The sequence below is a fragment of the Syngnathoides biaculeatus genome, chromosome 8 (assembly GCF_019802595.1).
Source record: "Syngnathoides biaculeatus isolate LvHL_M chromosome 8, ASM1980259v1, whole genome shotgun sequence".
Lineage (NCBI taxonomy): Eukaryota > Metazoa > Chordata > Actinopteri > Syngnathiformes > Syngnathidae > Syngnathoides > Syngnathoides biaculeatus.
Window position 1 is genome coordinate 32,013,260 of NC_084647.1, and position 108,233 is coordinate 32,121,492.

General features: G+C 42.4%; 3 protein-coding genes and 1 long non-coding RNA gene across 6 annotated transcripts; 2 read left to right on the forward strand and 2 right to left on the reverse strand.

Moving 5' to 3' along the window:
* Window positions 1–1,197: 1,197 nt before the first annotated feature.
* On the reverse strand, window positions 1,198–2,292 carry LOC133504822 (gap junction delta-2 protein). Its single transcript, XM_061827457.1, has one exon. It carries the CDS (start codon window positions 2,290–2,292, stop codon window positions 1,198–1,200), a length of 1,095 nt encoding a protein of 364 aa, XP_061683441.1.
* Window positions 2,293–15,406: 13,114 nt separating this feature from the next.
* Window positions 15,407–51,649, forward strand: vezf1b (vascular endothelial zinc finger 1b). 3 transcript variants are annotated; one of them, XM_061827453.1, is made up of 7 exons: window positions 15,407–15,545; window positions 22,879–23,633; window positions 33,377–33,446; window positions 34,026–34,194; window positions 45,169–45,210; window positions 45,802–45,867; window positions 47,535–51,649. In XM_061827453.1, the coding sequence occupies exons 1-7, from the start codon at window positions 15,513–15,515 to the stop codon at window positions 47,900–47,902; spliced, it is 1,503 nt and encodes a 500-aa protein (XP_061683437.1). In that variant the 5' UTR covers window positions 15,407–15,512; the 3' UTR covers window positions 47,903–51,649. The 3 variants fall into 3 exon arrangements, with proteins under 3 accessions (XP_061683437.1, XP_061683438.1, XP_061683439.1); XM_061827454.1 differs by lacking the exon at window positions 45,802–45,867; XM_061827455.1 differs by lacking the exons at window positions 45,169–45,210; window positions 45,802–45,867.
* Window positions 51,650–70,473: 18,824 nt separating this feature from the next.
* mtnr1ba (melatonin receptor type 1Ba) lies at window positions 70,474–99,220 on the reverse strand. Its single transcript, XM_061827793.1, has 3 exons — window positions 99,034–99,220; window positions 77,615–77,655; window positions 70,474–71,223 (listed from the first exon to the last, which is right to left on the reverse strand). Exons 1-3 carry the CDS (start codon window positions 99,218–99,220, stop codon window positions 70,474–70,476), a joined length of 978 nt encoding a protein of 325 aa, XP_061683777.1.
* On the forward strand, window positions 72,793–74,640 carry LOC133504824 (uncharacterized). Its single transcript, XR_009796085.1, has 3 exons — window positions 72,793–73,054; window positions 73,722–73,954; window positions 74,038–74,640. It is a non-coding gene; the product is annotated as an uncharacterized LOC133504824 (long non-coding RNA).
* Window positions 99,221–108,233: the final 9,013 nt, after the last annotated feature.

Genomic DNA, 108,233 nt, shown 5'->3' on the forward strand with positions numbered 1-108,233 from the left:
AACCTTCTTAAAAGGCAACTGAGAGCTTTGACCTTTATCTAACGGTGAAAAATCATATTGCAGCCAAGACAGAATGCCAGGATTTTCATTGAAAATTATGTGATTTTATTTATACAAACATCATATTTACTCACATACTGAGTATCTAACATAGATAAGCACACACCTGACCATAATGAAGGCCACTGATTTCAATACTATGTACAGTAGCAACTGGCAAGATGTATGGATGCAAAAATAAAAATTTAAAACAAAGCTGTATTTATAGATTGTGATATTTGTTCAAGCTATAATCAAGTCAAATTGAACAGTTAGATTTATTTTAAAATATAGCAACTATAATCCAGCACTAAGCAACCAACCTAGTATACATGTATTTCTGTTTAATGCAGTGTAAAATACATCATTATTCCGAATAAACAGAGAATTGATAGGTAAGTAGGTAGGTAGGTATATAACTACCAAAAGTGTGTTTACCATATAACTATTCATGTACATGTATTTATCCATCCATCCATTTTCTTAGCCGCTTATCCTCACAAGGGTCGCGGGAGTGCTGGAGCCTATCCCAGTTGTCAACGGGCAGGAGGTGGGGTACTCCCTGAACTGGTTGCCAGCCAATTGCAGGGCACATAGAGACAAACAGCTGCACTCACAATCACATCTAGGGGCAATTTAGAGTGTCCAAATTAATGTTGCATGTTTTTTGGAATGTGGGAGGAAACCGGAGTGCCCGGAGAAAACCCACGCAGGCATGGGGAGAAGATGCAAACTCCACACGGGCGGGTCCATGATTGAACCTGGTACCTTAGAACTGTGACGCCAACGCTTTACCAGCTGATGCACCGTGCCGCCCTACATGTATTTATTTCAAGAAAAGTTTTAACAACTAAACGTTAAATCTAAAATTACCGTAGCTAACATCTTCATGAAGCGAATGAGACCAAATCAGCAGTTTCTCAGGTAGTACTTCAATTGCTTGGAGACGCAACTAATCAACATTGAATTCAACATTCTTGAGAGAATTTTTCATACCCAGATGACCAATTCATCAATTATTATACCCATCCCTAATGGTAATACCAAGCTAAACCTACATATTGTAACACATATCCAACACATTTTGCCAGTACTAAAGTACATGAATGAAAACTAAAGACATTGGACATGATTATAGGATGACCACAAATGGCAGTGTCACAGCCAAGATTTCTTAGTTCGTCCTAACTTGGCCATGTTGGCCAATTTAACCTTCACCTTGTCCATGTTCTCCGGACTCCTCTTTGAGCTGCATTCCACAGTTGAGTCTGTTTCAAAAGAGATAGCTGGGGCATGTGTGAGTAGACCTCCTGTCTTCTCTTGAGCCATCGTTGAACGGCTCTGCAGAACCAGCTGACCTCTCAGAGAATGCCTGAGTTGGAGCAAAAGGGGGTTTTGCTTGGAGTACATTTTATCTGGATCATTCTCTTGACTGCAGCAGTTGGAGCAGGCTGAGCAGAGGACACGGAAAATGTAGACCCAGCCCAGGTAGTGAAGCTCTGCAATGTTGAGCACAAAGCAGCCCAGGCTAATGCTGAACATAAAGTTGAGGAAAATTGTTTTCTCTGTGGCACGAGACACAAAACAGTCTGTGCGAGTTGGGCAAGGATAGGTCTCACAGCGGTAAAGGTGGGGCACCTCAAACCCAAATAACAAATACTGGCCCACCAGGAAGGTGATCTCCATGACTGATCGAAGTAACACATGAAGGATGTAGATAAGCAGAACCTGGTTAGACTGTTGAGTGGGGTCTTCTGCCAGTGCACCATGACCCTCCTCCAGAAAGCTTTGCTGTGTTCTTTCCCTCTCATCCCAATCCTCCCTATATCGAGGACAATAAGTAGGCACACCTACCCTCATCGCTTCCTTACCGACCTTCTTCCCAGTACACTGCCTTGAAGGCCTTTGCCGCAGCAACTGTGCCCGTTGTCCGTCTAGCCTTTCGTCTTTGGCAATTTTATGCAAAACAAATACTATGTAGAATATTGATGGGGTTGAGACCAGCACAATTTGGAAAACCCAGAACCTCAGATGGGAAACGGGTGCGAATGTGTCGTAACACACGTTGTTGCATCCAGGCTGCTGGGTATTGCAGGTGAACTTAGATTGCTCATCGTTGTAAACGGCGTCTCCCACCAAGGCTACCAGCAAGATGCGGAAAATGAGCAGCATCGTGAGCCAGATCTTGCCAATTACTGTGGAATGATTCTGGACCTCAGAGAGAAAACGTCCAAGAATAGACCAGTCACCCATGACTTGACCTTAGTAAGAAAGTAAAAGGTGTCAGCATTGTTTGTATTTTTTTCTTGATAATAATAAAACAGAGACTGACAGTTATATAGGTTCTGTTGTATTATATTATGAATAAATTAGCTCCTTAGAGTTGATTAGTTTTGTTATGCAAATGTAAATTGCTGTATTGTTTTTATTCCGGAACTATACGACACAAAAATAGCTTTTTAAAAGGAAAGAAATTCAAAGAGGGGTGCTAATAACAATTGATTTCCAATTGATTTATTTACCCAATAAACAAATTACCATTTTTACAAAAAATGTACGTGATTGCTTTCCAGAACGAATTATCCTTTACTTGACAAATTAAATGATGAGTAGTTAAATCAAATTTTAACTTACCTTTATGTAAAGCCGAACTTTTCAGAATCAATCCTTTTAACTAGGCTTTACATTGCATTTTCACGGCTTTTTAAATCTTCAAGTTTTGATGCGGTGAATCCTGTCGAGCCTGGTAAGGGAGAACAGGCTGACCACACATAATAAGCCAGTCTGTCTGAAACTGCCATTGTGCAGTGTGACTACAAAGGCAGGCAATGTACAGTGCAAAACACAATGAGGGGGTTCCTTTTCTGAAAAGCTGGGAACGGTGAAATGGTTCAACAGTGTATGGAACAAACTGGAAAGACACAATGCCAGTTTATGTAAAAGGACTGTGATTAGCTGGTAAAATAGGTCATACATTTGTTGTTAAATTATATTAAACAACAGGCTTTTAGGGACAACACTATTACAGTATGTATTAGTGTGTTTACAAAGTTACACCTCCAGCACTGACAATATGAAAATATTGGTTTCACATCAGAGTAACGTAACAATGAGTGTTGCAGGATTCTGATTTTTAGAAGGTTTGAAAGTCAATGGATTAGACATTTGTCACTTTTCATGGATGTGGAGGGGACAGGATTGATTACACAGCGACTTTACAGTTGCTCCAGTTATCCTTATCGGCATGTCCAGGGCTTTACTGCACAGTCAGTGGATTTGGATAGTGTCTTTTAGACTGTATTTTTTTCTTTTTCTTTTCAATTTCTTCCACTAACTGTGATTTGGGATGTTGAGTAGTATTTTGGATTAAGCAGTTAAATCGTGTTCAACAGCAAAAAATATATATGATATAATAATAAATATACAGGCGGAATGGTGGTGTTTCAGGTTAGAGTGTTACCCTCACAAGGACAGGGGTTCAAATTCCATCCCTGCCTGTTTCTGGTTTGCGTGTTCTCCCCATGCCTATGTTGGTTTTCTCATGGCACTCCGGCTCCCTCCCACATCCCAAAAACATGCATTAATTGGGGACTCTAAATTGCCCTGAGATGTGATTGTGGGTTCGAATGGTTGTTTGTTTCTAAGTGCTCTGCGATTAGCTGGCTACTGATTCAGGGCGTACCTTGCATCTTCCCCGAAGATAGCTGGGATAAACTCTAGCACTCCTGTGACACTTGTAAGGATAATCGGCTTAGTAAATGGATGGATAAAGAAACAAAACAAAAACTCTGTACCAATGAGCAGTCATTTTTTTTTTATATATGCTTGTATTTCAGGCATTCAACTGGACCCCCTAATAAGGACTGTTCTGTCCATGTGTGACCGGTATCAGAATTTGGCTCCCATTGGCGGCAACATTAAGTTGAATACATTTCTAGTAAGAGTTGAACTCTGCCAAGGCTGACCTTTGTCATCGATATAGTTCATTACCTTTATGGACAGAATTTCTAGTGCAGCCAAGGTGTTGAGGGGGTCTGGTTTGGTGGCCTCAGATTTGTGTCCATGCATTTGGCACATATTGTGGTTCTGATGGCTTCATCAAGCAGTGACCTTCAACTCTCGCTGGAGTGGTTCGCATCTGAGTGTTAAGCAGCTGGGTTGAAAATTACTAGAAATCTGTGGCCATGGAAAAGGTCAGAAAAAGGTGGAATTCCCTTTTCGAGTCAAAGAAGATATCCTGTCCCAAGTAAAGGAATTTACTTATCTCAGGGTCTTGTACGGCATTTATCGGCAAAACAGGCATTTATCTAATTGACAGATTTAAGTTCCCGAGAGGGAGGATTTTGAGAGCATTCCGCTACATGCCTACAGCGTCTGCAAGCTGAAAGAATGTTTCAGTTCTTGACCATTTTGAAGCCCGAGTTTCCATACTTTGTGATCTTTTATTAATCCATTCATTGGTTGTCCACCTTGTTAACAAGACTGCTCTGTTGTGTAAAATGTACAAGCATTTTTTTCATTTTTTTCCACTTTAAAAACGGGCAAAATAATACTATCAAGCACATTTTCTGAAATATAATCCATCCACCAATTCATTTTCCTCCGCTTGTCTGAGGTAAGGTCGCGGGGACATTCACTTGAGCAGGGATACCCAAATCTAGCTTTCTATCTTTTCCTAGATTACTTTACACCCCCCACTCTTAAAGATGTACACTCATAATTGGAAATGTTACAGTACTTACGCAGCCCATCAATGTGTTTTATAATAGACGAGATTTTCTCTTTTCCGAGTGGGAAAAGTCTGGTCAAAGTACAAAGACAAAGTACAAATTGCAGGATGAGATGGTGTGTAATTTTACAATTCCACCTTGGCACAGCCTGATCCAGGATGAAAGCACAGACAATACAGCACACAAAAAGCTAATTCTCTATTTGAAATATAGCAGGCAACATAACATTAACCTTTAGACAGTTTGGAAGCCTCATCATCATCATATTCACCCCCCCCACACACACACACACACATCGGTAGCTCGCAAGAAGCAGGCTGCTTGAAAAGTAGATCTTGGGGTAAAAAAGTATGGACACACCTGATCAAGGGCATGTACGAGATACCCAGAGACAGGCCACTACTTGACAATGTTTTGTGGAGGGGGCCCAGCAGGACCTCCATATTTTCCTTTGTGCAAGAGGAAGAGGAGAAGCAATGCCAGAGCTGCACAAAATGAATGTCAGAGAGCCACCAATGTGTGTGTTTCTGGTCAAGCTGTCAGAAACAGAACAGATAAGTTTGGTATGAGGGCCAGACGTCAACCAGTGGGGGCCAACACCATGTAGGCCAAACACTAGCATTTACAGATTTGCCTTTGGCACTGATTAGAAATGGTTCAGACTGATTACAGTATAGTAGTCACTGATGGTGTAGCGGTACACATGCCTGACTTTGGTGCAGGCACCGCTCAAGAATAGTGTCGATATGTGCCCTGTGACTACTGCGAACCAGTTCAGGGAGTAATCTGCCTCTTGCCCAAAGTTAGGTGGGATAGGGTTTCCCACTCCTGTGACCCATGGGAAGAAAAGCAGTTTGGAAAATCGATGGATGGGTACAATATATTCCCCATTCTGAAAAACAATTATCAGCAGGGGACACAGGGGTACAGATCGAACTTTTTCTCTCTTGAAAAGCAGTCAGCACGGGGGTAAGTATATGGTCTTGTGTGGATACCAACACGTTTTATTTATCCATCCATCCATTTTCTGAGCTACTTATCTTCACAAGGGTTGCAGGAGTGCTGGAACCTATTCCAGCTATCTTCAGACAGGAGTTGGGGTACAGTGGGAACTGATTGCCAGCCAATCCCAGGGCACACAGAGACAAACAAATATTCTCACACACAATCACACCTTCTTCTTCTTCTTTTCCTTTCGGCTTGTTCCCGTTAGGGGTCGCCACAGCGTGTCATCTTTTGCCATCTTAGCCTATCTCCTGCATCTCCTCTCTAACCCCAACTGCCCTCATGTCTTCCCTCACCACATCCATAAACCTTCTCTTTGGTCTTCCTCTCGCTCTTTTGCCTGGGAGCGCCATCCTCAGCATCCTTCTACCAATATACTCACTCTCTCGCCTCTGAACATGTCCAAACCATCGAAGTCTGCTCTCTCGAATCTTGTCTCCAAAACATCCAGCTTTGGCTGTCCCTCGAATGAGCTCATTTCTAATCTATCCAACCTGGTCACTCCGAGCGAGAACCTCAACATCTTCATTTCTGCCACCTCCAGTTCTGCTTCCTGTTGTTTCTTCAGTGCCACCGTCTAATCATGGCCGGCCTCACCACTGTTTTGTAAACTTTGCCTTCATCCTAGCAGACACTCTTCTGTCGCATAACACACCAGACACCTTTCGCCAGCTGTTCCAACCTGCTTGGAACGCGTTCTTCACTTCCTGACCACACTCTCCATTGCTCTGTATTGTTGACCCCAAGTATTTGAAGTCGTCCACCCTCGCTATACTCTTCTCCCTGAAGCCTCACTCTTCCCCCTCTACTTTTCTCATTCACGCACATATATTCTGTTTTACTTCGGCTAATCTTCATTACTCTCCTTTCCAGTGCATGTCTCCATCTTTCCAATTGTTCCTCTGCATGCTCCCTGCTTTCACTGCATATGACAATATCATCTGCGAACATCATGGTCCAAGGGGATTCCAGTCCTAACCTCATCTGTCAGCCTATCCATTACCACTGCAAACAGGAAGGGGCTCAGAGCTGATCCCTGATGCAGTCCCACCTCGACCTTAAATCCTCTGTCACACCTAAGGCACACCTCACCATTGTTCTGCTGCCATCATACATGTCCTGTACTATTTTAAATACTTCTCTGCCACACCAGACTTACGCATGCAGTACCATAGTTCCTCTCAAGGTACTCTGTCATAGGCTTTCTCTAGATCCACAAAGACACAATGTAGCTCCTTCTGACCTCTCTGTACTTTTCCACGAGCATCCTCAAGGCAAATAATGCATCTGTGGTACTCTTTCTAGGCATGGAAACCGTACTGTTGCTCGCAGATACTTACTTCTGTCCTGAGTCTAGCCTCCACTACTCTTTCCCATAACTTCATTGTGTGGCTCATCAACTTTATTCCTCTATAGTTCCCACAGCTCTGAACATCCCCTTTGTTCTTAAAAATGGGAACTAGAACACTTTTGCTCCATTCTTCAGGCATCTTTTCGCCCGCTAGTATTCTGTTGAATAAGTTGGTCAAAAACTCCACAGCCATCTCTCCAAATTACTTCCATACCTCTACCGGTATGTCATCAGGACCAACTGCCTTCCCATTTTTGATCCTTTGTAATGCCTTTCTGACTTCCCCCTTAGTAATCATTTCCACTTCCTGGTCCTTCACTCTTGCCTCTTCAACTCTTCCTTCTCTCTCATTTTCTTCATTCATCAACTTCTCAAAGTATTCTTTCCATCTATTTAGCACACTACGGCACCAGTCAACACATTTCCATCTCTATCCTTAATCACCTAACCTTCTGCACATCCTTCCCATCTCTATCCCTCTGTCTGGCCAACCTGTAGAGATCCTTTTCTCCTTCTTTCGTGTCCAACCTGGTGTACATGTCTTCATATGCCTCTTGTTTAGCCTTGCCACCTCTACCTTTGCCCTACGTCGCATCTCGATGTACTCCTTTCGCCTCTCCTCAGTCCTCTCAGTATTCCCACTTCTTCTTCGCTAATCTCTTTCCTTGTATGACTCCCTGTATTATGGGGTTCCACCACCAAGTCTCCTTCTCCCCTTTCCTACCAGATGACACACCAAGTACTCTCCTGCCTGTCTCTCTGATCACCTGGCTGTCGTCGTCCAGTCTTCCGGGAGCTTCGGTTGTCCATCGAGAGCCTGTCTCACCTCTTTCCGGAGGCCGCCACAAACATTCTTCCTTTCTCAGCTTCCACCACATGGTTCTCTGCTCTTCCTTTGTCTTCTTAATCTTTCTACCCACCACCAGAATCATCCTACATACTACCATCCTATGCTGTCGAGCTACACTCTCCCCTACTACTACTTTACAGTCAGTAACCTCCTTCAGATTACATCGTCTGCACAAAATATAATCACCTGCGTGGTTCTACCGCCGCTCTTGTAGGTCACTATATGTTCCTCCCTCTTTTGGAAATAAGTGTTCACTACAGCCATCTCCATCCTTTTTGCAAAGTCCACCACCATCTGCCTTCAAAGTTCCTTTCCTGGATGCCGTACTTACCCATCACTTCTTCATCGCCCCTGTTTCCTTTACCAATATGTCCATTACAATCTGCACCAATCACAACTCTCTCGCTGTCTGGGATGCTCAGAACTACTTCATCTAGTTCCTTCCAGAATTTCTCTTTCAACTCTAGGTCACATCCTACCTGTGGTGCATAGCCGCTAACCACATATACATAACACCCTCAATTCAATTTTTAGTCTCATCACTCGATCTGATACTCTTTTCACCTCCAAGACATTCTTAGCCAGCTCTTCCTTTAAAATAACCCCTACTCCATTTCTCTTCCCATCTACTCCGTGGTAGAATAATTAAACCCTGCTCCCAAACTTCTAGCCTTACTACCTTTCCACCTGCCCTCTTGGATGCACAGAATATCAACCTTTCTTCTAATCATCATGTCAACAACTCCTGAGCTTTTCCTGTCATAGTCCCAACATCAAAGTCCCTACACTCAGTTGTAGGCTCTGTGCATTCATCTTTTTCTTCTGACGCTGGATCCGGTTTCCTCCTCTTCTTTGTCTTCGACCCACAGTAGCTGAATTTCCACCGACGCCCTGCAGGTTAGCAGTGCCGGGGGCGGGCGTTGTTAACCCGGGCCACGACCGATCCGGTATGGGATTCTTTAGATGAACGCTCATATTTGTTTGGCACAGTTTTTACGCCGGATGCCCTTCCTGACGCAACCCTCTGCATTTATCCGGGCTTGGGACCGGCCTACAGATTGCACTGGTTTGTGCCCCCATAGGGCTGCATTCACACAATCACACCTAAGGAGCCATTAAAGTCTCCAATCAATGCATGTTTTGGGGAGGAAACCGGAGTCCCCAGAACTGAGGCCAGTGCTCTAACCATGCCAACCATAACACCCTCCTATTTATTTATTTGTTTATTGCACAGGGTACAGTGACAGGCCACTTATTCATTCGCACTTTAACAGTCTAGTCAGAAACAGAGTTGCATAGTTTGATTGATACTACTGAGAGCTGTATGTAATATTTTTAAGTGCTGTTTTATAATCACAGCAAACTCCATCTTCTTTTCCTTTCAGCTTGTCCCGTTAGGGGGTCGCCACAGCATGTCATATTTTTCCATCTAAGCCTATCTCTTGCATCTTCCTCTCTAACACCCACTGTCCTCATGTCCTCCCTCAAAACATCTATCAACCTTTTCTTTGGTTTTCCTCATGCTCTTTTGCCTGGCAGCTCAGTCCTCAGCACCCTTTTACCAATATACTCACTCTCTCACCTCCGAACATGTCCAAATCATCTAAGTCTGCTTTCTCTAGCCTTGTCTCCAAAACATCCAACTTTGGCTGTCCCTCTAATGAGCTCATTTCTAATCCTATCCAACCTGTTCACTCCAAGCGAGAACCTCAGCATCTTCATTTCTGCTACCTCAAGTTCTGCTTCCTGTTGTTTCTTCAGTTCCACCGTCTCTTATCTGTACATCATGGCTGGCCTCACCACTGTTTTATAAACTTTGCCCTTCTCCTACCGGAGAATCTTCTGTCACATAGAACACCAGACACCTTCCACCAACTGTTCCACCAGTTTCTTCCTTACCACACTCTCCATTGCTCTGTATTGTTGTATTTGAAGTCATCCACCCTCGCTATCTCTTCTCCCTGGAGCTTCCTCCTCTGCCCCTCTCATTCATGCACAGACCAAACCAGTGCTCTAACCACTGAGCTACGGGGCCTCCTTCAAAGTGCTACATATCGTTGTATATCAGCCAAGGAAGATCGCGTTTTATTTCAAAATGCGACATATCGAGATCTTATTTAGAGCAAAATGCGACATAATTTCGTTCAATCAGCGTGCGCTGCTGAAGCAAGCAGCATCCAATCAGAATTCGTCTAGAGGGAAGTTCCGGTATCTTCCACATCATCATCCAAAATGGCTGCGCCCACGTTTGAGAGAGATGCTAATGCCGAGTTTGATTTTATGTACGAGACACCGGAGAGAATGAAGCTGGGAAGGAAAAGAAACCCAGTGGAAACGGGATCAGTAATGTTTCTTTTCTACTTATGAAGTGAAAGAAAATAAAGACTTTTGATCTTTGTAGATTGTTTTTGTTTACACTGAAAAATATCCAGTACGGTCAGTAGAAAACCTTTTCATTGTTTTGCCATGTGATACATTTTACCATGTTTTTTTATTTGGATCCTTGGCATGCATTTTTCTCGATTTTATCTTTACAGTGTTTCTTGCTTTCAAGCTGAACTAAGTCTTGTATTTTGTTTATCAATGTTTAATAATATCGAATAAATGAATCAGTGATTGTGCTGGTTTACTTGCAGGCTGTCCCATTGTGAGGGTGCTTTTCCTATTTAATTTTAATTCTTTATGAAATTATTGCAATTTAATACTTCAGTTCTCATCCAAGTACCATTGTATCTGAATGTAATAAACATACTGTTTTGTCTATGATTGTGTAATGCTTGAATAGTAATTTTGTTGTTCAAAATATTTCACCAACGATCATTAATGAATGAATAAATTTTTAGAATTCTATGCAATCTTTTTTTTTTGCCATTTTTTATAAGGAAAGTTATCGGCTATGACTTAAGAAAAGTTGACATTAAAAGGAAATCAACACCCTTGGAGTAGACTCAATTTCTGTCTATGAGCATTATGAATACTGTTATTATTACTACAGACTTATATCCTATTCTGCAGTGTTCTTTCCCCCGACAGCGACAGCTATAAATAAAATCAAAAGAAAGCAAACTCAATGAGTCAGATTTCAAACAGTGAATTTGTGAGTTTGAAACTGATTTCATTTTGGAGATGTGTGTATGAGATCGACTACCTATTTTTTTCCTGCTGGTATCCCTCGCAACCCATATTAACCTTGGTAGACTGGTTTGAAGCAGTTTACTTTCTTAATGATCTCACATCAATTTATAAACAAAATTAATCAACTGAGTGACACAATGCCTGCAGATGTCGGATTGCAGAATCGCATACAGATACACAAAATTACAATGATGTAAACTCAGCCTTTCCAAGACCTCATGCTGAACAAACAAACAGTTTCTAAATAACTGAAAAACACCTTTTTAAAAGAAATTCCCATTTTTTCATCTCCTTTTTCAACATCTGACATTACTGAGCTAATTGTGAAAATTGTGACTGGTGACTGACCCTTATTTCTGATACCTAACTCTCTAAATGTGGTGGTCATGGTCTTAAATATTATTTTAAAATGCTTGAAATGTTGAAAGGCAAAGAGTTTTCATGATTGCCTATCAAAAGCAACTGATTTTTTAAAAAAAATACAGCTGCTCCTGAAGGTTTAAGTCGAAATTTGGATATGTCTCACTTTGCCAAGAATAGAATGTTTGGATATGTCTCGTTTTGGAGAAAAAAATGAAATTTGTCATCAAAAAAACTCGAATATTAAAGCCAATATTTTTTGTAGTATGGTGTTTAGTTACTTTTTAGCATCTCTTTCCATCCCCTAATAGTTAGAAACATAAATTGAGTTTATTGTTTTCACTTCAATACCAAGCCCTTTTCTCAAAATGAAAAAAACGGATATGTCTCATTTTGAAAACAAACTCTTCATATATTCTGTTTTACTTTGGCTAATCTTCATTCCTCTCCTTTCCAGTGTGTGTCTCCATCTTTTTAATTGTTCCTCCGCCTGCTCCCTGCTTTCACTGCAGATCACAATATCATCTGGGAACATCATGATAAAAAGGGGATTCCAGTCTAACCTCATCTGTCAGCCTATCCTTTTCTACCGCAAACAGGAAGAGGCTCAGCGTGGGTCCCTGATGCAGTCACACCTCTACGTTAATTTTTTCTGACACATCTACAGCACATCTCACCACTGTTCTGCTCCCCTCATACATGTCCTGTACAATTCTGATATATTTCTCCGCCACACCAGACTTGTGCATGCAGTACCATCGTTCCCCTCCTCTAAGTCTACAAAGACGGAATGTAGCTCCTTCTGACCTTCTCTGTACTTTTCCACGAGCAACCTCAAGGCAAATAATGCATCTGTGGTACTCTTTCTAGGCATGAAACCATGCTGTTGCTCACAGATACTTACTTCTATCCTGAGTCTAACCTCCATTACTCTTTCCCATAACTTCATTGTGTGGGTCATCATCATTATTCCTCTATAGTTTCCACAGCTCTGAACATTTCCTTTGTTCATAAAAATGGGGACTAGCACACTTTTCCTCTATTCTTCTGGCATCTTCTCTCCCGCAACTATTCTATTGAAAAAGTTGGTCAAAGACTCCACAGCCACTTCTCCAAATTGCTTCCATACCTCCACTGGTATGTCATATGGACCAACTGTCTTTCCATTTTTCATTGTGTTCAGTGCCTTTCTAACTTCCCCTTTCCTAATCATTGCCACTTCCTGGTCATTCACGCTTGCCTCTTCTACTCTACCTTCTCTCCCATTTTCTTCATTCTTTAACTTCTCAAAGTACTCTTTCCATCTACTTAGAACACTACTGGCACCAGTCAACATATTTTCATCGCAATCCTTAATCACCTTTACTTGCTGCACATCTTTCTCATCTCTATTCTTCTGTCTGGCCAACCTGTAGAAATCCTTTTCTCCTTCTTTCATATCCAACTTGGTGTACATGTCGTCATAAGCCTCTTGTTTAGAACTTCGCCACCTCGACCTTTGTCCTACGTCGCATCTCAATGTATTCCTTTCGCCTCTCCTCAGTCCTCTCCATGTCCCACTTCTTCTTCGCTAATCTCTTTCCTTGGATGACTTCCTGAATTTTGGGGTTCCACCACCAAATCTCCTTCTCCCCTTTCCTACCAAAAGGCACCCCAAATACTCTCCTGCTTGCCTCTCTGAGTACATTGGCAATAGTATTCCAGTCTTCCGGGAGCTCTTCCTGTCCATCTAGAGCCTGTCTCACCTCTTTCCGAAAGGCCACACCACATTCTTCCTTTCTCAACTTCCACCACCTGATTCTCTGCTCTACTTTTGGCTTTTTAATCTTTCTACCTGCTACCAGAGTCATCCTACACAGCACCATCCTATGTCATAGAGCTACACTCTCCCCCACCACTACCTTACAATCAGTAACCCCTTTCAGATTACATCGTCTGCACAAAATATAATCCACCTGCATGCTTCTACCTCCGCTCTTGTAGGTCACTCTATGTACCTGTCTCTTCTGGAAATAAGTGTTCACCACTGCCAATTCCATCCTTTTTGCGAAGTCCAGCACCATCTGACCCTCAAAGTTCCTTTGCTGAATGCCGTACTTATCCATCACTTCTTCATCGCCCCTGTTTCCTTCGCCAACCTGTCCATTGAAATCTCCACCAATCACAACTCTCTCTCTGTCTGGGATGCTCAGGACTACTTCGTCTAGTTCCTTCCAGAATTTCTCTTTCAACTCAAGGTCACATCCTACCTGTGGGGCATATCATCACATTATCCACAATACCCACAGTTTCAAATGTCATCCTCATCACTCAATTTTTTTCACCTCCAAGACATTCTTAGCCAGGTCTTCCTTTAAAATAACCCCTCCTCCATTTATCTTTCCATCTACTCCATGGTAAAGTCATTTAAACCCTGCTCCTAAGCTTCTAGCCTTACTCCCTTTCCTCTTGCTCTCTTGGACGGACAATACATCAACATTTCTCCTAATCCTCATGTCAACTAACTCCTGAGCATTTCCTGTCATAGTCCCAACATTGTGCATGCCTCTTCTTCGTCCGCCGACCAACCCGCTTTCATTCTCATTTTTGTCTTCGACCTACATTATCTGAATTTCTACCTACGCCTTGCAGATTAACAGTGCCGGGGGTGGGCGTAGTTAGCCCGGGCCACGCCCTATCCATTATGGAATTCGTTTCAGTAATGCTCATATATTTTTGGCACAGTTTTACGCTAGACGCCCTTCCTGCCGCAACCCTCTGCATTTATCTAGGCTTGGGACCGGCCTACAGGTTTGCTCAGGAATTGTGCCCCATTCGGGCTGCAGATAGTCAAAACAAGTAATCAAATGAACAAAGCCAGCACATAAGATACACAATTCACATCGTACCTCATCAATGTTAAAGTTAAAGTCAGATAGAAGCAATCAAATAAACACAATCAGCACATAAGGTACACAAATCACATACTACCTGTGTGAAAATATAAAGGATATGGCGATTTAAAGGATATGTGGATGGAAGAGATTCAAACCACAATGGACCTCACTCTAGTAGTTGAAGGTTGAGTCCACGTTCGATGTTTGGTCCTCGTTGTATACTCTACATAGGTAATGTTGTTAGCGCGGTAGGCTAACTTAGGTCGAGCAGCTTCAATGCGAATGATACGGCACCAATTTGGGTACTAAGTTGTACTAAGATAAGACTTGTTACATTTCCTATCAGTACTCACGGCCCTCGTCGTACAAGTTATGAAGTTACTCACGTTTGATGTTTCTTCAACAGTAATCACAGCAAACTACATCTATGCTAAACAAATGAAAATGATGATTGATCTCTTTACTATGTCGCACAGGTATGTGTAAATTTTATTCTCATATTTTGCTGTTTCATTTTCCATCCATCCATTTTCTTCACCGCTTATCCTCGCGAGGGTCGCGGGGAGTGCTGGAGCCTATCCCAGCTGTCAACGGGCAGGTGGCGGGGTACACCCTGAACTGGTTGCCAGCCAATTGCAGGGCACATTGAGACAAACAGCCGCACTCAAAATCACACCTAGGGGGAATTTATAGTGTCCAATTAATATTGCATGTTTTTGGAACGTGGGAGGAAACAGGAGTGCCCGGAGGAAACCCACGCAGGCAGTGGGAGAACATGCAAACTCCACACAGGCGGGTCTGGGATTGAACCCGGGACCTCAGAACTGTGAGGCCAACGCTTTACCAGCTGATCCACTGGTCCCCGTTTAATTTTAAAATTCAATTTTTTTATAAATTCATTAAAGCATAATTTATTAAAAAGAATAGACAGTATAGAGTTTCATCAATTAAAATGATCCCAATTTAATTTTAGGAAGGAAAAACATTTCATCAACAACTTGACAAAACGTAAATGTTCCATCTCAAATCTCATGTCATATTCAGACGACTGGTCGATTTTATTTGTATCAACCTCCGGGGTGACAGGAAGTTGCTGCCATGTTTAGTTGGTTGCTTTGTTGGGGATTCCTTCTTGGTTTCCTGCAGGTTTTAGCATAAGAGTTGCAATGGAACCGAGCTGGAGTACGTTTTTATTTCAGGTAAGTAACACAGCTCCCGTAAGGTCTGAGAAAATGCAGGCGCTTTGTAGAAAGGGGCAAGTGATATTAGTCAAGCAGCGATGTTTGTCTTGCTTTTCGAAACTGAAGCAGAGTTTGCCCGGCAAAACAAAGGTTTTAGCATTAGCTCTCTTGCTAGCTTATCCAGAAGCAAACTCCTGAACCGATGACATAAACAATTTATCTGGTGCACGTTTTATCTAAAGACCGCCCCTTTTGCGCTGGTTAAGGTACATTGGACTTGCATAATTCGGTGTTTTCCAATTTAGAATCAAATCTCCACTGAGCTACTGTTGCGCGCGCGCTAACCCAATGCTTTTTTTATTGCAGCCATGCTAAGCGTTTCGGCTAATTGTTTAGCCCAGCAGGCTTCATTTCTCTTCAGGGCTGCTGCATTTCTCCGCAATTGAGTTATCGGATTTCTGTGATTTAGTATTGTTGAAGAGCGTACGCCTATGTGGGACGCATGGAAGGAGCTCTCTTTACTACAAAGCCAAGTTAGCTGGTAACAATGTAAACTCTAGGCTAAAATGGGTAGCACGCGGACCCCTTGCGAAAAGCGATTGCAAACTTATGGATATTACCACAAACCGCAGGAGCATTGCATTAATAACAGGAGTGAACACGAATTTATTTTAGGTAGGTCATTAAATCACACAGTATTTTGTAGGCAACTGCTTATTTGAAAGTTCCCTGGGCCATAATAGAAATGTGTCGCATCTCCAACGAGTTAGAAATTTTAAATATTGTGATTACAGTTTCCATTTGCAACTTTTGTCGCAACTTAAGGTACAGCAAAAGCAGGGAACCACTTCATGTAAAACTTTAGTTCTCAGTACGTGGTCATGGCTAATAACTGTCCTCTACCTTGATTTTGTCCTTTAAAAACCACCATCACTAATGAATATATTGTCACCATTGTAAATTTTAAACGTTAGTGGTGGACATTGTCTGACATTTTAAGTCAGTGATTTAAAGATCCTAAATTACCTTTCTTTATTTAATTGTATTTTTACAGTCCCATTATTGTATCTGTAATTGATGCAGAAAGATGTTTCCAGCATCTACACACTTTTTCTGACAGTCTGGTACCCAAAAAACAGTCAGTAATAATTTACTACATGTTCTCCCCGTGCCTGCATGGGTTTTTGCGGAGTACTCTGGTTTCGTCCCATATCCCCCCCAAAACACACTGGTAGGTTGATTGAAGACTCTAAATTGCCTGTTGGTGTGAATGTGAGTCAAATGCATTGTTTCTATGTGCCCTATGATTGGCTGTCGACCTGTTCAAGGTGTACCCCACCTCTTGTCCAGAGATAGCTGGAATATGCTCCAGCACAGCTGCAAGCTTAGTGAGGGTAAACGGTACAGAAGATGGACTTGAATTATATCGCCCTTGAAAAAGAGACCATGGTCTCAATAGGTTTTATTTTCTGATCAAACGATTTTGATTTGATTGCAATAATAGCTTGGGTTGGCACACAACTGAAGTCAAAAGTAATTGCTGAAGTATGATTGTGCACGTTTTTGTTTTTTTTCTTCTTGACCACATGGATGAGATAACTTCAGAATAAACGGTATTAACAATAAGACTCACTATTCCATCAGCAATTATACTGAATTGTGTATTCATTGACTTAAATTTTAGGGGGTGTCTTCCTTTATACCTATTATGACAAGAAAAAAAATATTTCCTGAAGCTTAATGAAAACATTTGATTAGCTGATTGAATAGAGTTCTGTAGATTGTGTGGAATTGATGGTTTATTGCAGGGGGTGTTAGACTCTTTGTCGGAGGCCTCATTCTAGTTACTGTCTCCTTCAGTGGGCTGTTATGACTGAAACCATAAAATTCTTTAATTGCCTCATATTTACAGATTAAATGTATGAACTAGTTTTGGAATCAGAAATCAAGGGTAAAGGGTTTTTAAACTATTGTTGATGTTTGATAGTAAAAATGCTTGCAATATCACTTATTTATGACATGACAATATGAAATTAAGGTCCAGATTTTAACAAAAATCATGGAAGTTGATACACATGATTTGCCTTTGCGGGCCACATACAGTAAATTCATGTGGTGAGCCGAATCTGGCCCACGCTGAGCCTTGAGTTTGACACCTGTGGTTTATTGTGTATTGAAGAAAAATAGAGTTCGCTTCTTGGTTGCAACCTGCAGAGATGATGTTGAAGCCGTCTCAACTCGTGTACAACCTAAGATGAATAGCGCCAGCTATGGAAAGTTGAGCTCCAGTGTTTGCGAAATCCTTCCACAAGTAGCAGAAATCTGAGTAATTGATGCTCTCCTTTGAAAGGTTTAGAATTACCTATATATGCCACAAAATGATGGCAAAGCATTTATTTTCCTTTAGCTATGGTTATGGCCTGTATGAATTGGTATGAGTTGAAACATTTCTACACTAAAATAATAAAATAGTATATAAGTTAGTAGAGAAAGATTTGTTTTGCTGTGGACCTAAATAATATTATATCTTCGAGTTTAATTTTAACTCAGCAGATAATTATCCTCACTCCTCCTCTCACTTCAGCCACATTGTATCTCTTCTGTGGTTGAAGCCTATATATCAAACGAATTGCAAGAAATCTTTGCAAATGTTTGCAACCCGTCCACACTTAGAAAGCAGGATGTTGTTAAATACAAAGACTCGTATTGTGCGGTTTTACTTTTGCAGTGTTTATGGCTAAAACTTTGGCCATTTTTAGTTACTTGAAATTCGACAAACGCAGAACTGGTGGCGGCAAACACCTTAAGAGTGATGCTGTTTGAGGCCATTGAGGCAGTTAGGGATATAACAGACAAAGATAATCGTGTGTATGTGCAAGTTGGTTTTATATACTATATTGTTACTGTCCAGTGATAAACATGTTGCTCCAAATTTCGTGAAATTAATAGAAAAAAATCAAATCAAAAGAAAGAATTGCGCAGTAATGACGTTTCCTTCCATTCCCTATTGCTCCTTTTCTGTCATTTATCTTGAAAGAGGGATTTCACCCTTCAGTGCAGATTTGCATCAAAACCAACAGAGCTGCAGGGTATGACAGAATGCTTTGAGTTTCTCAATCGTGAATAAATATGCTCAGAAAATGCTAATTGGAAGAATGATTGTAGTTAGTACAGCAGTGAGGCAAATATAAAAGTGATTCGATAATGTGTGACAGTCCCCAACTTGGTCTGCCACGCTAAAACACAAGAGCACGGCTTTAGGATACGGGTGGCAGCTGAATGTTCCCCACCCCACTCAGGACTCCAAGCGCATCAAGGCTCAGATTTGTGTTGTACATAAAAGAACACAGTGGGGTAAAACAGAACACATTGGTTCCTACCCCCGAGCCCCCACCACCAATCACACAACATCTCTCCTGCTTGGCTGACTGTCTTGGGATGCTTGGCTGAGCCTGAAAAGCCAAGGGTCAGGTCTTTAACCCTGCCCTATGTTAATCACAGAAAAGGACAAGCCTCTCTCAATCGCTACATTTCTGAGCTGATCAGTTGTAAACCAGCCAGTTACAGTGTGAATTTCTTCTTTTTCCTCTTCCCAAAATATTCATACAATATCCCGCCGTCTGTTCTGTCAATCCCACTGGGAATCTGCCATGACCAATTGTACAATCCCTGCCAGCAGCTGCAGATTTAAGATGTCCTCTGTACAGATTTCAAAACCTTCCATGTGAGAGCCTTGTTTATCATCTTGGTTTTGTCCCTGAACTTGTATTTTTTTTTTTAATTAAAATTGTAGTTCTGTTTCTCTGGAACATCACTTACCTTTCCCAAAACTGAATCCGTGTACCATGTCAAATAATATATGCACAGTGGAGCCTCTGATTACGAATCCTTCTGTTAAGAACGAATTCGGATTCGGTGCTCTTGGTATCCTGAAGAAAAAAAATAATGCCCCAACAGCTGTGTTAATGTGGCAGTGATGTGGCCTAGTTGTGATTCTGTGCTACTGTCTTTCCATCATGACATTGTCACATGTCACATACTGTTCTTGTAGAAGGCAGTGACAATGAGGCAGGTCATTGATCGTGATTAAAGACTCACTCCTGGTGCAATTATAATCAAACAATAGTTAAAACACAGCAATAAAATGAAGAGGGGGAGTAAACATAAAGGGCTAAACACTTTCCAGGTGCTAATACTGACAACACAGTAGGGCTGCACAAATCATTGAATTTTGATCGGGATTTCAATCTTGGCAACTACAATTCAAGGACCCTGATAATTTTTTTTGATACTTTTTTTTCCCCTAAATGCAGGTAATACAACATATGACAAGTGCTTTACTTGCATGATTTTTTTATTTTAACCAACCAGTGACAACAGGGCTCGCATGTGGTTGAAAGGGCCGACAACGGCTGTATTGCATCGTGACCGACTCATAACCCCACGTGGCATGTCTGCGTCAGTTGATGGGCACGCGACAAAAAATGTTGTTGCGCTTCGAATGCCGGATATCACCTCTCGTAATTGGTCCGTTTTAGTCACATGCTGCGATGACTTACCGTTCCTATTGGCTTCACATACCATTGCTGCTGCCTTCCTGATTGATTTCGTGACTAGACGGTGGCATATTTTTTTTTTTTTTACATAACCAGGTACTATGTATAATTCTCGTGCTTGAGCCAATAATGCAGGGGTGACGTTACCCACTGCTAGACAGTGATTGTCCATCAAAATCATCGTTGTTGTAACAACATAACTTTGGAGTGTACAGAGCTAAGTCTGGGCGTTAGGTATTACAATTATTCAATTAATTTAATTAGACAACTAATTGATCATATTAATCAAGTATTTTAATGAGTAATTTAGGCCCATTATTTAACTCAAAATTGTCCCCATCCTCAGATTTCTGCCTCTCAACAATAAATCTGATTTAGTCCTTCATGAAAAGACACTGTTTTGTGGTTTTACACAGTAAGACATTTGCAATCAATCCAAATCAATTGTGAAACAAGTATCTTAATCCATTTTTTTGCATTTATGAGAGGTCAGGTCGTGGGACAGCAGGTTTAGCAGGGAGGCCCAGAGTTCTTTTTGCCACTTCTTCGGGCTCTTCCAAGGGAGCCCACCTCTCTCTCGTCCAGTCGATTGTGAAGTGACGCCATGACAGGTGTAGTACCCCGTTGAAGTTCCAACGCTAGCTCACTCCTCTCAGTGTTGTGGTCACGTGGGCCAGTCAGCCACTCGGTGTATTTCTTTAGACGTACACATTGTCACATCGGTTATCAGTCCAATCGGGTGGTTTACACAGAAATGAGGAACCGAGTGCTCCAATAGTCTAGCACAAAACTACATTTCAAGCACAGAGGCTCATTATTTTATATGGAGACAAGGCCGAAACAGCATCAAGGAACTGCTAATTTTGCGAAAACATGAACATTGTAACATCCCGACATAACTTTTTTTTTTTTTTATATGCCTATCTGATTATGAATGCTGGCCCCTCACTATTTTTGACTTGCCATTGGTAATCAGGAATTGGTATTTTTTTTTTTTTTTTTTTTTTAAATTTAAATTAAGAGTAATTGGAAAACTAGGCTTTACATGCTGAGTGTATTTGGAGATCGATGACTGATCACCGATCCGATCTCAAAATGGATCAACGAGTCCATTGAAATGACATTTTCATTGAGTGTATATACTTTTGTACAGGGGTACCTCTACTTATGAACATCTCTTATAATGAAAAATGCACGTTATGAAACCCCAACTCCAGAAAAATATTGTCTTTAGTTACAAAGGAAATTCAGGGTACGAAATTGCTGAATTATAGATTGCTGGAGTCCCCATATTCCACTGTATGTAAACATCCCGTATCTTGGTTTGTGTGGCGCATTAGAGCTGCTCTTCCATTATCTATCGCCATAGCATCTTCTAGGGATCCCATTGGCTGGGAGGGATGTCAATCTTTACCCATGATACTTTTTGATTCCGTTGGACACTCGACTGTCACCGAATCACGGTAGCGCTGTCACGAGCTAACACACATTGGAAAAGTACGTGACTTTTTAAAAAAATATATATTTATGTTATATACTTTGCTCATTTTTGGCAGGCAAGGGAAGGAAGCTTGCAACAGATCACGCCATTTACATGTAAATTGGGCTACTACCTTACGAAAAATTCACGTTATGAAATGACTTCTTGAACAGATTTTTTTAAGTAGAGGTGCCACTATATTTATTTGTTCAAAATCTTTCGTGACATTTTTGTTTGTTGGTGTGCCGTGAGATTTTTCAATTGAAAAGCATGTGTCTTGGCTCAAACAAACAAACAACCATAAGCTTGCAAGGCTCCATAATGTTTTGTTTTTGGCTTGCTAGCCGTATCGTATTAAAAGTATGTGAACGTACCTCTGGTCTTAGACGTAGTCCTCTGTTGTCCTGAGCACCAGTGAACACCAACACGTTTCTTTCACCATTTTGTTCTTAGAGTTGGCGCGATCCACTCGTGTTATCAACCCCATGGTAATAGTGTATTCAGTCACATTTGAGTTGACCAGATAAACCCCAATGATCGTAAAAAATGTTATTCGGTGGTATTGGAATACAAGGTTTGATTGCAGTAGTCTGACACAGTGCAACCATGAGAACAGATTTCTCTTGTATCATAAATTGAGTATTGCGTGTCTTTTCTTAGCAGTCTTCTCTCTCCCATGGAGCCAATATATGTATTTTTTTCCAAATACCTTTATTGGCTGTCAGATATTTATAGTTCTACAGCAAAAGACAGAAATACGACAATAAAAATGAAATATCTTTTGGATTCAGATATACTGTGCAAAATGGCGACAGATCAATGATGTCACTGATTGGATCGGCGAATTATGACGTCAAATCCGATCAGCCGATTATCAAAAAGTGCCAATTATTGTCCGATCTGGTCAGGTCGATCAAATCGGTGTGAATTTGATCAAAAACAATATAATCCACTTAATCAATGGAATAGTTGATACATCTGAAAATATTTGACAGCCTTATTCTGGAGGCTGCACTGTTATACTCAAGACTCCACTTATCCACAATGATCTGTTTTCTTCTTGCCCGTCTGCCATTGATTGAAACATTTCCAACTGGTGCGCTCTATGTGGTGTAATTTTCAAATTTCTCTGCTATAATGTATTGAAGTAGAAAACTGAGCATCTCTTATCAAGGTCAACCAGGCCGAGTAACCACTGTGTCGCTTGTTTGATGAGATTACCACGTTCTAATACGTTTGGCATTTGAATGCAAACTTCATTGTTTTTCTATTCTGTTTGACTAAAAAGAAATCTCTGTCTCTCTTCTCATTGTAGCAGGCCAATGAGGCTCTCCACCACCAGCACCAATTAGCCGGGAACAGCCTCTTGCCTTTACTTACTTCTGGAACAGAGCTGCCTGATCAGAAACCAGTTCTGCCCATAGTGTTGGACCAGAAACCACCCGTCAGTGCTGCAGAACTTCTTAAAGACAATGTGGCCAGTGGGACTGGGACAGGAGGTGGTGGTGGAACTCCACTTGCTGTGGTCAAAAAAGAGCCCAAATCAAAGACTCCATTCATTTGTGGCTATTGCAACAAGGCATTCCGGGACAGTTACCACCTACGGCGGCACGAATCATGCCACACCGGAATTAAGATGGTTTCGCGGCCCAAGAAGACACAAACAGCTCCTACCATGGTGCCAATCATATCCACTGTACCTCGTGATAATGGAGGAAACCCTTCATATATTACTACTGTAGCTGGTCTATTGACTACAGCCACCACATCAACAGCAACGGGCACAAGTATCATGACTCCAATGCAACACCAGCAGCAGCAGAACATCCCTAAGAAGCCCCCAAAACCTGTGAAAAAGAACCATGGCTGTGATATGTGTGGAAAAGCGTTTCGGGATGTTTATCACCTGAACCGCCACAAGCTGTCGCATTCTGATGAAAAGCCGTTTGAGTGTCCCATCTGCCATCAGCGGTTCAAGAGGAAGGATCGAATGACATATCATGCTCGCTCCCATGATGGTGGAGTTCACAAGCCTTACATTTGTTCTGTATGTGGGAAAGGATTCTCCAGGTATGTCTGCCAATTTGTTCTTAATCTTAATTAAAACTTCCAAACGCATTTGTACATAAGATCGACCAAAGGGCAGCAAATCAGGTAGAATTTGCTCTAATATGGATGAAACATTCAGGTGCATAAATTTTGTGGCATAGTTTGACACAATTATCTTTTTTGCTCTAAAGAGCCCCACAAGTGACATGAAATTAAACCAGACATGATTTTTTCCTGTTTATAGGCAAAATTCTGTCTTTTTAAATTGCAGATTAAAAAAAAAGTATATATATATATATATATATATATTTTTTTTTGCAAGCGAGGTAAAAGATTAGATACACATCTGTTCATTGGTCGAATGTGTTCCTCCTGACCAATGAAAACGCTTGTTATAAATCATATAGATCATGGGGCCATTTTCAAGTAAACACGATGACTGTGCTCAATAGGAAAGACGCCTCTCGGGTGAAAGAAATTGATAGATCTGTAAAAAATAAGTTCTGATGGGATTGGATGGAACAAGAAATCGTCAATACCATTGGAAAGAAGGAAGTTACAACTCTGTTAAGCGACTTCATTTCCAAAATCGATTGACCTGGTAAAGCATTGTGCACATGGGGTCAGGATACTATTGACTATGGATCAAGACGTTTCAAGCCATTGGAAGTTATGACAAAAACACATCAAACAACTGAAAGCAATGAAAATGAACTTTTCCATAGCTGGTACATTAAGATGTGAACGCAAGGGCAACAACCAACCCCAGTTGCAGACAGGATAATCAATAACGAGGTGAGATTTTGGAAGCAATTACTTGTAAAAATGTCCATTATTTACTAGTAACGACACATGACGTTAATAGTCAAATTTATGCGTTTCAATCATTTACTAAAACAATAAATGAAAACATTTTTGAATGGATACGATATACATATGAAAGCACGCTTGCATGCCATGATGCAAATCTGAATTCAATTTAGTAGTTTACTTAGTTGAATTTGTATTTGAATTTGTAATCTTTTGGGGTAAAGCTATGTACCTAAATAATGAACGATCATTATGTACATTGTGAAAACAGATTAGCATTTATTTATTGATGTACTACATATATTTAATTCACAATACAATTTATAAAACTTGCACATTAAAATTGGTGATCATCCTTTGAATCATGCTTGCATCCCCAAGACCCTTGGCTATTTGCCAATCTTTTTTTTAAATCACATGTCTTTTAAACAAACAAGATCATCTTAAAACCCAATGTTAATTTGGAATTTACTTTCAAGTCAGGTCAACAGTGTTGGAATTACAACAGTTTGTAATATACCTTCCACTTTTTGAGGGACCAAATGTAGTGGAACAGCAAACCGAGCCTTTCCATCACTGGCAATTTATTGATGAGATGTCCAACGACAAAAGCAGGACAATTAATTTGGAAGTGTTTCTGATATCTGTTATATATCTATTTAGATAAATGATTCAGAACTTTTATTGGACGTCTCACATTGCAGCTTGACAATGATCTTGAAGATACTGTTTTTTCACCACAAAACAGGATTTTGATGTATATGGCTTTTTGTAACTCCCGCTATGAAAATCCCCTTGAGGGGTTTAATTTCGACAAGAAAGTGGAAGTGACATTAAGGACAGTAGCGCACTCAAACGTTCTCATATGTTTATAATAGTTTCACCTGCTGGAAGGTAGCTCGTTGTTCCTTCGTGTTCGCCAAAATGCCGGCTTTTTGCATTGCTGGATATTGCTCGAACACTCGGGAGGATGGATTTACCCTTAATAAGTTTCCAAGAGACCTGGTTTGTCATGAAATTTGCACGGGTGCACAGGACGAGACCTTTGTGCGTTCCAAATGACAGGTGGGTGTGTATAGAGCTACTAAAAAAAACAATAGGTGGGGGGAGGACGTAATCCTTTCAGAATGTAACAGAAGATCCGTGTCTGTAGGTCAGAGGTACTAAATGTGTGGATGTGACCGTCCGTGCCGTGTCCGCTGATCACGGCCTCGGCCAAGCTTCCATGTCCCACGAGCCGCCGGCCAAGCCGTGCCTCGTGGACGAGCACGGCTTCGGCCGGGCTGGCTCATACATACTGTCTGAGAGTCTGTTGTTAGTTAAAAGTGATCCGCATATCATCTAAATATGGCTCGAAACAATAGGTTAATATTGCCCCCGACACTTCACTCGATTGTGAGATATTCTCCTCTTTGAAAAGAACTCCCGTGTCTCATAGTAGATGGGGGGGGGGGCACCGGCCAAGCCGTGCCCCGCGGATGAACAAGGATTCGGCCAGGCTGGCTCATACATACTGTCTGGGAGTCTGTTTTTAGCTAGAAGTGATCTGCAAATCATTTAAATATGGCTCGAGACAATAGGGTAATATTGCACCGGACACTTTGCTTGATTGTGAGATGTTCTCTTCTTTGAAAAGAGCTTCTGTACAGTTCTCTTCATGTGTTTTACTTCCAAAGTGCTAACATGAATAAACAGCCAGCCAAACTCCTTTTCAAGAGCCAGGAAGTGACCGTGCTTGCTCCTTTAATGACTTCTTAACAGGTCAAGTCGGGTGACACAATGAAAATGGAGTGAAACTAGAAAAAGAAATACGAAACATACTAAATAGACTGCAATGTCGAATCAGTATGGAGTATAAACATCTTCCGTTAGTATATGAATTAAACATTCACATTCAGTAAGTCTAAGCACAAACAGCAACAGCATTCTAGTGAAGTGAGTAGCAGATACACATACTGCTGCTAGCTATCTCATCAGAATGAACACATGTGAAGTTACTAAATCAGTGCAGCTCACAAATATGCACGAAGATACTGTTAAAGTTACTAACAATACTTCTGAAACATGTAAAGAACATAAATTACTCACAGCCATTGCTTTCTGACGGATTCATGCACAGGAATAAGCTGATTTCAACGTGCTACATCTTTCAACTGTTGACATGCTTTTTTTTTTTACCGTTTTTTCGCTCTGCTCAGCGCTTCCTACTTCCTGTATTCTACAGTTTCAAAATAAAAGCTCAGCAATGCACTCTCAAAATTAACAACACAAACAGATCTTTTCTAATAAAATCGATCTTCTTAACCTATTAAACACTTGGGGCAGAACACTCCCCGTCTGGCACTAATGCCACTAAAGCATCTGTACTTTAACTTTGATTTTCTTTTGCCAGGAGCAAGACAACATCAGAGATAGGCCTCAAGAAAGTCTTTATTTTGTCTTGCGACGTCCTGACTTCAATTTTGCGGACCTGTCCATCACCGCTTGGGAAGGTGGAGATGACAAGCCCCATCGGCCACTCGTTGCGATGTCTGGCTCTGCTTCAGCAGCACTCTGTCTCCAACCTGCAGGTTACGACGTGGTGTGTGCCATTTGCGTCTTGGCTGAAGGGTGTGGAGATATTCATCCCTCCATCGAGACCAGAATTCGTTTGCCAATGCTTGCACTTGTTTCCACTGACACTTGAAGAGATCCTTTTCGTTGAAGCCTCCAGGTTTAGCAGGTATCCCCGGTTTTTGGGTCAAAAGCATAGCAGGGGTCAACATCATTGGAGAAGTGGGATCAGAAGAGACTGGGATCAAAGGTCTTGCGTTGATGATTGCAGATACCTCTGCCAAGGGGGTGCAAAGCACTTCATGGGTCAGGTGAGTATGTCTGGTTTGCAGCAACATGGAGTCAAGAATTCTTCGGGTTATGCCGATCATGCGCTCCCAGACTCCTCCCATGTGGGATGCGTGTGGGGGATTGAATTCCCAGGTACAACCATTCTCGTGGAGGAACTTAAGAGTGGAGGCTTGACCTGGATCAGCTCATTCCATACACAGCTCAGAGCTGGCTCCCACAAAGTTCGTGCCTCTGTCCGATCTCAGCTGCTTAGCTGGCCCTCTTAAGGCGAAGAACCTTCGCAGGGCATTGATACAACTGGCAGTATCCATGGACTCTATAACTTCCACATGTACAGCCCTGGTGCTCATACATGTAAAAAGTATAGCCCATCACTTACTTTGAGCCATTCCGCCTCTTGTGCGTCGACTGATCACATTCCAGGGTCCAAAAACATCTAACCCTACATACGTGAATGGTGGAGATGAGCTCAGACGTTCTGAAGGGAGGTCAGCCATCTTTTGTGTCTCAAGTTTTCCTCTGAGCTTGCAGCATGTGACACAGCGATGAAGAACTGAGCCTATTAATCTTTTGCCAGCAACAATCCACAGACCAGCAGCCCTGATTGCTCCCTCTGTGAACTGCCGTCCTTGGTGTTTCACCTTCGCACGGTGATGACTCACAAGCAATCTTGAGACGTGACTTTGTTTCGGGAGAATGATTGGGTTTTTGACCTCAGGATTGACTGAAGCATGTCTCAGACGTCCTCCTATTCGCAGGAGACCATCACACATGAAAGGGTCGAGATTCAGAATCGTGCTGGAGTTTGGTATGGCCCTGTTCTCTAGTAGTGCGACACACTCTTCTGGATAAGCATCTCTTTGGGCAGCTTTGATTATGACGATCTTTGCCGCTTCTAACTCTTCTGGAGTGTGAGGTTGGTTTCACTGATGCCATCCTTTACATGTAACTGTTGAGTTTGTCCTGTGTGAGCGAGTCTGATGGATCAAGAAGGAAACTGTTCTCAGCAAGGACTCCCAGGTCGAGAACCGTTGGAATCATTCTGAGGTGAGTTCACTTTCTCTGAGCGAAGTAACAAGAGTGGTCAGCTGAGGCCTCACATCCACATCTTCCTCAGGATCCACCAGCTCAAAGTATCTGGGTGTTTCTGGTTGGTGTGGTTTGTGTGTTCTGAATGGTAGAGGAGCGATCCAACTGTTTTGCTCATCTCTCTTGAACTCTGCTTGCATGATCTCCAGAAAGGTCTCATCTTCGAAGGACAAGGCAGGTTTGTTATAATCTTCCGTTCTCACGAACACATCTCGTCCGAGTTTATCTTTTGCAGTAACACCAGACGCAGGATATGTTGTCAGCTGTGCGGAGATAGACTGTCTGTGCTCCCCGCCGTAGCCTACTCTCTCTCTCACACTGATGTGTTTCCGGCAGGGCATCAGAAAAGATGGGCGTCCATTCTGTAGGACATGGGTTTTAAGGACTGATACAGTGGACTTGTATGGTCTATCGATGCAAACCTCCCCTACTATAACCCATCCTAAATCCCAACTCTGGGCAAAGGGAGCGTTGTGGGGTCCATTGATTTGATCTCTCACCTTTTGAACTTGTATGAGGTCTCTCCCCAGTAGGATTAAGATCTGTGCTTTAGGATCGATCTTTGGGATGTGAGGTGCCATGGATCTCAAGTGAGCATGGGAGTGAGCGATCTCTGGAGAAGGGATTTCTGATCTGTTGTTTGTAACTTAATTACATTCAATGAGCGGAGGCAAGTCCAAACACACTTCACCATTCAATGCTTCGATCTGAAAACCAACAGCCTTTCTCCCAGTCATTTCCGTAGTTCCAGCACAGGTCCTCATCAGGTAAGGTGTATGGTCCCCTTGGATGTCAAACAGCTTAAAAAACTCAGACCTGGCCGGTGATCGATTGCTCTGGTCGTCGAGGATGGCATACATCTTGATTGAGCGTTCTCGCTGTCCTTGGGGAAAAACCCGGACTAAACATATCTTGGCGCAGGACCTTGGTGGGAGACCTTCGCCGCAGACCTTGGTGCACCTGGAGGTAACTTCCGGAGGAGAGCTGTTTTGCTGTTCCACGTCTTATTCTGTCGGAGGAGATGGTGCAGGGGAGACAACAGTGTCTGGGTGCATGACAGTGCAATGTTGATTGCTTTCACACTCATTGCATTTCAGCTCTGCTGGACATTCTCTAGCCACATGAGTACGAGAACAGCACTTGAAACAACATCTGTATTCTTTTAGCAGCCTTTTGCGTTCCATTAGCGGCTTCATTCTAAAGGCTCTACATTTTTCCAGAGGATGTGGCCTATTGTGCACTGGACAGTACTTGGTTGGGTCATCACTACCTTTCTTGTCAGTAGATGTTTTGTGTAACAAGCTTGAATCTGTTGTTGACACATCTGTTCTATGCACAAACACAGCTGTCCTAGCACTATCATGCTTGGTTGTGGATCTTTCACTATGGTAATGGCTGCGGTTACTGCTCACCATCACAAAGATTGGGTCATTTCTGGCCTTTGCCTGACGTCTGACAAAGTCAACAAAAAACGAGAAAGGAGGGAAACACACTCTGTACCGTTCTTTGTAGTTTGAGCCAGCAGACTGCCATTTTTCCTGTAAGTTTGGTGGCAGCTTTTCCACGATTGGCTTAATCCCTCGAGGAGTGTCAAGGTAGCTCAGTCCTGGTAGATAGCCATCCTGCTTGGCTGAGAATAGTTCCAAGAGCAGATCGCTAAGTTCTCTTAGCTAGATGTTATCTTTGGAGGTTAGCCGAGGAAAATTGTCCAATCGTTTGAATTAAGCATTCTCAATCACTTCAGGGGTAGCATAGCATTCTTGGAGTCTTGTCCAGGCTAATTCAAGAGCAGCGTGAGGATTGGTGATGTGGACAGCACGTATTCTTTTAACATGTTCAGATGACTCCTTTCCCAGCCATTTTACCAGGAGGTCCAGCTCTTCACTGGCTGTCAACTCTAAGCCCTGAATGGCGTTAAGGAAAGAGGACTCCCATGCTCTGTAGCTCTCAGGCTGGTCATCGAATTTAGTGAGCCCCGTGGTTACCAACTCTCTGCGGGCGAGGTACCTAACGAAGTCTATCATGTTAGCGGCTGGAGCAGAAGAAGAATGCTGTGGGTTGCTCTGTATGAAGTGGTTTGATTGGCTAGCATGACTGAATGAGGGAGAGCTCTGCTCCTGATAGGCTTTAAAGGAGGACTGGGGGTTCTGAGGTTGCGAGCTGAGAGGCTGAGAGTGTGGGTTGGAGCGCTTAAACAGGCTTGTCTGAGGCTGAGGTGCTGATAAGTACTCACTTTGCTGTGTGTTCCTTGTAGGCGTGGGATCACAGTTGTGTGCAGGGGTTAATTCAGGAGCTTCCTGCTGTCTTGTTGGCGACGCTTCTTTAAAACAATGAGGAGTTATATCCACAGACGATGCAGTTTCAAAGCTGGCTCGAGCCTGATGTTCCACATATGCCTTTGTACGCTGACATGTTATCTGCAATGAGATGCGACTCCTGGCGCTGCACCTATCCTCATATTCTGGTCCTGCTGCAGCTTCTAAAACTTCAGCCTCTACAATAGCAGCAGCAGCTGCCTTTTCCAGTCCTAGTGCTTCTAAATCCGCTTCTATTGTAGCCTTTACCAAATCCAATCTAGCTCTGTCTTTTCAGTTCTAACTCCTTCTGAGTGAATGTGGCTCTGGTGTGTGCAGCTTCGGCTTTAGCTCTAGCTCTAGCAGCAGCAGCACTAACTACTGAAGACTTGGAAGTGCCTTTGGAGTTGAAGCTGAACACTGATGCCGCTTTCTCCTCCCTTTTTATTGCTTGTGCTTCCATAACTGTGGCAGACGAATCCTTCTGATTCACTGGCTTTTCACTGTACTGTTCTTTTCATGTGTTTTACTTCCAAAATGCTAACATGAATAAACAGCCAGCCAAACTCCTTTTCAAGAGCCAGGAAGTGACCGTGCTTGCTCCTTTAATGACTTCTTAACAGGTCAAGTCGGGTGACACAATGAAAATGGAGTGAAACTAGAAAAAGAAATACGAAACATACTAAATAGACTGCAATGTCAAATCAGTATGGAGCATAAACATCTTCCGTTAGTATATGAATTAAACATTCACATTCAGTAAGTCTAAGCACAAACAGCAACAGCATTCTAGTGAAGTGAGTAGCAGATACACATACTGCTGCTAGCTATCTCATCAGAATGAACACGTGAAGTTACTAAATCAGTGCACCTCACAAATATGCACGAAGATACTGTTAAAGTTACTAACAATACTTCTGAAACATGTAAAGAACATAAATTACTCACAGCCATTGCTTTCTGACGGATTCATGCACAGGAATAAGCTGATTTCAACGTGCTACATCTTTCAACTGTTGAACATGCTTTTTTTTTTTTTTTTTTTTTTTTAAGTTTTTTTCGCTCTGCTCAGCGCTTCCTACTTCCTGTATTCTACAGTTTCAAAATAAAAGCTCAGCAATGCACTCTCAAAACTAACAACATAAACAGATCTTTTCTAATAAAATTGATCTTCTTAACATATTAAACACTTGGGGCAGAACAGCTTCCGTGTCTCATAGTAGAAGGACGAACGAGCCGCCGGCCAGGCCGTGCTCGTCCGCGAGGCACGGCTTCGGCCGGGCTGCCTCATAAATACTGTCTGGGAGTCTGTTATTAGTTAGAAGTGATATTGCCCACGGACACTTCACTCGAATGTGAGATGTTCTCTTCTACGAAAAGAGCTTCTGTGTCTTAAGGGGCCACAGCGCGTTTTCAATGGCGAATGTCCTGGGTGAGGTCACAGGCAGTAGATCCAGCCAATATGGCGACAAATTGGATGTTGAATGACACTTCTGAAACTTTGCGCATGGATGACACTCTCTCCGCTTATATTTATTTTTTCGTATAGACATTGAAGTGAGTATTATGTATTTTTCATTTCAATATCTATTTTCGAATGTTTATAGGGATGACACCTGGGCTTTATAAGCACGTTGACCATGCATTTCAATTGCAAAAGGCAAAAGTAAAGGGAAATTCCCCCACGGACATATTGGGAACTTTAAAGACAGTTACAGTAGTCCTACCAGAATATCACCAGGGCTGAAATCCCACTTTTTTTTTTTTTGCATTTCAGTCTTCACAGGTGTTACTCATACTACTTGGTTGCGATTCCTTTGGAGTCTAAACATTTGATATATTGTTAATTTGTCCCATGACTTTTGGTCTCCTAAAAAGTGAAAGGCACACATACCATACAAACTTTAATTCCTAATATCCTACAAAGATGACCTGATTTGGATGTAAATACTCAAATTAAAGATGAGTCTTTCATTTCAAATCCAGTGTACTAGTTTTTCGACCCAAAATGATGTAATGTCAATGTCCCAATACTTATGGACGTGACTGTAATATGCACAAAAAATACTAATAGGGCAGACTGGCACCAGTTGAGATGAAACAGTATGACAATTTCACATCATGGTGTCATTTATACTGTTGTTCAGCAATATTATGATATTTGAAATTTTTCAGCGGTGTGCGAGTGAAGAATGTGCATCAGCCTACAAGACAAATTTGGTCACGACTGCAATTTGTCAGATGGCTGCAATAAAATCTATTTTGATACCGCCGCAAACCGGTTTTTACAATCCTTGGGCTTCATCTTGTCAACTCAAACGCGAGCGGATACACCTGTTACGAAGGAGATGACAATCTTGGATCACACCATGTGGTCATAAAAAAAAGACAAGGAGGGAAATGTGTTGGTGGTCACCAATGCTCAGGAGATTACATTGGCTTCAGGCTTGCTTGAGGCATGTTCACATACTTTTAATATGATACCGCTCACAAGTGGGCACCAAAATGTTATATAGCCTACCAAGCTATTGCTAGCTAAAACAGTTGTAAGTGAACATGCAGACATCCTGTCAAATCATGCTCTAAAGTTTTTGTGTGATTAAATCACAAAGTAATTTAATTACAGTAAGGTAGCACCCATTATTTTTGTCATGTAATGTTGGTTTTACTTTTTGCTAACACCATTGATCGCTCAATTGCCTTCTTTGTCTCCATTTTTTTGTGCAGGCCTGATCACCTAAGCTGTCATGTCAAGCATGTCCATTCCTCAGAGAGGCCTTTCAAGTGCCAAGTAACGGTAACTGATGCCAATGCCATAATTAAAAGCCTTTTTTATTTATTTCACATTTAATTTTAATTTTTCAGTATAGAATTCACACATTTAGCCACTTTCTCCTTTACCAGCATGAGAAAGTGTCCAAACCAGTTTAGACCGTTGTATTGACTTCAAATCAATGTTTGCATTTTGAACACTCGCGAATCTTTTAAAAAAAAAAAAAAAAAAACGTATATAAGAAATTAGGATGTGCAATATTTACCTTAATGATGGAAACGCTAGTCACCATGCTTCGATTCGGTTACAATTGAGATGACTTTACTGTGATCACTTTCCCGATTTTTGATATATCTTGCTTTATCATTAATGAATGCGCATTCTCGAACCTCTGCTTTATGAATATTGAACAGTGTTGAAAGTCAAAGTTTCCAATGATATCTGTATTCTTAAGTAATTAAATGGAAAATATGGTAACTTATTATTTTAAGTTTTTGTGTATATTTTTTTGCATGCATGAGCTATCTAGCATTTCTATAAGCACGTAATCATTTGGGGGGAGCTACATATTTTTATTTTTTTTACATTTTTTTTTTTTTTTAGGCCTGTACATCTGCTTTCGCTACCAAAGACCGTCTACGCTCCCACATGATCAGACATGAAGGCAAAGTCACCTGTAACATCTGTGGCAAAATGCTAAGTGCTGCCTACATTACAAGTCACCTCAAGACTCATGGTCAGGCCAGCTTCAGCAATCAATGTAACAATAAAGGTGGGCTGTTTTCAACTCTCACGATTCCATTCTGACTTGAATTGTAATCCTGAACTATATTTGCAGTTTATACATCTCGTACGTTTTCTGAAGATACGGGCTTCCTATTAGACGCACCCCATGCAGTGGGCAGTGTCCAATCTACGGACCCTGGGCCAAATTTGGCCCACAGTCTTTTTTTTTTTTTTTTTTTTTTTGTACGGCACGTACTATAATAACATTCAACATGGTTTGCAACCCTGTTTTACCGGGCCTTGTTGTATAGAACCTATGACACCAAAGTCACGTGACTGGCCATATTGACGGTCTAGCAAAGCATTCTCCAATGATAAGTCGGTTGGAGATGGCACAAAAATACGTCTTATAGTATGACGCCGAGAGTTTTGTCAGATTCCGTCAAACCTTTAGAAGATGATGATAAATGAAGATGCGTTGAAAAATTAGAGACACTTAGCATAGAGAACCCATATTTAATGCCGAAGTCTGATGTTTTCGCCAATAAGAAAGTGGACTGTTAACCCGCTTCTGCTTGTTTTGGACAACTGGATCTACACATATATCTGGTGAGTAAGTCGTCTATTTTAACATGGAAGAGTTTGAAAGCGTATAAGTCTGGACACATACAAATACTTCGTTGCTGGATCTGTTTTTAATCAAGAATAAATCCCACATAGTGATGGAGCCACTCAGATTTTTTCAATACAAATATCAATATTTAAATAAATGACCCCTAGTTTTACACATACTCTCATTCATTAACTATGAATGGGGGGGGGGAGACGAGTTGGCTCCTGCGTACACGAAGCATGTTGTGGCCACACGTTAAACTTGGGTAAATTTCTCAGTGACACTTTTTTTTTTTAAAATATGTATTGTTCTCAAGTGAGTCCAATACGTATTTAAGAAAAAAAAAAAAAACACTGGGATAGGCTTTAGCCCCCATACACAGAAGTGTGTTGTGGCCACATGTTAACCTATGTAAACATCACTGTGACTTATGGTTTTTCTTCTTTGAATACGCATTGAACTCATTTGAAAACAATGCATATTTAAAAAAAAAAAAAAAATCTGTTGGAGGTGTTTACCAAATTTTGTGTGGCCGCAATACGCTTCTATGTAAGACGACTCTTTTTGGAAACACATTGTTCTTAAATGAGCCAATGTAGCATGATAACTACTTCTTGGGAATTTGAGATTAAGAAGAATAAATCCTACCTGAAATGAAGTGATTGCTACACAGTCGTGTGTATTTGGTTGGGCACCATCCATCATGTTAAATTGCCGAAATCGATCGATTTTTTTTTTTTCTCATCTTTTCAGCTGGTATTCCGTAGAATTCTCTTTGAATATCTGTCTCGTCTGTTGTAACAACCAACAGCACAACAAGTCTTGGGCATTGTGTATATACTGCTCCGGTTCAATGTCCCCCACACTGTCGAGCTGCTCCTTTTGACCGGCATTATGGCGGGTTAATGGTGACGTCACGTGCATGAGCTCTATTGCCATGTGGTTGTCAAAAGAGACTTGACAACAAAATTCACTCTGCGCATGGTTCTCTGCATTGGAGCAGTTGCTTGAACTGTAATGAACAGGTGACAGTTCTCTTGTTGACCACACATTTTATATCTGTGGGACCAGGGAGGGAGCGGCGCCAGCTAGCACATACACAATAATGTATAGATACAAGATCCAAATAAATCCACATAAAAGAGTAGCTCAGTGGTTAGAGCACTGGTTTGGTAAACCAGGGATTGTGGGTTCATATCCCACTGGCCCCTCCACTCCCTGAGAAGGGTTGCGTTAGGAAGGGCATCCGGCGTAAAAATTGTACCAAACATATATATCAGGGTTCGCACGCGTCCCTAAAAGTCCCTAAAATCCCCTAAATTTTCAAAGGTGCATTTAGGGGCTCCTAAAAGTCCTTAAAATCTGCGAAAACCAGTCAAGCCCCTAAAAAGGCCGCCAAAATTCTCCCGAAAAAAAAAAATCGTTTTTTTAAAAAAAAAAATAGCGATCCGTCTGGCGTCAAAACAGACGAAAATTGTCAACGGAAGTCACCGTGTTGACAACGAGTCGCCATCTTGTCGTCGATATTCCATTGTTCGTTTCCGTGAGTCGGCATTTCACTTCGTCTTCGTTACGTCTTTCATCGATCCAACTTGTATCATGGGGAAGTGCATTTTTCAAGATGCTTCGGTTGAAAGTAAGGAGTTTGGAAGCTGGGTTCGTCGAGATGCAAAAGATCGGCACATGTTTTACTGCCATCTGTGCAAGCAGAGCTACCAGCTAGGAAAGAGTGGTGTCAAAGCGCTGGAATCACACCGGGGGGAAAAAAAGGAGACACGCTGATTTGGCGAAGACTCTCTCATCTTCCGCTGGTATGAATCTGTTTGTAAAATATAAAGGCAGTGGTACTAGCAGTGAATGCGCACCTACAGTTGTCCAGCCATCGACTTCAACCAGCCAGAAGTCAGGCTCTATGAACATAGTTCAATACACTAAGGCGGACTCGTTAAAGGCAGAGATTGTGTGGACTTTAAAAGTGATCTGCAGCCATTACAGTTACAAATCTTGTGAAAATAATTCGAAAGTGTTTGCAGTCATGTTCCCAGACAGTGACATTGCTAAAAACTACCACTGTGGGGAAAGGAAGACTTTGTACCTGGCTTCATTTGGCATCGCTGCCCACTTTTCATCTCTACTGCCTCAAAGCCAAAAAAGCCAGAATAGAGACTGACATATCTACGCTTATTGAGAAGGCTGACAGGCTGTGTGAGCAGGCAGAAGAAAAGAGGAAGCTGAGGTTTATCACTGAGGCCAATGCACTCAGAGGCAGAGCAAAGGACAAGAGAGCCTCTTTGGCACCTCTACAGCAGCAAATAGAGGAGGCACTGGGTAGACTCAAGGAGCTCGAGTAGGGGTGCTGAGACAGACATCAGTAGAAGACATTTGTGTATATAGTTGCAATTGTAGTTAGAATCAGTTTTTCTGTATACTGTTATGTGAAGACGTTGACAATGATCATATCAATGAGAACTACCACAAGGAGCGACAGGTGATCACTGTCACAGGTACTGAGGTACTGGAACCTTTGATGAACCAAAAACACCCGATGGCACCATTGGGTGAGTCTTTTTGCCTTACTCTTGATTTCCCACAATGGCCCTAAATTTTTTGTGTCGGCCCTAAATTTTTTACGTGTCAGCCTTAAATTTTTCGTGTCAACCCCTAAGAATGGCCCTAAAACGCCCTTAAATTTTTTGGGTCCGACTGAGTATGCACCTTGTATATGCGTTCATCTGAGATGACACGCTGTGGCGACCCCGAAAAGGACAAGCTGAAAGAAACTTACTTACAAGATCCAAATAAATAAATAAATGACCCCTGGTTTTGCACAAACTTGCATTCATTAACTATAATTTGAAAAAAGTTAGGACAGGACACTGAAGCGTATTGCTTCCACACGCTTATCTCTGTAAACCTCTCTGTGACAGATGATTTAATATATTTTTTAAATAGGCATTGTTCTCAAATGAGTCAACTTGGCATTATACATACTTCTTGATAATTTGAGATTGAGAAGCATAATTCCTACCTGAAATGAAATGATCGCTATATAGGAGTGTGTTTGTTGGGCACCATCCATCCCATTTAATTTGTTGGCAAGTTGAGTACTCGAGTATGACAGCATGGGGTGGGAGTGCATAACTGTGGAATCAACTTCACTATTTGTGATGCCACTTCCTCTGCAAGAAAGGTGCTGTAAATAGTTTTAAAATGCTGTTTTATGTCTGTCTCCTCATCCCCCAATAATTGTAATGTAATGTAAAGGTGGTAGAGCCAGTATGATTGTGGGTTCTGAATTATGTTAAGTAACTTGTAACCTTAATGTTGTAAAAACTTTAGTATTTAATGTCAATGACAGCATAAATAATTGGGAAGATAACAAAGCTATTTAACTGACTAAGTTGAAGTAACTGGATATGAATATTAATCAATACATAATCATAGCCATCACTGTCATCATAATGCGATGACAAAAATCCAAATAGCTGGCTTTCCCTTGTTGAACACAACTCTCTTGACTTGATGAGGGTTTAAAGAGAATACACACAAGTATCGGAACTCGGAGGCCAATATCCTTATTTTTGGTGGAGACAGAGCGACATTGACGATGAAAGACAAGTTGATTCGTATTAGGGTTGGGAATTTCTAGCATAAGACCCATTTGATACATATCTAGATACACAGGTGGTAATTTGATTCAAAAACAATATCCTTATGGGAAGAATGATTTGATACGATTCAATTCAGTATGGAGCGATACGACCTTTAATTTGATGCAGAAAAAACATGATAGTTAACTTTCGCTCATGTGATAAGATATAATCATGACTTGATTCTATAAAACATTTTCTGAAGCCTATTTCCAACCATATAAAATAACACATAACCTTGAGCATTGTTGCTTTATGGCACTGTAAAATACATATAAAATATTAAGTTTATTTTTTTAAATAGACTACAACAATACAACAATTACTTTGAAGATTTTCTCAAATAATATTTACAGCTATGGAGGGTCCTGCATACAACGCCATTCAAGCTGGGAGCTCCACTGTGCGTGTGCGCGCACACTTTTTTTTTGCTTTGTTCATTCATTCATCAGCCGTTTCGCTGATCCTCACTTGCGTCACAGGCATGCTGGAGTCTATACCGGCAATCTTTGGGCAAAAGATGGTGCACACCACGAACTGTTCACCAGCCACTCGCAGGGCACATAGAAACAAACAACCATTTGCACTCACATTCACACCTAGAGGTAATTTATTTTATGTTTGAGTGCTGGCTGACTTTGAATTTCAACTCGTGATAACTAGCTTAGTTCAACTGGCGATTGTTGTCAGCTTCAGGATTTACCTGGTTGTGTGCCTTCTTGGTAGTTTCTATTTAACGTGTCACAGTACGAACACGAACGTATAAGTGGAGTGCGAGGGCTTACGAGGAACCATTAGTTTACTAAATTACACGCCAAGGAGTTTGAGACATTGCATATCTTTGCCAAATTATCTGCATATTTACTCTCTGTGGTACACTTTTCACTGACGGCAGATTACAGAAAAGGCACACAAGGAGACGTATTAAATATTGGCAACTCCTGTGAGAATGCTGCTTGACTATTGCTGTCACAATGAAAGTAGCTTAGGGATTTGGGGGAAGAAAAAAAAAGCTAGTGGTTCCGATTTCTTGACCGACCCTAAAATTCCAGCCGAGCCGAACATTTTCACACAACATAATAAATCGGGCGTGGTTCTCCACAGCCCTGTCGCAGCGAGTTAGCTGCACAAGCACAAAGTTAAGTCGGGAGTTTGAAAGTAGCCATGGCGGGCAGGGGCTTGGCCGTGTGCCACTTCCTCGTGTGCGCTGCTTGATTACCACTTGGCAGCACCTGCACGTTGTTGTGCTCGGGTTGTGAATAGGTTACATCAGATAAATCATGTCACTCGCTGTGGTGGCAACCCCCAGACAAAAAAAAAGCAGGAAGTCACTTCCTTATTGAGATATAAACTACAAGATAATTTGATGCAAGCTAATATAAGGAGAGGGGTTTGATCATTGTTTATGCAGTGTAATGCTAAATTCAGTTAGTTTTCAGTGTTTTAGTGACCGTTAAATATAGTGAAGAAAATAAGTACTTGAGCACCCTGCTATATTGCAAGTTCTCCCCCTTACAAATCATGAAGGGGTCTGAAATTTTTACTGTAGTAGCATGTCTACTGTGAGAGAGATAATCTAAAAAGAAAAACCCAGAAACCATAATGTATGATTTTTTTTTTTCATTATTTTTTTTCATGATTTAATTTGTGTGACACAGTTGCAAATAAGTATTTGAACACCTGAGAAAGCCAATGTCAATATTTGGTACACTAGCCTTTGTTTGCAATTACAGAGGTCAAACATTTCCTGTAGTTCACCAGGTTATCACACACTGCAGGAGCGATTTTGGCCCACTCCTCCACACGGATCTTCACTAGATCAGACAATTTTCTCGGCTGTCGCTGAGACACACGGTGTTTCAGCTCCCTCCAAAGATTTTCTATTGGGTTTAGGTGTGGAGATTGGCTAGGCCAAGCCAGAACCTCGATATGCTTCTTACAGAGCCACTCCTTGGTTTTCCTGGCTGTGTGGTTTGGGTCATTGTCATGTTGAAAGACCCAGCCACAACCCATCTTCAATGCTCTGACTTAGAGGTTGTTCACCAAAATTTCACAATACATGGCCACGGTCATCCTCTCCTTAATACAGTGCAGTCATCCTGTCTCATGTGCAGAAAAACACCCCCAAAGCATGATTCTACCACCCCCATTCTTCACTGTCGGTATGGTGTTCTTGGGATGGAACTCATCATTCGTCTTCCTCCAAACACAGTTAGTGGAATTATGACCAGAAAGTTCCATTTTGGTCTCATCTTACCACTAAACTTTCTCCCATGACTCCTCTGTATCACACAAATGGTCATTGGCAAACTTAAAGGTCAAGTGTCATCCCTATAAAAATTCTAAAATAGATATTGTAATGAAATATACATATAACATTTTTCACTTCAATGTCTATACGAAAAAATGTGAGCGGAAAGTGCATCATCCATGTGCAAAGTTGCAGAAGAGTCATTCTACGACATCCAAGTGGTCGCCATATTGGCTGCATCCTCCGTCCGTGACGTCACCCGGATGACACCACCAATGAAAACATGCAGTGCACCTACTATGGGAGACTAACACCTCCCTTCTGACATGGAAGCTCTTTTCGAAAAGGAGACCACCACACAACCGAGTGAAGTTACCAGGGCAATATTACACTATTGTTTCGAGCCATATTCAGATGATATGCGATCACGGCCAAACCGCCTCCCCGTCCGATCCACTTCTGCGACGCAGATGAGCCATTGTGGCTCATCGCAGCCGGCCGGTATGGCTCATTTTCGGCGCCGAGGTGGCTGATCACGGAGCCAAGCCGTGCTGATTTAGGAGGTTGTTCATAGCCGCCGCAGAAAGTGATTAACACCACAGTCGAGCCAGGGCGCTTTACTGCGTTGTCGTCGCACACAGCTGAGTGAGGCAGTACTAAGCCATGTTGCTTTAGGGTATTGTTCATAGCCGCTGCAGTACACGATGAACAACACCATCGAGGCGGGGCGCTTTACTGCGTTGTCGTTGAACACGTCTGAGTGAGGCATTGGTGCTGCATTCTTCAGAGCCACCGCGAGCCCGAAGCGTAGCCTTCGCTGGCGAAGCCCCGCAGCAGCCCACGCAGTCCGACGCGCACATCGACACATTTCGTACGTTGATCTTTTGTTACGTTATGAGACACCCTAAACATTTTTTTTTTTTTTTTTTTTTTTTTAAGTAGCTGTATGCACACCTACCTGTCATTTGGAACCCACGAAACCCTTGTCCTATGCACCCGTGCAATCCATTTTTCACGACGAACCGGGTCGAGTGTTCAAGCAATGTCCAGCAATGCAACGAGCCGGCATTTTGGCTAACACGAAGGAACGAGCTACCTTCCCAGAGGTAAAACTAATGGAAACAATCAAGTCCACTTGGGGGTGCTTCTGTCCTTTACGTCACTTCCTGCTTCTTCTCGAAAACAAATCCTTCAAGAGAATTTTCATAGCGGGAGTTGCAAAAAGCTGTATATGTCAAAATCCTGTTTTGTGGTTTAAAAAAACGCATGGGCCCATATTGGCTGCGTTTTTTTTGTTAACATACTAAAAAGCATCCATTTCATGGCAGTGCCCTTTAAGACGGGCCTTGACATGTGCTGGTTAAAGCAGGGGTACCTTCCGTGCCATACATGATTTCAAACCATGATGTCTTAGTGTATCACCTTGGAAACGGTGGTCCCAGCTCTTTTCAGGCCATTGACCAAATCCTGTCGTGTAGTCCTGGGCTGATTCCTTACCTTTCTAAGGATCATTGAGACCCCACGAGGGGATATCTTGCATGGGCCTCCACTCCGATTGAGATTGACCGTCATGTTTAGTTTCTTCCATTTTCTAATGATTGCTCCAACAGTGGACCTTTTTTCACCAAGCTGCTTGGCAATTTCTCCGTAGCCATTTCCAGCCGTGTGGAGTTGAAAACTGGCGTCTTTGGACAGCTCCTTGGTCTTGGCCATGGTACAAGTTTGAGTCTTATTGATTGTATGGCGTGGACAGGTGTCTTTATGTAGCTAACGACCTCACACATGTGCATCTGATTCAGGATAATACATGGAGTGGAGGCGGATTTTTAAAGACGGACCAACAGGTCTTTGAGGCTCAGAATTGTAGCTGATAGGTGTTCAAATACGTATTTGCAACTGTATCACACAAATTAATTGTTAAAAAAATCATACATTGTGATTTCTGGATTTTTCTTTTTAGATTTTCTCACAGTGGACACGCACAGACGATGAAAATTTCAGACCCCTCCATGATTTCTAAGTGAGAGAACTTGCAATATAGCTGGTGTTCAAATACTTAATTTTCTTAACTTTAAATTCCAAATTGTTTTCTCTTTATTGTGGATATGTCCTTAGTAGAACTAGCAAATACATTTATTTAAAAAAAAATCACTGTCAATCTGCTTGTATACATTTACAACGCAGAGGGATAATTGGACTTTCATTCTTAAAAATTCCCGCTTTAGTTTGTATAGTGTGATGAGTTAGTAGAGTCATTCTAGAGTCCCAGATGAATGTTGAAATTTGTACGTTTAAAAAATATTTCTAAATAGGTTAAGTATATTTTATAAAACTTATGAGAGACAAAATAAGGAAAAAAATATAGGAATATAGGATTTTTGAATAATGTATTAGAATAATATAGTGGAAAATAAGTGGTTAATTGCAAAAACTTCACTATTTTCTTTTATACCCATTTGTTGGCAATGACAGGTCAAATGCTTTATATAAGTCGTCAAGGTTTTTACTGCTGTTGGTATTTTGGCCCATTCCTCACTTGTTTTTTCCAAATCTAAACATACGCGAACGTATGCCAAACATAATCAAATTAACGTTTCCCTTTTGAATCATCTATTTAAAAAAATAATAATAATTGGGAAACGAAAATAAATTTAAATCAGCTGCTTCCTGACAAAGGAGCTGTTACAGGTAATTTAAATTTTACTCCATGTATTTTAACCTGTACGATCTTTATTGCATCTATCACTTTAAGACTTTATTAGAGCCTTTAAGCACACATAATCAACATGTCCTTAAACACCACCCATACCCGGTCGGCCAAGCTAAACTTGTAAATTCTACATAGGAGCAACTGCTTGCGCTGCGTTTACACATGCCTTTCTTTATTTTAAGTCCCATCTCTCTCTCTCTCTCCTCTCTCTCTCTCTCTCTCTCTCTCTCTCTCTATCTCTCTCTCTCTCTCTCTCTCTATCTCTCTCTCTCTCTCTCTATCTCTCTCTCTCTCTGCTCTCTCTCTCTCTCTCTCTCTCTCTCTATCTCTCTCTCTCTCTCGTTCGTTCGTTCGTTCGTTCGTTCGTTCGTTCGTTCGTTTGTGTGAGAGAAGGAGATGCTCGTAGAGGCTTTAAGTTCACCAAAAAAAAAGGCCTTTTTCATCCATGTTAAAACTGTGCGCCTGCCATCTAGGAAACTTTCCATGTAAAGACAACCAACACCATACAGAGGCACGTTTCTGAGGCTTCATAATTTTTTTGTTTCAAACCAACCTTTGCTAGCCAAAAATCCTCAGAGAATCGCAATGCGGGGTCCAACAAGGAGAGAAGTGCTCTGTCCGGAGCCCTGAAGAAGAAATCAGTAGGTACCACAGTACAGTGCACAAAGTGGTTAATTCCTCCCGCTTGATCCATAAAAGGATAAATGTGCACATGTAGTCATCACCTCTCGGGTGCCGTGAACCGCAACTTGGAGGACATCAATTTTGTCAGATAGCATTCCCATTAGACATCTCTAAATATCTTGAGTTCCTCTGCCCCCCCCAACCTCCCACAATAAGAACTACATCCCTTTAACACCTTTGTGTACATAATGAGTAAGATCAGTGCAATATTGTAAATCTACAATACCACAATGTACAAAATCTGCACTCTATCCATCCATTTTCTTATCTGCTTATCCTCACAAGGGTCGCGGGGAGCCTATTTCAGCGTTCAACGGGCAAGAGGCAGGGTACACCCTGAACTGGTTGCCAGCCAATTGCAGGGCACATATTTTCCTCGTGCCTGCGTGGACACAATTTAGAGTGTCCAATTAATGTTGAGTTTTTGGGATGTGGGAGGAAAACAGAGTGCCCGGAGAAAACCCACACAGGCACGGGGAGAACACGCAAACTTCACACAGACGGGGGGGCCTCAGAAGTGCGAGGCCAACGCTTTACCAGTTGAGCCACCGATAATCCGCACTCCAAGTATTTTATGTGGACATTGCGTCAAAATCTGAAGCACTACATGTAAATGTGACTTTTTGATAAGTAAATTTTTTTACCCAAGAGCTACAAATTGCTAGATGCCGCCCTGATTTTTGTCATCTTGTAGCAGTAACTATTCTATATTAGTCCTTTTATGGTTTAGAGTGCCTGGTGTGTTAGTTAGATGGGAACAATTCTCCAGAACAACTCTTGAATCAAATACACTCCTCTTAAGGCCTTTTCACTGCACTGACGCAGTGTGAGAAATCTATATGGGGCAGAACGCAAGGACGACCGTGTCCAGCTGCAAGTAGGATGTTTTTTTTTTTTTTTTTTCCAATGTCTTGAATTAGGCCCTCAATTAGCAAAATAAAGATTTCATATTTTACTTTCCTTAAACCCCCTATCCCGCCTTGTAACACATCCTTGGTAAACAGCTTTTTACAACAGTTTAGTACTCTTTCCTATGCCAACCAAAGCCCCCAAATGATGGGAATGTTGCCTTGTGCTTTTGTAACCCCTGATGTGTCTGTATTTTTGAATAGGCCTAAGTGATTGGCAGTGGAACCACTCTGGGCCACGAAAAGGTAATCCAGTCCTGTAGTTGGTAGCAAAAAACCCGAAACATGCTATTATAGACACTACAAACACAAGTGGCCAGTTTTTAGTCATGTGGCACCTTTTCCCTTGAAGAAGAGTTTTCTCTGAGGACTGGTGGAATTAAGATTTCTGGTTGTAGTATGTATGATTGTTCCTTTGTTAGGTTTAAAGTTCATGAAGCAGGATCAGTAGATTTGCATTATACAGAAACTGGACCATCATGCAGGCTAGATGCACACTACCTGTCTATCTTTTCATTTATTAGATTGGCTTATTAACTTTTTGTTTGTCTGAACAGTATGAAATCAATATTATATCTTAGATAAAACTGGGACAAAAATGCCCCAAGAGATAATCATGGTGCTCCTTGGGCAAGACTTGTTGACATTGACAATATCCTTGCCGTAAACTAATCGGATAGTCCTATTAACAGTCATGCATTTTTGTGTTCATCTAGCCTCCTACACATAGTTCTGAGGATGTTTTTTTCCAATGTATTGTTAAAAATGATAACTTTTAAGCAATCAGACACTTAGCCGTTTAGTCTATTGATCCTGCTTTTTGAATTTACCCCTTAGGTGATTTGACGGTAGGAGAGATTTTAAATAACTCCTTTCAAGTCCTAATTGACAACTCTCACAAAGGTAGGTTTCTCCAACAATATTACTACAGTTGGTATAATGTTGATATGATGTATTTACATTTCCAGTGACCCAGGTAAAAAATGGTGGAGCTTATTGGAACGTGGGTTTACTGTACTGTTCAGTAATCCCTCGCTATATCTCAGTTCAATTATTTCAGATACACCACCTTTTTTTTTGGGGGGGGGGGTATAGGACAGTGTAGTGCAGTTACTCACCTTAACAGGTGTCAAACTCATGATTTTATGCAACCCGCGAAGGCAAAAAAAAAAATCAACTTCCATTATTCTTGTTAAAATCTGTCCAAAAATTTCAAATTGCCATTGACTGAGATATTTGAAGCTTTTTTTTTTTTTAAACCAAACATGAGCAGTAGATGAAAAACCCATGACCATTGATTTCTAATTCCAAAAATAGGTAATTTGATGCGTAAATATGATGAGGCGAGTAAATATTTTTATGGTTTCACAGTCATAATGGTCCTCTCAGGGAAACCGTAACTACAGTGTGGCCTGCGACAAAAATGAGTTTGACACCCCTGCCTTAATGTGTGCGTGTGTGTGTCTGTGTGTGTTTATACATACATAGATGGTGAAATGATTTTAATGTGGCAAAAGTGACTCACAAAAGGTCATTTGTGGTGAGAAGAAGACATCTTACGAAGTCATATCTTATACATTTTGTAAGTCACCAAATTGCTTGAGGATACAAAGAACATGACTGGAAAGTCTATGTTCAGAACAAGCCACAGAGTTTACTATACTAAACCTAGCCTGAGAAATGGCTTATGTACACACTCATAACAATATAGACAAGAACAAAAGCAAGTAAAGTGCAACATTTTGCTTGGTTTTTCCACTACTACAGTAACTGTAGTTGAATACAGCACTATGAATTCTGCATTCCCATAATGCTTTTGGTTGACTACATTGCAACCGTGCAAATGCTTAATGCAGGAAACCGACTCCTCTCTCCGTGTCTGCCATCTGGGCTGCTGTGAGCTTCACCCAAGTGCAAAGGCATAATGTTTTAGTATAGACTGTGGGGATGTTGACCTCAAGTGGACAGATAAAATATCTGCACCACAATAGAATTCCACATATTGACATTGGATTGCATATCCATCTACCCATTTTCTTAGCCACTATTCATCGCGAGGGTCGCGGGAAGTGCTGAAGCCTATCCCAGCTGTCAGCGGGCAGGAGGCAGGCTACACCCTGAACTGGTTTCCCAGCCAATCGCAGGGCACATAGAGACAAACAGCCACACTCACAATCGCACCTAAGGGCATTTTAGAGTGCCCAATTAATGTTGCATGTTTTTGGGATGTGAGAGGAAACCGGAGTCCCCAGAGGAAACCCACACAGGCACGGGGAGAACATGCAAAACCCCACACAGGGAGGGCCGGGATTGAACTCGGGTCCTCAGACCTCAGTCCGCTTTACCAGCTGACCCACCGTGCCGCTAGATTGTATATATGAAGCTTATTTTATATACTAATGTAATGAAATAAATAATTGGCCAATATATTGCAAATTTCATTTATTGCAGAGGTTTTCAGGAATGTAAGATGAATCTGCGATTACTGTACATGTTTTAGAATGTCTGAAAATTCATATGTAGGACTGGGCATTTATTTTTATTTATTATTTTTTTTTTTTTTACGATAGATGCCAGCAACGTGCACAACAATTCCGCCACGACAACGCCAGTCACCATCTCGGCAGCCATTACCTCGACCATGAACCGTGGTGGCAATGCCAGCAATCCGGTCACCATTGCCTCACAGATGAACATCACCACCAGCACGGTCAACATTACAAACCCAGTCAACCTGCAGCACCCTGTCACCATCACGGGCCCTGTGAACCTGGCCTCTGTCAACATCCCTACAACTGCCCACATGAATATCGCCCACCCCGTGGCCATCACCACCCCAATGCCCATGAATATCACCGGTCCACTTAACATTGCAATGAGGCCCATGGAGAGCTTGCCTTTTCTATCCCAAGTCCTGCCATCCTCACCTCCTTGGTAGTTTATTCTCGTCGCTAAGTAACAGTTGCAAATGTAACTGCCAAATATTTGATGAACCTGTCAAAGTTTAGTAAAATGGTGTTCTTCAGTGGATGGGAAATACTGAACACTGAAGTTGGCATACCGTCCTAAATAATGCAACCACACCCTACAGCCGACATTAATTTTGGATATGCATAAATTAGTGATTTAAAAAAAAACAGCAACTTAACTGTATTTATAAGAGAGGAAAATACTTGGGAAAATCTTGATCCTGGTAGTTATAAACTCAATGTTCTGCATCTGACAAATGAATTCATCACATTGATGCAATATGTAAATCAAATATTACCTCCAAACCGTCCCTATAAGTTTGTAAAACAAAACTCTCCTGACAGGAAAACGCAAATGCAGAGTTTGAATTTGATGATCCTCATCTGAGAAAACAGAGGAGTTTGGACTTTTATCTATAAAAGGGACAAATGGAGAACAACAACAGTTAGATTGGCTACTGTTTTTTCCTAATCCAAACATAAGCAAACATATGCCAAAGATATTAAAATTAACATATTTCCCTTTTGAATTACTGATTTAAATGAAAATGAAAAAAATTGAGAAATGAAATTTTTTTTTTTTAAATCAGCTGCTTCCTGACAAAAAAACATTAGAAGCTGTTACAGGTAATTTAAATATTGCTCCATGTATTTTAACCTATGCCATCATTATTGCATCCATCACAGTCAACTCAATTTTATATTGTTAGATTTTATCACAGGTAGACTACTTTTAATTGTATTTGCAGACAGACATTCACTTGTATGAATTTATATCAGTAATTATTACATTGTCAACAGTCACACTTTCACCCATCATTGGCTTTTTTTGTATTTTTTTTTTTTTTTAAATAAAAGCAAGAACTAGTTTGTAGCTTGCACATTGCAGCTGCATTCCTAGTGAACACACGGAAAAGGTCTAAACACCTTCCCAATTTCTGTTTAGTCGCTAGATGGCAGCGTCAGGGTTGCGGAAGTACACTATTGGAAAAATAGAATGTTGGGCACCTTGCTACAACAAATCTTATACCAAGGTGTATTGCCAGAGGGTGCGAAACATTCTTCCTAAGATTTTTAGTTTTTAAATATTTTAGATGACTAATCAGTATTTAGTAGCTAATGTATTTTAAGTGAATGAAAACGGCATAGAGCAAACATTATAGTATTATAGTAATATTATATATTTTTGGGTGCGGTGATGGTTCTGATGCTGGTTAGAACAACTCAAAATCAATTCTTCCTCTATTTTTAAATGACTGGAAACTAGTTCCTTATGTGATGCCATCAATTTGGAATTGTTTTAATGTACTGTCTATGAGGATGTCACAATCCATGGTACAGCAAGAAATGTTTGTTACTTTTTTTTTTTCAACTGAAAGCAAGTCTCCTGGGTTTCACCCTTAACACAGTATTATGAGAGGTCAAACAGTGTCTTTTTTTTTTTTCTTCACTGCAGAGGTCAATAGATTTGCTTAGTTGCACATGTGCAAGCCCAAAATTGTTGGGTATGTTAGAATGTTTACTTCAACAGACAGGATCCAAATTTTGCAAGGTAAACTCAGATCACTGAGATTAATCTCTTGAAATATGTTTTTTTTTTGTAAATATAAAACACTATTTTGTAGCCTTTTATCTCTGGAAGTGCCAGTCTGACTTTGCACCACAATCTAAGAAGATCCACGAGCATTGATATGGCTTTCGTTTGCAATGATCAATAGATAAGTCTTTTTCCACCAGCTGCATAAGTGAACCGGATTCTTCTGTAATAAATTGAAACTCGAGGTTGCTTTGATGTGGCAGGGCAACTATCCTGTTGGACAAGACAGTCTGTGTGCTCAAAAAGTCCAGTTTTATCTGTAAATACACGATTTCACACCAATGTACTGTTTATTTTGAGTTTTCCAAAGACAACTCTCAAAAAGTGTCACCAGCATTTTTGTGATGTGAACTTCCTTCATGTCTTGAATTTTTCAAACTTATTTTCAGGTTGGCATGAAACTTGAAATTTGAGGCTGTCCATTTGTTTTCGGAGCTGCTTATCCTCACTAGGGTCGTGGGAGTGCAGGAGCCTATCCTGGCTATCTTTATAGAAAAGGAATATTTATTGCTCCTGTAAAGTGGCCAGTTAAGTTTTCTAAGTTAAAGTAATCTTTAAAGGCTATTCGACATGTTGCAATTCTTCAACCTTGAGTACACAATTTTTAAGCTGCTAGCAAGATTTGAATGTAGCCCCACTTCACTGCTCTCTTATTGGTTGGTCCTTGCATTGATTTGTTTTCAAAATAAACCTAGAAATTGGAAGGTTATGTTTGTCTCAGGTCAGAGGAAGCAAGGGCAAGGCTCAAACAGCAGTTTTTCAACTTCTCAACCACTGATTTTAAACTTTAACAAAACCAGAACATTCTTTTTTTTGTTGTTTTTTTTTCCCCAAGTACACTGCATTAGTAACTGACCCTATTGTCTCACAGCATGAACCTTTGTGACAGTTGTTGCTTTTTACATATTTGGAATCTCATGATGAGTCTAAAGGATCAAAGTATCAAGGCAGCATCTAAAGTTGTAACTATACCCCAACACGACTTTTATCCTTATTTTTTGCAGTTCTAATTTGCTTTTTAGTCCAAGCCTTAATAATTCTGTGGCTTTGTGTCATGTTTGGGCCAAACCAATTTAAAAAAAAAAAAAAAAAAAAAAAGCCTCTTTGAAGTTGGGGATTTAGTTAAGTTTAGGTTCTCTGAAGCACTTGCAGCAAACAAGGATATATGAACACTACAAGAAAGTAGTACTTTAATGGGCATTTTAGTTGATTGAAATAAGATAAAGGGCTTTGTCTGTTGTTGCCCAGGCCACATTTCCTTGTTTTGAATGCCCAAATGTCCTCATTTCATTATGCATGTCAGCTGCCCCCGAAGAGAAGTGATGTAATGAGGAATGGCATTATGATCTTTGAAATTTGTATTACTTTAATAGCTATTATTTTTTATTTACAATGTTGCATGTGGACGAAGTGTCTCCATTATAGGTTCAAGGTGAACATTTTTTTTTTTTTTTTTTTAGAATGATTAGTGACATGAAAACAAAACAAAAAATTTAGGGTAAAATCGAACATGTGCTGTCATACGTCTTTCTGTAGTGGCCATCAACAAATGTGCCTGAAATACGCTGCAAGACCCCTCCACATGGTCTCGTTTGATGAAATATACTCCAAAAGAACCCTTTTTCAGATGTTGACAGCTGTTTGACAACCAAACTATGGCATTAACATTTTATTTGATGAAACATGATTGTGACAGTTGTCCAGTTAAGGAAACACCATGAAACAGGGCAGATATGAGTCAGGGTTGTAGAAGACTGGCATTGTTTTAATAACTGAGAGGGGTGGAGGTTGCTTTAAAAACACCTATGCTGCCCAATAAACGGTTTTCTTTGGTGGGGCAAATGAATGTATATCTTTGTACAAACTGTTTAGATAAGATGAATTAGTAATAGTTATGACAGACACATGCAAGAAAAAAAATCTTTTATAAAAACGTTTTGTATTACACTATTAACAGGTTTTGTACATACAAAGTCTAGAATTTCTGATTAGCAGAAAGGTAAAACATTCCTACATTTTTTTTAAATGTTAATGGAGAACTGTGTAAATGTGCAATGTTTTATATGCCTTTTATTTGGTTTTGTCTAAATAAAAGAAGTAAAACATGATTGTCAACTGACCATGTTGCGACATACGTATTAAGTGTTTTGAGTGGCAAAGGTGGACTGACCCCCATAGCTAAGAATTCTCCACAATAACTGGACATGTACATCGCTGGCTCACAGTTGGCCTGTTTGTTACCAAAGTGCCTCTGTGAAGATCGATATGAAAGGATTATTTCAGAGTGCGTGCCAAAAGATGAACAAAAGTTCTTTTTCCATTATTTAACTATTAAACTTGGAAACATTTATGTTTGCCTGTGTGTTATCTGACTGCAGTGAAATATTGTATATTATTTTTTAGGGCAGGACTTAAAAACATGAATTGTGATGAATTACAAATGAATTTCTTTTAAGATGAACACATTTCAATCACATTTTGTGTTCCAGACAGTGCAGAACATTTGTTATTGTGTGATTTCCTGGTACACCAATTATATTGATCCACACTTTAAAGCTGGGCTACCAAAATGTAGAAATTGGATGTAAAAAAAAAACGGTACATTTTTGAATATAAATTAAAACAAATATCTTGGTAAGCATGATTTGTGCAAATTGTGAAAAAATGAATTTTCATGCCACTGAAGCATTTCAGTCCTTTGCCACAAACATGAAAAATGTGATGAATTATGCATAATCTGAATATGAAAAATTCTACAAAACACCGAATCCACAGTAGCTGAGTCGTGGTATAGCAAGGGAACAAAGTTGAGAAAATAATTTGTTTTGAATTCAAAAAGTAAAACTTTCCAATGAAGAGCTTGACGAAGTCAATGAAATATATTTTTTCTATGTAGGGTGAGCTCGGAAGAGAGAGAAAAAAAAATATTAGAGCCTCTTCAATGAGAGTTCATCAATTCTCTGTACCACTGTCCTCACAGGGGTTGCAGGCGTGGTGGAGCCGATCCTGGCTATCCTCCGGCAAGAGCTTGGGTACAGTTGGAATCTATAGTCTTCAGTCAGGCATTTTTTTTGGGATGTGGGAGGATGCTGAAATATCTGCAGAAAACCCACACAGGCACAGGTAGAACATGCAAATGCCCCACAGTGGGTGGTGGAATTTGAACCCCGGTCCTGAGGACTGTGAGGCAGACGTGCTGATCAGTCAACTACCGTGCCGCCCTCAATGTGCGTCATCAGACCAAAATATGTTAAAATTGTTGTTCTTGCAAAGTGAACTGACCGGCAACCTACTTACTATACGTTCTTTTTCTGAAAGGCGATCACCGCTCTGAACTCTCATCTTTCCACTACCCACCCTATTCATGCAAAGGCACGCTGATTTCAACATCTTGAGCAATAGTTTTCATGAATTACATTTTACACATGTATTTTTATTTATTTAATTAATTTAATTTTTCAATCGCCTTTACCCAGTGTCATACTGTGGCAATAGATGGCATTAATTCATTTCCAGAGTTCCAGAAGTTTTTTTTTTGCCGAGAGCCCTGAAATCAGCTCATACTTCCCTCTATCTTATATATGTCACGAGTGAGGATCTCTGCCTTCCTCTCAGCTTCTGAGCCAGAGCTGTCAACACAACAAAAACTGTTTTCACAAGTGGGTCTTCTTTACAGAGGCAACCAATCAAATATGGAGAAAGCAGATACAAAATATTGTCAAATAGAAGAAGCTGTCAGAGGGGGCTTTCCTGGACACGTAAGACAAAACAAAGGTGTTTATATATATATATATCCATCCATTTTCTTAGCCGCTCATCCTCATGAGGGTTGCGGCGAGTGCTGGAGCCTATCCCAGCAGTCAACAGGCAGGAGGCAGGGTATACCCTGGACTGGTTGCCAGCCAATCGCAGGGCAGATCAAGACAAACAGCCACACTCACAATCATACCAAGGGGCAATGTTGAGTCTCTATTTAATGTTATATGTTTTTGGGATGTGGAGAAAACCGGAGTGCCCGGAGAAAAACCACGCAGGCACGGGGAGAACATGCAAACTCCACAGAGGCGGGACCGTGATTGAACCGGAGAACTCAGAACTGTGAGGCCAGCACTTTTCAGCTTATCCACCGTGCCGCCTGTTTTTATATATATTTTGTAGAAAATTGATTTTCACTCTATGGAGCTCCAAAGAGCCAAAATATGGGTGGGAGCTTTAAGGCAGTAGTCCCTTGTAATTTTTTTTATCAAGCTACTGCGTTGATTATGTGGTATTTAAGAAAAAAAAAAACACTCCCCTAGATATACAATTGAACTCCATCTTGATGAATGAAGAGATGTCGATATGAATGTGTTACACAGCTATTCCACTGTAATGTAGTGAGATGTACTATATAAACCAGAATAGATCATATGTAAAAATCCATCCATTTTCTGTGGTGCTTATCCTCACCAGGGTCGCGGTGGTGCTGGTGCCAATCCCGGGTATCACCAGGCACAAGGTGGGGTAGACTCTGAACTGCTGCAAGGCACATAGAGACAGACCACAGTCGCACTCACAATCACACGTAAAGCCAATTTAGAGTCCCTCAATTATGCATGTTTTTGCAGATGTGGTAGGAAACCTGAGTGCCCGGAGAAAACCCACGCAGGCACGGGGAGAGCATACAAACTCCACACACGTGGGGCTGGGATTTGAACCCCAGAACTCAGAACTGTAAGGCTAACGCTGTACAGCTGCTACACCGTACTGGCCATGTATGTAAACAGTTGACTAGTAATCTTCAATCAGACTAACAAAAGAGTGTGTGTGTAAACCTGGCTACTGTTTTGCCCCACTTTGATGACCTAGTAAACCTTGGCTGGGCTTTCTCAGTTTTGAACCCGCCTCTTGGTGCCTCTAATTGAACAAATTTTTGCTTACCGTATCAATAATTGGTCATTAATCTCCAGATTCCATAAAATTCTATATTCAATACTTTGTGCGTATATACATATATGATGCATAACTATTAAAGCGAGACAGTTCTAATAGAAAAATTAACACAAGAATGATGTGATTTGCCAAATAGGAAATCGGGATTCCGATCTGCATATAGGAAATACATTATCACGGGTGGAAACAAACGATCTAAACACTCACTATTAGAAAATCTAAGATTGTATAGTCCAGTTAGTTCTCGGCATATACTTATTAGTGGTATTTCTTTAGCCTCAAAATTATTTCATGAACCAGTTGCACATCAAACTAATCGCTATATAATAACCTTTTCCAATGTCAGTTTTAATGTCTTCACTGTCAATGAATGCATCGACCATGTTCCTCACAATTGGTAAGCTTTGCATTGTACTATATTGTTTGATTTTAAAAAAGAAAAAAAAAAAAAACACAATGTGGCATTGTTGCTGTTTTTCCTGCCCTTTCAAATGTATTTATTATTATCATGTAGAAGTATAGTGTTGTCATGTTTTGTGCAACTGCTACAAGCCCATATTGTCAACTCAATATAAAGGCAAAAATTACATAGAGGCAGGCAGAAAGAAAAAGAAAAAGAGTAAACAACTAAATAATGCACTTCAGTGAATAGTGTGATATGTTTTGAGAAACAATTGTATATAAAATATATTTTCCATGATTGGTGACACAGATTAAAGTCAGTAGGCAAAGTTAAGCACCGTAAATTGTAAAAAAAAATCTCACAAAATATTTAGGGTTCTAAAGTCAGATTATGATTACTTCAAAATTAATGAAATATAATGTAGGATTTACCAAAAATACTTAATCCTAACTTCTTAAGATTTGAGTGTCGACCAGGGGCAGAAAATCATACACAAGATTATTTTCCCAATATTATAATTCTTAACTTCTTAAACCGGTGAAGTTATAAATTGCATGAAAATTACATTTAGTCCAAGCATTTTAGATCAGACATCATTAACATCACCTCTTGTTCTGACATCAAACAATATTAGATGAAAGTACAGCGGATCTCAAAATTGAGTTTACCTTTCTACAAAATGCGAAATTTGTCAAAACCTCTCTGAAAATATATGACTCTGTATTTCCCCAAAAATAGAAGAAGTGACTGCCAACATACAGTATATGACGATAGGTTGGAGCACCTCTGTGCATGTTTTGCTTTTTGTATGAGTGCACTCCTCAATAAAAACTCTGTAAGATTTTCAAGTTTTATTCAACATTCAATGTTTATTTTTCAATATTACATAACTTCAGAGACATTCAACGTTTCAGGGTCAGCTGAATAAAGGTTGGCTGAGAATCAGGGCTGACACATACACTGATTTGACCTTTGATTTAATTTAAATCCGCCCAGCCTTTTTCTATGCCACTTGTCGAAATGAGGCTGGATGTAGACTTTGGGCAAGAATCACGGTACACACACTGAGTTGGCAGTCAGTTGCAAGGCACATACATTACAGTCTAGGCAAATAATGAATCACGCTCCTACTCACACCTTGGGACAATTTACAGCAGTGGTCTCAATCTGGCGGCCCGCGAGATAATATTTTGTGGCCCCCACCTTAATATGAAAGTTTAATGTTAGTGCGGCACTCGAGTTTGAACTAAAAGGCACTTTTACAGTGCTATGTGCAAAGTACAACCAATCATGGTGGGGTATATGGCTCTTGGACACGTGCAAGCAGAGAAATATTTTTCAGAGTGAAAATTACTGCAGCATAGCCATAAAGTGTTTTACTACTAGTTTTGTACACAACTTGTTGACACGAGCATCTTTGTGTATCTTTTTTCATTCATTCATTCATTTTTTTGAGCCACTTATCCTCATCAGGGTCGTGGTGGTGCTGGCATCCAATCTTGGGTATCATTGGGCAAGAGGTGGGGTACACTCTGAACTAGTTGCCAGCCAATTGCAGGGCACATAGTGACAGACACACTCACACCTAAGGCCAAATTAGAATCCCTAATTAATGCACATTTTTGGGGATGTGGGAGGAAACCGGAGTGCTCGGTGAAAACCCACGCAGGCACGGGGAGAACATGCAAATTCCACACAGGCGGGGCTGGGATTTGAATCGTGGACTTCAGAACTGTGAAGCCAACAGTCCAACCAGTTGCATCACTGTGCTGCCTCCTAGTTTATCTTAAAGTGTTTAACTTTTTTTGTTTTTTAAAAAGATGTTTTAGAAGATTGATTTTTAAAAAATATTCTGTTTAACTTTTTTTTTTTTTTTTAAGTTTTAGAAGATTGAATTTTCTTTTAAATTTCTAATTGAAATTGGCCATAGGTGCATGTGTGCCGAGGCTGCAGCCCAGCCTCAGCCAGTTGCTGCCACCAGCGGCACCGAGTTAATTGAGTTTGAGATCCCTGATTTTGAGTCTTCAATTAGAGTAACGTGCATATAAATTTTGGAACCCTGGGAGAAGGCCAGATGTACCCACAGAAAATCCACCCATGCATATCTGCTTATTTTGTTGTGCCAGGTACATGGCCAGATCACTGCCCTGTGCACGAGTGCCTCTGGCAGCAGATTCTCACCTGCGCCTCATTGGCTTGAGTATGCGAGCTTCTTGTTGGTGTATTTGCCTCGTTACCACGTCCCGGCGGTCCCCTGCCACCATGGTCGGGTCTTGTTTTGTTCACGTTCCAAGTTTTTGCCTCGTGATTGTTAGACCTCCTATCATGATTTTTGGACTTTGCGTTTTCGCTTTCGTTTGTGCTGCTTAGCTTTAGTGGGCGATAAATCTTTCCACACAGGACCAGGTAGCTTTGAATATTTTTTTCATTTTCTTCAACAATAAAATCACCATTGAAAAGATTGGGGTTTTTTATGTTTACTTGGGATTGTCTGACATTTACATTAGTGTGATCTCAAACATTGGCATTGGGAAACTATTCAAAAAATAATTTTAGAAGGGTGCAAATGCTTTTTCACAGCTCCGGTACGTCAGAACCATGTCTTTGTAAACATTCTACCAATTTTGATTTAGCACATAATTTATGGCAGGAAGATTGACATTGGAAATTAACAGTACAGTAATACTCCATATCATGTGTAACAAAAACACTGAGGATGAAGAGAATAAAATTAAGAAGACAATGATAAGTGCATGTTTAAATCAATGCAATTACTTAGTTCACTTAATATATTAGCTTTTTCAGTTTTATTAGCACACGTGTCAATCTCAAGATCATTTTAAAGAAAGCAAAAACAATAAAGTAAATACTATACATAATAAATCACAATCATAACTGAAACGCTCTTTAAAAACACATACATTCTTTCCGACCATGGAAAACACAAGCCTAAAGAGCAGTGTGCACTAGCTGAGTCACTTGATTTTTTACTCAAATAGATACTGTCATGGACGAGACTCGGGGGTGGACCCAAATGCACGACTCAGGTGAGAGGTAAGCGGTGCGGAATAAGCCTTTATTCGTTCCAATGTCGGTTACCAGGGAGTCAGTCCAAACAAGCAGCAAGATCAGTAACGGCAGGCTTACGGGGTAGGACGGGAGACAGGCGTTGGTCGGTACACGGGAGGTAGACGTCAGGAGTACGGTAGTGCGGGAACGAGGCATGAGAGGCAACGATCTAGCAGAGTAATAGTCGTCCCCCGGGTCCTATATGTACTGGGTCTTAATCAAAGGTCATGAGGCGCAGGTGTGCACCTTCAGATTAGCTGGCCACGCCCAGCCCTGGCTGGAATCCAGGAGCATGACAGAACCCCCCCCCTCAACGGCCGGCTCTGGACGGCCCAGGAGCATCAGGGTGAGCCGCGTGAAAGTCCCTGATGAGGGAGCGGTCCACGACAAAGCGGGAGGGGATCCAAGAGCAGGTACTGGACCCCCCTTCCTCTGCGACGGGAAGACAGCAACCGGCGCACAGTGTACACCAACCCACCGTCGACCATGCGGGGGGGCGGGGGGGATTTGAGCGGAGGAGCCAGCGACGATGTGCAATTCGGGCGAAGTCTGCTGACGTGGAACGTCGGGTGCACCCTCATCGACCTGGGCAGTTTCAACGAGACGGCAACCGGGTTAATAACTTTGGAAACCGGGAACGGGCCAACGATCCTGGGAGCAAGTTTGCGGGATTCCGTCCGCAGCGGGAGATCTTTGGTGGAGAGCCACACTCGCTGTCCCACTCTGAGCTCAGGTGCGGCCCTCCTCTTGCGGTCTGCTGCGGCCTTGTAGGCGCTGCTCATGCGCAGCAGTGTCCTCCGAGCTGCTTCCCAGGTCCGTTTGCAGCGTCGCACCACGGCCAGGGCCGACGGAACTGTGGATTCTGTGACCAGTGGAGGAAACAGGGACGGAGGATACCCATGCACGACATGGAGTGGAGCCATACCTGTTGAAGCGGAGGGTAGAGAATTGTGGGCATACTCCACCCACTTGATGTGCTGGCTCCACGTGCTCTGGTCCCTGGATGCCAGACATCGAAGACCGGTCTCTAATTCCTGGTTAATCCTCTCAGTCTGGCCGTTAGACTCTGGGTGATGACCCGATGTCCGACTTGCTGAAGCGCCGATGAGGTTGCAGAACTCCTTCCAGAAACGGGCGCTGAATTGCGGACCCCTGTCCGAAACGATGTCCTGGGGTAGGCCGTGGTAACGGACGACCTCGTCTAATACCAACAGGGCTGTCTGCTTGGCCGACGGGATCTTCGGAAGCGGCACGAAGTGGACCATTTTGGAAAAACGGTCCATTATGGACAGCACCACTGTGTTCCCTTGAGAAGGCGGCAGGCCGGTGACGAAGTCCAGCGCGATGTGTGACCACGGACGAAAGTGGATGGACAGGGGTTGCAACTCACCAACAGGCCGTAGGCGGGAAGTCTTATTGGCAGCACACACCAGGCAGGCGTTGACGAACTCCCTTACGTCCTTGCTGAGGTTAGGCCACCAGAACCTTTGTTCGACCACTGAACGTGTCTTCGCCATACCCGGGTGGCAGACCGTCTTGTTGGTATGGGCCCAGTTGATGACGTCTCCCCGTAGAGATGGGATGACGAACAGGCGGCCCGACGGACAATCCGCGGGTGACGGTGTCTCTCCCAGAGCCTCCTTCACCCGCGACTCGATCGCCCAGGTGAAACCGGCCACGAAGCACCCCGCTGGCAGGATAGTAGCGGCGTCTGAATCCGTGCGCCCTCCCTCGTGGATCCGCGAGAGTGCATCCGGCTTGCCGTTTTTGGAGCCTGGGCGGAAACACACCTTAAAGTGGAAGCGGGTGAAAAATAGGGCCCACCTGGCCTGACGGGCGTTCAACCTCTTCGCCGACTTCAGGTATTCAAGGTTCTTATGGTCCGTGAAGACAACGAACGGTACTTGCGAGCCCTCCAGCCAGTGCCGCCACTCCAACGCGCTCTTGACCGCCAGCAGTTCCCTATCTCCCACGTCGTAGTTCCTCTCTGCCGGGGTCAACTTTCTAGACAGGAACGCGCACGGGTGGATCCTTCCATCCCTGGGACTCCTCTGCAACAAGACTGCTCCGATTCCTGAATTCGATGCATCCACCTCCACCACAAACTGGTTATCTGGGTCCGGAATAATGAGAACGGGCGCAGTAGTGAAACTTGCCTTGAGCCTGCTGAAGGCCTCCTTGCAGGTCCTGGACCAGTCGAAGAGGGTATGTGGCGAGGTGAGCGAATGCAGAGGAGCGGCCACGGAACTGAAGTTCCTTATGAATTTCCTATAGAAATTGGCAAATCCCAGAAACCTCTGTACGTCCCTCCTGTTGGTGGGGGTAGGCCACCGCAGCACCGCGTCGACCTTCCCAGGATCCATCTGTATCTCTCCCTCAGCCAGGACGAAGCCCAGGAAGGACACGGATGCCCGATGGAACTCACACTTCTCCATATTCACGTATAATTGGTGCTGCTGCAGACGCCGGAGCACCTCTCTGACTTGTTGAATGTGAGAGGTTAGGTCTGCTGAAAAGATGAGAATATCATCCAGATAAACAAAGACAGATCTGTTCAGGAACTCCCGAAGCACGTCGTTGATGAAGTTCTGAAAGACGGCCGGAGCGTTAGTCAGTCCGAAGGGCATCACCAGATACTCATAGTGCCCTGTGGGGGTGTTGAATGCCGTCTTCCACTCATCCCCTTCCCGAATCCGCACCAGGTGGTAAGCGCTGCGCAGGTCGAGCTTGGTGAAGATCCGGGCTCCCTGGAGGAGTTCGAATGCTGTAGAGATAAGCGGCAAAGGGTACCTGTTCTTGACTGTGATGTCGTTCAGGCCTCGGTAGTCGATGCAGGGTCGCAGCGTGGAGTCCTTCTTCTTGACAAAAAAAAACCCCGCACCGGCTGGTGAGGATGAGGGGCGAATGAGTCCGGCTGCCAGCGAGTCCTCGATGTAGTCCCTCATGGCTTGATGCTCTGGTCCGGTTAAAGAGAACAGTTTCCCTCTGGGAGGAGAGGTGCCTGGCAGGAGTTCAATCGCGCAGTCGTATGACCGATGTGGCGGCAGAGACTTTGCTTTAGATTCAGAGAAGACCTCCCGTAGGTCATGGTAGCAGGAGGGCACTGCGGTCAGGTCCAGGGCGGTACTAGGTTCTGTTAGCCGAACCGGCGCAACTTGAATACCCCTGTCTCTCCGGACAGTGACACAGAGACTGAGACAGTCCTCTCCCCAAGTCTTGATCTGACCCGTGGCCCAATCTATGTGCAGATTATGTTCTTTGAGCCACGGGCTGCCCAAGATGATGTCGCTACTACGTGCGTCGAAGACATGAAAGCTAATACGCTCCGAGTGAGCGTCCGGAAAGCTCATACGTAGCGTCTGAGTGCGATGTGTAACCCGACAAAGGAACTTGCCGTTGGCGGCATAGGCGTGACGAAAACGTTGCGTGGGAAAGGTTGCTGCCCCCAGCTCCTCGACCACGCGGGGATTTATCAGGTTTGCTTCCGACCCAGAATCTATGAAAGCCGTCACAGAGCATGAACGGGAGTCCGTTCCCAAGGTGAGGTGAAGAAGGGACCTCCCTGACCCCGTCGCGGTGTACCGCACACTCACCGGAGTAGCGATCCTGATGTCAGAATGCCCTGGTCGAGTCGGGCAACGGGCGATCAAGTGTCCCAAACGCCCGCAGTAAAAACAGCGTCCCTCTCGTCGCCGACGTAAGCGCTCCTCCGCTGAGCTGCCAAGCCCTCCACTTGCATGGCTTCCGGTGAAGCTGACAACACGGGTGGCCGGGAAGCGGAAACAACCGGACTGCGACTCTCCCTCTCCTCCTCCCTCAGGCCCTCCATCTGTCTCTGCACGGTGAGGCGCTGGTCCACCTTGAGGGCCAATGCGATGAGGGAGTTAAGCGAAGGCGGAAGATCCATGGCCACGAGGTGACCACGGATCTGTGGGGACAGTCCCTCGTAAAACGCGTCATGGAGGGCTTCCTCATTCCAGCGGCTCTCGGCAGCCCGAATCCGGAACTCGATGGCGTAGTCGGACACGCGGTGACGCCCCTGGCGAATTGTCATGAGTGACGACGCCGCCTGGCGTTCCGGAGCCGCATACTGGAACACCTGGGTGAGCGCGCAGACGAAGCTCGCCCATGAGCGGCAGGTCTCCGAGTTACGGCTCCACTCGGCGGTGGCCCATGCCTCTGCCCTCCCTGTCATGTGGGAAATGACGAAGGCGATCCGGGAGCGGTCCGTGGGAAAAGCGGGAGCTTGCAGCTCAAAGTGGAGATCGCACTGCGCCAGGAAGGGCTTGACGTTACCGGAGTCACCTGAGAACCGCTCTGGTCGAGAGAGCGGAGTGATGGTGGCACGGGGAGGCACAGGAGCGGCCGCGCTAGCTTGGGAGGCTAGCCACGGTTGCAGCTGGGTGCAGAGCTCCTGGATCTGGTGAGTCATTCCCTGGAGAGCAGCCTCTTGCTCACCCAGGCGTTTGCCCTGCACTTGCAGCGCACGGCGAATGGCTTCAGAGTCGGCTGAGTCCATGTTCTTGGCTAGATCGTTCTGTCACGGACGAGACTCGGGGGTGGACCCAAATGCACGACTCAGGTGAGAGGTAAGCGGTGCGGAATAAGCCTTTATTCGTTCCAATGTCGGTTACCAGGGAGTCAGTCCAAACAAGCAGCAAGATCAGTAACGGCAGGCTTACGGGGTAGGACGGGAGACAGGCGTTGGTCGGTACACGGGAGGTAGATGTCAGGAGTACGGTAGTGCGGGAACGAGGCATGAGAGGCAACAATCTAGCAGAGTAATAGTCGTCCCCCGGGTCCTATATGTACTGGGTCTTAATCAAAGGTCATGAGGCGCAGGTGTGCACCTTCAGATTAGCTGGCCACGCCCAGCCCTGGCTGGAATCCAGGAGCATGACAGATACATTAAAAGAGAGCGCACGATTCACAAACATGACTGGCCTTTGTTTGCATTTCATGTTCTCTTGGAGTGAGTTAGAGAATAAAATGCATAGAAAAAAGTATTGATTCACATAATTACTAATATTGCAATGTTACTAAGATTCCAAAATTTATACTGCATGTTTCATTAAGTACTTGTGCTTTTGACATTAACTTTTTTTACATTCCTTCTTCTTCTTTTCCACATGTCTCCTTTTCCACATCCTTTTCCATGTAAGCCTGTCCCCTGGATCCTTCTCTCGAAGATCAACTACCCTCATGTTTCCCCTCTCAATCATTAGCCTGGCAGCTCCATTCTCACCACCCTTCAACCAATATACTCACTCTCCTACCTCGAGACATGTAGAAACCATTGAAGTCTGCCCTCTCAAAATTTTTCTCCAAAACATCTAACCTTGGCTGTGACTCTAATGAGCTAATTTCTAATCCTACCCGATCTGCTCACCCCGAGAGAGAACCTCAACATCTTAATTTCTGCGACCTCCAGCTCTGCTTCCTGTTGTCTCATCAGTGCCACCGTCTCTAATCCATACATCATGCCACCGTCTCGAATCCATACATCATGGCTGGTCTCACCACTGTTTTATAAACTTTGACCTTCACCCTAGCAGACTCTTCTGTCACATAACACACCAGACACTTTCCGCCAGCTGTTCCAACTTACTTGGACCCGTTTCTTCACTTCCTTACCACACTCACCATTGCTCTTGATTGTTGACCCCAAGTAATTGAAATCATTGCACGCCAGAAACTTGATATGCTTCTTATGGAGCCACTACTTCCTTTTCTTGGCTGTTTGCTTTGGGTCATTGTCATGTTGAAAGACCCAGCCACGACCCATCTTCAATGCTCTGACTGAGGGAAAAAGGTTGTTCCCCAAAATCTCACAATACATGGTCGCGGGGATCCTCTCCTTAATACAGTGCAGTCATCCATGTGCAGAAAAACACCCCCAAAGCATGATGCTATAACACCCCATGTATTAAAATAATCATCCATATGTTCTCATTTTGCTCAAACTGTAGTTGGTTACACATCACCACCAAGCTTGTACCTTTGAACTCATTGTGTTGATGTTATCAATCTAACTTGATGTAATCAATCTAACAGATGAAAACAATCAAACCGTCTGACACATCTTAGTTTATGTGTCGCAAGCCTTCAATGGTTGCGACACACTCACACACACACTCATCATGTGATTCACTGAATAAAAAGAAGCTGCAAGGAGACACAAGTTGGAGTTGGTTGGAAGCAGGGAAGTCCTGTCGCTCCGCTTGGAGCAAGTAAAACTTGAAGCCTTCTCTGTTCGCCTTCTTTTAATAGAGTCAAGCTTTTTAAACTGACATTTTGTCCTTCGAGCCGGATCCCCAACACACCACCGCCCATCGAGTAGGGAGAAAACACCCCGAAGTCTGTCGACAGCCAGGAGCATTTAGCTGTTCCTGAAGAAAAGCCCTGGTAGGACGTGAATTCGTGGCCAGGCCGGTGCAAGAGTCCAATCTCCCCTCGGTGGATGAAGGTTGACAGGATCATGAACAACTGGCGTCCAGACAACGCGTGAACCGGTAAGTGAAGGCTACTCCGCCGGAAGAAGATTTAATGCTACTCCGCCAGAAGGAGTTTGAAGGCTACTCCACCAGAAAGAGGTTTAAGGCTACTCTGCCAGAAGGAGGTTGAAGGCTACTCCGCCAGAAAGAGGTTTAAGGCTACTCCGCCAGAAGGAGGTTTCAAGGCTACTCCGCCAGAAGGAGGTTTCACGGCTACTCCGCCAGAAGGAGGTTTAAGGCTACTCCGCCAGAAGGAGGTTTTAAGGTTACTCCACCTTTAAAGAGGGTATTTATAAGGATCCATAAATGTGTGAGTGGGTGAATGCCATTACGTACTTGTGTAATCATAGGTCATGGATGGAAACCTAATGATGCTAACAGAAGTCTGTGTTCCGGTGAAGTACACAAGGTAGTGGATTAGGACTTAGGTCCTAAAAAGGACAAGTAATCTCTAAGGGGCAAACGTACAAAAGCATAATGGTGAGCGAGAATAGTAAATCTGCCCTAAAGGGGATGTAAAGTTTATGAAATAATGTTTACCGGGCAGGATGATGTTTCTTAAAGAAATGGGGAAAAAAAATAAGAGACAAATAGCATGGCTTAAATGGCAAGTTAACAGTTGAAGGATGCAGCAGGTTAGTAGAAAGATTGATGGCAAGTGTTACAGGGAAGTAAGGAAAAGCAAAGATTAAGACTTACATTTTAGGATGGCGAGAGGTTGGTTAGCATAGGCAAGAAAGAGAAAGGCAGGAGTGTCAGCTGAAGTAATGCAAGCAGTGGCTATATTAAAAGCAGTGGCTATATTAAAACCAGCTACAACAGTTTAAAACAGGCTAAAGAAAGTGAGGCAGAAAGAGAGCTGTAAGAAAATCTTGAAAAAAAAAAAAAGAAAAAAAAATGCTGTCTCCCTGGGAAATACATTCACTGATAAAAGTGCCAAGGAGGCAGCAACAGGAAAATATGGCACACACATATTAACACAATCACAAGCCCCCAACCCTCCTATTGATTTAACAGTTCTAAAAGATGTGCAAAACATGCTCCTCTAAGTGAAACCCAGTGATGGCTTACAGAAAAAACTGAATTAGAAGATAATATACATTATGGGTCTCAAACTGGCAGTCCGATGTTTTGCGGCCCCCACCTTACTTACTATGAAAGTCAAGTGATGGTGTGGCCCTGAAGTTTTATATGAATGGCACTTTACGGTGATGTGTGCAGAGCTGGTGAACCAACCAATCACGATGGGGTTGTAGCTTTCGGGGTGTGACTGTGACAAGTCCTGATGCAAGCTGAGAAACATTTTTCATTGAGTGAAAGTTAGTGATTTTGCCATGGAGAGTTTTACTAGTTTTGCTCACAACCTGTTTAAACCAACTTTCTTGCTTATCTTATTTTGTGTAGCCTTCTCTGTTCGCCTTCTTTTAATAGAGTCAAGCTTTTAAACCTGACACCATGCTTCACAGTAGGGATGGTGTCCTTGGGATGGAACTCATTATTCGTCTTCCTCCAAACACAGTTAGTGGAATTATGACCAAAAAATTTCATTTTGGTCTCATCTGACCACAAAACATTCTCCCATGACTCCTCTGTATCATCCAAATGGTCATTGGCAAACTTAAGACGGGTCTTGGTATGTGCTGGTTTAAGCAGGGGAACCTTCCATGCCATGCATAAAACGGTGGTCCCAGATTATTTCAGGTTATTGACTAAATCCTGTCGTGTAGCCCTGGGCTGATTCCTCGCCTTTCTAAGGATCATTGAGACCCCAGGAGTTTATATCTTGCATGGGGCTCCATTCTGATTGAGATTGACCGTCATGTTTCGTTTCTTCCATTTACTAATGATTGCTCCAACAGTGGACCTTTTTTCACTAAGCTACTTGGCAATTTCTCTGTAGCTCTTTCCAGCCGTGTGAAGTTGTACAATTTGGTCTCTGGCGTCTTTGGACAGCTCTTTGTCATGTTACAAGTTTGAGTCTTAGTGATTGTATGGGGCTGACAGGTGTCTTCATGCAGCTAACGACCTCACACAAGTGCATCTGATTCAGGATAATACATGGAGTGGAGGTGGACCTTTAAAGGTGGACTAACAAGTCTTTGAGGCTCAGAATTCTAGCTGATAGACAGGTGTTCAAATACTTATTTGCAGCTGTATCATACAAATAAATTGTTAAAACAACACCTAAGAGCTGGTAAGTCGAATTTGTTTGAAGTCGCAACAAAGATAACACAATTTAAAACCTCAATGCAACAAAATCAATTTCAAACACAATCACTTTTTTTCAGATAGGAGCAAAAAATATACTGTCACATTTTTTGTTTGCGATCAGTTTTCAATTATTCAACTCTTTCGCCAACAATGCAAATACAAATGTATGAGGCACGTACAGAATGCTCACATTATATACAGTATAGCATTACTATTGAAAAGCAATGTAGACGTTGACCATGTTAAGAAAGCAGTATTTGGATAAGTGGCATGGAAAATGGAGTGTATACTTTTAAAAAGTAGTTCAAATCTTTTTTTGCGTGTGGTGAAGTTAAAGCAGTAAAGAGTTGTTGAAGCAATTAGACTTGCTCAAACACACTGTTATGGGCTAAAAATATGCATTACATCTATATTGAAAATGCTTTTTTAAAAATACCTCTTAATGTACCTTTTTGGAAAACTCATTCCTCATTGACTCAAATTCCCACAGATTGGAATGATCCAGGTAAAGCCCATTTAAATCATTATTTACAAATTGAATGACTTCTAACAAAAAAAGGTGAATGCTGTGATACCCCAAAATTTGAATTAGTTATTTGGTAACTGGCTTGCTCCTTTTCTATTATTGTACTTTAATATGAAGGGTAATTGTTTTTAATTTATGCAAACTGGAGGTCGACCAGCTAGCCGGAATAGAACATCTTCAATTACGGAGGTACCATTGTACCAAATGTCCTTTTGTTTTCATCAGACAAAAATTTAAGGAATGTGCACTTTTTTAAGTGCTTGAAGAAAACAAAATCCTCTCTACTTTTTAGGGCAGCTTTATGTCTATGCCAGTGTGTGTCATAAAATGAATGAGAAAAAAATACATCTGGAACTCAGAAATGCTGCAATAACATAAAACATCAGTATTAGTCCCACCAAGATTATTATGTAGTACAACTATGACCAACAAGAATTTTTTTAAAGATTTTTCTCTAACCCCTAAATAATGTTATATTCTGAAAAACTTCACTGACAGACATTCATCACTGCCAAATAAATTGTCCGTATTTTAACTTTGTTTGCAAAACAATGTACTGTATAGACTGTATGTTGTTGTGTTGCCTATTCACATTCAGTCTAATGAAAATTTGACAGAGTGTAAACAATCTGACAGCGGAATGTACACGTATGGTCTGATATCAGTGGAAAATGAACAATACAGGCACCTTTTTCATGACAGTTAGAAATTTGAGGTATCAACCACCTGCAAAGCGACTAAAATATAACATATTTTCGTCAAGTAGTAAACTGATATACAATAAACTGTACCTTCCAAACACCTTGGACAGTTGTACGTTACTAATATATTAAGAAGATAAAGAAGATGCCGTCTTTCATACAATTGTTACCAATTTCTTTCAGAGTATAGCTGCAGTGTGGGGCCATTGTTTAAAAATATATATTACCAAAACAACACGCACCCTGAGTGTGCATATAGCATGTTAAAGCTCATCAATTTCTTTACAGTATCAGTATTTATTTTTTAAATTCCCACAAAGGGAAAATCTTATGATGTCATAAAATGTGTCTGAATTTCATAAGTGATGCAAAAAAAAGGGTAAGGCATTTTTTTTTAAACTTGTGCTCCATAAATATTCAGTTTATTTTCTATTCTTTTTACGGTCCCAGGGAAGTTGGCGGCTGTCTCAACTGAGACAGGGAGCCAACTGGTATTGATCACCTGTCAATCACATGCTTGATACATAGGAGCAAACAAATATTATCTCTGGGTAATAGTCTTTAACTCACCAAACAAATATGCCTTGGAAATAAAGTTGAACATGAATAATAATTTCTAGAAAGGGCGCGATCTATTAAGATCCCAATTAGTGGGCGTTAAAATGCGTGTTCACTCTAGCAGAGTAAAGGGTATGGAAGGTCCTCAATGCACCTTTTTACTCATATTATACAGTTTTTATGCAGAATTTGAATCTGAAATCCGTAATGAAGGAAACAGTTTTATTTTAAGATTATCAGCAAAAAATGACCGCACATTGCTGGATTCTCAGGAAAATGACGGAAATGAAGCGGAAACAGCCGAGTAGGAATGTGACATCAGAACCGGTGACAACAATGGCGAGCATTGAAATACATTTTAAGAACGACAATTAATTTCCACTTTCAACTGATATTAGTAGAACATGATATAAAATGGTGTTTAAAATTTTTCATCAAAAAAAATTCTTGATCTGACAAAAATTATCTCAAGAAAAATTACATGCACTGGCCTGTCAAGGAATTAACACGAACGGTCTATACCTGCAATGTTTAGAAAATTCTGAAAAGCTTAATGGAACATAATTGACATTTGTGGCAACAAGCCAGCAATACATTGTAACAAACATTCCTGTCAGCAATTGCGATTTATTGTTGTAGGGGGGCACGCATCATGGGACTGCTGTGAATAGAAGGCCGGCTTGCTAGAATGTGACTTTATGTCCATGCGCTTGACGTATTGGCCACACCTGAATCAAGCAACGATGTGGATGATAGTCTAACTTCTTTTTTTTGGGGGGCGGGCACGCCGTCACACTGCCTCGCGATCAATGCAATGAGCACCCCTCGTGTAACTGAATTTCCTTTGACATCGCTCATGATGTTGATGACTTTCAACGTAAATGCGCTCGCAGTACGTGAGGCAGCTCACATGCGCTTTCGGCCTAACTTCAGTAACTGCTCATGCGTTTTGGGTTTCCAGGTGAATACTGGTTGTTTTGGAGCTGACTTGTTTAGTTAACAACATTTATGAAATAAACATAAATCAATGTAAAGATTACACAAAATAAGCGATGTCTTTCAATATCTATTTTTTCTACTCGAAACAAATTGTACGTGTGTGATTTTTTGTGCTCGACTGTGCAGATTTGTGAGTGCGGTGGCACGCGAGCTCGGTCGGAGATTGTCTGATATTGAGTTGGGGAAAGAATTCTTATTACTTTGATAATTTTGGGCGGCAATTGAATATACAGTCAATGGTCATCCTGTGAAACATTACATTTCCATTTAAGAGCACACCAAAAAGATGCCTCAGTACCTTTGTCACCGTACATTGAAATGACCCAGACTTCAAAGGGGGTATTTTATGGAAGTAAATATGTGCTACCAGGATTTTAATTTAAAATGCCACTGAACATTTTTTGTTGTAAAAATTCACATTGTTATTTCAAAGTGATCACATATTCATTAGCTGTATTTTAGTTTAACTTTTCAACGTTAACAAATTCGCCATATAAAAAAATTCAACCTTTAAAATTCAAACGCAATATTTTCAGTCTCCTGAGATTCATCTGGCTACTATTTGCTGTCTGAAATTCACCATCTAAATTCAGTGTTAAGAGGGCAGGGTTACTTCTGGTCAGAACCCAACACCCAGCCAATCCAGTTATGCTTTCGTAGTTATGACGTCACATTACTTTATTTGACATTACTTTGAAATAACAATTTGAATTTTACAACATCAAATTTTCAGTGGCATTTTTAATCCAAATCCTGGTGGCACACATTTACTCCCATAGTTTGTCATCTGCTGTGATCATTTTTGTGTCTGGGACTTAAAAATGTTTATAAAGCAGAAAAGTTCTCCTCGCCGCCTTTCATTTTCTCTCAGGCCGCAAGATCAGTAAAAACCTAAATTGATGAGCTTTAAGTGTTACAAACGGAGCTCAAAAAAGATGAACATGGTTATAGTTTTTTATCTTTTGTTTGTCTTTTCATATTACTGTTGTTCAGACAACCATTGTGTTTCAAGTCCTTGTTGAGGCTTTGGCACAGTTGTGACAAACTGTGTCAGAGAGTTTCTCCTTTTACTTGGTCATTATTATTGAGTCCTGGTGATGGTTTGCTGCGGATACCATCAGTCCCTCCTCGCGATGTTTCTTGAAAGAAGAGGTGCGGCCACCACACAGACATTACAATATGTTTGTACTCCCTCCGGAAGTTCTGGTTCAGTAGGCCATAAATGATGGCATTAAGGCAACTGTTGAAGTAAGCCATGAAGTAGCTCACAATAAAGAACCACTCTGGGATGTGAGGTGCGACCTTTTCTGGGTAAGTGGCAACAGCAAGCCCAATAAAATTGAGTGGTGCCCAACAAATTGCAAAAAGCACAAACACAACAAACATGGAGATGAAGTTCCTCAAGTCACTGGGCTTGATGCAAGGACGTACCTCAGATTTCACCTTACGCCTTACCTGAATGACCAAGATCCATATCCTCATGTAGCAGAATGTGACCACAGAAATGGGGACAAAGAAATGGATAATCACGACTGTGATTGTATAGGAAGTGCTGACAGTCTGTGCAAATGTGCATGAGTAGATACGGGGATCATACTGGAGGGAGCCAAAAAACAAATTTGGCACAATGGCCATGATTGTTAAGAACCAGATGAGCGCAACCAGCAGTAGTGTGTTCCGGTTGCTGTACAGCTTGTCATAGCTGAAGTTGTGGCAGATGTAACAGTACCGGTTGATGGCAATACCTGTGATATTGAAGATGGAGCCAATGACACTCAAACCCATCACGAAGCCACTTATCTGAAAGAGATGGGACATTTACAGAGATAAATGGGGCGACATGGCTTAACCCGTAGGTTGTGCGTTCGACCCTCAGCCCTTGTGATCATGTCGTGTTCTTGAGCAAGACACCGAGGCCCCAGTTTCTTCTGTGTTGATGCACTTTCAGTAACCTTGAAGGTAGAAAAGTATTATACCCATTACCCATTTGACCAATGACAGCATAGAATAAACAAACATACAATACATGGGAGCCTAAAGCGTATCAAATCATGTACTTCAGTGATTTGTCAACAAATTATTAAGGTATCTGAATGTTTTAGATACACACATATATATACACACACACATATGTTCATTTGTTTCCATATGTTCCTATGAACCTTTAGGATGAACTATTTCACAGAAAATTCAATTTACTCAAATCATTTCTTCAACCATGGACTTATTTTGTTTTATCTTTGTCTTCTAAAATCTTATATGCAACTAACACCAAAGATTTTGAAATCCAAGCAATTCAGACACTTGAGTGTTAATTCATTGCACATGACACTCATTGTGTGTTCAACTCAGTGGGCGCAGCAAACGCAACAGGAACGCTGATTTCAAACTCACATTCACACCGTTGGGCAATTTTGTCTTCAATCAACCCACAACTCATGTTTTTGAGATGTGTGAGAAAACTGGCGCACGCGGGGAAAACACACACAAGCATGCGAACAACATGGAAAGCTCACAAAGGTAAGCCCAGCTTTGAACCCAGGTCATCAGAACTGTGAGCTTTATGTGCTAACCAGTCAATGTGGTGGACATGAAAAGAAGTAAATTTTGACTTCATGTCTGACTGGGCGCCACGATGAATCAGCTGGTAAAGTGTTGGTCTCGCAGTTCTGAGGACCCGGGTTCGATCCCAGCCCCGCCTGTGTGGAGTTTGTATGTTCTCCCCATGCCTGGTTTTCTCCTGGTACTATGGTTTCCTCCCACATCCCAAAAACATGCATCATTAATCGGACACTCTAAATTGCCCCTAGGAGTGATTGTGAGTGTGACTGTTGTCTGTCTCCATCTGCCCTGCGATTGGCTGACAACCAGTTCAGGGTGTACCCGGCCTCCTGCCCGTTGACAGCTGGCACTCCCCTCAACACTCGCGAGGATAAGCGGCAAAAGTAAATGAATTGATGGATGTCTGACTGGTCCAGACTAGACTGCATTACTAGACAAAATACAAACGACTCCACATACTTGTGTGCAGGAGCAGGGAGTAACTACCCTGTTCCACAGCTAGAATTTCAGCAGAAAGGCATACAGAGCCATGATTCTGCAACTCCATGCACTTAATAGGAGAGCTTAAAAAAGAAAAAAGAAATACACTAACTGTGTCGGTGTGGACTGTTTAAAGGGTATGGAAGGTCCTCTATGCATCTTTTCACTAATGTTATACAGTTTTTTTTATCCAGAATTTGAATTTGAAATCTGTTATGAAGGAAACATTTTTATTTTTACATTGTCAACAAAAAAATGATCGCACATTGCTGGATTCGCCGGAAAAAGACGGAAATGAACCACAAAAACCCGAGAAGGACAGTGACGTCAGACCCGGTGAAAACAATGGCAAGCATTGGAATGCAGTGTAACAACGACGATGAATTATCTGATATTTCGAGCGATGAACACTATTCTGAAGGGTTCCACGAAGACGGAGAAGAATATAAGCTTTATAAAGGCATTAAAGGTTATCAGTTTGAGCCAGTTAGACAGCATACACATTTGAATGCAGATGAAATTGCTGGCCATGAAGAAAGTGCTGAGCACACAGGGAAGAGGAAATGCCTCGTGTTAGAAAAAAATACTGGTAAGCATTTTTTAAGTTCTTGTTTAGTTAGTCATAAGCTGATAAATAGTAAAGGCTTCAATATCCTGAATGTATATGTGAAGTTTTTGGTCTTGTTTTAAAATTATGCAAACACCGTGTATTTAGTAAATAGGTACGTGACCACCTGGCCGTTCATTGTACAGCGTGATGGATCTGCCTGTGTTTGTATGAGAAACTATCTGCAGTACGATGTGCGCTACTAATTTGAGTGTACAGGGCTTGTTTATTATTGCAACAAAACACACAGAAGATGATAACGTTGTCCACAGTCTATGTTGGTATATTTTCACAAATAAGGATTTTAATGCACAAAATTGTTGCCACGTTAATTTGAGAGCAACAGCTGGTGATATCTTGCTTCACCATGAATATAATTTCACGTGGTAAACTGATGCCATAACCAGAATGTACCCAGACCTGTCCAAACCCCATTTTAGTCACAACTTTCCCAAGATGTCATTGGCAAAACCGCAAAACTTTATACTGAAAGCTGTAAACCAGTATCTTGTGGTTTTGTTTAGGCACTAAATGTTGATCAATAGAAATGTATATGGAGTGGATGGTTCTGTTTACTGGACTGAAATGGGTATTTGAGCTGTAGAAGTTTGTGAATGTGATTTTTATTTATTTTTTGTTATATCCACAGGTGTGCATGTAAATGCTGCATACCTATGCAAAAAACAGGAGAGCTTTTCCTGCCATGGGAGTCAACATATTCACCAGAAAATGGCAGATTATTCAGACCATCTGCTGCAGTGCATGATGGATCACCCAGGATTTATTGCCAGCTCTCTGAACACATGGGTACAGGAGGTTGCCTTTTTACAATTCAGGCAACAGTATCGGCAGTGACTGGATTTTCCACTGCATGAGTAAGAGGTATTTTAAAAATTATTATTTCTCCTAAGTAGTCCAGATTTTTTGACATTTCATCCATTTTCTTCATCACTTGTCCTCAAAAGGGTCGCAGGAGTAGTGAGCCTATCCCAGCTGTCATCAAGCAGAAGGAACTGGAGATCCAAGAGAAAACGCATGCATGCACTCGTTGAACATGCAAACTCCATGCAGCTGGGGCTGGAATTGAACCCGGGTCCTCATAATTGTGAGGCATACGCTTTACAGCTATGCCTCTGTATCACCCCATTTATATTAAGATTTTTCAAAATAAGGAATCAAATGATTATTGTTCCTGCTCAAAGCAGCATTTGTCCAATCAATGCTTGTTCAAACAAAGTCCCATTCTGGAAAATTCTCATATTTTCTTATTTTCAGGTGCATCCGACATACTGCTTATAGAAAGCTTATAGAAAAAACATGTAGGCACGAGGAGAAAATGCAAACTCCACACAGGGAGGGCTGGAATTGAACCCGGGTTCTCAGGACTGTGAGACCAAAACTTTCCAGCTGCTTCGCCGTGCCGCCATTTGTTCACATTATTCTCGTTTTTCTAGTTGAAAAAACTATTTGCAGTTAAAAAAATTGTTTTTTTTTTTTTGCTAAGAACGACATGTGCTTCTATCATTAAACCATGTAAACAGTGTTATAACTTTTCAGGGGGAAAAAAATACATACCTCTGCAACTTTTAACAAAAGTTCTGCACAGTTCTGGTACTTTCTGGGGAGGGCGGGGGTGGGCTAAGCTTGTCGAAGCGTGTCCGGCTTCAGCGGCCGATCCAAATTTGTGTTTTGTGCCTTTAACAACAGCGATCTGTTCAGGTGTTGGAACTGGCTGTATGGTAGGCATTGATCCAGGTTTTAAATTTTTTTTACATTTAAATCCCATCTCAGACATGGGCCCACCATGTCTGAGATGGGGTGAAATGTTCACTGCATATGACAGAGTGCTGACCGGGCTAACCTCAATCCTAAAATGAAAGAAGCAACCTGAGATGGGGCTACCACACTGGAGAATGTCATCATGGTGGCAATTCATCGGGACAAGAAGGTAGTGTGACAAAGAGAGCAACAGAATGGAACTCTACACAGCACCGTTGCCTGCAGGATGCACTTGCAATTGAAGGACTCTCTCTGTCATGTCTTCATAGCACTCTGCAGTTTCTAGCTTTCTTTTTAAGGGAAGTGAATGCCACTGAGTTTCCTATAAACATCACTACAAGAGCAGAGGTGTCAGTGGTAATGTTGCTCGGGCTGAGATGAATGAAGTGCAAAACTGTAGGGCAGTTAATTTGGGGGGGGGGGGGGCAGAAAGAACAGGTTCATTCATAGTCTCCACAATACTCAATTCTCATCAACCCATTCCACCACATTGACCTTAAAAGCCTCCTGTCATGAAATGGATGATTTTTAGTATGTTATTAATGAAAAAAATGTCAGCCAATATGGGCCCACCACAAAAACATGATTTTTACGTATACAGCTTTTTGTAACTCCCGCCATGAAAATCCTCTCAGAGATTTGTTTTTGAGAAGAAGCAGGAAGTGACGTACAGGACAGAGGCACCCCCTAGTGGACTCGTTTGTTTCCATTAGTTTTACCTCTAGTAAGGTAGCTCGTTGTTCCTTCGTGGTAGCCAAAATGCTCATTGCATTGCTGGACATTGCTTGAACACTCAGGAGAATGGATTTAGCCATCATAAGTTTGAAAGAGACCCAGTTCGTAGTGAAAAATGGATTGCACGGGTGGAGAGGACGAGAGCTTCATGGGTTCCAAATAACAGGTAGGCAGTAATGCGCCCCGGCTCGACGGTGTTCAACAAGTACTGTGGCGGCTTTGAACATCCCCCTAAAAGCAGCACGGCTCAGCTCCATTATATGCCACCACGGCGCAGAAAATCAGTCACACCGGCGGTCACTGCTTCTGCAAAGGCTGCGTGTCGGGCATTGGGGACGAAGGCGGCTCTGAAGAACCCAGCCGAAAATGCATCACTCAGCTGCGTGCGCGCCTAAAGCGCCCCAACTCCACTGTGTTGCTCAGTACTGCGGCGTCCGTGAACTCCCCCTAAACCAGGACGGCTCGGCTCTGTCATAAGCCACACCGGCTCATCCGCGATAGCTCATCTCCGCCGCGGAAGTGGATCGAACGGGGATGCGGTTTGGCCGTGATCGCTTATCATCTGAATATGGCTCGAAACAATAGTGTAATATTGCCCCGAGGGCTCGAAACAATAGAGTAATATTGCCCCGGTAACTTCACTCCGTTGTGTGGTGTTCTCCTTTTCGAAAAGAGCTTCCGTGTCAGAAGGGGCGCGTTTGTCTCCCATAGTTAGGGTGCACCGCGTGTTTTCATTGGCGAATGTCCGGGTGACGTCACGGACGGAGGACGGAGCCAATATGGCGACCACTTGGATTTCGTAGAATGACACTTCTGCAACTTTATGCATGGATGATGCATTTATTTTTTTATATAGACATTGAAGTGAATAATGTTATTTGTATTTTTTATTACAATATCTATTTTAGAATGTTTATAGGGATGACACTTGGGCTTTAAAAGTCACCTCAGGTGCTTTAAGCACAGTACAGTAAATGCACACTTGCACCATTCAATGTTGAGGGTAACCTGAATGTGATTGCTGCACCAGAATGAAGGAATATAACAAGCAAAAACTTTAATCCTATAGTCATGTGTTTGTTCACATTCTATGTCAATGTGAATTGTCAAAGAAAATTATGAACTACAATCAGTTTCAGGACATTTTATTAATATAACCTTGTGGTTTGCAATCGTGAACAGGTAAGCCAAAAAGGCTCCATGAACCTCGATATCTCATTCAAGGTGACCTTCTATATGGGGACGCAAACTTATACACACGCGTGTGGGCGCACACACATCACTGGCTAAGTTAAAGTAACAGTCAATTATTTTCCACAGTGTTTTCGAGAACTCTGTTTCACTTAGAGGTGTCTCAAATGTGTGTTCATTCAACTGTATTACACTATTAAATGGGTCTCTAAAAGTTTATGCTATAATAAGTGTGTGCAATGCTATCATACACTATTACTAAGCACAGATACATCCATCCATCCATCCATCCATTTTCAGCACCACTTACTCTGGTTGGGGTTGCAGGGTGCTAAAACTATCCCAGCTGACTTTGGGCTGGCTGACTACACCTTGAACTAGTCTCGAGTGAGTCTCAGGGCACATATAACATGGACAACCTTTCACACTCACATTCACACCATCACTGAGTTTGAACAGAACCCACACTGTCTGCAACAAAGTCAGGAGAGTATACCAATTACACCCTCAGTGACTAATACAAGATCAAGCATTCTAAAATCAACAAATTCCAGAGCATTAGATTTAGATTTTCAGATAAACAACCACAAGACATTATGTTTGAAGTGAACCATTTATAATTTGAGCAAATTATTCAAATGTGTGACTGGCAGGTGTTTCTTTGTTGTCCTCATGTGTCCTATAAATCATTGTTTCGCAAGCCTGCTCTCAGTTTCAGATTTGAATTTTCCCTTGAAGACTAAATTCAGGTGTAACCAGCATGACAACCAGAAAGCTGTGTAAGTGGTGAAAAAAAATCTATTGTTAAGCTGACAAACATTGACCTAAGCCTAGAACTAACCATTTTGAATGTCCTAAAGAACAAAACCACTGGGGTACTGTACCCAATTAAAGACAGTGAAATGGGTAGATCAATGAAAACAGCAGCCCCAAGACAACCACAAGTGACATCACCAACAGCAACCCCCGTAGTGGACATGTGAAGGTATCACAATCCACTCATCTCAGAAGACTTCATGAAGAATCGTAAGTTCAGGAGCCACGCCAGAAGATGCTTATTATCAAGAATGCCAAGATGGAATTATCAAAAAAGCAGGAAGGCTGAAATGCTCACAACTTTAAACACTATTATTTACAATATCTAACCAATTTCAATACCTAAAAAAAGGATGCACCACAAAGAGGAGCATATTCTTGGCTGCAATTGGAACCGATGGACTGCAATAATCTCAAACTTGCAAAATTCTCCTTTATTTCTGCAAGTCATCAATGGTCTAAATGTTTGAAGAACCCAATCATTGGTAACCAGATTGGTGGAAAAGTCTATAAACTACGGAATCTCTGTTAGGTCCGAGTATGCTCTTCCCAAAACTAGTTCAGGGTATACCTCACCTCCTGCCCAAAAATTGCTAGGATGGGTTCCAGCACTGCCATGACCGTTGTGAGGATAAACGGCTCAGAAAAAGGATGAATGGGTAGATCCTCTCCCCAATGTGGCTCAATCCAGATTTCTACATTAGCAATACACCCCTTTATGTTAGCTCGTTGGAACAACATGGATTTATTTTATTTTATTTTATTTTAGGACATGGACTGAGCTTCAACAAGAATTTCAAATACCAGGCAGAAATTTACTTCAATCCAATAAATTAAAAGCAGCAATTTAAAAAATAGAATACAAACACTCCAGAGCAGCCTTGAACTCCCAGTTTGTGAAGCAAATACTGACACTTCTCTCGCAAAGGCCAGCGGGACATTGATAAATTAATTTCCTGCACTTCATCAATGCACTTACCAATCTTTCACAAACCTCCAGTGCGGGGCTGGACCCAAATGCAGGACTCCAAGACGAAGGCATGATGTTAGGCGTTGTTTAATTCAAAGCTGAGGTCATACACGGTGTAAAGACTCCAAGAAGGGTGTAAGCAGTCTGAGAAGGCAGAGGTACAGAAACGCTAGGCTGGGCAGGATCCAAAAGACATGCAGTGAGGTCTAATGACTAAGAGACAAACTCGGAAACAAGAACTAGGACTTGACTATGACTATGAAACATAAACTAAGTCAGGACTAAACTGTGGTGGCACAGAAACGCTGTGACGAGGATAGGCCAACACTACACTATTTTCAGTGGTGCAGATTCCTACTGTCAGTGAATGCAACTCACTAACTCAGTGCAACAACAAACTGGCAAATTCCGGTGACAAAAACTCCAAATTAACACCTGTCTAATTACAATCCCAATGTGGAACCGCTGTTAGGGTTTACCCAGAGCGGTGGCGTGGCTACGCCCCTCTTGGCAGTGACAGACAGTGCTCATGACAGAAGCACCCCCCACCCACAAGGCACTGATCCCAGATGCGACAATACCAAAAAAAAAAAAAAAAACAGTACAAAAAACATGACCAGGGGAGGGTGGAAGGGGGTCTGGGGTAGGCACAAACCACCCAACCCCAGTGTGTCTGGTGGCCGTCCAGGCCACCCAAATCGATGTGTCCGGCCGAGCAGGTCAGGAGGTTGGCCCGGATGCCAAGCACCATGGTCCCCACGGGGTGATTCGGGCGGACATCATCGAGGAGGAACCCAAAGGCGAATCAGGAACCAGACGGCAGTAGGTGTTGGCTCTAGACGAAGACCTCCCAGGACGTGGTCGTGAGGCAGCCGTGGATCGATCGCCATCGAGGCTAGGTCATGAGGCGGCCGGGGATAGGTTGGTGCCGAGGCTAGGTTGTGAGGCGGCCAGGGATCGGTCGCCGCCGAGGCTAGGTCATGAGGCGGCTGGGGATTGGTCGTCACTGAATTTTTGTCATGTGGCGGCTGGGGATTGGTCACCACTGAATTTGGGGCATGAAGGGGCTGTGGATCAGTCGCCACCGAGGCTAGGTTGGGGGCGGTCGAGGATTGGTCGCTGTCTTGGTGGGGTTCTCAGACGGCCACGGAGCAGCCGCCATTGAAACAGGAGAGGGAGGTGCCAGCCACTGAGACAGGGGGGTTAGGAGGGCGCGGGGTTCTTCAGAGCCGCCGCCATCCGCAAAACCCAACGCGCAGCCTTCGTAGAAGCCATGACCGCCGAATGTGGCGCCTCATCCGGTGTGGCTCATTTTCGGCGCCGTGGTGGCTTATAATTGAGCCGAGCCATGCTGGTTTAGGGGGTTGTTAATAGCTGCCACAGTACGCGATGGACAACACCGTCGAGCCGTGGCGCTTTCCTGCGGGCACGCGGCTGAGTGAGGCATTCTTGGCTGGGTTATTCAGAGCTGCCGAAGCGCAGGCTTTGCTGGCGAAGTAACTCAACAGCTGACGCCGTCCAACGCGCACATCGACATATTTCGTATGGGGATCTTTTGTTACGTTATGAGAGACATGGTCCGCCCTAAACTATTATTTTTTTTAGTAGCTGCATACACATCGACCTGTTATTTGGAACCCACGAAGCTCTAGTCCTCTGCACCCGTGCAAACCATTTTTCACGACGAACTGGGTCCCTTGCAAACCTATGAAGGGTAAATCCATCCTCCCAAGTGTTAAAGCAATGTCCAGCAATGCAACAAGCCGGCATTTTGGCTCACACGAAGGAACACCGAGCTACCTTCCCAGAGGTAAAACTATTGGAAACAAACGAGTCCACTTGGGGGCGTTTCTGTCCTTTACGTCCCTTCCTGCTCCTTCTCAAAAACAAATCCCTTGAGAGGATTTTCATGGTGGGAGTTACAAAAAAATGTATACGTCAAAATCATGTTTTGTGATGAAAAACGCATATTGGCTGCTGTTTTTTCATTATTAACATACTAAAAATCATCCATTTCATGACAGTAGCCCTTGAAACACCTGTCTAAATACAATCCCAATGTGAAACAGCTGTGAGCGGTGACAGGTGTCACCGCCCGGAGCGGTTGCGTGGCCACGCCCCTCTATGTAGTGGCCAAGTCTTGACAACTCACCAAATGGTAGGAAGCCCTGCCTGTTGGCCCTGGCTACCACCCAGGATTTTAATACATTACACCAGGGGTGCCCAATGCGTCGATCTGGATCCACCAGTCAATCGCTGAGGCACTTTTGGTCGATCACATAACCAAGTGCCAAAAAAAAAAAAAAAAGACGCCAGCCAATCATCCACCTCATCGTTTGAGTAAGGTGTGGCCAATATTTTGATGCCGCAGGTGGATTGATTGACATTCGGTTTGACCAGTCCTGGCCTCTTCTGACGTGTTGCTATAGATGTGCACATAAAGGTGGGTTATAGCAAGCTGGTTTCCTATTTACCGTCTGTCTCATCCTTTCTCCACGGCAGTTGCTGCGATGACCCCCAGACACACACACATACATCGCGGCAATGATAAACTCAGCAGCCCCACAGCCAACCCTCACTGGCAGTTTGAAAAGTAGATCTTGAGATTCTGGACCCCAGAAATGTGGGCACCCCTGCATTATACACACTCATCCCTGTCATTTTAATGCGCTATATCCACAACGTACTGGAGGACAGTATGTTTTAGATGTGTGTATGGGTGTGCGTGTGCGTGTGTGTGTGTGTGTGTGTGTGTGTGTGTGTGTGTCAAAGAGAGAGAGACACCCCTAATTGTTCCTTGGATTTTACTTTTTCCATTTCACAAGCCTGATCTGATTTCAACAGATGATCTTCGATTCTCAATAAATATCCATTAAAATATTGAAAAAAACAAAGTGGCAGCTTAAAAAGTGTAGTGTAACAGTAAAACTGTTCCATCATAAAAAGGATACAGATCCTCCTTTTTGCTTGACCTAAGAGGTGAAGAAGAGAAAAAAAAGGTAAGAAATTCTGGGAACTATAAGACTTTACCCAAATCATACAAAGGCTGACACTTTGACAGATAAATATTTGCTCAGTATCCCAAACGAACAAGTAGGTCATTTCATGTCGTCGGTTGTTCTTGCATGGCTTCTTCTGGGATGGGCTAAATAATCTTCAGTGATGGACAACACAGTGACAGCACAAAAAAGCCTGCAAAATCCACAGAAACATATTCTCTGCCAGTTGAGAAAGACAAACTTATTGAGAAAACCTTCATCATAAAGCAAAGCAACAAAAAATCTGACGGGCAAAAAGTGAAACGTACTGGGCTGCCTAAATCAATGCCCGGATTCAAACCCTATATTGCATGTATATTATCTGCAAAATAGGATACTTGAAGGGAGTAAACTCCCCAAAACAAATAATGACTGAAGGGGGCTGTGGCCAAAGCTTGTAAAAGAAGAATTCAATAGTTAGTGAAATCAGTGGGTACTTGCAACTAAATATTAATTTTGTGTTGGGTCAGTTAGAATATGAAGTTGTAAACAAAGCAAAGGAAGGGAAACTGAATAGTAATAAACAAGGAGATTTATAGCATAAGAGAGACTCAAACAAGAGATCATTTGAGGTGGAGATCTCTCAGGGGCGCGCACACACGCACAGACAATCTCATTTGAGGACGCTGGTTATATAATGGGACTGTGAAAAGACGGAGTGCTCCCTGAACATCGTATTTCCACCTTCCATCACTGTGTGTGTGTGACGTGAAGAAAACAGAGATTAGAAAACAGAAGATTTGGAAAAAAAAAAGCAACACAAGTACAAGTTGTATTAATTATAGATGATACCTGACAGCCCCTCAGGTATTAATAGAAAGTTACTATCTCAATTCATTCGTATGCTTAAATATGGACTCTCAAAGCACGGCTAGAGCTCAGGGGTATTTTGCTGCTACTGCATAGAGTTCTTGTATATTACAAATCCTAGGCTGCAATGAGGACCACAACAACATTGTATTAGTTCCAACTGGATTTCACTTGTACTTTTTAAATATTCTATGTGATAAAAGCATTTTAATAGGGGTGCATGGCTTAAATGGATGATGTAACAAATGAACAGAGAAAGAAACTTTAGCTAAGTCATTAAAACAAATACAGTACTTCAGATAAGATACATCTATTGATTAAATATGTCAATTAAAATACAATTGACTGCTCATTTACCGGGTGTCCTCAGGATAAATTATGGATCTAACATGCATAAACAAATCACTGTCTGCCAATGTTCTTTCTACATTTTCTGGAGCTACAAGCAGCACCAGGATAACCTTATAATCTTATTTTGTTAATGGAGTAACTCAAAGATTCAGTGGAGTCCAGGTCAATAAGAAAGCAAAGTAAAGCGTGAACTTGGCAGTGCGGACAAAGGAAGCGAGTCCCTAAAGATGTTAAGAGACTGTAAGACAGGGTGGACCAGAGACAAATCTATTCAGGGAGTATGAGGTAGAGCCAGGAGAAGTTATTACAGAAATTCCAAATGAGTGAAAATTGCCAAATACTGAAATCGCATTGAGAATTGATATGACAAATTTTAATGTGGCAAACAAAACCCTTTACAATGCACTGTTCACATAGTACAAAATGACTACCAAAAACCCGAGACACAGCATTTCAAATGGAATAAAGGAACACAGAATGTGGATTTACATTAACATTTACAGTTGTTAATATAGACCAAAAGTATGTATTGTATGCATGATTTACAGATCTCAACAAATACTGAAAGGTTAAAACAGAGATTCATAACATTCTATCATTTTTAACTTCTGTAACTAAATAAAGATGATGTCAAACCAGGGTGCAGCAGGTTCTCAAGTCCAGATGACAAGAAAAACAATTCATCCATCCATTGTCTGAGATGCTAATCCCCACAAGCGTCGCAGGAGTGGTGGAGCCTATCCCAGCTATCATGAGGCAGGACGCAAGGTACACCCTGAATTGGGTGCCAGCAAATTGCAGGGCTAATAGAGATGAACAACCAGGCACTCACAATCACAATTATGGACAATTTAGAGTTTCCCTTCAACGCATGTCTTTGGGATGTGAGAGGAAACTGGAGTGGCTGGAGAAAACTCACGCAAGCACGGGGAGAACATGTAAACTCCTCCGGAGATTTTAACCCAGGTCCTCAGAACTGTAAGGACGATGCTCTAACCAGTCATCCACTGTTCTGCCAGAATAACCAGTTCTTTTTTTTTTTTCTTAAAAATACATGGCAAAAGTGTGTGAAACATCAAACCAGCCCAAACAATTCAGTGATTGACAAAGCTACGATAGACAGTGAAGCGTTTTAACTCTAACACAAGCAGCATTAAACCATTCATGGCTAAGGTGCTGTAGAATTCTCATGTAATCCAAAAAGCGTCAATGCGCCGAATTGCCATCATCTCAGTCAAAGGATTTCTTGCTCATGCATGTCTAAAATGTTACTTTGAAAAAACAAATACTTTACACCAAATTCCTTCCAATGAGTAAAAATGATACTATTGGTACATACAGAGTTGATGAAGACGTAGATGATGATGAAATGTTGCATTTACAGGTTGGATAGATTAATTAGAATGGAAGGATAAAGCAAGCAATGCATTTGTCACTTCCGGATCCCCATCCGTTTTAAATTATAGCATTGTCAGTCTAATTTTTGATTCGTAAGGGGCACCACATCTTTTTTTATTTGTTCAACATTAAGGAAAAAGAATGACAAACCTTTTTATTAATCAGTCTCAAAAATCATGAAGGCTTCTAAACTTTATGAATTAAACACCAATTCTCAACAACCAGAGGCTTTTTGTGATTATTATTTTTTTTTATGTTAATGGGATCTATCTGAGGACTCTACAAGAAAAGGGAGCAATGCAAGAACACATTCATAACAGACAAGGAGAGGTGAACATTAGAAACTGATTTGCAATGCTGAGGTGTCGAAGATCATGAGATGGCCATGCCCATAGCTGGGATATGCACCCAAATATGAAGAAGATCTGCAGTATTCTGAATGAGCTGCAGCTGTTTTATGCTCTTTTGGGGGAGTCCAATCAGAAGACCCTTACGCTAGTCAAGTCTACTTGAGATAAACGCATGGATGAGCTTCTCCTTGTTTGCCTGACACTAATAAGTCTTCACTCCTCATATGTTCTTAACGTGGTAAAAGTCAGTTTTAGTAATTGATTTGATAGGACTGTTGAAAGTCAGGTTGGAATTTATTAGAACACCAAGGTTTCTGAGTGTTTTTTTAAAGATGATGAATGCAGGGATATACTAACAGCAATCCTCTTGTCCTTATTGCCAAAAACAATGTCTCAGTTTTGTTGTGGTTTAGTTGAAGAAATTTTTGGCTTTTTCCAGCTTTTCATCTGCTTAAGACACCTCCATTCATCTGCAGACACTGCTAACTATAACTGTGAGTCATAAAAATTAAAAGTTCTGGATAATTTGACCCAATGGTGGCATATACAGACATCTTCCTGAGAAGGGAGTGTATTACTTGGGCATGAACTATGCTCATGACTTCTATGCTGTGACCAACATGTAAAAAGGATTATCAAACAGTTTATATGATGGTCTCTTGATACTTCAAGACCCTTTAAACAAATTCCAGTTATTTATGACCTTGCAGGATGGTGGATCTGGACACTTTCTGCGCTGGAACAGTTTTACTGGGCTACAAGGGGTTTGAAACATCTCTGCTCATTTTTATTTTTGTTTTTTATTGTGATGTTGTAACGGCAGCAGAACAGCTGGACAGAAAACTGGTTAAGGGGACAGAGAGAGGGACAGAGTGGACAATGGGAATAAGGATGCAAACTACAGAAGAACAACAGTTAGAAATTAGGTAATTGAGCAACAAGTAACTTTACGAGTCAAATTGTGTTCTTTTTTGTGGATGGGCCAGACACCTGCTGAGGACACGCAATAGCTAACCAAGAGAACAAGATGAGAGAGGAAAGAAGAGGACAGGGTAGGACAGGATGTGGAAAATTAACAAGGCAGTGCTACTGATGAGTAGTGCGGTGGGATTCTTCCTTGGTATCTAAATATCTGTAGGAACCTATGACTTGATGTTTTAGAATGACAATCCACGATAGCGCCTACAGTGAAGAAAATAAGTTTTTGAACACCCTGCTCTATTGCAAGTTCTCCCACTTAGAAATCATTGAGGGGTCAGATGTATATATGATTTTTTTTAATGATTTATTTGTGTGATACAACGCCAAATACGTATTTGAACCCCAGAGAAAAACAATGTTAATATTTGGTACAGTAGCCTTTGTTTGCAATTGACCCCTCCGTACAGGGCACTTAACCACGCCTCCTGAAGTTACGTCACCCCACGTGTGCTAACCTCAGACAAACAATCAGCAAAAATGGTGGCGCAGGAAGAAAAGACTAGAGCGAAATTGTCCGATTCACCAGCTGATTTCTCACTCGCATTCTTAGCGAATAGTGAAATATTGTTGAAAAGCAGACAGCAGGGCTTCAAGTATTTGAGCGAGGGGTATTTCAATGGTATTTACATACATATTGACGGAGAAACCATTGATATTAGCGCGAGATCTTTCCGGAGTCAGAGGAAGACCGAGAAGCCACATAATATAATATATTATAACCCAAAGACGAATTCGTCATTGACAGTTTCCTATTTTCGTGTTACATATCACACTTGTGTGCAGAATCTGTATGTGTATCTGTATAGCCGTTTGTGAACCGCCGTATGAAGGAAAAGAAGGCGAGGCTTGATTTACGATTTGTTTCTCTCGTTTTCTTTGTGTAACGTCACGCGCTCCCCTCAATAATTATTCTTGAATTAGTGCCGAACCTACGTAAGTCCCAACCGAGTACGACAATCACTACTTTATAATGTCCTCAAACATCCTTCCTTCCGTCTTGGTGTCTCGGCACGTCGAAGGCTTTTAGGACTCGCTAGTCCGGTTTAGCTTAGCTTGATAGCCGCCGAACAGAGACACATTTGTGCAATCAGATCATCGCAAAATATCGCTCAACACAGATCAAGTGTGTCAATCGTTCACACGTAGCTGTTATGTAAGCGAAGAACTGCTAATTCATTTATATGAGACATGTATTGAAAATCAAATATAGGGTATACCTTCGTGCAAACAGAGTCTGGTTTAGCTTAGCTCACTAGCCGGAAACAAAGAGACACAATTTCTACGGAGTGGTCAATTACAGAGGTCAAACGTTTCCTGTAGTTTTTCAGCAGGTTTGCACACACTGCAGGAGGGATTTTGGCCCACTCCTCCACACAGATCTTTTCTAGATTTCTGGGCTTTCACTGAGAAACACGGAGTTTCAGCTCCCTACAAAGATTTTCGATTTGGTTTAGGTCTGGAGACTGGTTCGGCCATGCCAGAACTTTGATATGCTTCTTACAGAGCCACTCCTTGGTTTTCCTGGCTATGTGCTTCGGGTCATTGTCATGTTGAAAGACCCAGCCAGACCCATCTTAAATGCTCTGACTGAGAGAAAGAAGTTTTTCCCCAAAATCTCACATTACATGGCTGCGGTCATCCTCTCCTTAATACAGTGCAGTTGTCCTATGTTCAGAAAAACACCCACAAAGCATGATGCTACCACCCCCATGCTTCACAGTTGGGATGGTGTTCTTAGGATGGAACTCATCATTCATATTCCTCCAAACACAGTTTGTGGAATTATGACCAAAAGGTTACTCCCATGGCTCCTCTATCATCCAAATGGTCATTGGCAAACTTAAGACGGGCCTTGACATGTGCTGGTTTAAGCAGGGAAACCATCCGTGCCATACATGATTTCAAACCATGACGTCTTAGTGTATTACCAACAGTCACCTCGGAAACGGTTGTCCCAGCTCTTTTCAAGTCATTGACCAATTCCTTTCGTGTAGTACTGGGCTGATTCCTCACCTTTCTAAGGATCACTGAGACCCCACGAGGTGATATCCTGTATGGGGCTCCACTTTGATTGAGATTGACAGTCATGTTTAGCTTCTTCCATTTTATAATGATTGCTCCAACAGTGGACCTTTTCAGACCTTTCCAGCCGTGTGGAATTGTACAATTTTGTCTCTGATGCCTTTGGACAGCTCTTTGGTCTTGGCCATGTTACAAGTTTGAGTGTTACCGATTGTATGGGGTGACAGGTGTCTTTATGCAGTTAACGACCTCACACAGGTGCCTCTGATTCAGGATAATACATGGAGTGGAGGTGGACTTTTAAAGCTGGACTAACAGGTCTTTGAGGGTCAGAATTCTAGCTGATAGACAGGTGTTCAAATACTTAATTGCATTTGTATCACACAAATAAATCGTCCAAAAAATCATACATTGTGATTTCTGGATTTTTCTTTTTAGATTATCTCTCTCACAGTGGACATGCACCTACGATGAAAATTTCAGACCTCTCCATGATTTCTAAGTGGGAGAACTTGCAATACAGCAGGGTGTTCAAATGCTTATTTTCTTCACTGTAACTATGAAGTTGCCACGGTTACGTGCTCTCTATTAATGTCTGTTTTTCATTGGCCACTTTACATTACATTACACTGACATTACACCACTAACTTACACAATTGAAGATTTACGAAACATTAGGGAGTGGAGTCTAACCAAGACTTCTTTTCACCAACTTTCACAAATCGGGTTTTTTTTTCTCTGAGGTACTTTTTGGAGGAGCAGCCATGGTGTACGGACCATGGAACTTTCAGGGGAAATGCACCAGAGTGCATGTCAAGCTCTGTAAGAGAGGATTCTCCTCGCAAATCTAACCTCCCTACCCAACAAAATGGAGGAAATTCATCTTCTCGCAAAAGTCAATAAAGACATTACTCTGCTATTCAGACTGCACAAACTGGAGTGTCTTTGAAACTTCAACTGGCAGCCTGGATCAATATGCGGACAGTTTTACATCCTATTCCAGTTTCTGTGAAGAGGTGTGTACCAACAAAGTCATTTTGCACATTAAATAACAGCAAACTGTGGCTCACTACTAAACTTGAGTAACCTCGCAAGGTTCCCTATCAAAGTGGTGTTAGAGCCCTGTGTAGTTTGTTAGAAGCTAACATCTGAAAAATTAATTATGCAGTAAAGTTGGAAAAAATGTTGACCATTAACGACTCTACAGCAGTCTGGTGTCAAGTACAATCGCTAATCAACTAAAAGCAACAATATCCCCCAAGCAGAGAACAATTAAAGGGCTAGCCGACGACTTGAAAACCTCCTACGGGAGATTTGAAAAGAACACTTTCACACAGCACCCACCAAACCGCACCCACCATCATTACACATCTGACACCCCCTCCTGCATTGACCTTCCACAAACAGGATGTGAGACAAGTTCAAACAACAAAGAAGCTGCATCCAGCCATCCTGCCTCAAAGTCTGTGCTGACCAGCTTGATCCAGTCTTCACGCAGATCTTTAATGGATAGAATAGGAACTGTGAAAGGTACCATCTTGTTTCAAATGCTTCATGATCACTCCAGACTCCAAGAAAGCTACAATCTTGTGTCTGAATGACTAAAAACCTGTAGCTCATCTGTGATACTTAAGTCCATAGAATGCCTCATGGGGAACCACCTCAACAGCATCACAGGTCCCCATGCTGGACGGGCTCGCAGACTCTTATCTCTTATTGATTATCTCTTATCTTATCGCTTTTGTCTCAGAAGCAAAATTGAAAGGGGTAGAGCAGGGGACCTAACCAGGGGGATGCCATCGACTACCCAGAACACAGGGAGGTCACAAGGCCAATCGAAGAACCCAGATGAGTCCAAAGAGGAGGGGCAAGATAACCAGACCAATGCCCCCCATGCCCAGCCTTCTTCTCCCACCAGCCTCCACCCAGTTACCTCCACCGCTGCCACGACCATCATCACCCCTGGAAAGCGTCAGCAGAGCTCAGTAGAGGAGCCCCACCCACAAAAAAAAGATGGAAGATAATTCAGGCCCCACAGGGAGTAGGGTTAGGCATTGAGAACCAACTGGAACTGGGACCAACACTCCAGGCCCCCCAGAGCCATGAATACCCAAACACCCCGGCCCCCACCACAGACGGCCACAGCCCACCCACCCTAAATATGAAGTGGCAAAAAGAACAAAGAAGCAGCAAGAACCAAGAAAAAAGAATGTGCACGGTGACACGCCTGAGCCCAACAGTGGCGTACAAAATAGTGCCCCAACCCCTCCAAAATCAATAACCAGCCACCCCAGCAACCCATGCAGGCACGGGGAGAACATGCAAACCCCACACAGGCGGGTTTGGGGTTGAACCGGGACCTCAGAACTGTGAGGCCAATGCTTTACCAGCTGATCCACCGTGCCGACCTGTGTTCTTAGCCGCTCATCCTCACAAGGGTCGCAGGAGTGCTGGAGCCTATCCCAGCTGTCAACAGGCAGGAGGTAGGGTATACCCTGAACTGGGTGGCAGCAAATCGCAGGACACATGGAGACAGACAACAGTCGCACTCACAATCACACCGAGGGACAATTTGGTGAGAGTGGGGCGAGATGGTCACAACCAATGTTGACCTCCAAACGTCACCCCCACCCAGGCGAATCAGCTTCCCAAACAATACATGAATGTCTGTGGTGCATTAAAAACGCTGTCACTTCCAATGTTAATTCCAGGAATATTATTATTTACAAATTCCTTGTTACTGTGCTGTATTTATTCCTTTGTATTATTCCTCGTATTTTAACATGTAAAGTTTGTTCATTCTTTCAAAATATCTTAGATGAATAAAAAATTTCAACAAATCAGACACATTCTCTGTCCGAAAACTGCACGAATATAAATAGTAAACCTTTGGCACAAAGGCTATTGGGTCATTAACCCACAAAAGAGGTCCAAAAATATCTTAAATCCTTCCAATTTTGACTGAATAAAAAAAAAAAAATATCCCCACATACTGTATGTACTCAAAAGCATTTAGACTTTCTTACAGTATTTTAAAAATTTGATTCCATACATTTTAATATCACTGTTATTTTTTAGTCTTTATTTTTATTTATTTTATCAATGTCATTATGATAGTAAATGTACAATTTCTGTTTCCTCCTGGCTGTTGAAAGAGATATGCTCTCTCAATAAACACTTACCTTGTTAAATGCTGCTGTGGCTATTAGTTTATAAAAAGTTGTCTCTTTGTGTGTAAGTGGAGCCGTCAAGCAGTTATTCCTGCAAACAGGGGAAGGACTGTAAATGTCTGTTTTAATGGACATAATTTAACCTGTTGAAATCACTGCCAATTTACTTTATGTTCTGTTTTGTTGCTTCAAATGAAGTTAAACAAGAGTTAAATTCAGTTCAATTCCTGGTATTTTGAGGGAGATGAAACCCAACATTCTTTACATTTGTGCACAAGCAAATGATTTGAACACAAAAGGGGGATCTGAATCTTCATGGAGCATATCTAATCTGGCATTTCTAATTAGAGCATCAGAAGCACTGGATTGAAAATTCTCTCGCTCTTCACTCTGTCACTGTGGCCTGAGGATGCCAATGTTGGGTCTTTCAGCAGCTTTGCCTTTTCAACATAAATACTTGCATGTGGCATACCATTCAGCAAGGTCATTGAAAGTCGCTATTGAAAAAAAATTGATTGGCAGAAATCATGAAAAGCTATTCTATTGCAGTGTATTCTCAGAATCTCTTTTTCTGTGAAATATCAGAGGGATTCAGTATAACTGACACATTTTTAAATTTTGACAATACAGATGGAAGTATGTGCTTCCATGAAGACATCCGTAAAAATATTTAGGTTTCCGGTAACCCGACCGAATATTCAAAAGCAAATAAAATTTCCAAAGTCTGCATTTTTTTTATTTTTTTTTTTATACGAAGGGGACTTAAGTCTGGACAAGGGAAGTAACTGTGTGCGTGTCAACAATAACGACATAAGACATCTTTGAATGTTCAGTGGTGCTTGTATTCAGACGCCGCTCCGCACATAACAACCGCGCACTTTCGCATACGCTACTGGAACAACCCATTGAGCAGGGGTGGGCACTACCATTTTAACAGTAACCCAGGTCCTGTCTCCAAAATATTAACCAATCAGGAAGTGATTTTCTCGCCGTCCGCCTCATGCTGTCATGGTGGACGATATGCCATTTGCATTCTTGCTTATTTTAAACAGTGTATACTCGAGTATTACGAATATTAAGTTGACAAAGATGAGGCCTTCTTTTACACTCCAGGATGCAGTCAAACAAATTGACATGCTGTCTGAGATAAAAGCACTGTAACAGGAGCAAATGCACCGTGGCACCCAATGCAAATGTTCTCATGATTTTGAGACATTGTTACAGTTCGAACCAGATCTTAGGGTAGTGATTTTTCATTTGCGGAAAAATGCCACTGCTGAACGGGCCAAAATGGATGCATTTGTCACTATGATGGCAGCTACCAAGTAAAATTCAAGATCTTTCCTTCCACTTAAAAAAATGTTGATCTGGGAAACCACCGCCTCTTTAATGAAGTCCTGGAAGAGGTCGACCTTGCCGGCGCCTCATTCCCAAGTTCAGTATCAAAAGAAGAAGCTAAGCATGTTGTATCAACACGCTGAATATATTTATTGGTAGTATATGGGCCAAAATATTTTCAGAATATACAGTGAAAAAAATAAGTATTTGCAAGTTCTCCCACTTAGAAATAATGGAGAGGTCCGAAATTTTCATCATAGGTGCATGTCCACTGTGTGAGAGATAATCTAAAAAGAAAAATCCAGAAATCACAATGTATGATTTTTTTTTTAACGGTTTATATGTGTGATACAGCTGCAAGTATGATATATATATATATATATATATATATATATATATATATATATATATATATATATATAATAAAATAAATAATATAATAAAATAAAGTATTTGAACACCCTGCTGTATTGCAAGTTTTCCCACTTAGAAATCATGGAGAGGTCTGAAATTTTCAGCGTTGGTGCATGTCCACTGTGAGAGAGATAATCTAAAAAGAAAAATCCAGAAATCACAATGTATGATTTTTTGACGATTTATTTGCGTGATACAGCTGCAATTAAGTATTTGAACACCTGTCTATAAATTGGAATTCTGACCCTCAAAGACCTGTTAGTCCGCCTTTAAAAGTCCATCTCCACTCCACATATTATCCTGAATCAGATGGACCTGTGTGAGGTCGTTACCTGCATAAAGACACCCGTCCACCCCATACAATCAGTAAGACTCAAACTTGTAACATGGCCAAGACCAAAGAGCTGTCTAAGACGATCCTGAGGCGACCTAGAACACTGTGGAGGACCACAATGATGGTCAAAAGATCTAAATCGCAGTGTAGGAAAGCGGAACCCAAGTGGAGAAAAACTAAACTCCAAATTGACTATGACCTCTACAGACAATGTCTGTGGAATTTTAACCAAGAGTCACAACTTTTCTGAAATCATCAGTAACAACCTCAACAATACTCGTGCTCTATTTGGTGTGGTTGACAAGTTTACAACCCCCCAAATCAGATAGATCCAGAACTCATAACAGCTAACAAACGCAATGAGTTTGCCTGTAATTTTAGTGAAAAATTACAATCTATTAGGTCAAATGTCGGCACAAATCAGCAAAAAGATAGAGTGATCTCACATTTGAAGCCACCCAAACAAAACTATATTAACTTGTCAGAATTTGATAGTTGACCAAAAAACTGTAGAGAAAACTGTTCAGCAGTCGAAACCATCAACGAGCTGTCTTGACTCAATACCATCTGACTTTTTCAAAACTATTGTGCTACCTGATTTTCAGCAAATAATCAATTGATCACTTCAGTCTGGAGAGTTTCCCAAAGGTCTGAAAGTAGTTGCTGTAAAGCCTCTTCTAAAAAGCAAAGCCCTGGACGATCCCATGTTAGCAAGCTATAAACCTATCTTAAATCTCCCGGTCATAGCCAAGATTCTTGGAGAAGTTATTTTTAATCAACTCAGCAATTTCTTGAATTTAAATGGACTTCTCGACAAATTTCAATCAGATTTCCAAAATCATTATAGTACAGAATCTGCTCTTATCAAAGTGCTAAATGATACAAGGTTGAATACTGACTCAAGAAAGGTGTCAATTTTGATCTTGTTGGATCTCAGCTTTTGATCGGGTATATCACAATATACTGCTAAACAGGGTGGAAACGTGGGTAGGACTAAATGGAACGGTCCTTAAATGGTTTAGGTCCTACCTGGAGGAAAGGAGTTACTTTGTGACCATTGGAGGTGCTCGGTCTCAGCAAATGGCAATGATCTAAGGGCTCCCTCAACGATCAGTTCTTGGACCTCTCCTGTTCAACCTGTATATCCCTCTGTTAACCAAGCAGGGCAAAAATGCAACATGGGTCAATAGAGGGTTTTAACCCATTCATGGGCAGGGTGGCAATTTTTTTGCCTTATTGAGATGAATGTCTCCCAACAGGCCACAATCAAGGAAATAACACTTCTTTTTCGTTTAATACATAAAACAAACGGCAAAAAAGATGTACCTCTCACGGGCAGCGTGCCGAAACAGGGACGGGTATGTTATCAGTCCTAATATACCATGTGCAAAAATGCAACATGGGTCAACAGAGGGTTAAGCTACCCTTGGGTCGAATTCTTCAAAACTCTAATTTTGACTACCAAAGCTATGCAGATGACAGTTATATTTAGCAGTGTCTCCAGATGACTACAGTTCAACTGACGTATTTTGCCACTGTCTAATGCTACACTGTCTAAGATCAATAAATGGATGAGCCAAAATTTTCTTCAACTAAACCACAAGAAAACTGAGACAGTTGTTTTTGCCAATAAAGAAAGGAGAATTGGTGTTGGTAAACACCTGCACTCTCTATCTTTAAAAACCAAAGACCAAGTCCAAAACCGTGGTGTTCTGATTGATTCTGACCTGACTTTCAACAATCATATCAAATCAATCAAAAAAACGCCTTCTACCATCTGAAAAACCTATCTAGAGTCGAGTCTTGTATGTGTCAAGCAGACTAGGAAAAGCTCATCCATGCTTTTATCTCAAGTAGACTTGACTACTGGAATGACCTTCTGACTGGACTCCCCAAAAAGAGTATTAAACAGCTGCAACTCATTCAGAATGCTCCAGCTCATGTTCTGACCGAAACAAAGCGGCCAGAGCATATAACACCAATCCTAAAATCTTTGCTCTGGCTTCCAGTCAGCTTTAGAATAGATTTTAAAGTTCTTTTACTGGTCTATAAATCACTAAATGATTTAGGTCCTGAATACATGTAAGAAATGCTCACGGAATACAAACCCAGTAGAGGTCCGAGATCGACTGACTCAGGTCAAATAGTGAAGTCCAAAGCAAACATGGTGAAGGAGCATTTAGATATTATGCTGCACATAAATGGAATAAGTTGCCAACAGAGGTGAGGTCAGCCCCAAGTGTGAATGTTTTTAAATCCAGGTTGAAAACACTGTATGTGGTTTTAATTGACTTTTTAAAATATTTTGTTTGCATTTTTATTGTTTTTATCCCATTTTAAATGTTTTATCTCTTTGTTTTCAAATGCCTTTAATCATGTAAAGCACATTGAGTTACCTTGTGAATGAAATGCGCTATACAAATAAATTTGGTTTGCTTTGCTTTGCAAAGACACCATAAAAAAAATTGTAGAACTCCATATAGCTGGAAAGGGCGACGTACAAATTGCCAAGCAGCTTGGTGAAAAAAGGTCCACTGTTGGAGCAATCATTAGAAAATGGAAGACGCTAAACATGACGGTCAGTCTAATCTGAGTGGAGCCCCATGCAAGATATCACCTCGTGGGATCTCAGTGATCCTTACTTAGAAAGGTGAAGAATCAGGCCAGGAATACATGACGGGACATGGTCAATGACCTGAAAAGAGCTGGGACCACTGTTTCCAAGGTGGCTGTTGGTAATACACTAAGACGTCATGGTTTGAAATCATCCTTGGCACAGAAAGTTCCCCTGCTTAAACCAGCACATGTCAAGGCCTGTATTAAGTTTGCCAATGGCAATATGGATGATCCAGAGGAGTCATGGGAGAAAAGTTTGTGGTCAGATGAGGTGCAAAATTTAACTTTTTGGTCATAATTCCACAAACCGTGTTTGGAGGAAGACGAATGATGAGTTCCATCCCAAGAACACCACCCATACTGTGAAGCACGGGGGTGGTAGCACCATCCTTTGGGGGTGTTTTTCTGCACATGGGCCAGGACGACTGCACTGTATTAAAGAGAGGATAACCATGGCCATGTATAGTTAGATTTTGGGGAAGAACCTCTTTCCCTCAGTCAAAGCAATGAAGATGGGTTCTGGGTGGGTCTTTCAGCATGACAATGACCCTCAAGGTTGGTCCCATGCACAAAAGTCAGCCATGTAAACAAAAATACTGTCGTCAATGGGTAGCTACAAAGTGTTTATCGTTGCTGGCTTATTGTAGAAACTAAGGGTTGTGTATACTAACTTCGAAAATCACATTTTTGCTCATTAATGATGATTTCATATTGTCTGCCTCTATCCCAAAATCAGCTGAAATGTTTGAGCACCGGTACGGTGGAAAACAGAGACAGGATAGGAGGAGAACATGATTAATGCAGATGAGTTTGATGCCTATTAATCACACCAAAATGTGATCCTATGATGTCTACAATCGACCAGTGTATGTAGAGTTGGAGCCTATTCCAGTTAATTTTGGGGGTAAGGCATACTACACTATGAAATTGTGTTATTCACAGGGCACATACTGACATCATCACTGAGCAGAATTGAACCCAAACTGCACACACCTAAGGCAGGGATGGGCAACCTTTTTGACTGAGAGAGCCATAAAAGTGAAATATTTAAAACGGAATTTCAAAAGAGAGATGCAATATTCAAAAAACTAAATATAGGTATATTTGCGCATTTATGTAGAATCAACCTTTTAGAGTACAATAAGTCGGAGGGGCCAGGGGCGAAGGACGATCCGTGCGTAGTCTGCCGACGTGGAACGTAGGGTGCACCCTCATGGACCTGGGCAGTCTGAGTGATAGGGCGACCGGGTTAATGATTTTGGTGATTGGGAACGGACCAACGAACCTGGGAGCAAGTTTTCGGGATTCCATCCGCACCGGGAGATCCTTGGTGGAGAGCCACACTCGCTGCCCCACGCTGAGTTCTGGTGAGGCTCTCCTCTTGCGGCCCGCTGCGGACTTGTAGATGTTGCCCATGTGCAGCAGCGTCCTCCGGGCTGCCTCTCAGGTCCGTTTGCAGCGCCGTACTACTGCCAGGGCCGACGGCACCGCGGAGTCTGTGGACAAGGAGGGAAAAAGAGAGGGAGGATAGCCGTGCACAACGTGGAGTGGAGCCATACCTGTTGACGCGGAGGGTAGGGAGTTGTGGGCCTACTCAACCCATTTGAGGTGCCGGCTCCACGTGCTCTGGTCCCTAGAAGCTAAGCATCAAAGTCCTGTCTCTAATTCCTGATTTACCCTCTCTGTTTGGCCGTTAGACTCTGTATGATGGCCCGAAGTTAGACGAGCCGAAGAGCCAATGAGGGTGCAGAATTCCTTCCAGAAGCGGGCGCTGAATTGCGGACCTCTGTCTTCCGTTCCACTGGAATACTTGGCTGAGCGCACAGACGAGCGTCGTCCATGAACGGCAGATCTCTGAGTCGCGACTCCACTCCGCAGAGGCCCACGCCTCCGCCCTCCCCATCATGTGGGAAATGACGAAGGCGATCCGGGAGCGGTCCGTGGGGAAAGCGGACGCCTGCAGTTCGAAATGGAGGTCACACTGCGCAAGGAAGGGCTTGACGTCGCCTGAGTCGGCTGAGAAACGTTCCGGTCGGGAGAGTGGAGTTATGCTGGCATGGGAGGGCTCCGTAACAGGCGGAACGGGTGGACTCGAGCGACAGGCGGAGTGACCATCGTCGGCGTAGCAGCCGCGCTAGCTTGGGATGCTAGCCACGGCTCCAGCCGGGCACATATCTCAGGGAGACGTTGATTCGTTACCTGGAGAGCAGCCTCCTGCTCAGCCAGCCGTCTGCTCTGGAACTGTAACGATCGGCGGATGACTTCGGAGTCGGCTGGGTCCATGTTGTGGCCAGATCGTTCTGTCACGAACGAGGCTCGAGGGCGGACCCAAATGCACGACTCTAGAGGCAAGCAGGTAGTGTGCAGAAAGCCTTTATTCGGTCCGTGGTCAATGATCAACGAGTCAGTCAGGAAAAGCAGCTGTATCAGAAGAGGCAGGTTTACTAGGATGGTCAGGGAACAGGCGAGGGTCGCCACACGGTAGGTCAGGTATACGGGATTGCGGGAACGAGGCATGGGAATCAAGGATCTGGCGGAGGACTAGTTGTCCCCCGTGTCCTATAAGTACCGGGTGTAATCAGCCGAAAAGGGGTGCAGGTGTGTGCTGACTAATTGGCTGACCACGCCCAGCCTGGGGAGGATGCCAGGGGCATGACAAGGATGTCAACTTTCACGTGAAATAGCAAAGTTTTGCCCTGAAGCCGAATTACCACGTAAAAGGGGTCTGTGCGCAATCTAGTTTTTATTCTATGCCATTGGTTTCCATCATTACTTGTTCCGACCTGATTGGCATTCGACCCTTCTGCTCCTGCGCACATCTACTACCAACACCAAACTATGGCAACCACACTAGGACAAACTGTCTCGGCGTCATTTGCATTGCCTGCATGACAGAATCACATGTAGAGTATCTCGTTATGAGGGCTCCGCGAGGCATATGCAACCATCAAAAGAGCCAGGTATGGCTTGCGAGCCATGGGTTCCCGACCCCTGCACTACACCATCAGATAGTCAAACCTACTAGATAAGCAAAAAAAGAGATGAACATCATTGCACTTCAGAGTCCACCACAGAATCACTCATCTTCTAATATGCAACTTACTAAGGTTTATGCAAACTTAAAACGGGTGGCATCCATCCCATTTGTTTACAATACCTGTAAATTATACATGTAATTGTGTTATCAATTATGATCGATCATTTCTTTTAAATTGTCACTCATGTCATCACCCAGTTTCCCTGTCTTTGAAGCAATTACTAGGAACAAATTAACTACACACAATTATGTGGTGATGATCTGATCCAAAGTTCCTCAGTCACTTTACATGACAGTGCAGTAAATGAGTGTAACCTTCAACCTGCAAGAGTCAAGTTTCTGACACTGTGTGAAAGGCGAATGGCTCCATGACAGGACACATTAAGACTTATTGGTCTGTAATGAATGGAGGAGGCAGTTGGAAAACAAGCCACTCGGTTTGGTACAAGAATGAATTCAAATCCATTCAATTCTCAACTGACTCGTTGTGTCAGACATTCAGCCAAGGTTGATTGACATCAAAACGTTTGTTTCTCGGCTGGCCAACGGCATGTTTGAGGCTGTTTGTTGACATGCACACACATGTATGCAACTTGATTTCAGCTTCTTACCCACATTTTGGAGTTTACAGTTTCTGGCCACAGAGATGATGACCAGAAGGTTCCCCAACACATCCACCACAGTGGTGAAGATCAGCACGCTGGCCAGCGCTGTGAGTGCCCATGCAGGATGCGCGCCTCCCCGGCTTGGCTCCCGCCCGTCTTCTGTCTTATTCTTCAACGATTCATACTCCGACATATCCATAGCCCCCCCCCCCCTCTCTTCATTCCCCTGTGTGGCAGAGAGCTTCCATTGTTTTCTTCTCCTCCCCATTAAGTCCCAAATATCAGCTGCATGCCACGGGCATTCTCTGCGCTCTCACTGCCTCCACATTCCGGAGCCGCTCCGCCGGCCCTCAGCCAGAAGAGACCCATGCACACTTTAGGGTTCCTAGAGGATGTCAACAGAGATACAGCCGCATGGGTCTCCACACCACCTCCTTTTATTCGCTCGACCGTTCTCCCTCTCTGAAACCACTGCTCCTCATTTCTCTTTATTTCTGCCTCCTCCAACACATCTACTTTCCTTCCTCCTCCTCTAATCTCTGTGGAACTAAAGCCAACTTGCTGAATCTCCTTCGGTTGCTCTTTAGTTGCAGCATTTCATGCATTTGTTTCAGAATGGTATAATCCTTTGTCTTGATTATATATTTTATTTATCATCAACGAAACATACCAAGAGCCAACTTTGTGATTTAGATTGCAAAAAGGACTAACATTATGTTTTTGTTTATGCCTTGCTTTCACAGATCTTCCAATCGTCTTTAATTTGGCTTCTCTTCTGATTGTGTGCAACTCATTTAATGGCAACAATGTTTATGCAAAGGCATTTGAAGGTCTGTATATGCATTGTAATATTATATATATATATATATATATATATATATATATATATATACAGTATAATACTGTAACATCCTGGAAAATACTGGTAGTTGAAGCTACTTTAAATCAGCAACTTAGTGTAGACTTGACATGCAGACATTGGTAAGTACCTAAAAGTAAACGAGCACATATATGTCACCGCCAATTGTGAGCCATGAAAGCAACTGTGTGTGTGTGTGTGTTTGCTCATCAAAGATACTGCACCTCCCACTCCAACCATGGATTGCCCGCCACCTCTATTTCACATTCATAATCAGATGCATGCATGATTTTTTTCATGTTACCTGCGGTGGATTCCCATATACATTTATATAAACCACCAGAATATGTGAAATGTTGGCAATATTGCTATATATGATCATCTGATTATTTTCTTTAATGCTATGTTTAGTTTAAATGATTACCCAGGGGTCGGCAAACTTCAACACTCAAAGAGCCATTTCGACCCGGATTCCACGGAAAAAGACAACACTGGGAGCCATAGTTTTTGACATCTGAAATGAAGATGTTAACCTATATATTTTATGTGTCCATAGAGCCTCTCTCTCTCTCTCTCCCTCTCTCTTTATATATATATATATATATATAATATATATATATATATATATATATATATATATATACCCATCCATCCATTCTTAGCCACTTATCCTCACAAGGTTCACAGGGAGTGCTGGAGCCTATCCCAGCGGTCAACAGGCAGGAGGCGGGGTACTCCCTGAACTGGTTGCCAATCAATCGCAGGCCACATAGAGGCAAACAACCAGTCACACTCAGAATCACACCTAGGGGCAATTTAGTGTCTAATTAATAGTGCATTTTTTTTTGGGGGGGGGGATGTGGGAGGAAACCAGAGTGCCCAGAGAAAACCCACGCATGCACGGGGAGAACATGAAAATATCACACAGGGAGGGCTGGGATCATACCCGGTCAAACCGCGGTCCTCAGAACTTTAAATCAAATAATCTAGAGAAATAACAAAAATGGATATATCTGTTTTCGATAGCGTAGCGTACTCAGAAGGACCCATGCCAGATGAAGCAAATATGGATGTTATCGAAATTAATTTAGAGCTATGCTTTCCGTGTGTCTGCATTGTTATTTTAGTTATTCATTCTTTATTCTTCTCTTTATTTTCCTTTATTATGTATTTTATTACTTACGTACTTTAAGTTGCTATGACGCGGATCTTTTGTTACGTTCTGAGAGAAGGACTCCATTACGTTGTCGGACACGAATGTCTGGAATGTTCGGGAGGATGGCTGTTGACAGGAGCTTCTTACTACCATTGCTGCTTTTGGACAAGTACATGGACGCCACACTGTCTTCTGCCTTTCGTCTTTTGGATGTTTCCAGAACATTCACCTATTTTGAACATTCACTGGAAATAACTTTCACCCATTTGGAACATTTGTTCGATGTTGGTGACGATAATAATCTCAACTTTGTGGATCAGCTATCGTGGATTCAGTGCATAGCAGATTCCCAGACTCCCCCCCCCCAAAAAAAAAAAAAAAAAAAAGCCAGATCGCTATGTACATGTGCGACGACATGAACCGATGAAGCAATAATAACAAAAAAAAAAAAACGCTAGCATACATTAGTACAGTACTGCAGCGGGAAGCTGCATAGATAGGGTATAATGTGACATCCCTGCAAGATTACCCCTATTTTGCGGTTTTTCCCTTTTCGCGGGTGGGTCTGGTACCCATTAACCGCAAAAAACAAGGGATTACTGTCTACGTCATTTGGCTGGTTAGCTCGTGTTACACACTACTTAACTGTCTTTGTACTTCTATTTTGTTATTGTTTTGTGTTGTATTGTATTGTGTATGATTAAATTGTCTTAAACGCAATGGAACATCAATGGATGACACTGATCTGACCACAGTGCATACGTCTGCTGTTGCTCACAGTGGTCAAAGAGAGTCCTCAGGGGCTTCGTGTGTTTGCTCAGACACGTAAAAAATTAGAGGGAACGTTGATGTCAGCCTTTAAGGTGGCGTGGGACTGCGTCAGGGATAAGCTCTGAGCCCCTTCCTGTTTGCAGTGGTAATGGATAGGCTGACAGATGAGGTTAAACTGGAATCCCCTTGGACCATGATGTTCGCAGATGATATTGTGATCTGCAGCAGGGAAGCAGGTGAGGGAACAATTAGAAAGATGGAGACATGCACTGGAAGAGAAATGAAGATTAGCCAAAGTAAAATGGGATATATGTGTGTGAATGAGAGGGGTTGAAGTGGAAGAGTTAGGCTCCAGGGAGAAGAGATAGCAAGGGTGGGCGACTTCAAATATTCAACAATCCAGGGCAATGGTGAGTGTAGTAAGGAAGTGAAGAAACTGGTTCAAGCAAGTTGGAACAGCCGGGGGAAGGTGTCTGGTGTGTTATGTTACAGAAGAGTCTCTGCTAGGATGAAGGGAAAAGTTTGTAAAACACTGGTGAGGCCGGCCATGATGTATGGATTAGAGATGGTGGCACTGAAGAGACAACAGGAAGCAAAACTTGAGGTAGCAGAAATGAAGATGTTGAGGTTCTCGCTTGGTGGGTCCCCGCTGAGGCTTCATCGTGAGGTGGCCGGGGACCAGTCGCTGCCGAGGCTAGGTCAGGGAGCCGCCGAAGATCTGTGGCCGTCGTGGCATGGCCCTCAGACAGCCGCAGACTGGTCGCCATTGAAGCAGGAGCGATGGGCGGCCGCGGGCCGGTCTCAGCCGGTACTGGAATGAAGGGGACCATGATGCCATCGTCGCCTCCTGGACAGGAACGTGAGGATGCCGACGAGCCGTTGCCAACTCCTGGACAGGAACATGAGGCGGCTAAGGAGCCATCGCCACCACCTCGACAGGAACGTGAGGCGGCTGCGGAGCCATCGCCACCTCCTGGATAGGAACGTGAGGCTGCTGCGGAGCCATCACCACCTCCTGGACAGGAATGTGAGGGGGCTGCGGAGCCATCGCCACCTCCTGGACAGGAACGTGAGGCTGCTGCGGAGCCATCGCCACCTCCTGGACAGGAATGTGAGGGGGCTGCGGAGCCATCGCCACCTCCTGGACAGGAACATGATGGGGCTGCGGAGCCATCGCCACCTCCTGGACAGGAACGAGAGGCGGCTGCAGAGCCATCGCCACCTCCTGGGCAGGAACATGGGATTTGGAGAGTGGCTCCTGAAAACCCACAGGCCGCAGAATGCCACGTTGCTGCTCATTCGATGTTTGACTTCGCACACCTGAACTGGGGGCTTGCCCATGAATGAGAGTCGACTGCTTCAGGCGGAATCCGACTGGCTCAGAGTCAGGGATCCCGGAGGAGAACTGGCAGAAACTAGGGGGCATGAATATATTACTCTTGGGAACAGCATGGGGCGACGGGAATGATAAAGTCTTCCCCCTCTTAACTTGAGCTAAATAGTTTGCCTCATCTTTATCTGAATTCACTCCATCCTCTGAACTTACGCCCTCTGCAATTCGTTTTGTTTTTTGGGAAAACACACGTTGAAGGCGCTCTAGCAGGCTTTCGCCAATTCCACCCTTTTACTTCGCCGCTCGCCCTGAAGTCTGTTGCCTCCAGCGACATGAGCTAGGTTCCGAAAAGAGTCGATGGGTACCGTGGCGCGAGAATGGGTCAGCGGCGCCTCTTTTGAAACCGTGACGTGGGCGTGGCAAGGGGGTGGATCTGTTTCCACTGCAATGTGAGCTTGGCTTGGTAGCGGATCAGTGGATACCGCGGCGTGAGCTTGCAGTGAATCTGTTGAATCCGCGACATGGGCATGGCGCGGTGGCGGGTCTGTTGCCACAGCAATGTGAGCTTTGCTCGGTAGCTGGTCGGTTGCTACTGCGGCGTGACCGTGATTTGTCAGGAGGTCCGTGGGCGTGGCTTGGGAGCGGGTCAGTTGGCACCGCAGCATGAGCGTGAGTCAGCAGCGAGTCTGTTGCAACCGCGATGTGGGCGTAGCTCGGCCGGTTATCTAATCCCCGCCGAACCTGGGCCGTGAGGACCGCCAGTTCGGCATTCTGCCGCTCAATTTCTGCCCGCATTTCGCGATAGAAGACCTCATGATTCTCGAGTTGCTGCACCTCGGGATTTCCTGCTGGGTCCTGTAATGGCCAGATCATTCTGTCACAACCCATCGGTGCGGTAGAGGACCAAAACGCAAGAGTCCGGAGACGCAGAGGCTGTTTTGGAAAAGTGTTTATTCATTCCAAGGTCGGGGATCAGGCAGACAGTCAACCGGCGCATCGGTAACCAGGATGTCAGGCGTAGAAGGCAGGTCAGCGGGCAAGCAGGGATCGGTACACTGGAGATCGGTCAGGGAGAGCAGCAGTCTCAAGGGCGTCAAGTTTACAGGGTTGGTCGGAGGACAGGCGGAGGTCGGTACACAGGGGTTCAGGATCGGGAACAAGGAGGTGCGGGAAGGAGGCATGGACAGCAATGATCAAAGCCAGACCGTCCGCTGGGTCCTATATATACTGGGGTTAATTATCAGCGATGAGGCGCTGGTGTGCGGCTCCTAATCAATGCAGGTGTGTAGGGGACCTGCACAGCCAGGGCTGGGACCAGTAGGACCATGACAATAAGGAGGTCAGGACAGCATGTGACTAAACGGACCAATCAAGAAAGATGAACTCCGCGGTTTTCGCTGCGCTGCAACTGTTTTGGACTTGTGCGCAGTAGTCTACGCAGAGGTGCTGCACGGGGAAACTCTACTTATATTACAATGAAAAGTGAAGCTGTGAGCTGGTTGAAAGCGCTGCATGGCTGACGTCACAAGAAAAAGGTTTTCTCGCTCTTCGCATCAAAATTACTGTGAGCAAAAGTGTTTGTGCGTGTGTCTCACTAAGTTTCCCCTTTTACGTACACCCACACACAGGCACGCACATGCACCGTGCGCACACATGTACACGCACACACAAACCCACGCATAGACTGTTTTCGACTGACGTCACACAACTTCCGGTTTAGAGAACGGGCGCCATTTACGATGGCTGAATTTGAGTAAAAAAAAACAAACGTAACTGAGCAGAAATCAGTTCAGAAAAGCATATGAATGGGGATGCACTGCTATGTGTTGGATCCTTTTGGCGTCCTTCCATGTGTTCGTCCAATTCCAGGTTCAGTCAATAACTGGTCTCCAGAGGCGTGGAATGTGACAAACACTTTGAAGTTCAATGAACAGAATCACTCTGTTAGACACAGTATGACACAGGAAAAGGCTGTGGTCCGACACCCGGTGTGTGTGTTTGTGTGTGGGTGAAGGCAGAACTAAGATTATATAGGCATTGTTGGAAAGCTGCTGTTGGCGGACAAGTCTCAAAACAGGATCTAACTGATGTAACTAGACACCCAAGGCCGGTGAGTCTGCTGAAAACTACTTCGGTTGTGACTGGACACTCAAAGCACTTGCCTGCGAAAAACAACTCCATTTTGGATAGTCACACAAGGCCGGAGACTGCAGAAAATCAACCCCATTCAAGGCAGTTCCTGGAACCGGGTATTGTTGAAGGTTGCTGTCCTAACATAGCCTTTTCATATGTTATCAGTTGCTCAAACGAAAGTGAACATTGTAAAGCTTCTTTCTTTCGACTGCCAGATGTGATCAAGAATAGTGTGAGAAAACTGAGCAGTTATCAACCGAACTGCGACAACTGTGGCTGTCTCGTATCAACAGAGCCGATATAACAGCCAAACCATTCCCTTATGTCAGCGTTTGCTCGGGGCATTTTGTTTTTGGTAGGTATTGAATACTTTTTAGAATTTCACTCATACTTAGTAATAACTAAGTTCTGTGACGGAGAAGTATTCTTTAGGGCCAAGGGCCTACATAATATTCGTGTGTGAAAGCAATGCATTTCTCTCAAAATCTGGATTTTCTGTCAGTCCACGAAAGCAATTTAAACTGAACTGAATCCCCCCACTGCCAGTACTCCATAATGAATCCATCTTAATCTTTATTTCATTGTTTCACGTATTCGGTTTGCATTTGCTTTTCTCATTCCTCAAGAGTGAACGTTATGTGTATGTTTGCAAAAACGAAAATAATAATAATCCACACCTCTTTTGTAGGTATAATCAACATAATTTAACACAATACTGACTGTAATCACGCAAATAAATACTTTCAACAGCATTCACTCGGAAATGAAGTAGCCTCAGCCTACATATTTAAATTGTGTTGTGCGGTACGGGAATTCGCCAAACCAGTCTACATGTGTTTTGTGGACTGGAAGAAGCGGCTGGGGAAAGGGAAGTCTGGGTATCCCTGCTGAAGCTACTTCCTCCATGACCCGACCCGGAAAAGCAGTAGATAATGGATGGATGGATGGATGGATGGATGGATGGATGGATGGATGGATGGATGGATATGCAGTACACCAACCTTAGCAGTGTGGAGACACAGGTTGGTTACAATGGATACTGCCGCATCACAAACTCAGCCATTGATGAATTGGTTGTAGGCATCCAGACCTTTGTCATTCTTTTGTTGGTCCATGCTGTAAGTGCGTGTCGCAAAGAAGAGATAGTTGACAATGTCTGGATAGGTTACCAACGGCCAGAGTTTGTAATTCTTGCTTCATTTGTGTTTCTCCAAGGCACATGGGTCAATATTGTCCATCAAAGCACACTTCTTGTCATAACGGTTTCTTGAAACATCTTATGAGCCCCGATAACTTTCCAAAGTATTTTTAACCATCATACGTCACTTTTAACAGTCGTACAAACATTCTCATGATTGCTCCAACAGTGGACCTTTTTTCACCAAGCTGCTTAGCAATTTCTCTGTAGCCCTTTCCAGCCATATGGAGTTGTACAATTATGTCTCTGGTGTCTTTGAACAGCTCTTTTGTCTTGGCAATGTTACAAGTTTGAGTCTTACCAATTGTATGTGGTGGACAGGTGTCTTCATGCAGCTAACGACCTCACACAGGTGCATCTGATTCAGGATAATACATGGAGTGGAGGTGGACTTTTAAAGATGGACCAACAGGTCTTTGAGGGTCAGAATTCTCACTGATAGACAGGTGTTCAAACACTTATTTGCTGCTGTATGACACAAATAAATTGTTAAAAAAGTCATACATTGTGATTTCTGGATTTTTCTTTTTAGATTATCTCTCTCACAGTGGACATGCACCTACGATGAAAATTTCAGACCCCTCCATGATTTCTAAGTGGGAGAACTTGCAATATAGCAGGGTGTTCAAAGAATTATTTTCTTCACTGTACTTGCCCAATTGGGCAAGTGAATCAAAATCTCGCTGGCCCCATCCGAAAGCCCAGTTGCCATAGCTTTCAACAAATATTACATGCTTTTATAGCAACTGTTAATAATCCCTATATTATAGATTTTGTTATCATTTATTGCATCGTTTATTGCATCCATGTGACAAAAAATAAATAAAATGACAGAAGAGTCTGCTAGGATGAAAGGCAAAGTTTATAAAACAGTGGTGAGGCCTCGCATGATGTACAGATTAGAGATGGTGGCACTGAAGAAACAACAGGAAGCAGAACTGGAGGTATCAGAAATGAAAATGCTGAGTGGCTAAGAAAATTGATGTAGAAGAATAGAGTTTGGCTAATGTGGGAATTTGGAAAATATTTTGTGGTTGGAATTGTTTGAATTGGTCAATAAATGTAGAAGCAGGAGGGAACCAGGTCGAGTAGACCCCAATATGGAAAAATGTGGGTATTTTAACTTGGAAAATGTGAAGCGTGGATGAAGAGTGGTGGAAATTTGGTGGTGCATGTGGTGAATGTGTTTTAAATTAGTTCTGAATGAGATTAATGTTTTGATTATGGAATGGCAATTATTTGGAACTATTTTATTGAATGTGTCATTGGGAATGGGTGGTGAATCTGTGGGTGTAAAATCTGAAGCTCTGTGAAATGTGGGTAATTTTGGAATAAGAACCATACGAGCCCAGTAGGCGTGATTTTCTTTTAATATGTCAAAGTTGGAGTTGTTAGACTCGGATGAAAAATGCAGAAGTAGTAGTGTGCTAAAAAAGTGAGAATAAAGAAGAAGAAAGTAAAATGTGTACTGTTCTTTCAGCATTCACACAATAAAATATTCTGATCCTTACAACAGGTTGTGATGGTCAAACCCTGGACTGACCAATAATGGCAAAGTTCATTTTCGATTTTAACTAGTTCAAAATTCATTTGGTGGCTAACTATATCAACTAATTACTTTATCATGATCCTAAAAAAAAAGAAAAAAACCCTAATAAATTCCAAATCACGGCAGTGTGATTGTTACCTGACACATTTTGAAACGAGTAATAATTTGAGTAATTAACTTTGACAATAACAGAAGAATTGCAGTTAC

Bases quoted from the DNA above. Each gene is read 5' to 3' on its own strand.
- mtnr1ba (XM_061827793.1), bottom strand. From the start codon at position 99,220: ATGTCGGAGTATGAATCGTTGAAGAATAAGACAGAAGACGGGCGGGAG. The intron at 77,656-99,033 runs GTAAGAAGCTGA...AATTGGGTACAG, and splicing joins CTGTAAACTCCAAAATGTGG to TACCCCAGTGGTTTTGTTCT. The intron at 71,224-77,614 runs GTTCTAGGCTTA...CATCTCTTTCAG, and splicing joins TAGGACATTCAAAATGGTTA to ATAAGTGGCTTCGTGATGGG.
- vezf1b (XM_061827453.1), top strand. From the start codon at position 15,513: ATGGAACCGAGCTGGAGTACGTTTTTATTTCAG. The intron at 23,634-33,376 runs GTATGTCTGCCA...TTTTTTGTGCAG, and splicing joins TGTGGGAAAGGATTCTCCAG to GCCTGATCACCTAAGCTGTC. The intron at 33,447-34,025 runs GTAACTGATGCC...TTTTTTTTTTAG, and splicing joins CTTTCAAGTGCCAAGTAACG to GCCTGTACATCTGCTTTCGC.
- LOC133504822 (XM_061827457.1), bottom strand. From the start codon at position 2,292: ATGGGTGACTGGTCTATTCTTGGACGTTTTCTCTCTGAGGTCCAGAAT.